Raw genomic sequence first — 121,896 nt, forward strand, 5'->3', positions numbered from 1 at the left:
TACAACGAAATTATACAATTTATAAATAGTTTACAGTGAAGGTATATTAACTATATTCTCTTTTGATGAAAACATGGTGTTCGTCTTAGTATTATGCATGGTAAGAGTTATTATTTCAGGCGTTTACCATTTCGAACGGAACAGTTAGAACTCCATGAAGCTAAGTATTGTGTTTTTTTCTTGTTAAATGTTTACGTCATCTTAAGTATCAGTGTAGTCGTAACACGATCGGAACTAATTTAGGGGATATTAATATTTTTGGAATGTTTGTTTAATCAGCAATTTTGAGCTTATCTACTTTTTATGCAATTCATTTGTTGTTTTTATCGGTAATTGTAATATTGTAACTTTCAGCTATGGAGCACCTGACACTTTTGATAAACGTTAAAAGATCCTATTTTCCCAAATTAGTTCACTTTTCTTCTGATACTCCTGTCGATCGTTTAACGAGTGTGCAACCGCTTATATTTAACAATGAAACAGGAAATTTTGTTTTAATTCACCACAGAGGCGAATTATTACATAACTGAATGAAACACTAGTTTTTACTATGAATAAGTGATGAAAGATTTTTTTGTAGTCACGACGTGTATAATGATTTTATGTGTTCATCGTTTTTGAGAAACCTATGTCATGGAAACTGTTGTACATGAGTTATTTATTTGTTTGTTTTTGAAGAGGTACTTTTGATTTATTAATTTGAATGGTGTTATGGTATAGGAAACAGATGAATATAACAATGCTGACTTTAACGGTTAACTGTTTTTGTGTTTTACGTGGTGATCGAACTCGGCATTGATGATTGCCAATGACAATGATATTGTAATAGCGGCCACGACAGTCACGTTCCTGTACCACTGATCATGTGATGTTTTGAAACACCTGCCATGAAATCGTTATCCATGCTTCGTGCCCGTATGTAATATGCAGCACACGGAGATCATAGTATCACTTCTGCCATTTTTAGTAACATATTACAAATGGATAAATAGAACGAGTTACGCAGGTGTGCTGGAGACACAATATGCAGATATAGATACTTGTTAACAAGCCACTGACTTCCGTTGGAAGCCCAGTTAGTCGTGTGTTGGACCAGGTCATAGAAGAAAAGTGCCCTTTTCCCATGCACTCTAATCACGTAGTCCTGATTAGACTGATACCGAATAGTGAAGCTGTCGTATCTGCATCTTCTTCAGCCTATGAGTAAACATCATCATTATTAACAATAACAACTTACGTACTGATCCCTACCTTGTAACATCAGAGATACCATTCGCAACATCAAGGAGCAGTCAATTATTTTCAAGCTGGTTACTTTGATACCGGCTGGTAAAATGCCCAGTTTGTTTTTCCTTTGGCTGTTCCTTGAATGGCTCTCCGTCCTTGCCTAGTTTCAATATGTCTACATGTTTTGGTTTCTGTGTCTTATTGATTGTCTGTTTTCTTTTCGGTCTTAAGTCGTTTTTATCTCCCGACACCCAGGGCTTTTTATCTGCCGCTTTTCCCGATACTGTAAGTTTGTACTGTATTCTTATACCGTACCGTATCTTACCGTACGGCACATTTAGTCTATCAGTCATTCATTATGATAATACAATTTCTATCAGCATACATATTCTATCAATATTGTGCCATACAGTAGCGTACCGTATCATTGTCCGTATCACACATATCATTTCCATTTTGGACGCATACTGTCAAGTTTTGTACAAACTTTTTATGCCAACGGCCTCAGGAAATATCGACGTATTTCTGGTAACGCACATCTCCTCGGGTAATGGCAGGCGAAAATAGTCCTTATGGCAGGTAGGATGAATACATCATCTATGATTTTACAGACGGAATGTAGTTGGATTAATATATATGCTGACAGAAATTTCAAGGGTGATATGTACGATATCAAATGACCGCGCGAAGCAATAGGCATATGGTGTGGTGAACGCTTATATGGTGGCCTGTTTTTTACCAAATTAAAAAAAACCACAAAAAACTGTGATTGTATAATTTCTACGAGTTTAGCAACCACCTCATTTTACATGAACGCACTTCGCCGATGATTCAAGCAATAAAAAAACCAATTCTATGGAAACATTGATGAAAAAATGCTAGCCATAAAATGAATTTCCATAAGCTTAGCCCCACGCCCAATATCAAAAGAACCGACCCTAATACCGACGAGCTGCTGTGCCTGTGACCCTTTTGTGAATTGTGTGCTTGACAGCATTGTTTACGGGTCATGTTCTTTGGTACTAAAGTTCAGTTGTACGCTCGTCTCAGATGACCCAACAACTGCATGTAAGGCTTACACCTGGTAAGTCGTAGCAGAGGTGATTCTTAATATATTTGAGTTTAATCTGTCATCTTACAAACTCGCCTGCCTGAATTTGTCCACATGGTGATTGTAACATCTGTTGTGTGTTCAGTTTACTCGTTTGAACTAAAATAGCCTATACATTGGTGGTGGGACTGTGTATACAAGCAGTTATAAGACCTTTTCAAGGTCATTGCAAAAATTCCACCGTTGCCTTATCACTAGCCCTACAACCTATTTTCAATCAAGTCCTTGACAAGGAAACGGTCGTGAATTGAAGGTAGGCCTAAATTTGATGAAAGTATAAATGACCTTAGGACTGATGTAGGAACTAAGTAAGATCACAGACAAATAGTATAGACAGATGGAAACGCGGCATGCCTTTTTATTCCATGGTCGTCTCCGTAGACTATTGGCTTTTCATATTAAAATGAGCTTCAAAGGTGTTAAACTTTTTGGAGGTTCTGTTTGTGGTTGATAATTGCACGAGATTATGCGAAAAATACGACGAGATGGCATCGTACTTCCGGTCGCGTAGCAACCATAGTTACTTTGTGAGCTCCACAGTAAGTGAGACTACCCACAATTCCCCTTGATTTGTGTGCTCAGACATTATTTGCTAAAGGCTTCTTCAATTTTATCATTTTCTGAACAATTTGAAACTTAAAATTTAATTTTGGAATTATTGGTTAAAACTATGGTCCAAAATTATTGATTATGTTTAAAATTTAGGTGTAAATTGAATAAGAATTCCACGTTTGAAGGTGCTAAAAATTGTACACTTGTCAAGGTAAAGTTATCAGCAACTAAGATGGTCTCATCATACCACCTGTCAGACATGCAAATTTCCTTTGTTACAAACATTCAAAAAAATCAATACCCTTTCTTTTGCCAACACAGATGCAACTTATTCCCTTAGTTTCCTTCAAAATATTGCATATGGCTGTCAGAAAACTATGTTGACAAAATCACAAAATTGCTATCTCCTCCGCGGAAAAGGGGTTGATCTTCTCATTATTCACAGTGAGAAATTAGAGAACTATGATTATCAAAACTATGGTCCCAGAATTAAGAAATATGGACCAAGCTGTTCTGTGTACAGAAGAAATTTGCTTCAGTTCAGTGAGTGATCTCCGTGTGTACGGATCATGGAGAATTGTGGGTAGCCTCACTTACTGTAAGCTTTCAGGCCAGAAACACTGCTTCACGCCAATCAAAACATAACACGCCAGCAGTTATATAAACATATCCTTCCTTGACGCAAGTGTAAAAGACGGTATGACTGACCGTAAACTATTGAGTAAAACCAGACACTATCGATAAAAGACTTTCAAATTTGGTTCAAACCAACTCATTTTATATTCATAAAAATATGAGAGGAATTTTTAAAACGGTAAAACACACCACAACAACACAAACTTTGCCGAACATACTTTCGCTTAACAGTCGGCGAAAATCCGAAAATTACCGAAGGATGCATGGTCGGCACTCTTCGGAAAAGAGAGGCGAGAGCAACCTGAGGCGAGGCGAACATGGATGGGTTACGTAACCGCTTCACGCCTTAAAGGTATACTGTCACCTGTTCTAATTTTGCCACAGTTACCATGGAAAGAGAAAATCTAACCAATCACAGATTTTAAGCGGGTGGCCGTTTTTTAAAAACAGCGCCCTCACATGGGCATTTTGAATACCAAGGAACGCCCCTTTGACCATATATGGGCATATGTAGATTACAGGTGATCGTATACCTTTAAACAATACCCGTTGCGACTCTGTTTATGTTTCTCTGTGGTAAGCTGCAGTACAGAAGCTCTCGGTTTTGCCTGGGTATTTTGGTCGAACGGCAAAACCATAAATTATCGTGCGCATTCTCGCGAGCCAGAGCAATAATTTCCGCTCCGCTTGACGGGTAGTGCTGAGCTGTTGTTGTAAAGAGGCGCGTGGTTTACGACGATGTTGACAAGCAAAAATTGTCATTCTGTTCCCTGCCCGCTGAGATTCAAAAACGACACTCCGCTCGCCCGCCCGGAAATCGCTTGCTTTCGAAAAATCTTTGTAGGAACACGTTTGTCGGCTGCCCGTGACTGTTCACTTGATGTAAACAACCATATAAACATCAATTTCTGACACGACCCGTTGCAAGCTGATCCAACAATACAGTCACCTTGTCTTTGTACCGATAGTGGACAGCACGCCTGTTATCGGCTATAAAACAGTCCATTCTTCAATTTTACAATCATGTAAAAAGAAATAAGAACACATTGAATTGCGGTGTGATGCAGCCGAATAGTGCATATTATTCCTAGTCGACGGATGACCTTCACAAAACATCATTCTCTCTGCCCTACGTAACCGTATAGAGAATGATGTGTGTAAAGTATGTCTTTGTATATAGCCATGCTTTACATGGTATGCTGGGAAGATGCATCATGGGTTTAGGATGGGATTTCATTCAAATGAACATGTCAGTTCACAACTAATGTGCATCAGCTGACAACTTGAAAACGGTAAGATATTTAAAAACTGAACGAAGCTAATATCACATTGCTTTGGCCTCGTTTGGTTTAAAGGTCGACTTTTGGAGATCGTGTAGAGAATTTTCAAAACTACAGCTAAAATGTTTAACTTGTTAAGAACAAACGACGTTTAGGCCAATAAAATTTTCCCCAGAAAGTATACTTGTACAACAACTTTTGAATTGAACCTTCACAGTCTGAGAACTGTTGGCATACAGATTTGTTCAACGATGGATTGAGGGAGTCTATATATCACAGCTATAAGAATGGTGTGTAAAAGGTAAAAGCAAAATTCATAAGGGGAACACCATTTGATTTCTGGGGGGTATGTGGAGGATTTTGAGAAAAAAAAATTGTCGCCAGGTGAGATAGAAGAAAAAAAAATTGATCCTGTCATGGCCTGAGAAAAAAAGAATTGTCATAACAGACAGAAGGGAAAAAAAATTGTCACAATGCACCAGAAATTAGCAAAATTTGGAAACCCTATTCTCATGTATTCTTCGCCGGCGCGCCGCCATAGGCGGCGCAAATGTTTTTACCACAAGCAATTCTTATGTTTTTTTCCCAGCACTTATGATATAATCATGCACTACATAGGTCTACTTTACACCTCAGTGCACTCAATGTTTTCCTTCCCTTTTCTGACCCAAGAAATCATATTTCAGGATTTCTGTTGCAATATCTCAATGGCATAGGTGCTATCTAAAGGGGACTTATTGACTTCTGTAAATTGTGAAAATTGTAAAACACAAGACAGGAGTCAATAAACTAGTGTTAAAATCAATATATTATTCTCTCAATATAAATATTTTAGGAAGATGTACATGTTGACAATGAAAAATTGAGGAACAACAAATATAATGAAATACAAGGGAGGGGGTCACTAAAAAAATTGAAAACTTTAGGGGGGCGTTACTCAAAATGTGGAGAGGAAGAAGGGGGGCGGGGTTACTCATTTTTTTTTTTTTTGCGAAATAAATTGAAACACATCTCAGATTGCACCATTGCACACATCCATTTCTCAAAATTTTCAATGCGAGAGGGGGGCATCCCCTCTCATGCTCTCCCCCCCCTTGGGTCTTCTAACAGTTTTACTGGTAAAAGACAAATTTAAAATACCTATCGGATTGCACTACACTGCACCGTGGCGCACATCAATTTCTCAAAATTTTCACAGGATCTAGGACAAAACTGAACTGTTGTGAATTCATCCTTTATTATCACAGAAACATGTTTTCATTTACCTCAGTTCAATGACCATTTTGACAGTTAAACATACCATATTCATGCTTTTCATTAGAAGCTGGCAGCTGGAGAAATGACACAAGAAGGTCACAGATTTTCCGTTCCTGTATATTTATTTATCTTCAGTCTCTGGCAAACAGAACTGTTTTTCACAAATTGTATTGTCATTGTTTGGTTGTTGCATATTGTGTCACAAACACTGATCATGCATAAAATGTAAGAAAATATTGCAGTGTTCAATGTCATTTTCAAACAGTTTTACCGAGTGCAAAATAACCTGAAACTCCTCTCAGATTGCACCATTAAACACATCAATTTCCCAAAATTTCCAATACGAGAGGGGGAAACCCCCTCTTGTGCTCTCCCCATTGGGGTGTTCTAAGAGTTTCACTTAGTAAAAAAATTAAAAAACACCTCTCAGATTGCACCAGACTGCACCATTGCACACATCAATATCTTAAAAATTTCCATGCAAGATAGGGGAAAGCCCCGTTGACACTTTCCCCCCAAGCCTCTCGCGTGTTCTCCCCCTGTACTTTCAAATTCTGCCCGGTCAGATATCCTAGTGAAAACCCTGTCATAATACCCATCCAAATTAAACAATATACTATATGGTTAGATACTGCGTGAGCTTTTATATCTTTATTTTATTGTGACTTGCAATTTCATTTTGATGGGTTCACCTTTTTTGAACCATCATGAGATAACTGATGATAGTCTAGCAGAGTACATCAGGATTTCAAAGGTCTTTACTGTTGCTGTATTTTGTAAATTTTACAAGTACATGTATTTGTATTGAACTTTTCTAAGTGGGGGGGGGGGATCAGTCAAAATTTCAGAGTTAGAGAGGGGAGTTACTCAAATTCATCATGGTTGACGGGAGGGGGGTGTCACTCGAAATTTCTGAGTTTCAGGCCGTAAATAATGACGGCTCCCTTATATACAACGCATCACAAACTTGATGACAAAGAAAAAAAAATTGCATTGCTACTCCATTTGAAAAAAAAAATTGATGCAGCTCTGACAGTAGAAAAAAAAATTGCTGTCACTGTGATAGGAAAAAAAATTTGCTCCCATACCCATTTCCTCCATACCCCCCCCCCCAAAAAAAATCAAATGGTTCTCCCCTAAAAGTATGGTAGCTCCTGGCCATTCAACTTACGTCTGCAGGAGTCAATATTATCCCATGAAGACAGAATATTCAAATCTTTTTCTTGCTGCAGGAATTTCTTGATGATGAGTTGACTGTATCTTCTCTGTCGGGTACCACGAAAATTGCCAATGGTATCGAATAATATCAATCTTAATCATACGATTTTTCATGATAACTAAATGTTCCGTGGGTTTGCTGTTTTATTTGCAGGCTATTTCTTTTCGACAACCATCGACTTCAGAATGTCTTTACCAAAGGCAAATCCTGAGATTACATATGAAGTATTAACAGAGGATCACTTCGAAGAAGCTGCCCACATTTTGACAAGTACGTTCGTTAATGGAAATCCAGTAAGTTTGGTTTTAAAGCTGCCATACGAAGCAGAACTTACATACAATCGGTTATTGTGTCGAAATTATGCAAAGGATGGAGTATCGGTTGTTGCTATCGACAAGGAATTGAATAAAGTCATCGGTGCCGCTGTGGGAACCATTGTGAAGGGAACTGACCCAAACGCGATGTTAGATGAGTTCAGTCTGATGCCTGACGAAGTGAAACCTTACTACAAACCGGTTGGTCCTTTATTTGGAAAACTTGAGCGATGCATTTTCGAGAGTTCCAAATTTCTAAATAATCCCGACTGCAAAATTTTGAAGAGTTACAAAATAAGTGTCCATCCTGATTATGAAGGTCGTGGTATCGGTACGAAACTTGCTGACTTGCGACGAGAGCTTGGTGAGAAGAAAGATGTCAAATTTATCTCCGTATTTACTACTGCTCTAGGTAGTCAGATTCTGTACAAGAAGCTGGGTTATGAGGACATCGGTGAAATTTTCTACAAAGACTACACGTACAACGATGAGAAACCGTTTGCTGGAATTACTTGCCCTCCCTCTGCAAAAGCTATGGTTCTGCAGTTATATTAAACGTACATCTTAATGACGAGCAAATGATCAACGAAAGACACCACTGGAAAAGGCTTTACACATCGAGTTATAATTTTTGGGGGGTATGTTGTTAAATTGCTGGTTTTTAACAAAGAGATACAAAGAAGCATTCGGCATACAAATAATTTCAATGAACAGTGTAATTGCTGTCGGAAGCGTATTGTGTCCAAATTTTCGGGGGATACACACTTTTTAGCTTGATTTTCACCGCCACCACTTACATGCAGTTCCCTTCTGTCCCCAAACTATTTGGAAGTTGATAAGTTCTTGCTCAGTCTGACATTGACGGGCCTGAGTTCCCACAAACGAAGTTCTGGGAGACTAAGGGCTTGGGCTCCTGACCTTCAGTACATCCATCTATCCTTGGGTATATAAACATACACACTGAACCAGTTTTATCCAAACTTGGTACAAGGTCGATGCACAATGACCTATACATGTATGTCAATATATTTTGTTATACGATCAAATAAGGTCGCTATTTAATCATTTTGTTATGCGTTTTTACAAGTCCACAGCATTACTCAAATATGTCTGAATAAAATCCATTTAAAGATGGCACAATGGTATTGTATGATGACAGCGGGTAATAAACATATCATATCCCATGATATTCCTGTGTAACCCACTGCAATGGTTTTTAATATATATATATATATATATATATATATATATATATATATATATATATATATATATATATATATATATATATATATATATTGTCAGCAGCCGAAATCATTATTTTAACTGATGTATTAAATTGATAATGATAATGATTCATTTCACCAGAAAAAATGTGTTAACATTACTGGTGGGGACCAGGGAAGTAGTTTTAGTGGAACTAATCAAGTCCCTGGCCCTGAATTCATACAAATTATGATATCAAAGTAATATAGTTTGCCATCTTTTTCAAGAAGTATATTTTAAATTTCAACAGCGAGGTGACATTACATAAAAAACCAAAAAGTACAGAGATTCACTGTTCTGAGTTCAAAAGAAAATTTTTAAGTAAAGTTTTAAATAAATTTCTTGTTTGTACAGATTTTATCGTCATTGGAATTCCGTTCCAATGCTTAGCAATGAAATAATATATATTATTTTGAGTTAATCTTAAATTTACCTTTGGAATAACAAAATTGTCGCCAGTAGCTAAGCGTGTTTCACATGTATGTGAAATTGATGAAGCATAACGATCTACTGAATGCCCATAATGAACAGTTTTTAAACAGGTCTGAAACTTACAAAGTTTATAAACATTGACAATGCCAAGTTGCTGAAACAATGGAGTACTGTGTGTAATGTGACTAGAAAAAGTTATCAGTCTGACCACTCTCTTTTGTAATCTACAAATACTGTCTAAATAGGTCTTATACGCATTCCCCATAGTTCAATGCAATACATTATATGAGGGAGAATAAGACAATTGTACAATAACAAAAATTGATTTTTGAAGATAATGACGTAAATATGAAAAAAGACCTACTTTTTGACTAACGTTTTTGATAATTGTTTCAATGTGATATTTCCATGTTAAAGAAGAATCATGAGTAACCCCAAGATAAATAGCAGGAAAAAACATTTGAATTACCAAATCACCAACAAATAAAGCACCCTGAGGGTTAAACTTTCTGCGAGCAGTTTTAAAGATAATGTAGTTTGTTTTGTCAACATTAACAGTGAGCTTAATTGTTGGACTTGCACCAGGTATGTACTTTTGTTAGCTCTGTATTTAAAATATCCAGATCAATTCTATGTATGTTTTCTGAATAAAATAAATTGGTGTCATGAGCAAATAACCTGAATTGAAATATTTCATATGATTTGCTGATATCGTTGATATATATTAAAAAGAGAGAAGGGCCTAGAATAGATCCCTGTGGAACCCCGCAAGGGATTACTTGAGCTTTTGAAGTACAGTTATTTATATTAACATACTGTTGTCGGCCTTCAATGTAAGTCTTAAACTAGTTCAGAGTCGACCCTCTGATCCCATAATGACTTAGCTTTGATAACAAGATTGTGTGATTTATCGTGTCAAAAGCCTTTTTAAAATCAATAAAAATACCATAAGTAACATAACCATCGTCAATTTGCTTAGATATTTCAGCTATGAGGTCTGCTAATGCTAATTTTGTGCTATGCTTCTTACAAAAGCCGTACTGACTGTCGATTAGAACTTCACATTTTTCCAAAAATACACTGAGTTGTTTATGTACAACAGATTCTAAGATTTTACTAAAAACTGGCAATACAGAAATAGGCCTATAATTGCCAATTTTATATGCACAGCCCTTTTTAAAGACAGGGGTTACTCTCGCCATTTTCAACTTTTCCGGAAAATGCTTGGATAAATACTATATGTCATTTTTATGGTCAAAGCATCTGGAAATACTTTGAAACACGGATACAAAGGAGCGCCTTGTACTTACATGTAATATATGTCAGAGAATTAGGATTTATAAGATACTTTGATATTCGGGAGGACTGCGCCTCGGGGACAGATATTTGGACTCTCAAATTTTTACAATTCATTTCTGATCTACCACTTGTGGATTATTTTAAACCTTTTGGAGTAAGAAAATGCTCAATATCTTTTCAGGAAATCGAAAATTTATTTTTCCCCATAGAATACACACAGGAATGGCAGCCATTTCCAAGTACAAATATCGGTAAATGTAATTTGTTTCTCTTGTACCAAACTTTGCACGTGACCCCTGATTTTTATTCTTGATTTGGTAAGAGCATTATTGAAAATTTCATTGAGAAAAGTACGAGCAAAATATTAAAGTTTTAAGCCTTTTTATTTCGTGGCGCGTACTACCCTAAAAAATCGTGATGAAGAAAAAGGCTGAATATAAAAAAGTAATCCTGTTAATATGACGATATGCGAAAAAAAATAAAAATTCTTTCGAATAGAAGGGAAACTGATAACTAGTTCGCAAATAGTCACAAGATATTCAGTGATAAACATATGCAACGGCTGGTTCGGGTGAACGAATACGGCATCTCCTTTCGTTGAGTTGTCGAAAACGTCGCCCCTGTGACGTCAATGATTAAGAAGTACATGTATGTCCTGGTAAATAGTGGCCAGAAAGAAATTGAGTGGTCAACGGTCACTTTTACATTACGGTGAGCAAAATTACAGTCTTCAAATGGCGGTAAAATTATTAGTTTTACCAATTTGAAAAAACAATAGGTTGGCGATATACAGTCGGCGCTGCTTTTTTTTCCTACTTTCCGATATTCATAAATATATTGAAATCTGAGTCAATGGTATTTTCTAATTTGACATTTAGGAAACAAATGGATTTGTTTGAAAATATCAGAGTCACTCTACACATAACCCTTTAGTGTTAGCATACTGCAAACGATAGTGGTTAGTTTGGTAAACCTCAAGCACTTTATTGTGAATTCAATAATATCAAAAGTCAATACTGTTGTTTTTCCTTTTATTTTCATCATTCACGCACTCAAAACAGTATTTCTGGTCAAATTACATTAAGTACTCCTTTTTTTGTCTTTGAAACCAAAATATGTACAATATATATTTTCAGCAAATTTTCTTTCTCAGAATGCAGCTTAGGGCTTCTCAATCGGTTAACATTTTTCAAAATTTCCATTTGCCAGAGGACGTCCCGTGCATGCAACCTCCTCAAAGAAGGACATTTGTTTTTGTCTGCCTTTAAAACAGATTATCTTTCATCAGTTTTCTTTCTTATGTCGCACTTGAGGTATCAAAATAGTTTACAATTTTTAAAACTTGTATTATAATGACAGAGAGGGACGAGCCTTTCATAGTCTATAGTATATTTATCTACCCGGAAAAAATTTCTGCAAACCGATATGAATACTTTATGGAAATACGTAAACGTTATTCAAGGGAAGTGATTTGCCCATATTTGGATATTCTCTTTTTGATTGGTATTCAAAAAAGTTGACCTGAAAGTGCCACTGACAGTATTTTCCTTTCATTTAAATCTTTCTAAGGGGAAAATTATACTGTTAGTTCGCAGTGACTGTTCTCTATAAACCTCCGAAAACAAGCGGGTCATTAACTATGAATCTACTAAAATCTCATCCGACATTTAGAAAACTTCTTAGTTGTGAAAATTTCCGCCCGTGTTTCCGAAAATAAAAAATAGATTCTTTGAAAAAGCAGATGGAAACAGAAACCCGCCACAAAATGAATCTCCCAATCTCCCACGCCCAATGTCAAATGAATAATCCCTATTCACAACCGTACCTGGCCTATTTGATAGCACGGCCAATACTCCGAATCCAGGCGGTATTAGAGTGGTCTCACGTTAGTTTGAGATAAAGAACCGGCATATTTAAAGGAGGTTACATCTAGTAAGTCAAAGCAAGGATGATTGATTAAGAACATCACAGGTATCATGTTAATTTCAAATATCAAATTTATCGTTTGAATTGGTCAGCTTTCACTCATTGGCAGTCGTCTGACGCTCTTCTGGTGATTGCAGAAGTCGTTGTCTTTTAACTTGAACCTCAAATCGCGACAAACTGACGCAATAGTTTAACCTTTATAGGATCCTTCCGAACATCCCTACCGATTTACATTTTTATCAACAATTTATTTTTTAGATCAAGTCATTGACAAGGAAGCGGACGGATAGTTTTGGCAAATTTAATGCATGCATAGTTTATGATTACGCAATGAATTACACTCACCCACTGCTTGTCTGTCGTACGATTTAAAAGAGCACACTAACCCCGTTCTGAACAATACCCCGCTACTGGTCACTCGTACAAGGTTACTGTATAATCTGTTTTCATGGTGCTAAAATGACTACCCTCTGTGACACGAAACGACGACAATACACAAACTGTACGCATAGCGGTTACGATTCATCATTATTTCACGTCGACAGACCCACACACTACATGTAGACGGACTATAGTCTATTTCATTTGAAGACGGGAATACTACTCAAATATGAACAGCAGTAGTACTATAAGAAGTTATATTTGTTATTGGGGAAAAAAGACTTGAATTTGTTTAGGCTGTACTAGGGTTCGCTTCTGCCAAAATGTGACGGACCCGTAAACCTACTCTGTACAGGCAACCGACCAGTACTAGCCGATTTTAAGACATTTTTAACAGGGATGCTTTGCGTCCAAATGTTATATTTACAAGCATATTTGTAATAAAATTACATTTGGAGGGGAAATAATAGCTGATCGCAATGACCCTCTCTACTACAACTGGAACTTGAGGAGAATGCCCCTTAAGACATTAGCTTTTCCACTGCCAGGAAATCCCCCTTCCCCTCTGCGAACTAAACAACCCACCGCCCCCTCCCCACAACGAAAGTTTCATTGCCATCTCTCCTCCATATGCTTTTCCCCTACCAATTGGTAACTCCTTGAACATAATCTTGTCACATTCCCTTTGCCTTTGTCCCATCGCAATTTTCAAAATAGCAAGAGAATGGAGTTTCCCCGTCCGCTACAAATAAAAACTGCCCCCTGAAAATTCACTCTACGTTTCAGCTACCTTGGCACATCCCAAAAGTGATTAAAATTCAAACAGTGACCTTGTAGATCACGCGTATTCGTCGCTTAGGTCGCGAACTTCATGAAATGACGTTGTCTTCATTCGGTATTATTCAATAAGGAAGCTGTAATTATTTACAGCAGGGGGTCGAAGGAATTGAAGGGGGTCACTCAGTTAATTCAAACTACAAACAAAAACTCTAAAATTTTGCGTTAAGTTTGGATTAAGTGCACACTTTTGGCCAAATCAAAAGCTACTCGGGGCTACTCACAATTCATATGATTATTGAGGGTTATTCAAATATTTTCACACTCAACTGGGTGGGGAATACCTTCGTGGTGAAAAAACCGCCAATTGTAATTGAACTCAAAATATCACTTCATGCACTTCGGTTTACACAAAACGTGCCATCAATTTTACATCAAATTGATCGATCTAATGTTCATGTGTTGGAAACAGAAACTTATGTACAACATCGTGAGATACTGCCACGTTCGCTTCAAGCGGAACACAAAACCAACAGCTCAAGTTTTCGTCACATTTATATGTGCAATGTCACAATAAATACGTATACGGCCTAGCTAAATGTATTACACTTTATCACTCACTCTCTTTCAGATTTGGTAAAACTTCCCAAATGACATTATTGTTATTATTATTATTATTATTATTATTATTATTATTATTATTACAAGTTTAGGGGCTATAAGTATTATATAGAAATCTAATAACAGTTCATTGAGGCTGTGGGAATTCTGAAAAAGAGGTGTTGTTTATTTTAATTTTGTCAATAGGGGTGACTTCTAATTGTCGTACGTATATTCTCTCCGCCCAGTTAGGTGTTCCTTTTGACATCACTACCCTTATGAATATTCATATACTTGTAAAAACTGACAGTCGCTGTGTCTGACAGCATTCGAATGCAGGCCCATCGTGGCAGTCGTGGGCGTGCACAAAAAAGGCACAGCGACTGTGGAGAGTCTATGCCAGTGTAATGGCCTTGTAAACGTATCTTCAGCTTTGTGGCGAAAACCATAAACCCTCTTCCTATGCTGACGTTGTTGGTTTTATTTTGTTCATGTGCATTAAATGTAAGCAATAAATGAAGTTTTGGGATGGAAATAGAGCAAAGGCATGAGTTTCCGCGAGATCTGTGCTACAAATTTAACTTTACGCATGCGCACTCTTTTGCCAGTGTAGTCTGCCAATATGAGCATGCGCAATTGAGTGGACGTGCGCGTGAATGTGTAGTCTGTACACTACGTCTCGTGCTATAATCATGTCATTCAGCTTTGCACGTTGACAGAAACTGGAATTACTGCAGAGAATACTTTTCAGGACATCACATGTGAGTCTCTAAAGTAACAAGTAGGACGTTTAGGAAATCCTTTCAGAAAGTTCACGCCGCCTATGGCCATTTTGTGGAGTATAAGCTTACAGTTATACGTACCTGGAGCGTATACAGTATTTCTTCTGTACAGTGTACATATTGCCGGATAATATGCGGTGGAATTTTGCGTTTCACGTCGTTCAATCATTCAGATGGAAATGCCGCCCTTCTCCAAACTTTGAAAAAAACAGGGTGACAGATTTGGAATGCTAACTCTTGTATATCAAGAATGACGTAATTTAATGAGAAGACATTTGTATTCGAGCACGGCTACAGTTTTTGATTCGAGAACTCTCATCATGGACCGTGGTTGTATTCAACAATCGAGAGGGCTAGGGTGAGTCGAACTTTTTCCTATGTCCATGTAGCACTTGTGCAAAAATAAGCGAATCCACAGGCCTTTGGCGAATCAATAAATGCATTTTTCACCAAGCTGAAAGGTTGAAAGATCCTTCCGTTACTTTGGGACGAGGTAGATAAATGCAGTCAAACCCAGCTGGGCACGTAATGTGACTTTGTTCTGGAAATTACGAAGACGACGTAATGACCGTGTCACCACGAGTCGAAGACGAGTGGTGACACGGTCATTACGTCACGAGTATTTTCCGAGCTGAATGAAGAAAAATATTAGGGAATAATATACTTATCACATGCACAAGCCAATAATTCGTTATTTTTTGCAAAATAAAATACGTTTTCCATGACGATTCCGCGTTTAAACTTTTGAACTACTTTAGGAATAAATATCAGTACGCCGTGCACAAGTTGTCAATCATTTCCAGTCGTCCGTCGTGTGCATTTGCGCTCACGTTCGTTCGTGTGTGGAGCAAATGACAGCTCTCGGTCTACATGTAGGCTACCTTCCGCAAAGTTATACTCTATTTCAAAGATAGTATAGTCCTAGAAATTTATCACAGACGAAGATACGCTATTTTTTGGAAACAAATATCGACTGAATCTCGACGGCGCGAACACTGTAAACGTCGCGCCTGACTCTGTTTGCAATGCGTACGGAACCCACGGTATACGCGACCAGCTTCGAGTTCGTTGTTTCCGCAAATTATTCACGTAATTCCTTCGGAATATACAGGCGGTACACTCTTGTGTTTACATTGTTCGGATTAGTAATGTCGTAGTCTGTGAAAATATCGATTTCATTACATGACTTTTGATCGTGGGAGAAACATCGGCCACCATGTTGTTTGTTTACATATTTACGACCACACCGAAGATCGACAAAAAAAGGTCCGACGCACCAAAATTGATGACATAGACGCGGGTTGTCGTGACGTAGAACGACCAGAGAATAAATCCCGTATTTTTTGTTCTGAGACGCCAAACTTGGCTTGTGCATGTGATAACTAATCATATAGCATATTGTTTAATTTGGATGGGTATCATGACAGGGTTTTCCCTAGGATATCTGACTGGGCAGAATTTGAAAGTACAGGGGAGAACACGCAAGAGGCTGAGGGGGAAGCGTGAAAGGGGCTTTTCCCTATCTTGCATGGACAATTTTGACATATTGATGTGTGCAATGGTGCAGTCTGATGCAACGTGAGAGGTTTTTTAACTTTTTTTTAATGAGTAAAGTGTTAGAACACACCAAGAGGGAGAGCACGAGAGGGGGTTCACCCTCTCGTATCGAAAATTTTGAGAAACTGATGTGTGCAATGGTGCAATCTGAGAGGTGTTTCAATTTATTTTGCACTAGGTATAACTGTTTTGAAATTGACATTGAACACTGATATTTTTATTACATTTTTGCATGATCAGTGTTTGAGTCACAATATTCAACAACCAAACAATGACAATACATTTTGTGAAAAACAGTTTTCAGTTTGCCAGAGACTAAAGACAAATGAATATGCAGGAATGGAAAATCTATGACCTTGTGTCATTTCTCCCGCTGCCAGGTTCTAATGAAAAGCCTTAATACGGTATTGTTGAATGTCAAAATGGTTATTGAACTGAAGTCAATTAAGGTCATATGCACCTCGAAAGTGAAAGACTTAAACTTTTGCTCCAACGTTCCTCAGTGAAACTTTCTACCATTATCTTACCAAAGCAAGAATAAAAAATCAGGGGTCACCATGCAATCTTTGGTACTAGAGAGACAAATAACTTGTGATTTCTCGATATTTGAAATTCAAAATGGCCGCCATCCCTGTGTTAACTCTATGGAGAAAAATAAAAATTTTCGAATTTCGAAAAACTAAGCCACGTAAAAGTTTTCTTTCACCAAGAGCTTTAAAATGAACCCCCATATGTGGTATATCAGAAGAGAATTGTAAAAGTTTGAGAGTCCGAATGTCTGTCCCCGAGGTGCGTTCTACCTTAAAATATGTTTCCGTGATAATAAGTGATGAATTCACAACAGTTCAGTTTTGTCCTAGATCCTGTTAAAATTTGAGAAAATAATGTGTGCAATGGTGCAGTCTAGTGCAATCTGACAGGTATTTTCAATTTTGTCTTTTACCAGTACTGTTAGAACATCCCCCAAGGGGCAGAGCACGAGAAGGAGTCCCCCCTCTCGCAACAAAAATTTTGAGAAATTGATGAGTGCAATGGTGCAATCTGAGAGGTGTTTCAGTTAATTTCGTACAAAAAATTGAGTAACCCCTTCTTCTTCTCCACATTTTGAGCGACCCCCTTCAAGTTTTCATTTTTTTGAGTGACCCCTCACATTCCTCCGACTCTCTAAATAATGAGGGTCAATTATACCAATAGAGCATGAACAGTAGTGCTAGAAATCCTGCTAAAATTTGAAATTTCCCACTCCCGCATGAGCTCCAGTCTTTGCTGTGGTTCGCTACTTTGAGGTAAGTGTCGCATCTCTCTCTCTCTCTCTCTCTCTCTCTCTCTCTCTCTCTCTCTCTCTCTCTCTCTCTCTCTCTCTCTCATATGAAGCATCGACTAATACCAGACCGTGACACACTCGCCTACTTTTGAAAACCAGCTTCCTTGCTGTACAATAGATTTACCATCAACAAGCAATATTAAAAGAAAAACTTCCTTATGCATAATGTATATATCCTTTATACAACATCACGGGGCATCGACCGTGAAGCAACGTGTTGTCCTATACTGACTGAACCGTGATGTCTACCAACAGTCAGTCCCTCCACTGCACTGTGGATGTACTGTGGTGTACCATACGCAATGTGCGGTAGCTGTGGTGCATGTGACCCGGCCGGGATGACCAACAACGATAACCCAGTGCCGTTGAGATTGATTTATTTGCCTGAACCTCTTTTTTCCCAGCCCATTGTATATCTGCTTTAGTACCACTATGATAATCAACTGTTCCTAACAAAACACCAGTCCATCTGCCCTATAGAGAATGATGTGTGTAAAGTATATCTTTGTATAGCCATGTTTCACGTCCGGGTATGTTGTGAAGATGCATCATAGGTTTAGGATGGGGCTTCGTTCAAACAAACATGTGAGTTATTAAGTAATGTGAATCAGCTGACAACAAGAAAACGGTAAGATATTGAAAAAGTTCTAATTTATTGTACCCTTTCAAAAGCCATTGCTTTACAGAAAGTAACAAGCAAATGTACGCGATGATTGGTACGCGCAGAAACGACGCGCCGTATTCCAGAACGTGGTAGCGGGCTATATCACAGCACGCGACAGGGCTATATCAGCGCACGCGACAGGGCTATATCACCTAAACCATGTTCTATCATTTTTTGTTCTATATCACATGAGTGAGGCTCAGCCAATCACAGTACCTGAATAATACGTGAGGTGTAATAAAGTACATTAAACGAGAAAAGCTTGAACAACACTGTCTTCGTTTTTAGACGTTAATTCAACTTCATGTAGCATTGGAGAAAAGGATTATTTCTTAAAATGCAGAGGTTGGGAATGACTGGTGGTTTCTATGATGTTGTAAAATCTATGTATGATAACACTCAGTACAAAATGAAACTACCAAGAGGTATTTCTGATGGGTTTCTTTCTACGTGTGGTGTTAAACAAGCTTGTAACCTTTCACCAACTTTATTCAATATTTTTCTGAATGATCTCCCAGGTGTTTTTGGTGATATGTCTGATTTCCCAATAGAAATTGGAGACCTGAAAATGAGTTGTATTTTGTATGCTGATGACTTAATACTTATGTCAAAATCTGCAGAAGGTTTACAGAATTGTCTGAATAAGTTACTTTCTTATAGTAAATTATGGGGTCTCACAGTTAATGTAGATAAGACAAAAACAATGGTATTTAACAAGAGTAATCATTTCATAAACAATGTGCAATTTTACTTTGACAACAATTTGATTGAAACAGTGAAACATTTTACATATGTTGGTGTTCTTATTACACCAAATGGAAAATTCAAACAAAACCAGAATAATCTTAAAAACAAAGCAATGAAAGCTTTATTCAGCATAAAAAGGTCAATTTTATGTGAAAGAATGTTAAATCCTAGACTTTGCTTAAAACTTTTTGACACATTGATTGTTCCAATTCTTTCATATGCTTCTGAAATTTGGGCAACAGAAATCACTGGTACTGATAATTGTCTTGAAAGTCTTTGTATGTCGTTTTACAGATTTATTCTAGGAGTCAGTAAACGTACTCCTTTGGAAGGCATAAGAGCTGAGTTGGGTAGACTACCATTGAAGACCTCACTTTATATGTCTGTTATAAGATATTGGTGTAGACTGAACAGTTTGCCTTCAAATCACATTCTTAAAAAGGCACTCACAGAAAACAGAAAAAATCAATCTCCTTGGGTGAAATTTGGGGGATTGTAATCATATGCATGTTTTCAGTTCATTGGGAGTGAAATCATATTGTCAACTAAAAAATAAAATAAAATCTTACAAGTGAATATTTGGGTTCATGGAGGAGAAATATGTTTGATGATGTAAGAAAAAATGGAAATGGTAACAAATTACGTACATATAGAATTTTCAAAACTCAGTTTGTCTTCGAAAATTACTTAGAATGCTTGTCTGACTTTACACTCCGTAAATATTTGTCCAAATTCAGATTGAGTGACCATAACTTGGGTATTGAAATGGGAAGAAAAAGTAAACCTAGATTACCTTTGAGTGAAAGAATCTGTCAGAGATGTGATTATAATGAAATTGATGATGAGTTTCATTTATCATTTTCATGTAAAAATCATACTTCAGAAATAATTTTATTGGGACAAAGTAGTGGTACAGATTTTTGTAAATGTTATAGTCTCTTAGAAAAAGAAGAAATTGTTAAAAGTTAATGGAACAAAATGGTCTTGATCTAAAGAATACAAATGTATGCTGAACCCTCCAGCAGCTCCGGGCTGAAAAATGTTCTGGTAACTTTTGTTCATATGTTGTTCAGACTTTTACTGTTTTCTTTACATGTTTATACTGAGCTCAAGCAGCTCCAATGAATGTAATTATTGCATGTTTTCGTATTACAGAGTTGAATGGTTGTTTTTCTTTCTCTGTATTGTTCACTTTCATTTGTAACACATCTTGATGTATCATACCATACTCTCTGTTAGTATGTGTAGAGTACAGTAAAGATTGATTGATTGATTGATTGATTGATTGATTGATTGATTGATTGATTGATTGATTGATTGATTGATTGCGATCGAGCAACAAATAGAACGTTTCACTGTGGTGAGTCTCGATCGACACTTGAGTACATTCTTAGCAAAGTTTCGAAAACAAGTGCTTGTTCGGTGTAATAAAATTAATAACACACGCTAGCACGGGCAAGATCACGATTTGTTGCCTGCCCTCGGGCTGGTGCTCATGACGGTAATATTGATGATACCCTCGCCTTCGGCTCGGGCATCATCAATATTACCATCATGAGCACCATCCCTTGCATTTTTATTGGTCGAGCTGAACCACGTGACTGACCACAAATACACAGTAATGGTTTGTTTACATGTCCGTGAATACGAAAACTAAGATTAACAACTCAAAGTGTCGTATTTTTACAGCTGAAACGTAAATCATAATCAATCACAAAATAAAATGGAGCACTTGTTGGCCAAGTTGAGATACTTTTTTCCGATAACATCTTCGGATTTGCCAAATTGTTACACTGCGCGTGACAGTGCGTCGCGTATTGGTCAGTTCTGGGCCCAGTTGTCGTTCGCTTGGGAAATTTTCGCAAATTTTGACGGTTTTCTTGGGTTCGTTGATAATATAATGGAAACAACTGAAATAACAGACTCCGCCATGAACATAAACGTTTATTTATGGGCGCGGGCTCGATGAAAGCCAAAATTATGGTCAGCGCTTTGTCCGTTATTTCTATAATATAGTTTCAGTTGAATTGCTGTGTGATGCAGTTGAATGGTGCATATTATTCTTCGACGGATGACCTTCACAAATCATCAGTCTATCTTCCCTAGGTGTAGAGAATGATGTGTGTCAAGTATGTCTTTGCATAGCAATGTTTCACATCCGGGTATGTTGTGAAGATGCATCATGGGTTTAGGATGGGATTTTGTTCAAACAAACATGTCAGTTCACAACTAATGTGAATCAGCTGACAACTTGAAAACGGTTTGATATTGAAAAACTAAGCAAACCTAATATCATGTTGCTTAGGCCTCGTTTGGTTCACAGGTCGTCTTTGAAAATCGTGTAGAATTTTTCGTTTCGTAACGATAGCTTAAATGTTTTACACGTTAAGAATAAATGACGTTTAGGCCATATTTGTACAACAAATTTTGAATTAAACCTTCACAGTCTAAGAACTATAGGTATACAGATTTGTTTAATAATGATGGATTGGGGAACTAGATATATCGCAGCTATTTAACAACAGTGGTTTGTAAAAAAGTAAAAGTAAACTTCATAAAAAATTGGTAGTTTCTGGCCATTCAACTTACGTCTGCAGAAGTCCATATTTATCCGGTGAAGACAGAATATTAAAAACGTTTTTGCTGCAGGAATTTCTTATTGATGAGTCGACTTGTCTTCCGTGTGTGGTACCACGAAAATTGCCAATGACATCAAATGATAACAATCTTAATCACACTATTTCTCATAACAACTAAATGTTCCGTGGGTTTGCTGTTTTATTTGCAGGCTACTTTTCGACAGCCATCGATATCACAATGTCTTTGGCAAAGGCCAATCCTGAGATTGCATATGAAGTATTAACAGAGGATCACTTCGAAGAAGCTGCCCACATTTTGGCGAGTACGTTCGTTAATGGAGAACCAGTAAGTTTGGCTTTAAAGCTGCAATACGAAGCAGAACTTACATACAATCGGTTATTGTGTCGAAATTCTGCAAAGGATGGAGTGTCGGTTGTTGCTATCGACAAGGAGTTGAATAAAGTCATCGGGGCCGCCGCGGGAACGATCGTGAAGGGAACTGACCCAAACGCGATGTTAGATGAGTTCAGTCTGATGCCTGACGAAGTGAAACCTTACTACAAACCGGTTGGTCCTTTATTTGGAAAACTTGAGCGATGCATTTTCGAGAGTTCCAAATTTCTGAATAATCCCGACTGCAAAATTTTGAAGAGTTACAGAATAAGTGTCCATCCTGATTATGGAGGTCGTGGTATCGGTACGAAACTTGCCGACGTGCGACGAGAGCTGGCCGAGAAGAAAGATATCAAATTTATCTCCCTCGTTTGCTACTGCTCTAGGAAGTCAGATTCTGTACAAGAAGCTGGGTTATGAGGACATCGGTGAAATTTTCTACAAAGACTACACGTACAACGATGAGAAACCGTTTGCTGGAATTACTTGCCCTCCCTCTGCAAAAGCTATGGTTCTGCAGTTATTTTAAGCGTACATCTTAATGACGAGCAAATAATCAACGAAATCGAAAAAGGCTTAACAAATTGAGTTGAAATATTTATTTGGTATGTTGCTAAATTTGCTGGTTTTCAACAATGAGATACAAAAGAAGCATTTCGCATACAAATAACTTCAATGAACAGTGTGTATGTGTGATCGATGTTACAATGGTCCAGAATTTCAGGGGATACACGTTTTTGAACTTGATTTTCACCGCTACCACTGTTACATGCAGTTCCTTTACTGTCCCCAAACTATTTAGAAGTTGATAAAGTTCTCGCTCAGTCTGATCTATCTTTGGCTATATAAACATACACCCTGAACCAGTTTTATCCAAACTTAATACACGGTCAATGCACCATGACATATCCATTTACGTCAATATATTTTGTGATACGATCCAATAAGGCCACTATTCAGTCATTTTATGCGTTTTACACGTCCACATCATTATTCAAATATGCCTGAATAGAATTCATTTAAAGATGACATAATGGTACTGTATGATGACATAGTATGTACATGTCAAATCCCATGATATCTCAGAGTAATGGTTTTGTTATATATATATATATATATATATATATATATATATATATATATATATATATATATATATATATATATATATATATATATATATATATATATATTCACCGATGGCCACTTTAGTGTTGATCGAGCCTGTCTGGTACAAGCAGAATTTCTGTCTGCAGAAGGGTGATAAAACGGTTACTTTACCCTGTATCAGTGGTGATAATGATCCTACTATCGGTACCCCGTGGACACGCCGATTAGCCTGAAATTAGGGAGTGATTATAAAATACACTGTATACAAATGATGTTGACCACAGCATTTGCCCTATCAGTACTCAGTATCTGCTAAAATTCATGTGTTTCAAATGTAGTCAGTGTTACAGAACATCACACATTTTGTGCCGATTTCAATATTGCAGTGAATGAATACCAACGATACTATAGTGTGTATCGCAAGTGTCGTGTTCAGACTTTGTTCAGACGCGGGAATTGAGGAAATGCCACTTTGAAAATGTTAGCGATTAAATTACAGACATCGCCCGTCTTGACTGCAAAACTTTCGAAATAAACATTCACTTGCACTAAGCCATGTTTCTTTCCTACAAACCGTGAATAAACGTACTCCAATTTCACTTGGTACGAGAGAAAAAGTAAGAGTAAAATACAGTCGGGGTAGCATTTTACATGTACATGTATTCACATGTGTGTAACCATATGAACGACACTTTTCTCATCCCGGTTGAAGGGAACTTGTCCTGATACATGTTCATCTCTTCCAAACTTTTCTGGCTCCCTCCACGCTTATCTTAAAACGCTTGCTTGTTTCTTTGTAAGCTCCTCGTGATACCTCGCTAGGTGCGGGATTGCCACCACAATCTCTTATATTTTGAACAATCAAGCTTGCTACGTCCTCACTGAAGTATTTGCCCCTATGATATTAGCGACTGTTGTTGATGTTCGTTGTCGGAGTGCAGACTTAAAGCGTGTCTACAGTGCAGTGTTGTGATCGATTTGAATTGGGCAGGCGAGACATTTTAGTAGAACGTTATCTCAATCCTAACAGTGGGGTGCCGATAGTGAACCTTACATTTATTACACCGATCACCACTTTGTTTCGTTTGTACAAACAGAATTTCTGCTTGCTGCAGACAGGCTTAATCAACACTAAAGTGGCCACGGGTGTATATATATATATATATATATATATATATATATATATATATATATATATATATATATATATATATATATATATATATATATGTGTGTGTGTGTGTGTGTGTGTGTGTGTGTGTGTGTGTGTGTGTGTGTGTGTGTGTGTAATTGTCAGCAGCCGGAATGATTACTTTAACTGATGTATTAAATTACGCTTAGATAAATACCTTTGTCTTTACTACATGTCATTTTTATGGTCAAAGCATCTGGACACACTTTGAAACACGGATACAAAGGAGCGCCTTGTACTTATATGTAATATATGTCAGAGAATCCAGGTATCTAAGCAAGCATTCGAATACTTTGATATTCAGGAGTGCGCCCCGGGGACAGATATTTGGACTCTCAAATTTTTACAAATCATTTCTGATCTACCACTTATGGGGCTTGTTTTTAAAGCTCTTGGAGTAAGAAAATGTTCACTTTCTTTTCAGAAAATCGAAAATTTTATTTTTCCCCATAGAATACACACAGGAATTGCAGCCATTTTGAAGTACAAATATCGGTAAATGTCAGGTAATTTGTTTCTCTTGTACCAAACTTTGCACAGTGACCCTTGGTTTTTACTCATTATTTGGTAAGAGCATTGTTTAAAGTTTCATTAAGGAAAGTTCGGGCAAATTTTTTTTAAGTCTTTCAATTCCGCGGCGCGTACTACTCTAAGACAAATCGTGCTGAAGAAAAAGGCTGAATATGAAAAAAATAATTCTTTTAACATAACGATATGAGTTGATAGAAATTAAAATGTTATTGAATAAAAGGGAAACTGATAACTAATCCGCACATTATCACAAGATATTCAGAGATAAACGTGGGCAACGGATGGTTCCGGCGAACGAATACGGCATCTCCTCTCATTTAGTTGTCGAACATGTATGTCCCGGTAAATAGTGACCAGAAAGATATGGTCACTCTTTATATTAGGATGGGCAAAGTACAGTCTTCAAATGGCAGTAAAATTATGGGTTTAACCAAAAACAATAGGTGATAATATGAGTCAATGGTATTTTCTGATTTGGCATTTACAAAACAACCAGAAAACAAATGGATTTGTTTGAAAATAGCAGAGTCACTCTACACATAACGCCTTAATGTTAACATACTGCAAACGATAGCGGTTTGCTTGGTAAACCTTAAGCACTTTATTGTGAATTCATCAAAATATTAATTTTAATATCAAAAGTCACTATACTGTTGCTTTTCCTTTTATTGTTACCATTCATTCTTCCAAAACAGTATTTCTAGTCAAATTACATTAACTACTCCTAGTTTTTTTCTCTCTTTGAAACTAAAATGCATGAAATATAAGCTTATATAGGTTCTAGCAAATGTTCTTTCTCAGATTCAACCGTAGGGCTTCAAAATTGGTTACAATTTTTCAAAACTGCCATTCACCAGAGGACGCCCCATTCATACAACCTCCTCAAAGAAGAACATTTTTTTTCTCTGTTTTTGAATAACAGATTATCTTTCATCAATTTTCTTTCTCACGTCGCACGTAAAGTATCAAAATAGTTTACAAATTTTAAACCTTGTTGTATAATCACAGATTGACATCTGCCCGGAAAAAATTTGTGCAAATCAATATGAATTCTTTATGGTAATACGTAAAACGTTATTCAAGGGAAGTGATTTGCCCATACATTATTTCTTTGGTTGGTATTCAAAAAAGGATGACCTGAAAGTGCCACTGACAGTATCTTCCTCTGGTGCAAATCTTTCTACGGGAAAAAGTGACTGTTCTCTTTGAGCCCCCGAAAACAAGCATGTCATTGACTATGAATCCACTAAAAACTATTTCATTCAAGTCATTGAAAAGGATAGTCAGGTGGCTTAACAAAAATATCGTTACACGGATGACAAAAGTGCCAAATTTGCTACAGAGGTTCGCATACATGTGTAGATCAAAATTAGCTATTGCTCCAAAAATGTTGGCCACCGGAAAGGCTCGATGACGTCATAAATTCAAAATGGCCGCCGTGATATTGCTTAAAATGGTAAAATACTGCTAATTCAGGCAGTTTTCAATATTATTTTGAATAAACTGTCACAAACATCCCAAATTACAAATATAACATAATATGATGCAAATCAATTATTGTGATGACGTCATAAAGCCAAAATGGCCGACCAAATTCAAAATATCCGCCATGATATCGTGTGATAACGTTCAATTACTGTTGATGAAGCCTGTGTCAGCATTTTAGTGCCTGAACTGAAATTAACACTCCAAATTACAGACAAAACATACAATTGATGCAAATTTATTATTGTGATGACGTCATGAAAACAAAATTGCAACCGAAAATTACAAAACGGCCTATTATGAAGTTCACTATGCTTAGTACAATAGCCCTTTTATGTGACAAAATGATAGTTTCAAGATAATGTACAATTTCTCTTGATGATTCGTAAACTCAGAATAAATGATAAATGTACCAAAACTTAGCCAATAAGCTCAACACAAGCGGCAAACTATGATGAAATTATTGATTATTTAACAATGGCCTCAGTCTGAAAAAGTGAATCAATTAAAGGAAATGAGGGCAACTTTACATATCGGTTCTACCTTTGGAAGTGTTACGATATAATGAGTAGATCAATAGTAGTGTGATTTCATGATAACAAAAAACATGGCGAGAAACCGGTGAATAGATCATGCCTTGAGCCTGGTCATGTGACCTTAGCCCCGAAAAAAGGTTTTATGTTTGTGAGTTTGGTCTTTTGCTTCCTTTGTTGAATTTTCTGGGTTTTTTTTATGTCTTGATGTGTGGTGACAAACACATAAGTTTGTGCTGCAATAGTTCTCTTTCTTAAGGATGTGCTGGCCTAAAAAAGACAGTTTCGTCAGGGCTTTATGAACAAAGAGAAGACTTTGTTGACTTTTGAAGCTAGCTCACCTTGCTTTTTTTGCAGCGTTCGTGGATTTTATGAAAAGCGTCTTTGCCTTTCGTTTTTGGTATCGTTTTGCTGTTTTGAAACCAAAAGAATAAAAAACGCCAGGAAGAACATAAACAAAAATTCGATGATTAAACAAAAGCAAGAACTCAGAAAGATTCTCAGATTCATCAAAAATCTTGCAAATCAAACCTTACCAAATGTTGAAATCAAAGCATCAAGCACAAACTTGAAATTTATTCCCATTCCTAAGTGCCTATACAGAAAAATTGTCCTATCAGATATCAGCAAATCTATTCGCATCATAAGATTGTGCAATATCATGAGAAACAAACGATCAATTCATCAATCAATCAGACATATGTTCTAAGATAAATCCAACGTCGACACTGCTAACAGCGGAAAACCCAAAATTGTAAAACTGTCTCGAAGCAACTTAGATCGATAGAGGAAATTCCATTCGCAACCCACATCAGAAAGAACATAAGTCTAGCAGGAAAGACTGCTCTGAACAATCTGTCTAAAAACAAATAAATCACAATAAAACCCATCGATAAAGTAAGAGGCACAGCAATTTTGAATACGACAAATGACATTAAAGAAAGTTATAGACAGCTGCGAAATGTACACTATTATTGTACATTAAGGCAAGACTTGGCGACATTAACTATAAGGTGGAAATTGTATATGATATCGTTTATCTGCGACAAGAAGATCATTGACGAGGTGATTTACAGTTTCCCCATTCCCATAAGTAGAATAATTTGTACACCACGATGTTTTCCCCTGCCAAAATATACAGAACCCAAGCAGAAGGAACAATCATTATCCAACGTCTCAATAGAAATGGCTGCTCGAGCCCAATAAACCAATTAATTAAATATCGGAATTTCTAGACTTTGTCATAAAACCATGCGAAGACGACTTACATATATCAGGGACACAAAAACTTCATTAACTAGTTAGAATCAATAAAAATACAAGCAAACTCTATTCTGGTAACATTAGAAGTGTTATCAATGTAGTAAAATATGACAAAAATGAAGCCATAAATACAGCAATCGCAGCGTTGGACTCTGAAACATTACCAGTCCACTGATATGATACAAAACCCCACCAACAACGTAAATGAAAGCCTGTCGATTATTCTGAAACGCAACATATTTTAATTCAACTGAGAAAAATACAAACAAATCTATGGCTGAAGCATGGGCTCACCAGAAATAGCTAATATAACATACCATGAAACGGAGAAAACTATATTAAATCCCAAATCCGGTCAAATATTCTTATGGAAACGTTTAAAAAGGTATAATTTTCATGATTTACTCAGGAACAGAAAATAAACTTATAACATTCAGAACATTTGCCGAGGAGTGCAACACCCTGTACCATACGTTCAACTTGGGAATTCATAATTGAACATTTTATCGACAAAATCTCATACCTCGACCTTGTGGTCTTCAAATGCCAGAGACGCAATCGAGAGAGATGGCTCCACTGTAAAACCAACACAGAACCATCTGATGATATTTATCTGCCACCAACCTTCAAATGCTTCATTAAAGGTGAATTACTCGGATATGTTCGCACATGCAACAACAATATGGACTTCATAAAATGGTCACTTTCTCAACGCAAAAACTTGAACAACGAGATTACAAAAAGAAAGACATAACTTGTATCAAAAAAGAAGTTAATGTAACAAAACGTCAGCCATCCTTCATCAACAAAAGTAAGAGTAATGATGTAACAAAAACCTTGTCAGCACAACCTCATCATAACCAGCCCAATCAAACTATATGATAAGAAACTGGAAAATAATGAAGGATGATTATACGCTGGCCATGATATTCCAGAAAACCTATAATAACGTATAAAAGAAAGAAAAAACATACAAGATATCCTCCTTCAAGCAAAATTCAAACACAAGGAGAGTACAAATGAACGACCTGAGCTACAATTCACGCAACAATCATAGTAGAACATAATTATCTTAGCATCTCTCTTTGATGGCTACCATCAAACTAAACATGTTGGAATACAAGACCATTCAAGTGACTGAAGAAGGGACCTCACTTTGGCCGGAAATGCCGGTAGGAGGAATCACCAACATAAAACCTTTTTTCTGGGACCAAGGTCACATTACGAGGGTCAAAACATTATCGATTCATTGGTTTCTCACCATGTTTCCCTTTCACGAAACCAAATTGATCTACTCACTATATATATACCGTATCATAAACAAGGTTGAACCTGTGTGTGAGGTTGCCTTAATTTCCTTTTATATCGATTCGATTTTTCAAACACAGATTATTGTTTAATAATAAATAATCTCATAAGAGTCTGCTACTTTTGTTGAACTTATTGGCTAAGTTTTGGTACATTTATCTTTTATTTTGAGTTTATGGAATATTAATACATATTGTACATTACCTTGAAACTATCATCTTGTCACGTATAGGGGCTATGGTACCAAGCATAGTGAACTTCTTCCATTTTGTAATTTTCGGTTGCCATTTTGGTTTTATGACGTCATCACAATAATTTATTTGCATCAATTATATGTTTTGTCTGTAATTTGGGGTGTTAATTTCAGTTCAGGCGATAAAATGCTGAAACATGCTTAATTAAGAGTGCTTACATTTTTAAACAATGTTACGGAAGACATTTGAATTTGGTCGGCCATTTTGGCTTTATGACGTCATCATAATAATTTATTTGCGTCAATTTAATGTTTTATTTATAATTGAGAATGTTTGTGTCAGTATATTCAATAAAAATATTGAAAACTAGCCGAATAAACCGTATTTTACCATTTTTAAGCAATAAAATGGCGGCCATTTTGAATTTATGATGTCATCGAGCCTTTCCGGTGGCCAAATTTTTGGAGCAATAGCTAATTTTGATCTACATATATATGTGAACCTCTGTAGCAAATTTGGCACTTTTGTCATCCGTGTAACGATCTTGCTGTTTTTTGTTGCTAAGCCACCTGACTAGGAAGCGGATGGAAAGTTTTGGCAAATTTAATGCATGCGTACAGTTATGATTGTCTGTTGTGTGGTTCCAAAAGCCACACTAACCCCGTTCTGAACAATACCCCACTACTCGTCACTCGTACAAGGTCACTGTATAATCTATTTTCATGGTGATAAAATTGTTATCAATACTGCCCTTTGTGCCACGAAACGACGACAACACACAAACTGTACGCATAGAGGTTATGATCCACCATTATTTCACGTCTACAGACCCACACACTGCATGTAGGCGGACAAGTCTATGTCGAAGACGGAAATACTACTCAAACATGAACAGCAGAAGAAGTTGTATTTGTTATTGGGGAAAAAAACTTGAATTTGTTCAGGCTTTACTGGAGTTCGCTTCCGCCAGTGTAACGGACCCGTAAATCTTCTCTGTACAGGCAACCGACCAGTACTGGCCAATTTTCAAATATTTTTAACAGGGATGCTTTGCGTGCTTGTTTTATATTCATGAGCATATTTGTAGTAAAAATACATTTGGATGGGGATATATATAATAGCTGATAGTAATTACCCTCTCTACTACAACTGGAAGGAGAATGCCTCTCCAGCATTAGTTTTTCCACTGCCAGGAAACCCCCCTTCACCTCTGTCCACCAAACATCACACTGCCCCTCCCCACAACGAAAGTTTCATTGCCATCTCTCCTCCACATGCTTTTCCCCTATTCCCTTACGTAACCGTATCACACTCCCTTTGCCTTTGTCCCATCACCATTTTCAAAATGCCCGCCTAGCAAAAGAATGAAGTTTCCCCGTCCGCTAAAAATAAAAACTGCCCACCCGCCCGCTAGGAAATAGCTTCAACAGCTTTTATATGCCCCTGAGTCTTCACTCTACGTTTCAGCGACCTAGGCACATAACAAAAGTGACCAAAATTCAAACAGTAACTTTATAGATCACGCGTATACGTCGCTTAGGTCGCGAAGTTCATGAAACGATGTTGTCCTCATTCGGTATTATTTAATAAGGAAGCTGTCATTATTTACATCTGGGAGTCGAAGGAATTGAAAGGGGTCACTCAACAAACTTTAAAATTTTCCGTTAAGTTTGGATCAAGTGCACACTTTTGGTCAAATCAACAGCTACTCACAATTCTTAGGATTAATGACGGCTACTGAAACATTTTCACAGTCGATTGGGTCGGGCTATACCTTTGTGGTGAAAAAACGCCCATTGTAATTAAACTCAAAATATCACTTAGGTTTACAAAAAAGTGTCATCAATTTAACATTGAATTGATTGATCTAATGTTTCTGTGTTGAAAACATCAGAATATCTACAACATCGTGAGATGGTTATGTCATGATGGTTGAAAAAGGTGAAATCATCAAAATGAAATTCAAAGTGACAACAGATATAAAAGCTCACGCTTTAACCAGTATCTAACCGTACAGTATATAGTTTAATTAGGATGGGTATCATAACAGGGTTTTCACTGGGATATCCGACTGGGCAGAATTTGAAAGTACAGGGGAGAACACGAAAGAGGCTGAGGGGCAAAGCGTGAGAGTGGGCTTTTCCCTATCTTGCATGGAACATTTTGAGATTTTGATGTGTGCAATGGTGCAGTCTGATGCGATATCATAAGTGTTTTTAATTTGTTTTTTTCACTAAAGAAAAATGTTAGAACACCCCAAGGGGGAGAGCACGAGAGGGGTCCAATCCGTGGCACAATTCGGCCAACCAATACACCAATTTGCACCTTCAAAAAAGAAAATCAAAATGGAGAAAATTTTCAATTTTCAAATGGTTTTAAGATCTTGGCTATTAACTTTTAGACCTATTTCTAAATTTAAATATTTGGGCTGAGATTGAAATATAGGAAACAGGTGTATACTCCTGTGAGGATGGCACTTTACGGCCATTCAAATTTCCCTCTGACAAACTCTATTTCCCACAATTCGTATTTCCGTTTTTTCAATTTCCAATATACCAAATGTCCGATTTTCCCATTTCATTTGGGGCGTGGCCCAGTATCTGTTATACTATGGCGGAAATAATTGTATCGAATTGGAATTAAGGTGTAACATTTATCTCAGTGTGACCATATGTACTGGGCGGGGCTTGGTTACGATAATTGTCACAAGATAGCGGGAATGAGGGACTGGTCTGCAGTTTCTTCGGCCTTAGAGGCCGATGAATTCATGGGGTCACCCTGTTTTTTCACTTTGGTGATGGGGTCACCTATTTTGAAATGCCCAATTAGGGAGCGTTCAGTTTTTACGGCTGGGGGGGGCCGGCAAAATCTTGTCGCCGGTGTTCAAAAAAATATAGACCCCCCTGCATTTTTCGTGAAAAAAAGATGACCCCCCCTTTGTCAGACGAAAAAATTGATGACCCCCCCCCCCCGCTTAAAAATAACTAAAACCCATATGTCAAATTTACCCGCATGGTTTGGATTTGAACTCCGGTACGCCGCGCACTTTATTCGTGTAGCAGAGATGCCAGTGCACAAACTTCTCAGCCACATCCATTGAAACGTCTGTTAATTAGGACGACTGTAAGGCAATTTTTAACTTCCTTTCCATAGACAACTCATGTCCATGGACATTGTATAAAGTGAACTTTATTGGAGTGGTTCGCCAAAGGCAGCCCTCCGGTTAAGAGGGTCATGGGCCATTACGTAAAGTAAACTTTATTCTAGTGGGCCACCAAAGGTGGCCCGCCGGTAAAGAGGGTCGATCATGGCTAATGCATAAAGTAGACTTTACTGGACAGGGCCGCTGAAGGCGCACGGCCATTAAGATTGCCGTGGGGTATTACATAAAGTCAATTTATTGGAGTGGGCCGCCGGTAAAGAGGGTCGATCATGGCCATTGCATGAAGTAAACCTAATTGGAGTGGGCCGCCAAAGGCGTCTGCCCGTTAAGAGGGTCATGGGTAATACATAATGTATATTTATTGTAGTGGGCCGCCGAAGGCGGCCCGCCGGTAAAGAGGGTCGATCATGGCAATGGCATAAAGTGAACTTTATTGTTGGTATTATGTTTTTGAAAATGTGGTGACCCCCCCTTTCCTACCAGTGAAAAAGCGATGACCCCCCTTTGCGGATTCCAAAATTTTGATGACCCCCCCCCCTGGATTTTGCCGCCCCCCCCCCCGGCCGTAAAAACTGAACGGTACCTTAGGGGGTCAGTGTGTTTTTAAATTTCGACACGGGCTCATACTTGCCTAAAGTGCATCGTGCTAGCCATGAATTTCATCATTCAGTTTCATTTTTCGGCGCGCCCTTCGGGCGCGTAACTTTCCTAATATGAGGTATTACTAAGGATGCACGAGGACATTGGCGCAGCGTATCGCTCGACGCGAAGCGGAGGGTGATGCACGGCGCCGATGTCATAGTGCATCCTTTGCGGTATTTTCGTGATAATCTTATTATTATACATCTTACATTCTTCACTGGGACATCAAATTGTCTAGCTGTGCAGCTATCTGTTGGCGGGGTAGGATGCGTGGCTATGCAGGTCATCAAAAGGTCAACCCTGCCTTTTGATGACCCGCATAGCGGCGCACGCTACCCCGCCAACAATAGCTGCGTTTCCACAGCTACAAATTGTCAGAGTAGTCACAGTCGTTTGGTGGGCTATTCAGCTCTGGGACTATTCGCCCCATAGACGAGTGTACAGAAGCGAGAAACAACCCGCTTCTGTACACTCGCTATGGGGCGAATTGTCCCAGAGCTGAATAGCCCACCAAACGACTGTGGAGTAGTGACCGCTTTAGTGCAATATCAACATTTTTTCTTCCGATTTATAGGACGGTGCAAATGTAGATCGCTATCTCAGACGGCTTCTGCAAACTCTGGAGTGTGTGTACTAGTACTACACACGTAAAAGTACAGAGCGCGCGAGGCTGAACAAACTTGCCAATCCCTAACATCGTCTCACATACTGGAAGACAAGAAAAAAAGCTGTTCTTTGGTTGGTAGAGTGCGGGTGCGCGCTCAGCCGCAGGAAATTCAAGAAATGGGTGACATGGAAGTCACCGCGAAATAGGTGTTCATCTCCAAAATGTTTTGCCCAGGGCAAGTGGTATCTCTTAACGAACTGTTAGACGATGATGTCTCAAACATGATATCAAACGCCTTTAAGGTCAAGATTTGGATCGGGTTGGAACGGGTGCAATTTATAAAGTGAGCCGGCATACGGATTAAAACTATGATATGAGGAGAACATCATTGCGTACAAAGATTGACAGCTGAATAAATTGATCAGATAAAATTAAATGTGGATGCCGCGCTCTGATTGGGCTGATGACTGTCACAATTTTACACAATGTTCCAGTTTGCGACGTTGACGGGAAGCGCGCAAAACTTCAGCAGGTCAGGTCAAACTGATTTATATCGGACTTTCCTTTCCGGCGGCCGCAACACTATCGTTCCTTGTATGTTCGTTACTCGATCCATTGAACGAGTTACCCGCGCAAATAACTGTCACAATTTGATGCATTCCTAGGCCAAAGATAGATACTATCAGCTGCCACGCCCCAAATGAAATGGGAAAATCGGACATTTGGTATATTGGAAATTGAAAAAACGGAAATACGAATTGTGGGAAATAGAGTTTGTCAGAGGGAAATTTGAATGGCCGTAAAGTGCCATCCTCACAGGAGTATACACCTGTTTCCTATATTTCAATCTCAGCCCAAATATTTTAAATTTAGAAATAGGCCTAAAAGTTAATAATCAAGATGACAAAACCATTTGAAAATTGAAAATTAGCTCCATTTCGATTTTCTTTTTTGAAAATGCAAATTGGTGTATTGGTTGGCCGAATTGTGCCACGGATTGGGTCCCCTCTCGCATCGAAAATTTTGAGAAATTGATGTGTGTAATGGTGCAATCTGAGAGGTGTTTCAATTTATTTTGCACTAGGTAAAACTGTTTGAAATTGACATTGAACACTGATATTTTTATTACATTTTTGCATGATCAGTGTTTGAGTCACAATATTCAACAACCAAACAATGACAATACATTTTGTGAAAAACAGTTCTCAGTTTGCCAGAGATTGAAGACAAATGAATATGTAGGAATGGAAAATTTGTGACCTTCTTGTGTCATTTCTCCGGCTACCAGGTGCTTATGAAAAGCCTGAATACGGCATGGTTGAATGTCAAAATGGTAATTGAACTGAGGTCAATTACAATATATGTTTCTGTGATCATAATAAATGATGAATTCACAACAGTTCAGTATTGTCCTAGATCAAGTGAAAAATTTGAGAAATTGTGCATTCTGAGAGGTATTTTCAATTTGTCTTTTACCAGTAAAACTGTTAGAAAATCCCAAAAGGGAGAGCACGAAACATTTTGAAAAATTTATGTGTGCAATGGTGCAATCTGAGAGGTGTTTCCATTTAAATCGCACAAACAATTTTAAGTAACCCCCTTTTTCCTCTCCACATTTTGAGCAGCCCCACTTGAAGTTTTCAATTTTTTGAGTAAAACCCCCTCAAATTCCTCCGATCCCCAAGCCGTAAATAATGACGGCCCCCCCTTATACCAATAAACATATGAACAGTAGTGCTAGAAAACCCGATAAAATTTGAAATTTCCCACTCCCAGTCTTTGCTGTGGTTCGCTATTTTGAGGTAAGTGTCGCATCTCTCTCTCTCTCTCTCTCTCTCTCTCATCCAGCACAGACTTATACCCACACTCGCCTACTTTTGAAAACCAGCTTCCTTGCTGTACAATAGAATTACCATCAACAAGCAGTATTAAAAGGAAACTTCTGAATATTCTGAATTATCAGTGTAGTCGTAACACGATTTGAACTAATTTGGAGGAACAGGATATTGTAGGAATGTTGGTTTAATCAGCAAATTTGAGCTTATTTACTTTTTATGCAATTGTTTGTTTTATGCAATTCATTTGTTTTTATTGGTAATTGTAATATTGCAACTTTCAGCTACGGAGCACCTGACACTAATTTTGATAAACGTTAACAATTAAAAGATCCTATTCTCCATAATTAGTTCACTTTTCTTCTGATACTTCTGATACTCCTGTCGATCGTTGAACGAGTGAGCAATCGGTTATATTTAACAATGAAACAGAATTTATTGTATTAATTCACCACAGAGGCGAAGTCTTACATTATTGAATGAAACACTAGTTTTTACTGTATATAAGTGATGAAAGATTTTTTTGTAGTCACCACGTATATGAGTGATTTTATGTGTTCATCGTTTTTGAGAAACCTATGTCATGGAAACTAATGTACATGAGTTGTTTGTTTGTTTGTTTTTTAAGATGTACTTTTGATTTATTAAGGAATCGACATAACAGAGAAGAGACAGTTCTGATTTGAATGGTGTTATGGTATAGAAAACAGATGAATATAACAATGCTGACTTGAACGGTAAACTGTTTTGTAGTTTACGTGGTGATCGAACTCGGCATTGATGATTGCCAATGACAATGATATTGTAATAGCGGCCACGACAGTCACGTTCCTGTATCACGGAGCATGTGATGTTTTGAAACACCTGCCATGCAATCGTTACCCATGCTTCGTGTCAGTATGTAATATTTAGCACGCGGAGTATAGTGTCACTTCTGTCATTCTTTAAGTAACATTTTACAAATGGATAAATAGAACGAGTTACGCAGTTATGCTGTAGACACATTATGCAGATATAGATGCACTTGTTGACAAGCCACTGACTTCTGTAGGAAGCCCAGCTAGTTTGTGGTGGACTAGGGCATAGAATTTTTCCAGACATTCTAATCACGTAGTCCTGATTAGACTGATGCCGAATTGGGAAGTCCTCTCGTCTCTCTATCTTCATCAACTAATGAGTAAACATCACCATCGTCAACAAGATACCTATACTGATCCCTAACCTGCAACATCAGAGATACAATGAGCGATATCAGCAGTCACCTATTTTCAAGCTGGGGTAATGGTACTAGCTAGTATTTCTTTTGGCTGTTCCTTGATTACCTCTCCGTCCTTACATAGAGTCAATTTGTCTACACGTTTTGGTTTCTGTGTCCTATTGGTTGTCTGTTTTCTTTTCGGTCGCCAGTCGTTTTTATCTCCTGACTTCTAGTGCTTTTTATCTGCCGTTTTTCTGGTACTGTAAGTTTGTACTGTATTCTTATACCGTACCGTATCTTACTCTATCAGAACCGTACAGCACATTTAGTCTATCAGTCATTCATCATGATCCTTACAATTTCTATCAGCATACATATTTTATCAATGCTGTGCCGTACAGTACCGTACCGTATCAGTATCAGTATCATACATATCATTTCATACTGTCAAGTTTTGTAAAAAAAAATTTATGCCAACGGCCTCAGGAAATATCGACGTATTTCTGGTAACGCACATCTCCTCGGGTAATGACAGGCAAAATAGCCTTCATGACAGGTAGGATGAATACATCATCCATGATTTTACAGACACAATGTAGTTGGATTATTGTTTATGCTGATAAAATTTCAAGGGTTATATGTACGATATCTAATAACCAAGCGAAACAATAGGCATATGGTGTGTTGAACGCTTATTGTATGGTAGCCTGTTTTCCTTTAAAATGTAAAATACCTGTGATTGTATAATTTCTACGAATCTGCGAACCACCCCATTTTACACGAACGCAGTTCGCCGATGATGCAGGGAATGAAAAAGGATTCTGTGGAAACATTGATGAAAAAAATGCTTGCCACAAAATCAATCTCCATAGCCCCACGCCCGATATCAAAAGAACCAATCCTAATCCGACCTGCTGCTGTACCTGTGACCCTTTTGTGTGCTCAACAGCACTGTTGGCGGATAAGATACCAGTCCCAGCGGTGCTAAGTTCAGTCGCGCTGGACTCGGATAAAGGCCCGGCCTGCATGTAAGCTTACACCTTGTAAGTCATAGCAAGGTGATTCTCACGTATTAAGGTAATTCTTAATATCTTTGAGTTGAATCTGTCATCTTACAAACTCATCTGTCTGAAGTTGTCATGCGTCCACCTGGTGATTGTAGCATCTGTTGCTTTATTCGTTTGGACTAAATATACAAGGATTTATAAACCTTTTCAGGGTCTTTCCGAAAATTCCACCATTGCTTTATCACAATAGGTGTATTTTCAATCAAGTCCTTGACAAGGAAACGGTCGTAAATTGACGCAAGTATAAATGACCATGCATTGTGTTACATTTGGAATATGCTAGGCCGATGTAGGGTCCAAGGTGCACTCTAGTCGCCTTTCTTACATGTTTTTGGCACTGCATTGTCTGTGTGTCCCCGCTGCCCCATTGCCTGTCCCGCCTAATGCCCTAACACACAACCCCCAATATATGCAATATATCCCTTCCAGATAGACCCACTTCGTAGTTGATGAATAATAATTCACTTCCGCTAAATGCTTGTGACCCGGTCACGATAAACCTACTCTTCATATGGCAGTCAACCAGCCAATTTTGAGAAATGGTTACACGGTGTTTTTTTTATGTTAATTTTTAACGTGTTTTGAACACGAACATGTCAGTTCACAACTAATGTGAATCAGCTGACAACTTGAAAACGGTTTGATATTGAAAAACTAAGCAAACCTAATATCACATTGCTTAGGCCTTGTTCGGTTTACAGGTCGACTCTTGAGGATCGTGTAGAATTGTTTGTTTCGAAAAGATAGCAACTATAGCTAAACGTTTTGCACGTTATAAATAAATAATGTTAAGGCCAATAAAAGTTTCCTCTCAAAAACTACTTGTACAATAACTTTTGAATCAAACCTTCACAGTCTGAGAACTATTGGTATACGGATTTATTCATTTTAATAATGATGGATTGAGGGACTAGATATATCACAGCTATTTTTGTATAACGATGGTTTGTAAAAAGTAAACTTTATTAAAATATGATACTTCTTGGCCATTAAGCTTATCTGCAGGAGTCTATATTATCCGGTGAAGACTGAATATTTAAAGCCTTTTTTTCTGCTGCAGCAATTTTCAATGATGAATCAACTGTATCTCCTCTGTGTAGTACCACGAAAATTGCCAATTATATCGAATAATGTCAATCTTAATCATAAACTTCTCATGACAACTAAATGTTCGGTGGGTTTGCTGTTTAATTTGCAGGCTACTACTTTTCGACAACCATCGATTTCAGAATGTCTTTGTCAAAGGCCAATCCTGAGATTGCATATGAAGTATTAACAGAGGATCACATTGAAGAAGCTGCCCACATTTTGACGAGTACGTTCGTTAATGGAGAACCAGTAAGTTTGGCTTTAAAGCTGCCATACGAAGCAGATCTCACACTCAATCGATTTATGTGTCGAAATTATGCAAAGGATGGAGTGTCGGTTGTTGCAATCGACAAGGAGTTGAATAGAGTCATCGGTGCCGCTGTAGGAACGATCTTAAAAGGAACTGACCAATCAAACGCGAAGTCAGATGAGTTCAGTCTGATACCTGACGAAGTAAAACCTTACTACGCACCATTTGGGCCTTTACTCGGAAAACTTGAGCGATGCATTTTCGAGAGTTCCAAATTTCTAAATAATCCCGACTGCAAAATATTGAAGAGTTTCAAAATCAGTGTCCATCCTGATTATGGAGGTCGTGGTATCGGTACGAAACTTGCCGACGTGCGACGAGAGCTGGCCGAGAAGAAAGATATCAAATTTATCTCCGTCATTGCTAGTGCTCTGGGCAGTCAGATTCTGTACAAGAAGCTGGGTTATGAGGACATCGGTGAAATTTTCTACAAAGACTACACGTACAAGGATGAGAAACCGTTTGCTGGAATTACTAGCCCTCCCTCTGCAAAAGCTATGGTTCTGCAGTTATTTTAAGCGTACATCTTAATGACGAGCAAATAATCAACAAAAGACAACTATCGAAAAAGGCTTGACAAATTGAGTTGGAATATTTATGTGGTATGTTGGTAAATTTGCTGGTTTTCAACAATGAGATACAAAAGAAGCATTTCGCATACAAATAACTTCAATGAACAGTGTGTATGTGTAATCGATGTTAGAATGGTCCAGAATTTCAGGGGATACACATTTTTGAACTTGATTTTCACCGCTATCACTGTTACATGCAGTTCCTTTTCTGTCCCCAAACTATTTAGAAGTTGATAAGTTCTCGCTCAGTCTAATCTATCCTTGGCTATATAAACATACACCCTAAACCAGTTTTATCCAAACTTAGTACACGGTCAATGCACCATGACATATCCATTTACGTCAATATATTTGGTGATACGATCCAATTAGGCCGCTATTTAGTCATTTTATTATGCGTTTTACACGTCCACATCATTATTCAAATATGCCTGAATAGAATGCATTTAAAGATGACATAACGGTACTGTATGATGACATAGTATGTACATGTCAAATCCCATGATATCCCAGTGTATGGTTTTGTAATGTATCAGTGATGGATATATATATATATATATATATATATATATATATATATATATATATATATATATATATATATATATATATATATAATTTTCAGCAGCCGAAATGATTAGTTTAACTGATGTATTAAATTATGCTTGGATAAATACGTTTCTCTTTACTACATGTCATTTTTATGATTGAAGCATCTGGACATACCTTGAAACGCAGATACAAAGGAGCACCTAGTACTTACAAGTGATATGTGTATGTCAGAGAATCTGGGTATCTAAGCAAGCATTCGAATACTTTGATGTTAAGGTGAAATGCGCCCCGGGGACAGACATTTGGACTCTCAAGATTTTACAAATCATTTCTAATCTACCACTTATTTGGCTTGTTTTTAAAGCTCTTTGAGTAAGAAAATGTTCACTTTCTTTTCAGAAAATCGAAAATTTTATTTCCCCCATAGAATACACACAGGAATTGCAGCCATTTTGAAGTACAAATATCGGTAAATGTCAGGTATTTTGTTTCTCTTGTACCAAACTTTGCACGGTGACCCCTGATTTTCATTCCTGATTTGCTAAAAGCATTGTTAACACGATTGGAACTAAAAGTTGGGATAATTGGATGGTGAAGTAATGTCTGTTACATCTGTAAACGTAAGCTAATCTGCTTTTCTTTTGACGTTACACACTTGTTTTTCTGAGTATGTTGTATTATTGCAACATTCGGCTATGGGGCACCGAACAATTTTGAGAAATTTTGAAAATATGCTGATCCAATTATCCCAAATTAATTCGAATCGTGTTTGTTGAAAGTTTCATTGAGGAAAGTTCGATTAAAAGTTTTTTAAGTCTTTCAATTTCGCGGCGCGTACTACCCAAAGACAAACCGTTATGAAGAAAAAGGCTGAGTTGATAGAAATTAAAATGTTATTGAAAAGAAGGGAAACTGATAACTAATCCGCACATTCTCACAAGATATTCAGAGATAAACGTGGGCAACAGATGGTTCCGGTGAACGAATACGGCATCTCCTCTCATTGAGTTGTCGAAAACGTCACCCCTGTGAGGTCAATGATTCAGATTTACATGTATGTCCCGGTAAATAGTGACCAGAAAGATATAGTGTGGTCAATGGTCACTTTTTATGTTAGGATGGGCAAAGGACAGTCTTCAAATGGCAGTAAAATTATGGGTTTTACCAAAAACAATAGGTTGGTGATATACAGTCAGCGCTACTGTTTTTCCTGCTTTCTGATATTCATAAATATATTGAAATAATATGAGTCAATGGCATTTTCTGTTTTTGCATTTACAAAACAAACGGGTTTGTTTTAAAAAATAGCAGAGTCACTCTGCACATAACACCTTAATGTTAACATACTGCAAACGATAGCGGTTTGCTTGGTAAACCTTAAGCACTTTATTGTGAATTCATCAAAATATTAATTTTAATATCAAAAGTCACAACTGTTGCATTTCCTTTTATGTTCATCATTCATTCACCCAAAACAGTATTTCTAGTCAAATTACATTAATTACTCCTAGTTTTTTTCTCTCTTTGAAACTAAAATGTATAAAATATAAGCTTATTGTTCCAGCAAATTTTCTTTCTCAGATTGCACCTTAGGGCTTCAAAATTGGTTAAAATTTTTCAAAACTGCCATTCACCAGAGGACGCCCCATTCATACAACCTCCTCAAAGAAGAACATTTTTTCTCTGTCTTTTAAGAACAGATTATCTTTCATCAATTTTCTTTCTCACGTCGCACGTAAGGTATCAAAATAGTTTACAATTTTTAAAACTTGTCGTATAATCACAGATTGACATCTGCCCGGAAAAAATTTGTGCAAATCAATATGAATTCTTTATGGAAATACGTAAAACGTTATTCAAGGGAAGTGATTTGCCCATACATTATCTCTTTGGTTGGTATTCTAAAAAGGATGACCTGAAAGTGCAACTGACAGTTTTTTCCTCTGGTGCAAATCTTTCTATGGGAAAAGTGACTGTTCTCTATGAGCCCCCGAAAAAAAGCATGTCATTAACTATGAATCCACTAAAAACTATTTCATCCAAGTCATTGACAAGGAAGCGGATGGAAAGTTTTGGCAAATTTAATGCACGCGTAGTTATGATTGTCTGTTGTGTGGTTCCGAAAGGCACACTAACCCGTTCTGAACAATACCCCACCACTCGTCACTCGTACAAGGTCACTGTATAATCTATTTTCATGGTGCTAAAATTGTTATCCATACTACCCTACGTGGCATGAAACGACAACAACACACAAACTGTACGCATAGCGGTTATGATTCACCATTATTTCACGTCTATAGACCCACACACTGTATGTAGGTGGACAAGTCTATGTCATTCGAAGACGGAAATACTACTCAAACATGAACAGCAGAAGAAGTTGTATTTGTTATCGGGAAAAAAATTGAATTTGTTTAGGCTTTACTGGGGTTCGCTTCCGCTAGTGTAATGGACCCGTAAACCTACTCTGTACCGGCAACCGACCAGTACTAGCGGATTTTCAGATATTTTTAAAAGGGATGCTTTGCGTGCTTATTTTATATTCACGAGCGTATTTGTAGTAAAAATAACATTTGGATGGGGAAATAATAGCTAATCGTAATTACCCTCTCTATTACAACTGGAAGGAGAATGCCCCTCCAGCATTAGTTTTTTCCACTGCCAGGAAATCCCCTTCCCCTCTGTCCACTTAATATCCCACTGCCCCCTCCCCACAATGAAAGATTCATTGCCATCTCTCTTCCACATGCTTTTCCCCTCCTTCCTGAACATAACCGTATCACACTCCCTCTGCCTTTGTCCCATTGCCATTTTCAAAATGCCCGCTTAGCAAGAGAATGAAGTTTCCCCGTCCGCTAAAAATAAAAACTGCTCACCCGCCCGCAAACAACAGCTTTTTTATGCCTCTGAGTCTTCAGCACATCCCAAAAGTGACCAAAATCCAAACAGTGCGCGTATTCGTCGCTTAGGTCGCGAACTTCATGAATTGACGTTGTCCTCATTTGGTATTATTCAATAAGGAAGCTGTCATTATTTACAACAGGGGGTCGAAGGAATTGAAGGGGATCACTCAACAAATTAATTCAAACTACAAAACAAAAACTCTAAAATTTTCCGTTCCGTTGGACCATGTGCACACTTTTGGTCAAATCAACAGCTACTCGGGGCTACTCACAATTCTTATGCTTAATGAGGGCTACTGAAATATTTTCACAGTCAATTCAAGTTGGGTCGGGCTATACCTTTGTGGTAAAAAAACGCCCATTGTAATTGAACTCAAAATATCACTTCTGTTTACAAAAAAGTGTCATCAATTTTACATCAAATTGATCGATCTAATGTTCATATGTTGGAAACAACATCGTGAGATGGTTATGTCATGATGGTTGAAAAAGTTGAAATCATCAAAATGAAATTCAAAGTGACAACAGATATAAAAGCTCACGCTTTAACCAGTATCTAACCGTACAGTATATAGTTTAATTTGGATGGGTATCATAACAGAGTTTTCACAGGGATATCTGACTGGGCAGAATTTGAAAGTACAGGGGAGAACACGCAAGAGGCTGAGGGGAAAAATGTGAGAGGGGCCGGGCTTTTCCCTATCTTGCATGGAAAATTTTGAGATATTGATGTATGCAATGGTGCAGCCTGATGCAATCTCAGATGTGTTTTTAATTTGTTTTTCACTAAGTAAAACTGTTAGAACACCCCAAGGGGAGAGCATGAGAGGGGGTCTCCCTCTCGTATCTAACATTTTGAGAAATTAATGTGTGCAATTGTGCAATCTGAGAGATGTTTCAATTTATTTCTCACAAAAAATTTCAAGTAACCCCCTTCTTCCTATCCACATTTTCAGCAGCTCCCCCTTGAGGTTTTCATTTTTGTTAGTGAAACCCCCCCCCCCACATTCCTCCGACTCCCAGGCCGTAAATAATGACGGCACCCTTATACAAATAAAGCATGAACAGGAGTGCAAGAAATCTCGCTTAAATTTGAAATTTCCCACTCCCGCACTCCCAGTCCAGTCTTCGCTGTGGTTCGCTATTTTGAGGTATGTGTCGCAACTCTCTCTCTCTCTCTCTCTCTCTCTCTCTCTCTCTCTCTCTCTCTCTCTCTCTCTCTCTTTTTCTCTCTCATCCAGCAAAGACTTAATACCCACACTCGCCTACTTTTGAAAACCAGCCCTCTTGCTGTACGAAAGATTTACCATCTACAAGCAGTAATACAACGAAACTTCCATGTGCATAATGTATATGTCCTTTATACAACATCACGGGGCATCGACCGTGAAACAACGTGTTGTACTACCGTAAACTGACCGGACCGTGTTGTGTACCCACAGTCTGTCCCTCCACGTCACCGTGGATGGACTGTCGTGTACCATACGCAATGTGCGGTTCCTTTGGTGAATGTGCCGGCCGGGATGACCCACAACGACAGACCAGTGCCGTTAAAATTGATTTATTTGCCTGAACATCTTTTTCCAAGCCATGATTGTATATCTGTTTAAGTACCACTATGATAACCAACTGTTGCTAACAAAACACCAGTCTATCTGCCCTAGGTATAGAGAATGATGTGTGTAAAGCATGTCTTTGTATTGCAATGTTTCACATCCGGGTATGTTGTGAAGATGCGTTATGGGTTTAGGAACATGTAAGTTCATAAGTAATGTGAATCACCTGACAACAAGAAAACGGTAATATATTGAAAATCTAAACGAACGTAGTATCAAAATGCTTTGACCTCCTTTGTTTTACAGGTCGACTTTTCGAGATCGTGTAGAATTTTTGGTTTCGAAACGACATCTATTTATTTTTACGTTAAGAATAAATGACGTTTAGGCCAATAATAGCTTCCTCTCAGAAAGTACTCGTACAATAACTTTTGAATTAAACCTTCACAGTGTTGGTATACAGATTTATTAATTTTAATCATGATGGATTTAGGGACTAGATGTATCACAGCTATTTATGTATAACAATGGTTTGCACAAAGTAAACTTTATAAAAGTATGGTAGTTCCTGGCCATTCAGCTTCAGTCTGCAGGGGTCCACATTCAATCCGGTGAAGACAGAATATTTAAAGCTTTATTTCTGCTGCAGGAATTTTTTGATGATGAATCAACCGTATCTTCTGTGTTTAGTACCACGAAAATTGCCAATGATATCGAATAATAACAATGTCAATCATACAACTTCTCATGACAACTAAATGTTCCGTGGTTTGCTCTTTTATTTGCAGGCTATTACTTTTCGATAACTATCGATTTCACAATGTCTTTGCCAAAGGCCAATCCTGAGAATGCATATGAAGTATTAACAGAGAATCACCTCGGAGAAGCTGCCAACAATTTGACGAGTGCATTCATTGGTGAAGAACCACTATGTTTGGCTATAAAGATGCTATACGAAGCAGAACTTGCATATAATCAAATTATGTGTCGTGAGTGTGCACTAGGATGGGGTGTCCGTTGTTGCTATCGACAAAAATTTGAATAAAGTTATCGGAGTCACGGTGGGAAAAATCGTGAACGGAACTGACCCAAACGCGATGTTAGATGAGATCTGTCTGATGCCTGACGCACTAAAATCTTATTACGAACAGTTTGGCCCTTTATATGGAAAACTTGAACAATGCTACTTCGAGAATGCCAACTTTCTAAATAATCCCGACTGCAAAATTTTGAAGAGTTGCAAGATAAGTGTCCATCCTGATTATGAAGGTCGTGGTATCGGTACAAAAATTGCCGACGTGAGACGAGAGCTGGCCGAGAAAAGGTTATAAAATTTATCTACCTCGTCGCTACTTCTTCAGGTAGTCAGATTCTGTACAAGAAGCTGGGTTATGAGGACATCGGTGAAATTTTGTACAAAGACTACACGTACAACGATGAGAAACCGTTTGCTGCAATTACCAGTCCTCCCTCTGCAAAAGCTATGACACTGCAGCTGTTTTATTAAAGCATATCTCATAAAATTGGTCCAAGTCTGTGGGCGTATAAATATTAAATCAGAATAAAATGAAGGAATTCAACGATATATGAGCAGTAGACTCCAGGATAGACTTGTCCCGTAGAAGAGTACAGAAATCGATGTCTGAATTTTTTGGCGAGAGAGGGAGTTCAAGTGTAATATCACCTTGATACAACGAACTGTTATATATACTTTAATCAACCTCTTTAGTGAAGAACTTCGTGAGTATAGTTTTCAAGATGGATGAACTCTTCCGTTATTTGCGAATGTGACAGCGACCTCTCGATTAAGTCAACGAAATCAAGCAAAAACACTTTGAGTTAAACTGTTTGTACAACGAAATTATACAAGTTATGAATACTTTGTGGTGACGGTATATTAACTCTATTCTCTTGTGATGAAAACATGCAAGGTAAAAATAAATTTTTTCAGGCGTTTAGCTTTTCGAACGGAACAGTTAGAACTCCATGAAGCTAAGTATTTTGTTTTTGTCTTGTTAAATGTTTACGTCGCCTTAAGTATGAGTGTAGCCGTAACACGATTGGAACTAATTTTGGGGAACAGGATACTGTAGGAATGTTGGTTCAATAATCAAATTTGAGCTCATCTACTTTTTATGCAATTTATTTGTGTTTTTGGTAATTGTAATATTGCAACTTTCAGCTATGGACCACCTGAAACTTTGATAAACGTTAACAATTAAAAGATCCCAAATTACTTCACTTTTCTTCTGATACTCCTGTCGATTGTTTAACGAGTGTGCAACCGCTTATATTTAACAATGAAACAGGACATTTGTATTAATTTACACAGAGGCGAATTCTTACATCACTGAATGAAACCCTAGTTTTTACTATGAATAAGTGGTGAAAGATGTTTTGTAGTCACGACGTGATTAAGTGATTTTCTGTGTACGACGTTTTTGAGAAACCCTTGTCATGGAAACCATTGTACATGAGTTGTTTATTTGTTTGTTTTTGAAGATGTACTTTTGATTTATTAAGAAATCGACGTAACAGAGAAGAGACGGTTCTGATTTGAATGGTGTTATGGTATAGAAAACAGATGAATATAATAATGCTAACTTTAACAGTTAACTGTATTTTTACATGATGATCGAACTCGGCATTGATGATTGCCAATGACAATGACATTGTAATAACGTTCATGACAGTCACGTTCCATCATGTGATGTTTTGAAACACCTGCCATGAAATCGTTATCCATGCTTGGTGCCCGTATGTAATATGTAGCACCCGGAGATCATAGTATCACTTCTGCCATTCTTTCAGTAACATATTACAAATGGATAAATAGAACGAGTTATGCAGTTGTGCTGTAGACACGATATGCAGATATACACTTGTTAACAAGCCACTGACTTTCAAAGGAAGCCCAGTGTATTTAAGTGTCTGGTATGACATGGTCATACAATACACTTAAATCACATAGTCCTGATTAGACTGATGCCGAATTGAGAAGTTTCTCTCGTCTCTGAATCTTCGTCAACTTATGAGTAAACATCATCACCATCAACAATAACAACGTACGTACTGATCCCTACCTTGCAACATCAGAGATACCATTCGCCACATCAAGGAGCAGTCAATTATTTTCAAGCTGGTTACTTTGGTACCAGCTGGTGTCAATGCCCAGTTTGATACTTATCCTTTGGTGGCTGTTCCTTGATTGCCTCTCCGTCCTTGCCTAGTTTCAATATGTCTATATGTTTTGGTTTCTGTGTCCTATTGGTTGTTAGTTTCCTTTTCGGTCGCCTGTCGTTTTTATCTCCTGACTTTCAGTGATTTTATCTGCCGTTTTTCTGGTACTGTAAGTTTGTGGACAGGTGTATTCTTACCGTACTGTATCTTACTCTATCAGTACCGTACGGCACATTTAGTCTATCAGTCATTCATCATGATCCTTACAATTTCTATCAGCAATAATATACCGTACAGTACCGTACCGTACCGTACCGTATCAGTATCAGTATCATACATATCATTTCCATTTTGGATTCATATTTTCATGTTTTGTACAAACTTTTTATGCCAACCGCCTCAGGAAATATCGACGTATTTCTGGTAACGCACATCTCCTCGGGTAATGACAGACGAAATAGCCCTTATGACAGGTAGGATGAATACATCATCTATGATTTTACAGACGGAATGTAGTTGGATTAATATATATGCTGATAGAAATTTCAAGGGTGATATGGACGACATCTAATAACCACGCGAAAAAATAGGCATGTTGTGTGGTGAACGCTAGTGGCCTGTTTTCCTCAAAATTATAAAAAAGACTGTGATTGTATAATTTCTACCAATCTGGCAACCACCTCATTTTAAACGAACGCACTTCACCGATGACTCAGGCAATAAAAAAATGATTCTGTGAGAAAATGCTTGCCACCGTGGCAAAATCAATCTCCATAGCCCCACGCCCAATATTGAAAGAACCAACCCTAATCCAACCAACTGCCGTGCCTTTGACCTTTTTGTGTGCATAACAGCACTGTTGGCGGATAAGATACCAGTCCCAGCGGTACTAAGTTCAGTCGCGCTAGACTCAGATAAAGGACCGGCCTGCATGTAAGCTTACACCTGGTAAGCCATAGAAAAGGTGATTCTCACGTATTAAGGTAATTCTTAATATCTTTGAGTTGAAATTGTCATCTTACAAACTCGCCTGTCTGAAGTTGTCATGCGTCCACCTGGTGATTGTAGCATCTGTTGTATTTACTCGTTTGAACTAAATATACAAGCCGTTATAAACTTTTTCAAGGTCTTTCCAAAACTTCCACCATTGCTTTATCACAATAGGTGTATTTTCAATTATGTCCTTTAAACGGAAACGATAGTAAATTGAAGGTAGGCCCAAATTTGATTCAAGTATAAATGACCATACATTGTGTTACATTTTGAATATGCTAGGCTGATGTAGGGTCAAAGGTACACTCTAGTCGCCATTCTTACACGTTCTCGGCGCTGCATGGTCTGTGTGTCACCGCTGCCCCATTGTTTGTCTGTGCAGCATGCTAATAAGGTTATCTCTGATTGGTCCCTTGTCATAATTCACAGCGACTTAGGGAGTCTGTTTGTATTGTTTTAATTATATTGGTAAGATTCAGCTACCAAATTGGATAACAGCTCCTACAATGCTGCACATTAGCCCTTAAAAGCCCTTTACACAATGTCAGTAACATTCCCAATATGTCACCATGCAGATAGACCCACTTTGTTGTTGATGAATAGCGATTGACTTCCGCTAAATATATTGTGACCCGGTCACGATAAACCTACTCTTCAGGGGGCAGTCAACCGGCCGATTTTGAGAAATTGTTACAAGATGTGTTTTTCATGTAAATTCTTAACGTGTTTTGAACACGAACATGTCATTTCACAACTAATGTAAATCTGGTGACAACTTAAAATCGGTTTGATATTGAAAAGCTAAACAAACCTATATATCACATTGCTTTGGCCTCGTTTGGTTTACAGACTTTCGGGGATCGCGTACAAATTTTCGTTTCCAGACGATAGCTAAACTTTTTTACACGCTATAAATAAATGACGTTTATGCCAATACAATTTTCCTCTCAGAAAGTATACTTGTACGATAACCTTTGCATTAAACCTACACAGTCAGAGAGCTGTTGGTATATAGATCTGTGTAATAATGATGGATTGAGGAACTAGATGTATCTCATCTATTTTTATAACAATATTTTGTAAAAAGTAAACGTTATAAAAGCATGGTAGTTCCTGTCCATTCAGCTTACGTCTGCAGGGGTTCATATTATCCCGTGAAGACAGAATATTTAAATCTTCTATTTTTGCTGCAGGAATTTATTCATGATGAGTTGACTTTATCTTCTCTGTTTGGTACCACTAAAATTGCCAATGATATCGAATAATGTCAATCTTAATCATACAACTTCTAATGACAACTAAATGTTGCTTGGACTTACTGTTTAACTTGCAGGCTATTTCTTCGCGATATCCATCGACTTCAGAATGTCTTTGTCAAAGGCCAATCCTGAGATTACATATGAAGTATTTACAGAGGATCACATCGAAGAAGTTGCCCACATTTTGACGAGTACGTTCGTTAATGGAGAACCAGTAAGTTTGGCTGTAAAGCTGCCATACGAAGGAGAGCTTAAATTCAATAGAATTATGTGTCGAAATTATGCAAAGGATGGAGTGTCGGTTGTTGCAATCGACAAGGAGTTGAATAAAGTCATCGGTGCCGCTGTGGGAACAATCTTAAAAGGAACTGACCCATCAAACGCGAAGTCAGATGAGTTCGGTCTGATACCTGACGAAGTAAAACCTTACTACGAACCGTTTTTGCCTTTACTCGGAAAACTTGAGCGATGCATTTTCGAGAGTTCCAAATTTCTAAATAATCCCGACTGCAAAATATTGAAGAGTTTCAAAATAAGTGTCCATCCTGATTATGGAGGTCGTGGTATCGGTACGAAACTTGCCGACGTGCGACGAGAGCTGGCCGAGAAGAAAGATATCAAATTTATCTCCGTCGTTGCTAGTGCTCTAGGCAGTCAGATTCTGTATAAGAAGCTGGGTTATGAGGACATCGGTGAAATTTTCTACAAAGACTACACGTACAAGGATGAGAAACCATTTGCCGGAATTACCAGCCCACCCTCTGCAAAAGCTATGGTTCTGCAGTTGTTTTAATCGTACACCATTATAACGAGCAAATGGTCAGCGAAAGACAACCACCCAAAATGGGTTTATAAATCCAGTTAGAATCTTTTTGGTATGTTGCTAAATTGGTGGTTTCCAACAAAGAGTAACAAAAGAAGCATTTCGCATAAAAATAATCCAAATGAACAGTGTAACTGTGTAATCGATGTCAGAAGCGTACCGTGTCCAGATTTTCAGAGGATACACATTTTGAGCTTGATTTTCACCGTTACCACTGTTAAGTCCAGTTCTTTTTTGTCCCTAAACTATTTAGAAGTTGATACGTTCTCGCTCAGTCTGACTTTGACGGGCCTGAATTCCCATAGAGACTAATGGATTGGGCTTCTGACCTTCAGTACGTCCATGTATCCTTGGCTATATAAACATACACACTGAACCAGTTTTATCCAAACTTTGTACAAGGCCGATGCACAGTGACATATGATGTATGTCAATGTATTTTGTGAAACGATCCAATGTGGCCGCTATTTAGTCATTTTCATGTGTTTTTACTCGTCCAGAGCATTATTCAAATATGCCTGAATAGAACTCATTGAAAGATTTAATGATGGCATAAGAGCATGTATGATGACATATATGTACATGTCAAATCCCATAATATTCCAGTGTAATGGTTTTGTAACGTATTAGTGAACGTATTAGTGAACGTATTAGTGATGTAATGAAGTACAAATGTCGGTAACTGTCAGGTAATTTGTTTCTCTTGTACCAAACTTTGCACGGTGACCCATGATTCTTATTCTTCATTTGGGAAAAGCATTGTTGAAAGTTTCATTGAGGAAAGTTTGAGCACAGATTTTTTTTAAGTTTTTCAGTTTCGTCGCGTGTACTACCTGAAGAAAAAACGGGATGTAGGAAAAAGATTAATATGAAAAATAATATTTTGAACACGACGATATGAGTAGATAAAAATAAGTGAATAGAAGGGATAGTAATTCGCAAATTATCATAATATATTCAGAGATAAACATAGGCGACCAAGGGTTCTGGCTGAACGAGTACGGCATCTTCTTTCATTGGTTGTCGAAAACGTCGCCCCGGTGAGGTCAAAGATCCAGAAGTACATGTATGTCCCGGTAAAAAGTGACCACAAAGATATGGTGTAGTCAAATATAACTTTTTGATGTTAGGATGGGCAAATTACAGTCTTCAAATAGCAGTAAGATTTACTTTAGTACTTCTGTTGGATTTTTAGAAAGCGTATAGAACGTTCATCTATCTGTGTTTATTGAAATCAGAGCAAAGTATGGCAAATAGGATTTCTATAGAAGTAAGTGATAAACTGTTTCTCAATGTAAATTCTCCATTTTACAATAGCAGACTGCTTGTTTATCAAAGTTTAGTTATGAGTTTTACCAAAAACAATAGGTTGGTGATATACAGTCAGCGCTACCTTTTTTTCTGCGTTTCGGGCCGATATTCATAAATATAATGAAATAATATATGAGTCAATTTTTTTGTGATTTAACATTAACAAAACAAACGGGTTTGTTAAAAATATCAGACTCACTCTATAAATAACGCAAAGCATTAATTTTAATATCAAAAGTCACTACTGTTGTTTTTCTTTTATTTTTAATCATTCAATCACCCAAACCAGTATTTCTTGTCAAATTACATTAAGTTATACTCCAAATTTTTTGTCTTTTTTAAACCAAAATATATAAAATATATATTTTCAGCAAATTTTCTTTCTCAGATTACACCTAAGGGCTTCAATTTGGTTAAGATTTTTCAAAACTGCCATTCGCCAGAGGACGCCCCTTTCATGCATCTCCTTCAGAGAAGGAAATTTCTTTGTCTATGTCTTTTAAAAAAGCACATTATCTCATCAATTTTCTTTCTCATGTCGCACGGTATCAAAATTGTTATAATTGTTAAAATTTGTTGTATCACAGTGGGATACATACCTTTCATACTCCATAACATAATTTGTCTGCCCGGAAAAAATCTTCTGCAAACCGGTATGAGTACATTATGTAAATACGTAAAACGCTAAAAATGAAAACAGCCCACCTGCCCGCAAAGAAGTCTCTTTACAACGTTGTACGTAAAAAGCTTTGTCTACGACCCCTGAGTCTTCACTTGCAGAAAAGAAGCAATTACGTTTCAAAGACCTGGGCACATCCCTAACGTGACCGAAATTTCAAACAGTAAGTTACCTTTTAGGTTACGCGTATTCGTCACTGAGGTCGGGCAGTTCACGTTGCTTAATAAGGAAGCTGTCATTATTTACAGCAGGGGGTCAAAGTAATTGAAGGGGGGTCACTCAACAAAACAATTCAAAGTACCGTCACAAACTCTAGAATTTTCAGTTAAGTTTGGATCAAGACCACATTTTCTGCAAAATCAAAAAGCTACTCGGTGCTACTCAAAATTCACATTATTGATTTTTTACTAATTTTTTTTTCACACACAATTGGGTCGGGCAATACCTTTGTGGTGAAAAACCTCTTTTTGTAATTGAACATCAAAATATCACATCGGTTTACGAAAAAGTGCCGTGAATTCAACATCACATATCTACAGCATTGTGAGATATTGCCACATCCGCTTCAAGCGGAACTCAAAAGTAGCAGCTCAGGTTTTCATCACATTTGTATGTGCAATGTCACAATAAATACGTATACAGCCTAGCTAAATGTATGATATTTTATTACTCTCTTTCACACTGGGTAAACCCACCAATATGACAATATAGAAAAAGAGAGAACAACAAACTATGAAGGATACACAACACCTACATGTAACTACACAACAATACAGGTTTGTATATTTAAAGTATGAGAGAATTTTATCAAGTCACGACCGGTTGAGGTGACTTTATAAGTACGAAGTTATAAACGTTATGTCAAAGAGACATAGACGTGCAAATTCTGTACTACATAGTCCAGTTTACTCAGTTTGTCAACATGAAATTTCCCAGGGAACTACTCACCCCGAATTTGGTAGAGATGTACCCTGCAGAATTCAAACTTCAATTCAAAAACTCTACAATTTTCCGTTAATTTTAGATCAAGTCCACATTTCTGGCCAAGTTTATGGGTTAAAGCTCTATATTTTTACTTACAAAATAATAGGTCAAAACTGCTCATTTTGGAGTAAAAGATTTGCTTGGGTTTAAACCAGGGGTCTGAAGTGAGGCTCCAAGATATCAATGACCCGCGCCCGATATCCAATGGACCAACCTTTTGTTAGCGCTAGCACAACAGCACTCTTTGAACATCATTTTGCACACGGCATTACTCGTGGCAGGATATACGTCAGTCTATAGCTTTAGATAAACAACCTGTTGACGAATATTAGCTTCCACTTGGTAAGTCACAGCACAGATTATTATTTATGAACATCATAGGTATTACGGTGATTCAGTCATCAAATTTTGTTGGGTAAGCCTAAATTCAAGAGCCATGTGACGCGTGCCAAATTGCACTGGCCACGATTCACGTTCTGCAGATTGAGCTGGAAACTACCGTGGCCGAAAACGACAGTATACCTCTTCAGATTGTCAAAACAGAAGAGGGATAGTGTAGTTTTCGGCCACGGTAAGAAACGGTGCATTTTTCACCCAATTAACTTTATCGATTTATCTGCACTGAAAATTCACCATTATTAGGGCTTCAATAGACTTGGTTCAAGTCGGTGAATTTAATAAAATAAAATCGTTTATAATAGTTTCTCTTGTGTCTCTCCTATTTCGTACAAACCTGTCCGGAATTTGGCAGCTCACGCCAGGTTTTCCCAGCGATTGAATGCGTCACGTTTGAGTCTGCGCAGTAGTGAGTTAGTTTCTGCCGGATTCACCGGGTGAAACTCCGCTGTTCAGTACGGACGCAGATACCCGAGACGCGCAAAATCGATTTTCCTTCGTGGGTGGTATGGAACGCGAAAATTTCAAAAAAAATCACTAAATCTAGCGCTACACATTGTAAAGAAATATCGCCTGTAGTTCATCGAGAATTCAACTTATGTTAATTATAACTAGGCGAATTGAAAGATAAATAGTTAGATTTACCAAATCGTACATTATTTAGTGTCTTATTAGTTTATATCGCTGAAAATCGCACATTCAAAATGTTGTCTCGTGCGTTTTGACAGAAAATACAACTCATTCACTCCTGAATTTTCCGGTCATGCTCATTTCATGTTTCTTCTCCAAGTTTGATTTTGTCACTGTCCTTTTACACAGACATCCAACTGAAACGCTACGCCCTCAGTTTTGGCGATAAGGCCGTGAGACGGAAATGTTAACATCAGAAAGCAGGACATAATACTGACAACTTTCTCCTAATCATGCAATCCACTATCGTCAGCAATGTCAATTTTCTTTGGGCATATTTACATTATTTAGAGGAGGATTACTGCATGAACATTCAATTTTGATCGGAGACCAGTATTCTTAAAATAAGATTACTTAAAATATTCGATCTCAAACTTACTTTGCGAAATTAAACGAAAATTTGGAGAGCTCCACCTACCTGAACCGTCACCCAGTCAGTCTGATGTTGCTCTGAAGCGCACGCCAGGACCCCTTGGCAACGATGGAATTTGGCATAAGCATGCTTAGCAACAACGGAAAAATCGCATATCAGCATATCTGCGTCCGCACTGTTCAGCGTTCACTCCACTCATCGCGTTCACCTCACTCATCGCGTCCACTCACGCGCGCGTTTCACATGAAAGCAGAATACAAACATTGCGTTCACTCCAGTCAAACATTCACAAATCACAGACTTGAACCAAGTCTAGGGCTTCAATGGCGCCTTACATAAGCTAGGAAACCTGAGGAGTGAAGGGAGCGGCTGGAACATTTTTCAAATATAATTGAGTCTTAGCAAACCTCGAGGGTGAAGTGACCTCTTTCGTAATTATATAGACTTGGTCCAAGTCTGTGGGCATGTAAATATCCATCTTCACTTGCCAGGTCTCTTGTCCGGGCAGCTGGGAAGTAACTGACCCGTGCGAGCGGACGATGATAAATAAGAGCTTCCAGTTAATACGGTTATGACAGAAGTCTGATGACAATTTCTTCAAGATGAATCGACTGTATCTATTATATGTGGTAAAATGAATATTTCCAATGATATCGAATTTGGTAAAAAATCTTAACCTGTCATGGGAACTAAATGCCTCGTTGGTGTGCTGATTTACTTACAAGCTGATTTTTGGGGGAATAAGAGTTTCAAAATGTCTGCACCGAATGCCAATCCTGAGATTGCACAGTGTTAACAGAGGATCAGGTCGAAGAAGTCGCCAACATTTTGTCAACTTCGTTCGTTGATTGAGAACTCGCCAAATCAACAGGGTCGCTTTAGTCTAATTTCTACGTCGCTTCAACAACAATAGCAAATGTCGCGTGCTTTTTATCCTTGTCCTCAACAAAATAGCGCACTGCATCGGTTCAGCAGAAATTAAATTCTCTTTCTGTGTGGCGCTGCATTTATAAAATAAGCTAAGTTCGGTCATAAAACCGCCATACGAAGCAGAACGTGTATTTAATCAACTGGCCTGTCGTGAGTCTGTGAAAGATGGGGTGTCGGTGGTTGCCGTCGACGGGAAGTTGAATAAAGTTACAGGAGCTGCTGTGGGAAAAATCGTGACAGGAAGGGACCCCAAAACATTAGATGAGCTCCGTCTAATGCCTGACGTACTACGGAAGTATTACGCGCCATACGCCCCTTGAAACTCGCAACTTGAACGATGTTTCTTGCAAAGCCCAAACTTGCTTAATAATCCCGACTGTAGAATCTTGAAGATTTTCAGAATCGGCGTCCTTCCCAATCATAAAGGTCGTGTATTGGTACGACAATTGCCGACATGAACCGACAACTTGCCGAGAAGAAAGGTATCAAATTTATCCTCGCCATTGCAACTGCTGCAGATAGTCAGAAATTGTACAAGAAGTTGGGTTATTATTATTTATTTATTTATTATTTTTTATTTATTCAGTCCATCATCCAACAGGCGTTAGCCCAATTACAGGATGAGGTAAATAACCCACTAACCCCCAATGGAGCACTGAGGAGTAAAGTGCCTTGCTCAAGGGCACAACACCGTGCTGGAGTCTCGAACTCACCATCCTCCGACAGTGAGTCCGTTACTCTGGACCTACCGGGTCTTGAACCGGGTCTTGAACCGGGTCTCGAACTCACCACCCTCTGACAGTGAATCCGTTACCCTAACCACTGGGCCACGGTGCCTCCTAAAGGGGGGTTATAAGGACATCGGTGAAATTTTCTACAAAGACTACGCGTACAACGATGAGAAACCGTTTGCTGGAATTATTAGTCCTCCCTCTGCAAAAGCTATGGTCCTGCAGTTGTTTTAAAGGGATACAGTCGTCGGAACTGCGCTCAAAGGTCGCATGGGACCCATACGACCAATGTAAATACTATATCCAAGGTACGATGGTGATTGGTGAAAGTTAAAACATGTCTGTCACAATCTGCATAGAATAATTTAAATGTTGCAGCTATGATGACGAGGTGCATCTAGATATCGTGCACGAAATACATTGTTTGTAAACAAGAAACTCGTAGAGGCGCAGTTCCGACGATCGTTTCCCTATAATCTATCACTCAACAACTAGCATGAGCTGCTAACGATAAATATATAAGGGAATAGATACAAATCGAGTCTAACCCTTATCGGTGTGATTGTCATTTGTTTTCCTACAAAGAGGTATAGGGTAGCACTTCAGTAATGGCCCTGACACATCTTGAAGATTTAGCCAGCGTGTGCCAACGTATGAAAAACAATGGCGAATACGATGGTAAGTTTTGTATAAGTTAAGAGCACGCTGAAGCACGCTGGTATTTCGACGTATGCCAGGCTCATACGTCCTCACACACGGGTCATACTAGTAAGTTGTAGGTAGGTTATGCGCTCGTTGACACACATTCACACACGTTACTTGTAAGTTACTCCATAGACCCTCGAGAAAAACGTTTTTCTCGAGGGTTTATGGTTACCCATAAGTCAAAATGCGTCAAGATAATTGTTTAGCGTACCCAAAACGTATTTTTAATCTATGAGTACGTTATGAATACGCTATGTATGCGCAAAAATTCAAAAATACATCCTTAGCCAACGTTTTAGTGAAATTTTGTTACCTCGGCATACGCTGGCTAAATCGTAAAGGTGTGACGGGGCCCTTACATTATAGTACCGCAATATTTGACACCTTGTGATTCCATAGCCATAGCCTCTCCGGACGTTACGCGCATGCTCACACGCAGACACACAAAAACAAAATGGTCCTCATGGATCCCTGTTTTATATTTTAATCTTCTGTAGTTGTTATATGGCGTTTGATTTGTACGATGTAGTCATTTGTAACTTTAGTTTTTTTTAAGCAATGTATTTGGTTTTTCTTATTTTTTTAAACAAATTCATTATAATCCTTTCTTATCTATTATAACTGTTTGTGTTATTTTTTATCTTATTTCCTCGGATACTAAGTTGTTTGTAACAAATGAAGGTAAAGTTATGTTTTATATCAATATTCTGAGTGTTACCCATCTTGCGACTTAAAGGATCTCCATGACCAAAGTGAAATTATTCAACTTCGGATCCACGGCGTAAAAGTGCTGAGGAGCTCCATGCCAGACAGTCTAAGACTAGACAGATAAGTGTATTGTTCCATGGTCTTTTCCTTGTTCAGAGTAAAGTTTCATTACAACTGTTGTAGATGGCGTTACTGTAGTATTTTTCCGTTAAACCTCAAGAAGAATCCTGAAGCCTGAATTCGCCCAGTCCGGACTGATGGGTGGATGAGTGTATTCCATGTGTTCTGCAGTGTGTATTCGACGGGGATAAGGTTTCTCAAGCCAATCAAAGTCAAAATCAGGGCATTATGTTCAATCTACGAATGACAGGCACTGATTTCAAAAGTGTATGGTCCTTGTGCAGGGCATTTTATCTATGAATCACTAAAATATGGAAAATGATTCAAAATAATTGTAATCTACTTCATTATATCATATCTATGGTACAGGCCGTAATCAGGAAATAAAAATCAGACAGAGAGCCACAGAGACAGAGGGGATTGATAAAGAGGGAGGAGAGAGTGAATCAATTGCACCCCGAAGGTATGACGATTTAATGATTAAGGCCATAAACATACAAGTGATATATGGCTTAATTAAGGGAGTCGAAATGCAAACCCTAGCCCAGAAACACCGTATCATCTGAAATGAGAAGAGCATGCTACTGTGAAAGGAGAAATGGAGCAAATAACATGACGTAATCACATAATTTACGATATGGATTATATTTAGACTACAGATGTATATGTGTTGATTGCTACTATTGTGAATGTATGAAATTTGAATAACATATTGAATTAGTCAAGCATACTTGCAAGCATCGTTTAGATTCGTTTACTTATTTTTCAATGGGAAAGAAAAAAGAGAACAGTGACTCTCAGTGAAATGATGCTGGTGAACGGTGTGTATTGGTGAACTGTAAGGTGCATATCCCATTCTTGTTTATACTAGAATAAATGAGTTTCTATAGTGAAATGTTTAATAGGCTTACGGTATTCTGTCAATCTGATCAAAATCAGATGTAGGGATTAGCTCGTCTTCTTCGTCTTTGCTTTGCATTCGTCTTTAGTCTTTTATCGCCACAGTGAACCCGAAGTATTTCCTTCAGAAGACCGAGCACATCCCTTAACCTCATCGTTTAATCCAACTGGATATTTTGTTTACGTGTCCTGAGATGGTGCACCACTCGGTAAATTTTACTCATACATATTTAAGTGTTCTTTTAGAACGTTAAGTTAACTGAAATCGTTTTTCTTTCTTCCAACTGTATACACAAATGGGTTAATCATTGCATCGCAATGATGCAAAGTCTTCGCCGTACCATACAAGCAATTTTTATCATTTCACAATAACCGTCATTAAAACATTGCCGCCCTTATACAGTCGGAAGGCTTTTACAGTCACACAACTCCTTAGAATAGGGTAGTACAGACCTCGAAAGTGAATGACTAAAACTTATACCTTCAAGTCTCAGAAATATTGAGAAAATTGACGATAGGAAATGATTTACTAAACATTCTTTCTATAACACTACTAGATCCCAAGGAATGAACTTGCCGGAGTCCTAATTTCTTAGTAGAGTTTACCAGGTAGACAAAATTGGTCATAATATTGGCCAAATTGGAATTTCGTATTCTTTTCACGTATAAGCAATTATAGTTTAACGACTTTTGAATTCGCAAGTATATTTACCGACGGAAGCGAAAGACAGCGTAAGATCCAGCGCCGATCGCTGTAAGGTTTGTTACTAGATATAGCATTGCGCGCTGGAATTGGCGATAGAAGTTGGGACAAATTTTGTGGTTTTGTACTTCACTGCAGCTTGTGGCGACATCCATCCCTTGGCAAGTGAATTTTATACAGTGACTGTTTCAGTAATTACATCTATTTGTGGTAACAGAGTACTAATTAACCACTGTCGTACGCGTTCGCCTAATTCCCGAAATATTTATTTTCGTAGGTCGATATCACCCCAATGAATATATGTAGAACCATTACGTCATTAGGAATTATTCCTATATGACAACGATAATGTGTCTGTTCTAAATAACTTGTCAAACTATTTATCACTGATCAAAGCTATAACTGACGGCTGCCATCATCAATTTAAAGTATACCAACTGATGTCAGGGATAAAAATTGTCATCGTTACAAAATCAATGTTCTTTTGCATTCGTCAGGAAGTGCCTGTAATGTCTCCTAAGTCCCAACAGCTCATCCGAATTTTAACAAAATAAGCAATAGGCCTACTTTACAGTGACTGGCTGACAACATTTTCAATATCTGACAGCTTTGACTGTTCAATGTGATGGAGTGATCTGTTTAGCATTTTTACGACTATTTTGCCAGGTTAAGACAAAAGCAGAAAGCAGCTACCAGTCGTGCCCATTTCTACAGGTGTAATAAGGCCAAGATATGATTTCCTCATCAGATTAATGACATATTTCGACTCGTAAGCTTATGTACTAGGTATGGACCCTGGACCTAATTTTGATCATTATCTATTCTACTACAATCCTTACAACAGTGTTGATGTCGTGTTTTCGGGAGAACCTGATCACGACTTTTTCCCATTATGAACTTCAAGTAATCAATGCACTTGATCACGCGTTTGTCAATATACGGTGCCTTCCATCGGGTTCAAATGCACTAGCTACGGTATCCAGTCACCTGGCGGAGAAACAAAAACAGAACCGCTCAGCCAAATCCCCACTTTCAAAAGGAGTGGTTCAATAATCGGACTAAGTTGTTAGATTTTTCTGACTCACTTTCGAAACCATAATCTCGTGTAGGGCCCTATAGGCCTATAGGCAAAACACCCAAGTCAAACCAACATCACACATTTTGACACAATCATGTCGCAGAATGAACTGTACAAATTTAAGTCAGTGTATATCATACTTCGAGCATCGCGGCAAGGCATTTTAATTTCCCTGCTTCTGTCAATGGACGCAATCACATGATCCTCAGACTGAACAGAAAACAAACAAACAAACAAACAAACATACATACATACATACATACATACATACATACATACATACATACATACATACATACATACATACATACATACATACATACATACATACATACATACATACATACATACATACATACATACATACATACATACATACATAAATACATACATACATACATACATACATACATACATACATACATACATACATACATACATACATACATACATACATACATACATACATACATACATACATACATACATACATACATACATACATACATACATACATACATACATACATACATACATACATACATACATACATACATACATACATACATACATACATACATACATACATACATACATAGGGCCTACATACACACATACATAAGCTTACAGACATAGGCCTACATGCAGGCCTACATACATACATAAAAAATAAGCCTACGAACGAACAATGAAGAATATAGAGTAGACAAAAGTAAACAATAACTGCAAACAAGCAGCGGAATGAAAATAAATAATAAAACAAACAAACAAATAAACCGCCAACAGACTGATTAAATGTGAGACTTCCATGAGACATTTGTTGTTTCACCTTGCTGTGGAATGGTCATAACAAAGCGATTATACATACATAACTCTGGTGCAAGTCTCACATTTGATCAGTCTCTGTTGTCAATATATATACGTTTACTGGAAGTCTCATCATTCTGCTGTTTGCTTGCTTTTGTTATTTATTTGTGTTCAGTCTGCTGTTTGACTTGTATCCATCATTTGTCTTTGTCTTACATTCTTTGTCTGTTTGTAATTTGTATTCTTTTTGTATGTACGTATGTACATGTATGTATGTATATGTATGTATGTATGTATGTAGGGCCTATGTATGTGTATGTATGTATGTATGTATGTATGTATGTATATGTATGTATGTGTGTATGTGTGTATGTATGTATATATGTATGTTTTTTTGTTTTTGTTTATTTTTTTTCTTTATACAGTCTGAGGATCATGTGATTGCGTCCATTGACAGAAGCAGCGAAATTAGAAAATGCTTTGCCGCGATGCTCGAACAGCAGACGACGTCACAGCGCCCTCATTCCGACGCAGGCCACACAGGTTTGAAGATCATCAATCTGCCGTTCTTTTCTTTCTTTCAAACAAGTTTGGCAATAAATTTAAAAAACTAAGCTGTTATTACCGTGTATTAGCCGGAATAAGCTAGAAATTACAGAATATCATACAACGTCCTTATCGTGTATAATAATGACTAAGTTAAGGGTACTAGTCATAACTAACATGGCGTCCACTTCAGGCAGCAGGTAAGAAGGTCTTTGTCCGCGACATTGCCGTTCTAGTGGACTTTTGAGGTGAATTTCACACTGCTTTAGCCCTGATCGGTGAAGTAATATTCCACAGTACTGTAACAGCCAAGCAAGTGAACTGTTCGTTTTCCGTTAGTGTTATACGGCTGATTTCACGTGTTCACTTTCTGATGATGACTTCACTTCAGCGAAGTAACAAATGGTGGCTGTACATTGACTGTAAACGGAGTGAACATGTACGCTCGGTCTCACTATATGTCCGTGGTTACAGAACTATACTATGTACTGTCCATCTGACAACTCTACAGTAATCATCAAATGCTTTTGATGAATGTCAGTGAAATGGAAAACGAATAAAACGAGTTAAAGATAAAGACAGTAAGAGAAAAATATGACGTCATCAAAAACCAACTTCTTCCTTCCAAGAATTCTAACCAATATAGTTCTTCTCTTTCATTTCACTATATACGCAACACTGGCTCATGAAAGTATATTTTGTGACGGGGATGCCATTCAATTGATATGGTAATTTTAAGATTGTTGTGTGCGACCGAGATAGGCAAAGGGTTTTTTCACACAGTCATCAACAAACAGGATGTGTTCAAAACAGCCTTGTCAGCACTATTTCAGATAATGTACTGGACCACTCAAATCAAATCAACCTCTAGGAATCACAAAAATCATTTACTTTAACATGCCTCATTATTACACCAGATTTTTGCTGGGAGGAAATAAAATTACTATTATGGTAACCTAAACTTTAATAATCACATCCAACTGTAGAGGACAAAGGGTTGTTTATTCCAGATCATGATTTATTTGTTATTGTTTTTGCATGATAGAAATGACAGTTTAATGAAAATAACCTGTCCAGCCCATCCAGGCGCCCATCTAGTGGAAGACTACCATGCAGGTGATATGATATGCTCAGAATGTGGATTAGTTGTTGGAGACAGGTAAGCAGTCTGCAGATGTGGATTTTGCTAAGATGTACATGTAGACCATCCAAAGGCAGCAACAGCAATTTCATGTTTGGCCACTCTTTCATGAAAGAACTACAGTGAATGGGTCTACTCCAGAATAAACAGGATGTTTTCTTGATGGCGGTACAAACAAACCCATTCGTACACACACTTATGGAAATTCACATATTTCTGTGTGTGTTTGTGCACATGTTTATGTTTGTACCATGGTCCATTTGAATCCCAGGTTTAACTTTTTGAAGGTACATTTTGTGCTAGTTTGCATGTTTATACCAGTCTTTAGTTTATGGGGCAAAGCCACTATTTTAGATGTTAAGGTTTGCAATTTTTTCAAGCAGTCATAACTAATAGGTTGTTTCTGCCATGGTAGATATAAGAAGTTTATCCTCACTTTCTGTTTTCTGAGCAAGGTTGAACTGAAAGTGTATTTTGTCAGCCACTCTTTCACCGGGTTTGAAGGTTTTGACCAGCATTTACCAGTACCGGTAATGTCTAAACTAATACAAAACTGCCACAAAAAACAGTTGGTAGCGGTGGTACCTAGGTAAATGTTACCGGGGCTCCCCAGACATTTTCATAATTCTCTCTTGGTAATACAATAAGCAATGTACCCAAACCTCAGGAAAAACTGTACAATAATGTCCAAGACAGTATTGTCCCTTGAAATTTAGCCACTACTTTTGTACATGTATATTGAGTACCTAAAAGTGCTATAGACTTTTCTGTTGAAGTGTTTTCTCCTCCCCTCTCTCCACGACTGGAAAATGTCCCTACAATCCATCATGATTGATGAATGTCCCTTGACAGACATGGCAAAGCTAACTGGTGATATGAAAGATGATATATCTGACATTCAGTTCAATCTTATATAACAAGAAATTGGCCTTAACCGTTTCACCCCCATTTCCCAGTCTAGAGATCCAACTTTATCGTAGAAAACAATGGGATTGGTTCAAACCATGGTGCTGAAAGGGTTAAGTCAGGGAGCACATTGGTGTAATTTTCAAAATTTATGAAGTAACTGTTGAGAAAACCAAAATCCTTTATCTTTCCAAAAGTGTCTAATAGGACTCCCAGCTGCAATAGTTCCCATACATTGTTGTGATCAACATTAAACAATATTATTTGGTTATTATTTTCAATTCATAATTCTCACTCGATTATAACATTAGCACCATATTGTAAGAGACTGTACCATATGACTAGGAAGAACCTTAAAAAACATACATAAACGGTGATTTTCACTGAGTTTCTGAAAGAGGTATACAGAAGGTGATTACATGACTTCAAGTTTGACTAAAAATAATAGTCTGTGTCATTGCAGTGCATGTCACATTCATTTTCGGGGTACCGGGACTTTTATGCTGGTTTTGAAAAATGACCTGAAAAAGGGTTTTAAAAACTGGAAATCCCTTTACAGGTTGTCGCACTGAATTGTTTCCTCTTCCAGGGTGATTGACGTAGGTTCTGAATGGCGTACATTTAGCAATGAGAAAGCACAGAAAGATCCATCGCGTGTTGGTGAAGCAGAGAACTCCCTACTCTCCGGTAGTAACCTATCTACTATCATAGGCAAGCCAACGGGTGCTGGTGGTTTCAATGAAGATGGTTCAGCCAAATACCACAACAAACGTACGGTAAGTGCTTAACTCTGTTCTTCATACCAACATATAGCCTTTTCTCTTAAGCTGATTGAATCTCATTTGGCTCATGACACCTCCAAAACTTTTATTAATTCAAGTGAAACACAATATACAGTACTGCAATTTGTACATTTCAAAGGTGAAGATCTACATTCTGAGTACTGAGAGATATTGAACTATGACAGATCAATTTAAAATGTGCTGCAGAAGGATTAACCCGTTCATCATCATGGTTTTATCCGAACCCATTGTTATCAGTAGTGACTGCAGAGCTGTTTACAGGGAATTAGGAATGGGCAGGTTAAACTACAGTTGAACTTATTGAATACTCGAGGTGCTTTCATTCAGATCAATTTGACCTGGCAGTTAAAAACTCCATCCTCTCAGGAAAAAGAGGATTAGGTTTTTTATCTGGATTATGTAACTGAGAAAGTAGACATGATAGGTGTAATACAAAAGTATTTTCAGTAAGTATCATAGAAATAGATTTCACACGCTGCATGTGACAAGCCCGGGTCTGGTCTTGTCTAGAAGTTCCAAATATAAACTTGACAACATAGGTAAGTTTGGAAACTGTGATATGCATTTGATGTCGGGTGAACATGTGGATTTGAAAGAATGTTGATTATTTGATCTTTTGTGAAAGAGAAGTAGCAGTAGAAATAACAGCACATCATTATGGACCACAGGTTATTTTACTGTGGTTTTACGACTTATCCGGACACCAAACTTGCTAATTACCCAGCAACTTCGCTGATGATATTGAGACTTTGATCAGTAATTACCAAAGCACTTTGGTAATTCACCTCAAACTTGATACTTGATCTGGCTGCAGTAACTCCATGGGTGGCAAAGTGTAAACACAGACGCCGACATCTCAGTGCATACAGTGATAGCATAAACCAATTTGAGACATGAGTTTGCACTCAAAGTTTTCAACAGTGTACCCATAAAAAATTGCTGAACAAAGTGATGAAAATGGCACAGGACAAATACAACTTGCATTGCAGTAAACCTGCCCACTGCACCAAAAAGATTTCTGTAACTTCAATGGACATCATGCCTGATTGAACAGTCCTACTTAAATACTTTCTCTGCTCAATTCGTGCTGATTTAGGCACAATTATTGAACACCACTCAAACTTTCAATCTCTCTCCTAAATCGACTTACACTTGAAGAAATTGTAAAGGAAGCTAGAATACAGAAAAGATTTTCAATCTCTCTATCTTCATGAACGGGCATTCCTCGATCACATTTATGCTGATAGACAACCGTTGCCAAAAGGCAGCAAAACTCAGCAATGATTCCGAGCTAAACTGACACAGTATTTCATATCCCTGCATCAAATGAAATTGAAAACACAATCCCATCAGTGACATTTGGTAAAATTTTCACATGAATCATATCTTGAAATAAAAAAAGTGAAACAAAGACATCTTTTACTTTGCCGATCAACAGCACAGTGTGAACTGTGAAGTGGCATCTGCATTGCCTGAACGTAAAAGCAACTCAGTGTACTCAGTATCAAATGGTATGCGTCTTATGAAAACAACAACTGGCAGTGAAAGTTGTAATAGTCACCGGTAAAAACTCTTCACAGATGAAAGGATAATTGCTTCAAATGAATGAAACTGCAGGTTTTAGAGGAGGAAAACCAATGGCGGATGCGTGGAGTGGGAATATTCTATTTTAAGTGACGGAGACGGAGGGTCATAGGATTATAAATAAACTGGATAATAGAGGATTTTCCTCACAATGCTGTAACAGGAATTCCAATGTCAGCTTGTTTTAACGTTAGTAATAGTTTTTCTGCTCTGAAAAGTAATTTAACAAACTCTAACGACCCATTATACTCTCCTAACCTCTCCGTAGTTGAGTTTTTCATGTAGTTGAGTTTTACATGTAACACGGGTGAACAGCACACATGTACATATGTTGGTTTTACCGAGGAATGCTGTTCAGTGGAATGCCAACCCCTGGTCACAAATTAGTTTATGGCACTAGTATGATACTTATCAGTTACTTTGTATACACATTGTGTACCCCATGGAGCACTCATGCAGCCAGATCAAGTATCAAGTTTGAGGTGAATTACCGAAGTGCTTTGGTAATTACTGATCAAAGTCTCAATATCGTCAGCGAAGTTGCTGGGTAATTAGCAAGTTTGGTGTCCGGATAAGTCGTAAAACCACAGTAATGGAGTACAAGTTTTGCCCATTTTGTAATTTTTGAAGGGCAAACTTTAATTCAGACAAATTGCAGCCAAGCAAAAACAATGCATGAGTATTCTCCAGTAATATTTCATACCTGGCTCATTTATTACAGATGAATAGTTCCGACAGAGCTTTAATAAATGCATTCCGAGAAATTGCCCAGATGGCAGACAGAATAAATTTACCAAAGACTATTGTGGTAAGTATTTGGATCTGTAATTTTCTGCAGTATCCTGGGTAATCCTCTGACAGTAAAGTAACTGGAAGGGGTTTGCTTTGTTCACAAGCTTACACGAGTATACTTTATGTGACTGACGGTGAGGAAACTGTCTGTTGAGTCAGCAAGCAGTGTAGGTTACCCTTGTGTAACCCTTTCACCACAATGGTTTGGCCTAAATCCATTGTTGTCAATGGTGATTATGGACCTGTTTACCGGGAATTGAGGGTTGAACAGGTTAAATAACCTTAATTTCAACACAATACCATCTGTTCACAATGAGTCATCATGTGTGCCAATGCTTACAGACAGTAGTTTACAGCATGTAATGTGCAATATTCCCATAACATGTCAAGTGGTTGGCATGCAGGATGAAAGTTAATTGCCATATGCCATACATATTTGCCAAAGGAAAGTCAAAACTTTATAGTCTTTCCTAATCATAATTAAGAATGAAAATGAGGGGTCAGCTTGTGTAATTTTTGATTACAGAAGCAAGTTGCCTCAAATTAACAGTTATTTGAAGTTTAAAATATCTGCCATTTACCATGTGGATTCCAGGGGAAAGGAATGACAGTAAAATTTCATAAAACAAACAAAACAGTGAAAAGTGAACTTCATTGCCTGGTGTAAAGTATAAATGCCATCAAACAGTTAGAAATCATATTGGCTTGAAATGCTGTCCTCAGGAACGTTCTGCATTGAATTAATGAACAGATAGTTTTTCAGATACCATGAATGCTAAAATAATCGTTGAAACAGTCACAAGTATTTGTATCACCTGTCAGTCCTGTACAATGAAAACTGTACCTATAAACTGATGAAGCAAAACCCAGGTTCTTACTATTCATTGGTCAGTCTGATCCCCTTTCTTAGCCAAAATGTATCATTTTCCTCTCTGTCAAGACAGGAAAATGCAGCATTGAGTCAAAATCATGTATTTTCATCCACGTGGCTTGGTCTGGTATAGCAGTTTTAGTCATGTTTAAAGTATCTGTTTTCAGGGGCTACAAATGTTCAGTACTTTGTTAAATGCACCATATGGGGACATGTTGTGCTTAACTATGCCATAAAAAGTTACAACTGTGTTTAACATATGAACTTGGCAAGAAAAGGGTTAAGGTAGTCAACACCTCGAAATTTGAACCCTTAAACTTTTGCTTCAACAGCCCATAAGTAATCTTAATCATTTCATTTCAAAATCAAGAATAAAACAGGGTTCATCATGGAAAATTATACAAGAGAAACACATTACCCAATATTGACTGACACATGAAATTCAAAATGGCCGCCATTGCCCATTGTCAAGAATTTGTATTTAGGTGGTCCATGGTGTGAAAATTTGCCAGATAAGTCAAAACAACACCTCAATAATTCTCATATGCTGAGTGAAAGTTGAGAGCCACTAGAAAGTCCAGGGCTCTTTGTACATGTGTTTCCTTGCATACAGGGAGTGCCACTTAGAAACAGATCTTCAGGTCTACTTGATGGCATATAGGTAGATTTTATAGTAATATAAAAATATAATGAATTCCTAGAGAATTCTCTGCTGACGTCATACAGTGTATATATATATTACAGAACAAGTTACAGTGTTAAAATAAAAACTTGTTGACATCCAGTGTCTAACAGTCAAATTATCATGGGTATAACTCACAGGAAATTTTAAATATATAATGCAAAAATATTATAAGTTTAGATAGGATGAAAGGATTCATAAACAAATTTTCATGTCACATGTCATAGGGTTGTACATTACATAGCTCTTCCTTATATCTCCATTGGCCATAACTTTTGAACTGTTTTCCAGTAATAAGGTTCTGTTCTTACAGTTTCAAGTTCTACTCTAAATGTCTTTTGAAATTTTAACTTTTCAACAGTCTTTACATGTTTCAGATGCTATCGTTGGTAATGTAAATTTTAGTCCAGACTAGAATTAATAAGTAAATGATATCATCACATTTTCTATACAACTTGTCGCTTTTGCATCTTTGTGTAATCAATTTTGTGTGCAATCATTCATTCTATCAGGATCGGACCAATACACTTTTTAAACAAGTACATGAACAGAGGACGTTGAGAGGCCGAAGCAATGATGCAATCGCAGCTGCGTGTCTGTACATAGCATGCAGACAAGAGGGTGTACCCAGAACATTCAAAGGTTGGTGTCTATATTTCTGTTCACTTTGGTTCCAATGTAGGTATCATTCCCAGTTGATGAATGCATAATCCTAATAATCTTGCTTGACTCAAAAGCAATAAATTTTATGCTCTCTCTTGTTGCTCCTCTCCACAATCTATTTCGTATTCCAATTTTCCAAATCTAATACAGTTTGCTTCGACTGACATTATCCAAAGCAGTCACCAGAATGATATGCTAAGGTGGATGTACAAAGGAAGGTCATTTACATACAGTTATACATGAGTTACTGAGCGGGGAGTATATCATTTACAGGGACTTTTTTCGTGGCATTGTATACTCACTTTCACGTTTTGAAATGTACAATTTACCTTATAAATCTCACATGAAATATACAGTAGTGAGGGGCAATGCTACATCTTGACATGTGAAATGCACTTGCTACATACATATTATATATCTTCAAGTTCAGCTGACTGTGTGTCATTCTCTTTCAGAAATATGTGCAATATCAAGGGTTAGCAAGAAAGAAATTGGAAGGTGCTTCAAAGAAATCCTTAAGGCCTTAGAAACCAGTGTAGATCTCATAACGTCAGGAGATTTCATGGTTAGTTTCATTTTTCAGAACTCTTACTAAGTAAGCTTTTTTCATTTTCACTCAGGCATAATTATCAGTAATTGTGGTAAGATCAGCAAGGTAATGAATGCAAGCAGGGTTCTTCCCTTACTCCTTGGATTACAGTTCCCATTTTGGTTTGCCAAACGATCGTACAAGGGGTTAGCAGAAATGTTACGGTTGTTTCCTAACCCGGGCATAAATACTGAATATGCATGTTGACAATATGTTACATCTGCGTGACCTAGCAGACTAATCATCACATGATTACATAAGGTTATTTATGGTTTAGAAACATCTGTGCATGTCAAATGATTATTTTTAAGGCTAATGTTAGCTAGGATGTCTCCGGTTATATGCGTACATTAAATGTACATGTACAGTACTGACGATTTATTTGTAAATTTTCAGTCGCGATTCTGTTCCAACCTTGCATTGCCAGCACAAGTCCAGAGAGCAGCCACACACATTGCCAGGAAAGCAGTTGAAATGGATCTAGTACCAGGGTATGTGTACATGTGTATTACTTGTGATTCTCACATGGACTCAGAGTATGTCTTCAGATCAGGATGTTGATTGTATTGTTTCAGAGGGATCAGTTAAGTTCATGACAGTATAATAGTAAAGATCAAACCATTCATGCCACTAACCTGTAGCACTTACCCAGTCTCTTGCAAAAACATTGAATTCAGTAAAATCTTGTGTATCAAGGGAAATCTGTCTCCATCTGTCTCCCAGTGAAGAAAACAAAAAAATACAAAACAATTACCTAATGGTGTCAGGATTTTATGAGATGAATGTAAATGGTTGAAATGACCTTGAACATGACAAAGATATCAGGAGACAGAAACTCACTGTTAAACGCCAGGTACTGCACTTAAGATAACTCATTCATCAAATCTGTCGTCACTGGATCATTTGTCAGATTGCACCAGATTGAGAAGTTCCGTTTTCCATAAGGATGTGCAGCCTTCAGGCGTGAGAGAATTCTATGAAACTAGTAAAAATTGATTATGTGACCAATAAAGACAGAGTTCAGATATTTAATATCTCTGTCTCTAAAGTCATTCTAACATTTCATTGACGTAATGTACTTACAGACGAAGTCCGATCTCAGTGGCTGCTGCGGCAATATATCTGGCTTCCCAAGCATCAGAAGAAAAAAGATCTCAGAAAGGTAAGACACTGCAGTTTGATCAGTCACCAAACTTGTCTAGCTTGCCTTTGGTTTGCTTCATCATGGGCAGTTCCCCCTCATTCTGGTGAACCAGAGCTTTATTTCCATGCCACAATGCTGTGTGAAAGCCTTGCAGCCGTTCCAGCAAAGAGGCCAGTAGTTTGTGACAAGGTTCACCCTCTAGCTTAAAATTTCTATCAAAGCAGAATTGAACAAAAGCTAGAGTGTTGTCAATTTTTTCCAGAATGTCAGAATTATCAAATATGGTAAAATTCTAAAATGCCATTTCTGGCTTGCTCAAATTATGTTGTTCTACTTGGTACTTAGCCAGGAAGAAATAAAAAATCTTGAAAGTATTATATTAAAAAGAACTCACAGAGAACTAAAGCCAGAGTTTCTCATGACAGCCTTTGTGGCAGATGTAGCAAAGTTACTGTGTTAAGGTTACAAGCTGGATGTATGAGTTGATGTGTAATTACAGGACATCAAATAAAGGTAAAAGTCTCAACAAATAGTAGTACAAACTGATAATTCTAAAATTTCTGTATCAAGACAAAGGAAACACCATCAGTGAAAATACATGTAGGCAGTATTTACATATCAACAACCCCCCAACCACCCTCCCAACATTGTAGTGAGCTACAAAACTGATCATTCAATACCACTTCCCTCCAGCTACAACATTAGATCCAATCACACCATAGTAAATTTGTCATTTATCAACAACAATTTTTTTTGCACATTGTTGGAATATGACAGTGTGTTTACTAAATCTATGCCATCTTTGCCCTTCCCGAAAACCTAAAGGAGACATCTTATCGTTTCTAGATCAGAACCTGAAAATACTCCTAAGAAAGAAACCCTTTTGTGTGTGCCGAACACAAATATCACTTCAGTCCTGGCTACAGTGAGTTAAATTATACTATTTCTGTCCACTCACAGAGATTGGAGACATTGCAGGCGTGGCTGACGTCACTATACGCCAATCCTACAGACTTATATATCCTAAGGCAACGGATCTCTTCCCAGAGGAATTCAATTTTGCCACACCAATTGCACTACTGCCACAGCCTTGAAGATTTTAACGAGGAGAGAATGGTTCTTTTCTGGCTTTGTCCATGTATTTATGAAAAGACAATTTGTCCAGTATTGAAAGAAGTGGTGGAAGGGCAAAATATTTAAACATTTCAAAACATTTGAAAACATCCAAACATTCGAAACACTTCAAAACATTGCAAACATTCAAAACATTTGAAAACACAAACATTTTGTTAATACAGTTAAAAACTTAGAAAGTTACCCTACCACAGGTATGAACACTCTACTCAAACAATTACGTTTTCTTATCTGAAGAATTAGTTAATGGAGAGTAATTACATAATTTATGATAAACATTGTAGTTCAACCAACCGATTTCACTTCTGTAAGCTTTAACTAGAATTTAGTCTCATGAATGTTTACATACAAACAAAGTATAGAAACTAGTATAGTATCACTACATATTGCTTTGTGTGTGCTGAAAAATTACACAGACTCGTACAATCTGAAAATTTGTGTCAAGTTCCATGCACCACATTTTGAATGAAACATTTCGCCGCAGTGATCAGTAATACCGGGGGTAGCAGTAATCAGCGTTGAAATCAAACTTTTGCCGTGAATACAACATCAGAGTGTAGGAACCTCACCAGGGGTGGGCGTGAAATAGGGTTGGGGAATGGAAACCACGCTGTGGACCACTGAAAACCAGCAATGGATGGGAAAAATCCCGTAATTGACAACTTGTTCCCACAGCGAACCCTAAGAAACCCCATACAGTAGTTGACCACCTTGGTTGTTGTCGTGTTGTTGTTGTCTACCCCTGCTCATGTTGAAATCAAACTTTTGCCATAAATACACCATCAAAATATAGGAGCATCATTCAACAGGAACATGCTGAGTTGGAAATAAGTGCCTACCAGACTGCCCGGGGCAGGTAGATATCTTAGCTTGCCAGGCGAAGGTTTACATTTACTTGCCCGGTAGACATATGGAAATAATTTTCACAATCTTTTTGATTTGTGGAAAACACAAGCAATGTGTATTGGGTAAACAGTATGCATGACATAGGTACTATTGTGCTCTGTAGGCGACTTTTCAAAGTTACCTGCCAGAGTGTTGTCTCTTTATGCACAATTCCTACACTTGAATATGTTTATTTCCACTGGTTACACTCAGCATGTAATGTACGACCTACATAATACCGTCTCTTTTTGATGCAGGTTTTATCAATTTCTAAACATTTTACGTCAAAATTACACTTTTTAGGGGTATAGCTTTGTGAATTAGAAAAACCCTTTAACCATACATGTAGTCTAAACTCCCAACAGTTTAAAGGTTACTTGCTAGTCATTAAGGTCTGAAAATTATTTTCTTACAATCTGAAAACTATTCTCTTCTGGAAAAGCAGGTATTTGAATGAAAGAGTGTATTTTACTTGCTGATAAGTCACTGCTTACATACCTAGCAGCTGCCATAAATTATTTAATACTTAACCATATCATGGTAAAATGTTTCCTGTATGTATTTCTGTCCTTGGTCTTTAACAGGCTGAGACTTCCTCAAGCCCTCTTGCACTTGAAAATCATTTTAGTAAAGGGGATATCCCTTAGCAGGGAGTATGTGAAAATCAAATTCAAAGAGGTGTAGTTGTCCATGAAACATTCTTCTAATGATGGACCTGGTAATTCAATTCAGTTCAGTACTTATGGCCTCCAGCCAAAATATACAAACTGAAACAGATAAATAGAATGCTTATCACTAGTCAAATACATGAACTACATCCAGAAAAAAAGAATTGGCTATACAAGTAAACAAGAGTCAGTAGAAAAACTCCAGCTAAAATAGCATTTGATGTACTGCAGGTCTGCTAAAAAATCAATGGTAACCCCTCTCCTGCATTTCAATGTACGGTATGTTTATCATAGATATAAACCACCTCAAAAGGGGATAAAACTCTAACATTCAAATATTACAATTCCTCATAGCAAGTGCTTGTATTCCCCGCTGGTTGTTTTTTATTTGTATGTTCACTTAGTTTTCTAAATTTGAGATTTTTAGAATTGAAAGAAGTATCTTGAATTTATGCATGACAGCAGGGCTGACACAATAGGAAAAAGTGTATACAGCTCTCAAGTCATTATGCTTTAAACATACAAATAGAAAGTGACATTCCTCCTCTATAGCCTGCAAACTGCAATACTTAACATAGTCTGTCTGGTCTTTGGACCCTTATCGCTTGAAAAAACAACCTGTTTCAATCTTCAGAGAGTGTGCTGATTTTCAAAAAACTACCAAAGGGCATTTTAAAGTTTATCCATGCGAATCACGTATGTTGACCCTATATGGAAATCAGTTTGTAGTAGGTAGATGCCATCCTGACATACTGTGTGGCAGTAGTATAAATTTGGCCAGTAACATGTTGTATTATGACAAAAGATGAGATCAAGTCATCCATTTGAAAGTCAAAGGAGATTTTGTATTAAAACTGAGTATGTACAATTTTCACTGCCTGTAGTCAGTTGATGTCACCACGAAAACCACAATCTGCAATATTAAGTGTAGCCACCAAATGATATCCAGCACACTGGAAACCAAGTGTACCCCTTTTTACACACGCCCTGTCAATTTCCTTTTGAAGAGGTCCAGCATGTCAGTCAGAAACTGTAGGCTGTAACCCACTTGGAGATTTAGGAATTAATAGATTTGTAGTGCCGTGTCCTCGTAATTAACAATATCTGATTTTACTGTAATATGTGAGGTGTTCACTTTCTCACAGCCCCTAGTTCCTGCTACACAACTCTGTTCTGTGCTAGACACCGATGTGCCCTCTTTGGTCCAGTCCAGGCAGATAAGAGTAGCATAGCCAGTCTGACATTGCATGGTGAAACTAGGCAGACTTTGCTTTGCTGTGATGGGCTCAACAGGTCAGGGCGTATTCCCAAGAATGAGCCGCAAAAGTCTAATTAAAGATTCTGTTTGCAAACTTTGTAATTTCGTGGGTTTTTCAGCTAACTCCGTTTCCAAAGAATGATGTTAGACAAATATTTTAACCTGAGAACAGAAATGTATCCATTTAGAAACATGTTAGGTTACTATAGTCATCTTGGGTTTGGCAAGATACTGTAGCATTTGTTCCTACAATTGTCACATTACGGTCCTCCAACACTGGACATGACCTTGATAGTGAAGTGTTGAGATACATGTACCATCTTTGACAGAATAAAAATTATCTTTTAAGTTTCTATGTACCGGTATTTTCTTTGTACTGTATCTTTAAAGTGTATTCACCTTCTTTTCCCAGACATTGTCAGTTCTATTGTTTAAAGTTCTTGTGTATATTATTTAATCTTTTCAGGAGTTCTGTAGCTATTATAGTAATATAAAGTTGGTTCTTTCATGGCTAGACTTCTACCTCTACGTAAAAAAAACTGACATGTCAGGACATGGAAAATACAAAAAATAGTACTATTTTGCATTCAAATGATAAAACTTCATGCTGATGTGCAGCGTGCTCGGAAGGTTATATCTGATTGGTCAACTGTCACTCTTCACTGTGACTTGGTTAATCTATTTGTATTATTCTGTCATAATGGTAAGATTCAGAAAACCAATCCAATAACTGGTTCCAAGATGCTTCATATTAGCCCAAAACTTACGAAGGTTTTGACTTTTTTCTGAAGTAGTATTTTTATGCGTGAGTACTAGACATGAACAGGGGACTATATCGTAACTTATGCAAATGACCTTTTGGTTGTTGACAAGTTTCATGTACTTGACAAGAGAGAGTGCTATCTTTTCAGCTATTATAATAAATTGACTGGAAAATAATATACTTTTGTAATATGATGTTTTTTTGCTCCAACATCATCCTCTGCCACAGACTTACACTGCTATGCAGATAAGAATGGACAGTGAAATTGATCTAAATGTTATCACATTTGTGTAATTGCTTTGTAAAGTTGTTCTAAAACTTGCCTCAGAAGTACTGACTTGTAACTATGGTGAAAATCAAAGAACTTTTATGGACCCATAATAAACACACACACCAGGGAGTACACTTTGCGGTGCACCTCACATAACACAGACTCATATTGGTACATTCCTTATATACTGCTACTCTGGGTTACATTGTATCACAGCTAAGTCGGAGTCTAGTTGTCATTAGACTTTTGTTGCCTTTGCATTGTATGAAATTCTTTGGCAAAAAACATCATGATCCACAGGAAAAGAGGTGTATATACGCCAGAAGCTGTATGTGAGAAAGCTGTCGAAATGTACAGGATGGAAAGTCAGAAAATCTTTACCCTACTCACACAGACACTAATCAGTTCCTACCAGCAGACATTTTTTGCTCTATCAACAATTAGTGGACGGCTACTGTGAAACAACACTATCATCTGTCTGTTGTTTGCGGCAACTTAACTACAATTACCAATCCTGTAGTAAATTTTGAAACAACTTTACAAACCAATTCCACAAGTATGATAACATTTAGATCACTTTCACAGTCCTTTCTTATCTGCATAGCATAATAATAGGAACCTTCTTACTCGGTTTGATTAATGAACCAATTCTCTCTGGATCTTAAATCTGAAAAACAGCAAATTTTGGCAGTTACTATTTCTTCATAAACTATTTGAAACTGTGATAGAAATGTGAAAAATTACACCAGATATCAATGTTAATACATTTGGGATAACCAAAGCCCTGATGGCAGACATATTGGATTCAGTCAGGAAATAGGATTATGGCTTGGCTGTTTGCAATTATTTCCTGTTTCAATTATACTTTGTCAAATCAATAGTGTTATCATTTAGATAATTGTGTTTATATCGAAAATTCTTGCAAATACATTTATAGAGTATTTCTACAGTTTCGTTTTCGAACTTTGAATCAAAATTTGCAAAAAATATACAGCTAATGCCATGAACCGGGATGTATTTTTTGAACTTGCAGAATTTGCCATCTGTGAAAATATATCTTGAATGAGAATTATACATTGAGCAATTGCAAAAGCATCATGTTATGAGTGCTGGGAACAGAAGATTTCATTGAAATATGACTTGTTTCAAAGATGATGCAAACTGGTGCCGTTGCTTAGATGATTCAGGGTAAGTCTTCAGGCAAGTCTGGCAATGGAAATATCAGGAAAAACTTCGTCAGATTCTCCAGTTCTTTCATTGGTATGAAAATCACGAACTTTTATCAGTTTTAGCTTCACAATATTGGTACCAGACAAGTAATTCACTTCCAGGTTTGTAACCCATGAAACTCAGTTCTGAAAAAAAATAGTGCTGACCTTTTGAGTTTTGATACCAGCAGTGATGCTTGTTTTGGCTTGAGCTTGGATTTGAAGCATTTTACGTAAAAATTGGGATTGCTTGAATCAAAATGCAGCTGTTGTGAAAGAATTCGCCCCGGCATTGGGAGTATAAAATGCCTGTGAAGGTCGCATTATGAATTTCTGCAAAAACACCACTGGGGGCGCTATTCTCATTGCAAGAAGAAAATTTCAATGGACTTGCACAAACGAAAATCAGTACTCATGCTGACATTAATCTAACACTTGTCAACAACTTTTGTGCCACTGAATGTTCTAAAATAAGAAAATTTAACTAAATGCTAATGTGTTGTCCTATGGGACATTAATTGCAGGTGTTGAGCCATTTCATTGTAGACAAATGAATTCTAACATTCATTTGACAACAATCACATTGAATAATTTACATAATTGCATTGTTCAGGCAAGGCTAATATTCTTGTATTTCAACATACTACAGGGAGCTGAATTAGAATCATAAACTTGTTACTATACAGAAATAATTAAAACACAAAAGTTACGGCTCTTGACCCTTTTAAACACATACCACTGAACAAAAATACACAACAATTTTTGAGTTCCGAATCACCATTATGTTTATTGAACACCAATCTGAATCTACAGAGACAGCAATTTTTGAAGCATTGCACCTATTACATGTATTTTTCTTAAAAATCTACAGCCTTAATTTGTATTTTCTTGTATATGTATATTAATATACTACTCTCTGATATAGTTTTATTTCTATTCTTAAAAGATGGTGCATTTGACATATTCATTAAAAAGTTACTATATGGCAGACAGACATCTATGCTATAACACTTGGGGTACATCATTTCATGACAAATTCCAAGAATCAACATTCAATAAAACAAAATAGTAAGTACACCACCGAGGACATAACTCCTACAAAATTTCAGACTTTTTTCTTTCCTATAAATAAGATGTTGCACCAGTATAAAATGCCTAAAAATGCTGTGAAATCCTAACATATAAAACGGACATTGTCTTTTGAAACATGATGTAAACATCATATGTTAATGCTGGTAGACGATATTTGACCCTGCAATTGCTAAAATGGCAAAATTGATGAAAAAAAGGATTGTGGTTTAAACTCTTAAAAACAACCATCAGAATCCAACATTTTGCAACCATTTCTAATTTCCAGAAGATGCTCTCTAAAGATTGTCAAGTTGTGATTAACCTCATTCTGGAGAGTCAATAACAAGTAAGGTGCACATGTTTACTGCGCCGCACCATACATTCATAAGTTATCAAACATGTTCAAACTCCCTTGGTCAGTTTTCACAAGAGGTATTGCGATGAATGTTCTGGCTTTTGAGGAAAATTCCTTCTCCTAGCAGCGCTATAATTGCTTTATGGGCCACTAGCATACACGTAAACTTGGACCTGACTATAATAAAAAAATACTAGCTTATACAGAGAAAGAGAAAAAACAGCTCATACACTGTAGAGGCTTGAATTACAAACTCAGTTCAGGATTCCTACTGAAACATGGACGTTTAATAAGGAACTAGAAAAATTTAAGAAAGCTTGGTGATTTCTTTAAGAAGCAGCAAAGCAGTGTGATATAGACTGTTGTTGTAAGTTCAACTGGAAGCCTTATTATAACAATATCTTTGCTTATATACTAACTTGGGAAAGGCACAGTAAAGCAGACTTTTGAAAGATAAGTCTCTGGAAAGGTATGAATAACATTAAAATTAAATATTTAACCTCTTACTTGATTTCTTGAAATCAACAAAAGAGAAACAAATACAAAACCAGATAAAAAATTAAACAGATGGTTACACCATTTTATCTACATGACTGACAAATTTCATGATGGTTATACATTCTTTGAACGTTTCTAATCAGAACTCTGATATTGAATCTTTGAGTTCATCTGAACTTCAATTATGCAAGTTTCACCTGTTCATCCCCAATTCCCTGTAAACAGGTCCACAATCACCATTGATGACAATGGGTCTGGGCCAAACCATGGTGGTGAATGGGTGAAATCTGCACTGTCATGTTTACCACAAAAAGATCAAATCTTTCAGTCAATTATAAATTGGTTCACTTCATTTTACCAAAGACACCAGGAAGTAGCCTTCAAGGGATTGGTTGAAATTGAACTTTCACCTTGATAAGTTCCAGTGGAACTTCAAGTTCAAAATGGTACACATTGCACTTGGTGACCGCGACACCTACAAACTTTGGCTTTTCTTCACAAAAGCAGATTATTTGCACTGCCTCATGGCTAGAACACATGGAAGTGTTGAAGGTTACTCATGTGACCAACGGTTACTTGAGGTACATGTATACCACATATTTACCACAACATTACTGAAAAGTGTCTGTTTAGGCTTATGACTTAGAGGGATACAGTCGGCGGAACTGCGCTCAAAGGTCGTATGGGACCCATACAACCAATGTAAACACTGTATTCTAGGTATGATGGTGATTGATGAAAGTTAAAACATGTCTGTCATAATCTACATCGTATAATTTAAATGTTGCAGCTATGTGATGATGAGGTGCATCTAGATATCGTGCATGAGTAAACAAGAAACTCGCACAGGGGCAGTTCCGACGACTGTTTCCCTTTAATTTGACATTTAGCTAGACTGTAAATACTACTAAACTGGGCTGGTTAATTGAAGAAATGTCCATCACATCCAAAAAGGATAAGATAAATTGCTATGGAGTACCCTCTTGAAGACATGACTACTTCTACAAACGCCATACAGTACATCTACATACCACATTCTGAGTAGACACCTATACTCAGTTTGCAATTGATACACATAAGATGGCATAGCAAGGTAAAGCAAATCATACTACACAGCATAGATAATAGATAGCACACCAATGTACAGAACAGTAAAGTACAGCACATCACAATATAGAATACAATACAGATCAGTTAGCACAGTCAGTTCAGTACATTACAGTATAGTACACTACATTACAGTACAGTACAGTACAGTACAGTACAGTACAGTACACTACAGTACACTACATTACAGTACATTACAGTACAGTACAGTACATTACAGTACATTACAGTACAGTACAGTACAGTACAGTACAGTACAGTACAGTACAGTACAGTGCAGTACAGTACAGTACATTATGGTAGAGGACAGTATATTATAGTACAGTATAGTATGTACAGAACAGCACAGTATAGCCATCACAACACACAATACAATACAGATCAGCACAGTACATCTGCACTACATTACAATTCAAAACAGTACAGTTCAGTATAGTATCATACAGAATAGCAAAACAGTACACTACAGTATAGTATCGTATAGAATAGCAAAACACAGAAAAATATGGCGCAGCACAGGAAAGCATTATAAGTTCAGCACAACACAGTAAAGTTCAATACAGTACAATGTAGAAAAATGGTGGCTCAAAGCAATTTGAAGACAAATCTGTCATAGCAGCTCAGTAATAACTGTTTAATATAAAAATATACCTTATTTGGGCACAAATTTGACCTTGTCTTTGTCATGGACACATTGGATGGTACTCATTATTAATTCTTTCATTTTTGAATTTACCTGCTTAAAAACTTAACCTGCTTATGTAAAATCTAATCTGGGCAAATGCTACTCCATAGGGCAACGACTGTTTGTATAGGAGGAAACTTCGGACATGATTCTGCAATTCCAAATACTATGGTATTGGTGATAGGCATATATCTTCCCTACGCAACAGACAGAGGGTAATAGTATAATCTATGTTTACTTAGAAACAGGTTCTACAAGAATTCAATGCATGATTCAACCAATTCTTGTAATTTCCTCATCAATGAAAACTATAAATCCCTGACACATAAAAGTTTGGTAGTCAGCCCCTTGCTGCAATAAAAATGTGTCATGTATGCATGTACATATATTACCTACATTCTTATACCCTTTTCCTGCCAAGTTCACATTTCACCATCAGTTCAAGATGGTTATAAAAAGTGGAGCACAATATGTTCCAAATATTGAACAAGTGAAGGCCCCTGAAAACACAAATACTGTAAACATGATTTTTATGAACTGAAGCTACTACATGTCTAAAATACCAAGCCAAAGTGGGTGAAATAATGTATAGTTTTGGCTCAATACCGCTTTTTACTGACTTGGTACATATAGATGGTGAAGTGATACTGTCTGGCAGGAAAAGGGTTTTTAATGCTGTCATGACATGATGATACCATTTAAAGGAAAAACAGTTTTGTGAGTGTTGTGATCTGTTCTGGCATCTGCTTTGCGCCTTCTTCACTGCTGACTCGTTTAGCAACCAGGCCATTGACCAGTGCCATGATCTCTAGAAGATGGAGCTGGTTGCTCCTCTCTTTGATGGTGTCACAAAGATGCTTGATGAACCAAGACCCCTCTTCATCGTTTCTCCAAGCTCGAGTTCCTAAAACAAATGAGGACAAGATATTATCAAGAAAAAATGCCATAATGACATCAATAGTTGCATATCAAAACTGATAGATCAAACATTAAATGACTGTCTGTTTATATGTCAGAGGCTTTTTGAAACTGGTGAACAGACACAGAGTGCCAATATGGTTGTGTAATCCTTTTTTTAATATCAAATGAGAATGAATAAAGAGGAATGTATGGCATGTGCACCATGGCCTTGGTAGAACTTGTAAAATTCTTTGAAGCAAAAAGGGGATTTGACAATCGGCTCCATTCCCACCTAACCATCACGGATCTCAACAGAAGGGTTTGAAGTTGGTCAGTGATAAAATGCAAAAGGGAATTCACTCCACAACACTCTCAGCAAAAATGATCAGCATCCAATATGATTCTAGAAGGTTTACAAAATATAGATACTGATCAAGGTGATGATCTCTGCATCTACGCAATTGGAACAAATTGTCACTAACTTGCTCCTTTTAAAGGTGCTAAAAAATTTCACTGCATGGCCAAAGGCCTTCCCATTATGTTTCATAATAGCGTATCAACTTTATGTCACACATACCATGAGTACAAGAACAGGGAGTCAAGTGAAAATTTCAATGAATTTACCATGTTCCACAGCTATTGACATACAAATGAGGGCCGTAGCCTTTCAATTTTCAGAAGTTGGACACATTGGCAATCAATCACAAACTATCGGCATTACAGTTTCCCCACTGATCGTTCTCATGAAGAAGCAAGTGCAAAAAGTTCCATGATTTAAGCTTCAACTCTGTATACATCAGCAATAAAAAAATACATGTAGTTGACATCAGCGGTGTAAAGGATTGTCAGTTCAATTAGTTTGTGTTTTGCAGTCCTGAAGTGAAATATTCCTCATTCATCATCAATCACTGCTCTGATCTGACGTTTATCAGAGTAAATACAGGGAAAGTGGCTGCACAGTAAATGTTGTCTAGTGTTTAATGTTCAGTAGTACGGTCAAATTATATATTATAGTTTGATGTATATTCGGTTGGATACAGTATACTGTTGTTTTTACTATGTGCTTTGTGTTGACTTTATGGCTTTAGAAATTGGCCATAGCAAAACAAAGCTCAGCCTGGATGTTTTGTCTCAGACACCATGACGCTTTGACCCATCTTTTCTCCTGAAAAACTGACATCTGTTTTCAGCTTTTGTCTTAATGCTATCGCAAAGAACATGACATTATTTTGCATTTTCAGTGACACAAAGATGTCGTACTGATTTTCATTGGCATAATCGCTTCACGCATATTGCAGCAGTCAGTTGAGATCATGTAGATAGCAACATTGTCAACAAGCACCACACAAATTTTATGCACAGCGTCAGCAAGTCACTTTTACTCCTCAAATTCCATGAATTACTATGATTTCACCTTATGAAAGTCAATTTACGAATGGGACATGTAACCTCATTGATAATTCATAATAACACAAATGCTGCGAGAGACAAGGTCCATGAATCTAGTGATAACTCTATTACATCAGAGTCAGAAAAAAAACCAGTTGCAATTATTCTACTACATCTCATTCACTAAATAAGTTTTTATTCACAGACTTGTACCAAGTCTAAATGTGCACAGGAAAAAGAAAGAAATTGTTGATGGAAATGCTACAATGACAAATTTACTGTATGTATTTTGTCATGTGTAAAAATGTAAGATATTCTGATTTCAGAGTCTTGACTTTGCAACTGTGTACTGGAATTACAACTGACCTTCTGTTGTGGCATTGGCTAGTAGCATGTCTGCATTTACTGGTATTGATTGCAGAGCAAGAGACGGCATAACATCATCTTGAACGGTCGCCTGTTGTTCCTCTTCAGGTTCATCATCACATTTGTCGATGCTGACTCCTCTTCCAAGAGCTTTCCCCCGGCAAGCTTGAATGAGAAAAACTTTGGGTTTTCCGGCCATTTCTGGCAGCTTGTCACCATTGAACTTGGATGTAATTTCATCAACGGAGACAACCTTTTGATCCATGGTTTTTATGCCCGACTAGAGAGAGAGAGAGAGAGAGAGAGAGAGAGAGAGAGAGAGAGAGAGAGAGAGTGACCATAAGTGTAGGCCTTGACTCAGTTCAAATAATTGGCTTTCCACTAGTTTTTCATCAAGTGTGACACATTGACAGGTGACTTCTAATGCAAGTTGCATTCTCTCATTTTCAAATCATCCTAAGCATAATGAATATGGAGAAAAGTTGATTTAGTGAATGTACCGGTACAGATGAAACTAAATTTTGTTAAAATGAATGTTAGCCACAAAGACATGTTTTACAGTACGACCATGTTCACCAGTTTACATTTTTCTAGTCAAGTTACAGTTGCTTGAGTTGTAAATCAATTACTTTATTTACGTGTATCTCTGATGAGCTTCTACTCACAGAATATACTTGAAGCAACATCACTGCAAAGGTGCTCATTTGGAAATGAATTACATAGACAGTAAGTGCTCACTATACAGATTCAAAGAGAACTTTTCGTGATAAAAATATATCTATAGAATATGATAAAATGTTATTCTATGCTTTACACTGAAGTTCTATAGTGATAGTTTGTTATTAGTTTTTTACTTCATCTGTTGGGTTTTCCTCGAAATTGTAAAGAAAATCCACTGAAATTCTGCTATATTAGGAAAACTAATACACAAAGAGTTTCGAGGAAGAAAGTTGTACGTAATTTGCCATACTGCTTTTTCACAGCAGAAATAGCCTGCTTCAGGGAAAACATTTACAATTCATACCTAAAAACATTCAACATATGACTAAAAGAATAAAATCCTTTTTAAAAAGATGCAACATTGAACTGTAAATCATGCTGGTGTATAATTTGGTTTCCAACATGAAAGAAGTGTGAAGACATGTCAACAATTTTTTCCTGAATGTAACAGTAAAGAAATAAAATATTGAAGCAAATTGTGTTCAAATGTAAAAATCTGGTGATGGAAAGATACAAATTAATGACTGGAATAGAAAGAACAGGTAAAAAATTAGGAAAGTCCATTGTAGATTATCAAATGAATATTTTTATTTTTAAGAGTCGCAACATCCTTGTTCAAGCAAAAATCAAATGCCAGGTAATGAACACGTTATTTACAGGTTTTTTCTTGCTTTTTTCTACTTCTGTGTTTACGTGGCTCTAAAAAGTTTGGGTCGGTAGGCAAAAAATGGGTAGGTTAGGTTATCGGAACCGCACAATTTTTTTCTTTGGCCTTAGTGGATGTGTTATAATCCCAACCAGGCCAGTTACTGTGTGGGGAAAAGTTGGAATGTACGGCAGGAGGCGCCTCGGGGACAGATATTTGGACTCTCAAAATTTCTACAATTCTTTCATGATCCAATTTAATTTAATTTTCCCCACATGGAGCTAAAAAAAGGATTGACGCACAATATACACAAGACCGAAAAAATAATTTTTGTCACACGGTATCAACATCCACAAGGATGGCGGCCATTTTGAATTTCAAATATTGCAAGATGTTGGGCAATTTGTCTCGCTAGTTCCAAACTTTGCACGGTGACCCCCAAATTTGATAAGAGAATAGTTGAAAGTTTCATTAAGGAAAGTTTGAGCAAAAGTTTAAGTCATTCACTTTCGAGGCGCATACTACCTTGAAAGAAATTTTAAAAAGTATTGATAAATAAGTAAATAAATAAATAAATAAATAAGTACCTTTTCTCCATGGCTACTGATGAAGACAATCAAGCTGGAATATTCCTTTTTCAGTAGCTTGCTCATGGTGATGAAAGTTTTCACCTGATCAAGTTGTTGGAGAAGTTTTTCCTTTGTGAGATCATGGGATGGGTCCATTACATCATAGTTCAACACACCTTTAAATGTCCCAATAATGTTAGCTTCATCAATATCAGAACCTGTCCGAAGGAAAAAACTAATAATTGCTATGGTGCAAAATACATAGTACAAATTTAATTTGCAGCAGATATATAGGAGGGTTCATTTACTTTAAAACTTACGGGTCAGTCACAATCAGGGTGCGCTAGATGATTTTCATTTGTTATGGACATATATCTGCTATTCAGACTGATATTATATTGCTTATTTGTTTCTAATAAGTAGTAATAGTTGTAACTAACTTGTTCATATAAAGAAATATTGCATATATTGTGCAGGTTTGGTTGTACATGCACAAAAATGCCTTTAAAAACTGTAAAAAGTAGCGTTATGCTGTTTCACTTCAAAATGTACTTAATTTCAAAATGTTTTTTGGAACACAGTGTTAAAATTGTGGAATTTTTAGCTTACATATGTTATTGCAGAATACCTAACCTTTCTTTCACAAGTTATTTCATGTGACTATGTGCATCGGAACAGAAACTGTGGTATTTTTACCAAAACTGTAACATCGTTATGTTTTTTGTGTTTTATGACCATAAGTACATATACCTTTAGTTTATATGTTGAAAAATGGATAAAATATTGTAATATTGAATTTAATTCCAACCTCAGCATCCATGGCAAGCATTTTATACACCAAAATTTAAGTAAAATTGCATATTGTACTTTTTGTGAATAAATGAAAATGGAGATCGTTGTGGTCGGAATTTCTTGTAGCGTCCGTGACACACTCATATCTTAAGGACAACAGGAGTTATAAAAGATCTGATGTCACAGGCCTAAGTGTCAATAGGTGCCTACCTTAAATAAACAAATTATATAATTACTGTCCCTTGCATTCACTATTAATATTCCTAAAATATGGAAATGTAGCATCCGTGACGGTGTAGCGTCCGTGACGGTGTTTACTACATAGTCATAATTAATAACTATTTAAAAACATTTTAAAGCAGTTAATCCACTGAAACATATAAATACTAGTGTGTATTGTGTGTACATACATGGAGGTGGGTTACAAAATGTCTTCAAGGCATAAAATTGTAAATTTGTGCAAAATCGATTTTTTAAAAAGTAATAAAACACTCAAAAAGTTATGTTCAGCCTCAACTGTAACACTTAGATTGGTGTTTTTTAAGAATGCAGTAATTATATTGAATATGTTATTAGAATTCTAGTGAAAAGAACAATGAATTCTGTGCTGTATATGCATTTATTATTGTGTATTCCATTTCAATTCATTATGTCACGGATGCTACAATAAAATGCAAACATTGTTTTTCAGATTATAAGCCAATCTAAATGTGAAATAACCACCACATTTTATATAAAGGAAAATGAGGGCAACTCCACACATCGGCTCTACCAAGATTGTTTAGTATTACGCTATGGTGAATAAAAGGATCATTGCATTTATATTGTGTGGAATACATGGCGAGACACCGGTGAATCGATAGTGCTTTGACCCTAGTCATGTGATCTGGGTCCCCGGTAAACCAGTTTGTTGATTGAGTGATTCGTCTTAACGGTGTTTCGGAACCAAAAATGGGGTTCCTTTATAAGTCGTTCTCTTGTTTTGTATCCCCTCCGCTTGGTTGTGTGATGAAGTCATCTTCGTCCTCGAGTAGGAGAAGCCAGATTTGTTATTGAAAGAGTTAGCCACTATTGACTGACTCTATAGTGAGTGATCCGGTGTGTGGTGTCATATATTATAAATAACACGACCCAGCATCGACCGGAGTTTCTGGACGCTTATAAGGATTTTTGTTTTAGGGCATATTTTGAGCGTTGCTAGTGCTCGTTATGTTAACAGTAAATGTTGTACTAATCTGACAACGATTACTTGTTTTAGGCATTTAAACCGATAACCAAACTTTTGGTTTTGTGTCAATTTTTCATGGACTTTGTAATAGATTTTGGGTCGATATTGGTGCCTGCTTTCCGGTGTTTGAAAAGCATGTTGTGGAAGGCTGTTTCGAGAAATAAATCTTTTTCTCTGTGTTTAGCCATTCCCAGGTTTCATGGTTTCGTAACAATATTTGCTGTAAATGGCCTTTGAAATCGGTGTGGTCTGAGGAGAGTATTGGTTTATTTAATTCATGCCGCAATTTGATCACTTATATGGAAGCTCTCTCAGTTTTTGATTTTCTTTGCCAGATGATGTTTTCTGTACTGCTCAGCAATCTTTTCAGTTTGGTTGATTGTAGTACCAATTCGATTACAGATTGCATCTTGGTTTTATACGATAAGTTGTGGCATAAAATGTAGACAAATTCAAAAAAGAAATTCAGTTTCCCCGTTGTTAAAACCGCTATCATGCACCTTTTAACTGTTTGAGCGTATGGGCAAAGTGTGAATTAACTTACCGGACTTTTCGGTTGTCGTGCCGGATATCGACGGACTGCTTACTCCTTCACATGTTGTCAAAGTTACATAACAAGCTATAATTTTGTAAGAAGGATTTGTTTTAGATGCTCGTTTTATAGACCATGAGGAGTGTCGTCAGAAAACGACTCGAGGGTTGATCCCAGAAGTAAGCTCAGCTGCAGTGATTTTTACTCCAACTGATTTTGCAGTAGTTGCTATAGCTTTCTTGTTCAATTTAAAGAAATTGTCAATGTTTTGACACAATTTTCACAATTTAAACGTTTGATACAGAAAGGTTTTGGAGAAACGAGAAAGAAAAAACCAGATTGTTAATTGCTTTTTATATTCAAATTGACCTAACTTTCAAGTTTGATTTCGGTAGCGTCCGTGACAAAATTACATGTCATACTAAACAGAAATATTTTAGAAAGAAGTTCATTTTGATTACACTGAATGGTATTAATATTGTTGCTATAGCATGGTTAATTCATGACAATAAAACTTTTAAGTACAGCATACCAGCGAAAGGACATAGAGAAGTTGAAAGTCCTATTAAAAAATATGATCAATATTGTTGTATTTCTCACTAAACTTGAGGTTGTGTTTATTCATGGAAAAATTAAGTAAATCATACCAAGTATAGCTTATTTTAATGCCAATATGCATCTTTTATATTGTAATAACATAAGAAAGCATTAACAAATCATTGTTTAAAATTTTATTATGACATTTGTGTTTCATGTACAACATTTCTGTAGCGTCCGTGACACTGCGTTGACCATATAAAACAATGTGCACTGTGGTAATACTAATGACGTTTGCTTCACCAAATTTTAGGAAGATATGCCCCATACCATAACCTTTCAACATATTATTTAACTGGACAGTTATCATGAACTTGAAATTTTGACCTAAGTGACACACTCTAGCGCACCCTGATTGTGACTGACCCGATAGAATATCAAAAGTATCAAAGGCAGGGGTCAGGCATTGGATTGTCTTGCCAGGAAATTTACTTACTAGATTACAATTTCAATGGAAAACAAAAGGCTGTGACACCTTCGTAATCCTCTTACAGACTAGGACAAACTTGATCCCTAGGATCAAGTTCCCTACCTCTAAACAATACATAGTTACATTGATTTTTGAAAATTGATATTTACAGCCATGTAAAGTTGCACTGAATAGCACTGAATAACATTATGGATGAATGCTCAAGTAGCTTACCATGAGAAATTTCAATAAATTTCATATACTTTTTAAGCACCAAGCCACATACACGCAAAGCAGTTTAATCTGTTCAGCCAATTTCCTTTAAGCAGGTCCACAATCACCATTGATAACCCAAGTTTTGGTCAAACAATTGTAAAGAAACGGTTTATGCAAAGGTGTACAAAGCATTGTGAAATTATGTGTTAGTGTTGGAAGTAGCTATCTTGATACTTTTTGCAAAAGAGTCAAAATCAATGCTTAGCACTTTGAATATTAGTGCTTTGTAATTTCTGAATATTCTCCATTGATAATGAGATTTCATCATTTGCTTTGCATACTACCGCACTGTCAATTGATACAAATTTGCATAAATATGTACATTTACACATATATTTATGGGAAATTAAGTATCATAGAGTTTTCTTAAAGCTCTATAAGCTGTATCTTTTCGCTATTTTTTCAGAATTTTTGTTTTGTGGTTTCCCTACACTTTCTGCATTGAATCCCTAAACTGTAATTTAGAATACTCAAAATTTCAGCATGACAGATGGATTAGGGTCAGACACGGTAGTTGATATACAGAGGCAGAATACTGAAAAACTTGCCACAAGTTACAGCTTATGTCCCTTTAAATTGCAATTAAATGAGATTAATCCTGAACAAGTCATTGCCAATGACATAGTCCCAACAAAATTTAAATTTGTCAATATGTAACAGTTAAAGTGTACAAATGTGAGTGTAACTGCAGTTTCCTAATCATGTCTTAGTATTAGGCTCTGGATATTAAAAAATCAAAAGAAAATGGGCGCCTGGCGGCCATATTGGATCTTGTTACAAAACGAATTGACATGCATATATACATGTATGGTATAGTGTATTATCCTTGTACCAAGTTTGAAAGAAGTCACCCAATGCATCTCTGACACATTTGCATGAATGGACACATAGGCGCACTCAGACCATGCACGGCACAATGAACACAAACAAATCTATAAGTTCCCCTGGGCACTAGAAATGTAAAACTCAGTTTACAGAGGATGTTACTTACCACCTCGGTTCTTTGTGAAGTTTCGGATCATGATAACAAGCCCTGGACCCCGTGAATACATGTTTTCAGTCCTCCAATCAAGCATTCCTTCTGACATATCTGCATCATCTTTGAGAAGGCAAGAGGTAAAAATTAAAATATTGACAATTTCAAAAGTAATTATTCCATTTTGAATCACTATACACCATTTTCTGTTTACACATCAGATTACTGCATTGTTAATGATGTTGGCTGTACCAAATTTTTTTTCACAGAGGGGATGGGCACGTGACTAGACCTAAATTAGGCCATAGTAAGTAAATGCACTGTTTTGAATCTGTGCACGTACAGCTTTTTTGAGTTCTTTGGGAAAAACACAAACTTTCCATAGGGGCTGTCGATAATTAAAACACACGCACGGTAAATATAACTTCTGTGTTTAGGGGGGGGGGGTTTGGCTGTATAGCGATTACCGTGGGCAAAAGACGCAATACAACATCTCTCCACACATTTTTATGTATCGCAAAATATTGCTATATTGTTTGGCGTGTACCAGGCCAGTTACGGCACCAGTGCTACACCAGCATTCTTTTGATATACATATGAATCAGTGCACGAGTAAAATAACGTAATAATCTGTTTGGATACACAGTTTTATTTAATTCTGTTGGTTGCGTCATTGTTGAGTTGGTGATGAACAGAGATTGATTTTAGAGGAAGTATGGGGGGGAGGGTTGGTAGCGTATCCGTGATTTCATAGCAACGTAATTGTTGGTATGCAGATACAGAATGAGGCTTTATTGGATTTTCGCACTTCCAAGCTTTCGTTTAGGGGAGGGGGGAGGGGGTTGGGGCCAAACGTAATTAGTTTTGTTAACCATGCGCATGTTTTAATTATCACAGCCCCTTACTTGAAAAAATTCTCCATTGGTGATGTCCCATCAAAAACCACACCATGACTCCTACTTATTTATAGCAGTTATATTCCAACCATCACACAGTATCAAACCATGTGGTGATTTAAAATAGAACTATCTACAAACTTGTGCAAGTTTACCTTTATTGGTAGCTGTTTTCTTATTTCTCAAATCAAGAAAGCAATTTCAGTCACCAACAAATTTTCAGAGTGTGTTTTTCAACCAATTTAACACCCACCTTATAGACATCTTTCAAACTTTTGAGTCATTGTAAGGCCTGGAAGAATAAATAATTGTTCCTCTGAATCGCTGCTTATACTTCAGCCAATTTAGAAATTTTTTGAAATTGCAGCAAATCTATACATCCACAATGCTATAATTTGAGTGCTGCCGGTGATGGTGCCATTTAGTCTCTTGAGGGCATGAGACTTGTATTAAGTGTGGGCAGGGCAACTATCAACACGTTGATTAGTGTCAATGTTTTTACATGGTAGGATGCAATGAGTGTCAACTTTCACATGTAAATATCCCTGTTTTGTAAAGGTCAGAGCGTCATAAGTCAAATCTATGCCTTAAAACAGGTACAAGCAAAAATCTAGACTTCAAGTCATCATTGACCATGTGACTATAGTACTAGATTTTGCTGGTTTGTAAAAGAGTTCCACCTCCTTTGTACCTTTGCCAAACAATCAAAGAAACAATTTTCGCCTAGGACAATACAGTACACTTATTGCAATAAAATTAGGATAAATTATACCCTTTTTTGTTTCAGATGGTAAAGTTGGACATTCATCAAGTCAAATGAAATTTAAAATGTTAAAAGCTATGTAGCTGTGGCTCATGATCAACCCTCTCCAATTGGAAGGAAGGGGTGAATCCAATAATGAACATAAGTTACAGTGATATAGTGATCGCCATGATAGTACGTTATACATGCTACAATCTTCTTATTTTTGTTGAATGAAATAAAAAGAAGACTTTTGGATGAAGAGTTAGCTCATTTGAAACACCGTATGCATCCTACTCATGAAATAATGAGACCAGACAGCAAAGATGTTATGGACAAATTTACTTTGCCACATCCATGTTAAACTCTCAAAATAGAACACGGTACTGAACTCTACTGAAAACAATGATCCTTACCTTTGTCCACTACATGTTTCTTGACAGGTGGTAGCTCTGGTGTTGCTGCGGCAGCTGCAGCTACATCTGCTTGCCCAGTTGAAGCAGTAACTGTGGCAACTGGCCGTGGTTGCCTCCGCACTGGTGCAGCTGCAGCAACTGACTGTGGTTGTGCTGCAGCAGGCATAGCAGCAGCATGGGATGCTGCAATACCACTATCCAACGTTGCTGTGTGAACAGATACATCACTTTCTTCCACTAATACACCTGTAGAGAAACAACATCTACTTATAATGATAGTGCCACAATAGGTTAGAGGCACATAATTTTTGTTTGCATATTATAGTGCTATTCAAAAAATTACAGCCATGTTTGGAACAAGGTCAATATGTTGGCTGACTATAAGAAATAAATTTGTAGTGGGAATGTAAACTGGTTAATGCTGGTAAAAAATATATATTTATTCTCTCTTTCCCTTCTTGACTTTATCCCAGACATGTAAGTCCACACTGCTATAACTATTTAGGTATTGATTCAGTTTGTTTATTGCATTTCAAGGCCTCCGGCCCATCTGCAGAGGAGTAACACGTCAAAAAATGCAAATAAATTAAACTTAAAAATTTACAATACAAAAATAAACCAATCCGTAATTAACAATTTCTACATTAAGGATTGTCTACATTTAACTTACAAAGTATTTCTTTTCGCAACTGAAAAGCTTTAAATAGAAAAATACCAAGCTTACGTAATACACATTCATCGGTAGAATGTAATAAACGCTGAAACTTACATGTGTTTGGATGAATACAGATATCTTCAGGTAGGTACAATGATCTGATATTATGATAATTGGGACATTCCAACAAAAAATGACTCATCTTCAACTTTGTTAAAATAACATATTTCACAAAATCTTTCAGTTGAAGCTAAACCCACATGTCTACCCTTTTCTATATTTAAAGGAAGGCATGAACAACGGAAGCATGCTATTGTTTGGCGGATTTTAACATTAATATTTAAAGAAATGTATTTCTCTGGTTCAAGGGCGCTCTTAAACTCAATGTATGTACGCATTTTATGTCTTTTCATAGTGTTTCCCACCATCGTTGCTTGCAAATATCTATTACCCTTTTCTCCAAATTGCTTACAGCGAACGTCCAAATGAACCGCAGACCGACTTTGATAAACCCCTATCTATTTCCCTCGCAATCTTTCAATATCCCTTGGAAAACACCGAGGTACTTTGGTTAGTGTTGCCGGTAAACAGGCCAATAAACATACAAGGCGCCTGCTGTGTTACCGCCATTCGATCTCCCTTCTATTTCTGGCTCCCTTTCCGGAAGAAACCATTTTGAAGCCCAAAGTGGTTGACAAGAAATGAAATAAAGCATGCGATTTTAATACCTGTAATTGTAATGTTAATTTGTTCAAACTTGATTTTACAGCACTGGCTTTATACTGTTTCGTTCATCTATAGTAACTGCAAAGTATTTCCCGTGTGCAGTCATATCACATGACCTACTTTAGGCTTACCCAAACTTGAATGGTAATTCCGTGAGCTTGCAAAGAAAACACTCAAATGTCAGTGTGAGAGCACATGGCAATGTCATGGCTTTGTTTCAAGTTCAAGTCAAGTTCCATGGCAAAATCCGAAACATTTACACGGAACGACTAGTCTAGCTAGTTAAAGAAAATGTCGTTGTTCTACGCGACGCCGATTTTCAGATGCAGTATACAAATGAAGCTAATGAAAAAATTACTCTGGGTAACAGCGACATGGACATGCAGGATTTGTTTCGCTGTTCTGATCCTGTTCCTCACGCAGAGTATCGTCGTGTGCGATTAGAAATTATGGAAAATTCACCTGCTTGTATCAAGCAAAGAAGACCACGTGGGAATGACACTGATAGTCCATGTTTGATCACACCCAGAAAAAGTCATCGTTCTAGTACCGAAGGCGATCGGACATTCAACGACGATAATCAAAACTACGCGCCCTTGCCCGAATCGCGACGACAACTATCGTATGAGTCTGGGTTCGAAAGGCAGGGCCGCACGGACTGGAAAACTGCGAAAGTGAGTGATCTTACCAAAGAAATAGCGTTGTTGAAAGATGAGAAAATGGCCAACAACAACGCAAAGAAATGGAATGGCCGGTAGCTCTTGCCTCACCAATCGGCACGAACAGGCAAAGCATATGCGCTGTCTGCCACAGAGCTGGTAACAGGTAATAAAAACAACGAAAGTTGCCTCGTCGGAACGCCTTGCAAAGGCTACCTTTACTGCGGCAGGAAAGACAGACACAAACAGGACCACTTTGCTAAAGTGGCACGATTGAAAGAAGAGGAGTCAAAGAAAACGAGAGAGATACGAGAGAAAGAGTCACAATTAAAACAACTCGAAGACTTTCAGAGTAAAACTATCTCTGCCTTCTCAATTGCTATCGGGTCTCGGTTAACCCGTGCGTTTCCGGACGTTTACAATCCAAAGACTCAAAGTGGAAAAGTCGAATTACAACGGGACCTAACTATATTGAGAGAAGCTTACGGTAACAACGTGAACCAATATACCAGTACATGTAGATGTGGTGTCAAATCGTGTGGAATTCTCCAAAATACTAAATGAGAAGAAAAAGAAAGTGTATGGTTTGGGAAACACTTCTCAACAAGATAAATGCTCAGCGGCTTCTGCAGAATATATCCGATCGCTGATGTCAGGTAAGCAGTTGCCAAATACCTAAATCAAGACTGGTATATTTTTTCAAGTGCGTATTTCACGTTTTGTAGATTACAAAGGAGCGGGGTCTTGGGTTTCACTACTCATTCGAGTTTGTTTGGTTTCTTTTAATTTCCAGTTTCGCCAATTAAAGTTGAACGCAAGCCAAGGGTTAGGAGTGGTCGTTGGGTCCACACATTTGACGAGACTAGTACCTCGACCGAGACTGAATCTGAGTACGAATCACATTATAGATCGAGGAAAAAAATGAAATATAAAAAGAAGCCTCGGAAACAGCTGTATCATTCAGATGAAAATTCCAGTCCCGAGAGGAGAAAAGGCGATGCGCGAGGCCAACACCATCGACAGCACTGGGAGCTAGATGGACGCTTTAAATTGCCGACTGTGCCACAACCATGGATACCCTTCAATCCAATGCGTGACCTTTACGGTAATTTTACATTCCCAGATCGACATGAAGTACCGTATGGACTGCCCAGATCCTTTCCTACCCCGCAATATCCTATGACACAGACGGGACCCATGCTCCAAAATGCAGCGGTCGTGGGCAAGTCTTTGAATTACGGTGTGTACGATGTAAACGCGGGACTTGGGTATTCCCCGAACTTGACTACAATCCCACAGGGTCGTTTGCCAACAGTAACAGCGTCTGTACCCGTTCAGAACTCGGGTGAAGTGTATACCAGTAACAGTAACCCTCAAAACGTCCAAATGTCTACCAGTACAGATACAAATATAAACGTCGTGTCTGAACTACACCAGCGTGAAAAGAATGAAGATTAGCCCGTAACAACCTCAGCAAACTTCTAGAAGCGGCTAACAAACTTGCGTCGTAATTTTTGAAATTGCCCTCTATATTTGCTGTTTTTCACGTTTGTTGTTATTTATCTCAATTATGTAATTGGCGTCAATTTTGTGCATTGGGTTGCCTAATTCATGCGGTCTGTCCATTTTTATATTCTGTTACGTCCGTTGGTTGTTTCGCCTTTCTAGTTTTTGCACCGTCGCATTTATTTGATTATTGAATTACCATAGTTTGTTTGACCTTGGTCAGTAGCTCATGTTTGGATGTCTTTTACAGATTGAGTAAGCTTTACTGGCTTTACCACATATTTACTTGCTCCTCACACGATGTCTATGCTTTGGCGACAGTAACTTAATTTTCATATTGTATATTTCAAAATGTACTTTTAACGTTGTGTTAACGTTGCGTTGTTGTTTTTCATGGTTATCTTACTTACCATTTCACACCCGAGTAAGTTAGCATTAAAATAAAACATTAGGTCAAGTTTTCAACTCGTCACTCATTCTGAAGTGTAGATTGTTTATGCGTGCGTTGTGTGTTTTATTTCTGTAACGGTAGTTCTCTTTCGGAAAATTGGTGGCCCTTAAAAGGGCCGTTTGTTTTTGAGCATAAGCTCCTAGTTAACATGGAAATCCACAATGCTTAAAAAATGCACGGGACATTTCTGATGTGATGGTACTGATTGCATCAAGCTGTGCCAATTCGGTGTGATTCCAGGAAAATTCGTCGTTTTTCTGGAGATTGAATTTGATATAATGAAAACACAGTTCACAGGTATTGAATTCTGGACTGTAGGGTGGTTGCAAATTTGACTGATGTTTCTCGCTTGCAACAGTCCCGCAGTCACCTTCAGCTAAACGTCCATGGTGAAACCCATAATTGTCCATTACAACAACGTCACCAGGATAAAGCACTGGTCGTCCATTTTCATATTCCAAATTCAACGCATCTTGAAAAAATACCGCAATTATGCGGTGTCACTCACATTTTATCAGAATTGGTACATACCAGTATGGGTATCAAAGATCAACCAGAAAACAAGAATGACAAAAGCAAGTAAGGTCTGCAACTTCGGTACTGGAGGTAAACTTTAGAAACATGCATACCAACTTCTATAGCAATGGGACAAGCAGATCCTACATACACAAGCAAATGTCAACAAAAAATTAGCTAGAGAAGCTTGACAAAAAGAAAGGTTGGAGAGGGGGGGGGGTGGAAAAGAGTGGGAAAAAATATAAAGAGATCTTTTAAGAAGGAATGCTACCTCATCAGTCTTCTATCCCCTACCCCCTCTGAATATCAATGTTCCACCCCTTGGTTGACCATGTTTACATAAGACCAGCTGGCAGTATATTTACAACTTTGGGGATGTTTTAATTAATGCTATGAGTGCTATCATTCAAATGTAAACAGCACTTAAATCAGTTACAGATAGTGAAATTCCTTCCACTGTAAAAGGGGGGGGGGGGGGCAGGGCTCCCCCTAAGTCACCAAAATGATTAGCCAACTGATTAGCCAAATCAAAAATCTTGTAGCCACTTTGAGCAACTTTTAGCCACTTTATGATCTCAATTAAGCTTGGCAATTACAGCTTTCTTCGCATTCAGGAGTTCCTAATTTTACAAATCGAGATGTTTTGTATGATGTTCCTGATAGTTTTTTCATTAAAGACATATTTATTCAGTTTATATTGAATAATCTGTGTTTTTATGACATTTCCAGGATAGAAATACTTTTTCATTTCAGATGGTAAACTTTTACCACCAGAAATAAAATAAGGTATCAATTGAATTCTAAAAATCTGGTGCTGTAGCAAAGTGAAGCGTATATTACCACAGGTACAGAACATTTCTGCTGCATTCATTTAGTGTTCACAGTATGATAGCTTGTCATAAGCTACAAGCTTCTCATGTGGCAAATTTATGCAGTCTTCCATAACCAAAATGTTTTAGCCACAAGAATAAAAACAATGGTGCAGGAGAAAGCATTTAGTAGCACACTGGTAGTGCAGATACAATTTTGCCCCGTTGTTACTTGTATGTCATAGTTGTGATCAAGCAGGCTGAATAGCATTTTGAGTATGAGTATTTTTCTTGAGACCAAAGGGTTTGGCAAAACATTACTCGTGTAAAACAAAACACAATGATATATGTTCATTTAAATTACTCACTGTTTGAGAGTATACATTGTTTTAATGATTATGATAACATTTTAACACAGATATATTTTCATGTGATATTTTGATATGATAAAGAAATGTCTGGTGATGTTGACTTCTACATCATTAAACTGGTGGTATCTACAAAAATATTAAAATAATTCAGAATCACATAATTTCTTGTATAAGTTATAGCAGTTTGAAATAGACCGAATTAACAATTTTAATGAATTGTTGCTTTAATGTTTACATGCAAAATTGCAATTCACAAATGTGATGATTTGACAATGGATATGCTTACTGCAATTACTGTCGACAATATCCCTTTGCAATGACTCTTAATAAATTTAATTTAAAAATGACAGTCAAGCTGAATGCCATTTAAATTGGAAGACACCAAAATTACCTTTACCTATTGGACCACCCTAGGTGGCTCTTTTGAACCATAATTGTGCACTTAAAGGGTCTTCATGCGTGACATCACATGATGAGATGACCTAGACTTGACCTTTCAGAAAACCTCAGTTTTTCTCCTCTTCCTTCGTATTATTGCTCCGTTTGTGAAATTTCCCTTTTAAATTACGGTTTTTACTATCAAACTGAGTAGTTGCAGGCCAAATTTTGATTCTAGCAAAGTAGGTAAAACTTCTAGATAGACTAGGACGAACGGGACTCAAGGAGGCAAAACAAAGCCTCTATGTACCGCAGACGGAACAGCAACAATGTCTGCTCCACGTACCAGGGAATTTGTAACTTTGTAGAAAGGAGAGTAAACTGTTTCAATACATTGCAACTTTGTAGGAAGGAGGGTAAACTGTTTCAACATCTTACGACTTTTTTATTGTTAGCTGTAGTTTTTTGTTGAGGTGGCACCTGGGCAGGAAAAATTCATTAGCCACTATGTTCGCCAAACTGGAATTTTTGTAGCCATTTTAAACTTTCTTTCGCATTTGGCTAATTGGCGATCGGGTAGCGGGAGCCCTGTTACAGATGGTGAAATGTCTTCCACTGTGGGTGGTGATTACAACTCTGGAATTATCCTGGATCCAAATTTCTCATCAGTTTTTGTATGTCTTACATGCGAAAGTTGCAAATAAAATGAAAAAAAATACCTCAGCTTTGTTTTCTGATCAAATTTTACAACAAATTGATATTTAACATGACAAAATTATGTTCACAGCCTTCGAAACTGTCTCACAACAAATCCTTGGTTGGTGTAGATCATTTAAGGTCACAAAAGAAAATTACCTAAAATATAACTATTTGGGGGTTTCCCAACACTTTGAGCAGAAAATATTATCTAATAACATCCCTCAGGACTTTTGTACCAAATTACAAAGCTTATCAGACAAGTAATTTTGAGAACAAGTTTTCTTGACCAAATATGACAAAATTGTCTTAAAAATACAAATTTGTATATTTCAGGACAATTTCCACATATCTAACTATTGTCATCCCTGGACATCTGTACACCAAATATAAAAGCCGTCTGTCCAGGGGCTTTAAAATGAAAATATATTTTATGATTTTTTGACCAAAAATGACAAAAATTGTCCCAAAACAGTAATATTTCCAATTTTGTCATAATTTCAACAATTAGAAGGGTAATACCCTTGCAAACGTCCAATCCAAATTTGAGAGCAATTGGGCTAGCGGTTTCAGAGAAGAAGAAATTTTACTTAAAATGAGAAAAATAACCAAAAAATTCAGCAAAAATATAAAATTCAAGATATCTTCACGATATTCATCAAACTGATTTGGATCAACCTTAGTAACCTGTATATCAAATATCAAAGCTATCAGATAAGTTATTCTTGAATAAAAAAAATTTTGACCAAAAATTCAGAAAATTGCCCCAAAATTACAAATATGAAAATTTCAATTCAATTTGTATACACTTGACTGAGATCATCCTGAGGAACATGTATACCAACTTTCAAAGCAATCAGATGAGTGGTTTCAGAGTTAAACAGTTTTTGACTAAAAACTGAAAAAATTACCTGAAAAATAGAAACATGCAAATTTCATCCCAAATTTTAAACACCTACTTTAGAATACCTAAAGGAACCTGCACACCAAGTTTCAACCCTATCTAACCAACGGTTACAGAGTTTTAGCAATTTGCAGGGTTTTTCCTTTTTTCCCCCTCATTTGCATATTTTTGACACTGACAAGTTCATTTGAACAAATTCACATCTCCACCCCTAGGTGAACCTGTACACCAAATACTAAGACAGTAGGTTCTGCCGTTTAGCTGTTTTTGACGTGGACGGACATACATACATACGTACATACATACAGACATGCAAATGGGATGCAAATGAACTGATTCAGCTTATACGATTACCTCACATTGGTATACCAAATGTGAGCTAAAAATAGTACCATTTCCATCCCTTTGAACGGTCCTTGTATATATTAAAATGTGACACGCCGAATACTCCGTGCAACAAATTCAGAGTCAAGCCCGGTTCTCCGGTATTTGATTACGACATCGTGCACAGGTGCTGAGGGGCGATGCATTTCTGTGGCGATGCTGGTTTGGGAAACACCTGATAGCCATTTTTCTATAATTCTCTTTCTCTGCTGTAGATCCATTGCAAGGCAAATCGAGGGACTTTTTCACTTTTGAAATGTCCAACGGTCTATCACTCTCTGAACTTTCAAAAGGGCCGTTTATAAGTAATTAATACTTTGATGGGACTCTTGGAATAAACCACTTCCGAAGGGGTAGTACGAATTGCTCTACATGCAAGTACGATGCCTACCGTGATATGATGGATGTGCCGCAGAAGACGTTGCGAAATCGCTGATCAAATTTCATTAGAAGTCGTTTGTCGCAGTCTCGGTACTGAAATTCCCACAGTAAGTTGTATAGAAATACAGTAAATTGTAGCAAACTTACATGGCGAACATGTCAATCAATCTCGCTGTAAAGGTCTGTCGTATCAGATGCTGAAGTGTATCAGACCATTTTATATAGCGGTGAGGTGAGAGTATTCGCATTGAGAAATGTATGACTACGTTGCTGTCAGTCTGTAAATTTATATGCGATGTGATATGTGATGCCATATGAAGATGAACGAGTTTCCGCTGAAGATCCTTTCTCTTTAATCAGCGTGCCGTGAGCCTCGTTGAATGTACGCTGATATCAAACAGCCATTATAGCTGTATGTTTGATCCATGCAGAAGCTTGCATAGGGAGATCGAATGGCAATAAACAGCACACGCCTTGTATGTTTATTGACCTGTTTATTGGCAACACTGATCAAAGTACCTCGGTGTTTTCCAAGGGATATTGAAAGATTGCAAGGGAAATTGATAGGGGCTTATCAAAGTCAGTCTGCGGTTCATTTTGAAAGATTGCAAGGGAAATTGATAGGGGCTTATCAAAGTCAGTCTGCGGTTCATTTTGACGTTCGCTATAAGAACACTTCTTTGTTACCAACCTCCTGTGCCAGCCATACAAAGCCAAACCATAAGAATATAAAATATTCTTAATTGATGTAACCAGTTATGCCTCCCTAATTCATCAAGTTGGAAAAGCATGACATATGCTTGGCGTGGCAATTATCTTGAGGACGGTAGTTTTAACAACCTTAACCTAAACTTAATACAACGTTTCAGAGAGTACACAAAAATAGGAAATCTATGCCACATTCTCCTACAACAGCTTCATTTGTTGCACTTGGTGGCAAACCTAAAAAAGCCCTACACCACTTTCTCTGTATTTGTTCAAGTTTTTCATAACGTTGGAAACCCCAAATTTCAGAAGCGTAAATCATAATTGGTAAAATAGTTGTGTCAAAAAGCATAAAATGTATATTACATGGAAATCGTCCAATTTTTTTGTTGCGACAGATAACATGGCTAGTGCTTTATTGGCTTGCTCCGCTAATGTCGCAACCGCTTTAACCCATCTATTTCTAGAAGATAAAACAAGACCAATTTTATTTATAATAAGAAACAACTTCAATATTTTGACCATTCAAAATCCATTTTTCTTTACGAGCTCTGTGAACTCCATTACGAAAAACCGTTATTTTTGTCTTATTAATATTTACAGCCATCGCCCATTTAGTGCAAAATTCCCCAAAATATTAATCAACTTCTGTAGCTAGTTTACAACAGAGTCAGAACATATTACAACATCATCAGCGTACAGCAGTGAAAATGAATTGTACATATCTTGTGTTAATTGAATTCCAATGCTACCAGAGTTTTTTAACATGTCGTTCAATTCTTCAATAAAGAAAGTAAATAGTACAGGGCTAAGCATACATCCTGCCTAACACCAGATGAACAATCAAAATAATTTGAAAGCTTAGACCAAGACTTTACATATGATTTTACATTTGAATACATGGAACGAAGAATAGAAAACATTTTACCTGAGACACCAAGAAGAAAGGCTTATAAAGAAGTAAAGAATGATTCACACTGTCAAATGCCTTTGACAAAATCAACGAAAAGACAATAAATTTCCCACCCCTTACACTCAAATATTTTTGTATCATTGCGTGCAAAACAAAGATATTATCAACTGTGCTGTGATCTCTTCGAAAACCCGCTGACAGTCAGATCTTAATTATTGAGATCCGCCCATGATGTCAAACGCTCATTGAGAATTGAGGTAAACACTTTACCAAAAACATTTAAAAGAGAAATACCCCGATAATTACCAGTGTCATTTCTATTTCCCTTTTTAAACAGAGGAATACACCTATAGCCTCGGTGTTTTCCAAGGGATATTGAAAGATTGCGAGGGAAATTGATAGGGGCTTATCAAAGTCAGTCTGCGGTTTATTTTGGACTCTCGCTATAAGAACATTTCTTTGTTACGCAACCTCCTGTGTCCAGCCATAAAAAGCCAAACCATAAGAATACAAACATTCTTCATCAATGTAACCCCTAATTCATCAAGTTGGAAAAGCATTATATATGCTTGGCATGGCAATCTTGAGGAGGGTAGTTTTAACAACCTTAACCAAAACTTAATACAGCGTTTCAGAGAGTACACAAAAATAGGAAATCTGCCACATTCTCCTACTACAGCTTCATTTGCCCATGATATCAATCACTCATTGAGAATTGAGGGTAAACACTTTAACCAAAAACATGTCATATAGCAACACCTCTAGCCCATTCTTCGGGAAAATAACCAGATTCAAAAATTCTATTGAACAAAACGTGTATAAAGGGAATAGTAACATCTGCTGAAATTTCAAAATTCTCCAGGAATGCCATCAACCTCGGTGATTTACAAGATTTTAATCTTTTCAGACTCGATGCGATTTCCTCAATAGAAATACTCTTGTTCAAAATATCGTCATCTTGAATACTGGCTGATGACGGGTCCATGCCATGTAAGAAATCATTTACAGTGTGTATAATAATCGCAATCATACAAATCCATAATCCAATAACACTAGGTCAGAATTTGTAGGACAATAGTTGTAAACATAGACACAAAACAGCACAGAACAGACAGTAAATAGACGGTACACAAACAAAGTCAAATTCATGAAAGAAAGATATATGGACCTCTGGCCAAAAGACCAAGAAGTGATGTCAGGTGTTTCGAAAATAGTAAGCGCATCCTGCCCCACATGTGGCACTCGTCATATATCAATCTGTAAGACAGATAGGTAGTGGTCACTAACTAAGGCCCCATGTCACCGATGCCATCAGTGATCATTTGTCGAAGAGAGATAAGATAAGAGAGAAAAGATTTTCATCCCCTGAAATTGTGTCACCACATTGCTCATATAAATTTTTGAAATAATTGTACCATTCCTTTAAGCTTATACTATTTGCATTGCACTGCCTACGATTCATGGACGATTTTAAAACTGACCACATATCTGACGACCCAGTCTTAAATGCATTGTGAAGTTTCTCTTGAACTAAATTTAGGTATATATAAAAAATGTTTCAATTCACATTCGACAGAAACGCTCCAATCACTTTGTTGTATGTACAACGTTTGATAACAAAAAGAAATATGTGTAATCACAGGGTATCACAAGCAATATTCATCTAGAAGTTATGAATATGATGAATAAATTTCATGTATTGAACTTTTTTTCATTATACAAGCCTTACCTGTGTCTAGTGTGTGCCTATTACTTTACCCTAGCTATCTGTGGATAGTATTTCAAAGAAAACAGTCCATATCTGTTAATTGCCCAGTCCCTAATCCCCTTCATTAATCTGTTCTGTTGATCACCAACATAGGAGCTTATCGCCCTGACCAAATAACTCGTTAGCAGCTCATATGGTAGTAGACATCTACCACTACCTTATGAGCTGCTAACGAGGCAGAACAAATTCAGTGCTTTCACTTTTGACAGATTGCCTACTTACAGAATTTTATTAAATATGCAAATATCATAAGCTATTAATCAGTATGCAAAAACAAAACTGAGCCAGTGAGAAATTACCTTGGAAATCTGATCAAATTCAATTCAGTTTTGATGCATGGCCTTACTACACGAAGCCATTAACCAGAGCAACAATTATGACAAGTCACACTAATTAACCTTGCAACATGACATATTCATTTTTCACCAATGTACAGTAGCAGTCTGATCAAAATTAGTTCATTCAATTCAGATATAATATGGCAAACGTTTACAGAACATCATAAAATATGTAAATAAGCTAGTTATGAGTATTGTCATACAACCAAATTTAAACATTTTGAGAAAACTAAGTGTGATAAGGTTACCCTATGTCTGATCTATTTCAGTGCCATCAATATTGTTAGATGGCCTAATAACAGAAATTCATTAATCCTCTCTCTCCCAAGTCGTAGTTACTTCTGTGGTTTGTCTATGGCACCTGGTAGAAAGAGGATTAATATGCAAATGAGTTAATAATTACAAATTTTATGCTCATCAGATTTTCAGAATGAGTAGACCTAAGTATGTTTAATAAATGGCAGAGGTTTGGTGAAAATCAATGAACTCAATATTGATATATAGCCTACAGAAATTTATAATTATGCAAGTGAGATTATAATTAGAATACCATGATCATAAAACTTTCAGCATAACTAAACCTAAACATAATCTATAAACTTAAATTGTCTGGTTTAAATTGGTGCATTCAGTATTGATATATGGAGAAATTCATGAAATATGCAAATGATGGCAACACATACCAAAAATCTAATCAGATCTAGATCTTCTGATGATCATTACATGTACCAAATATTACATGACATTATGATTATGACCATAGGTTTTTAAGTCGGAACAATACCAAGCTCGACAGACAGCCGGATGAACAGACTGAATGACACACACACACAAGCACACACAGACACACACTTAGTGACATTGTTTGGACATTTAACGGCCCAAACAGTGGGTATAATTTTTAGGTGAGAACAAACTTTCCACTTTTTGTGACTCGTCACTAATTAGACTTCACTACTATGAACTATTGGCATGTAATATGTATTCATACACTCATGCACACACTAGTGCACAATCCCACAACTGAACACAAATCACTGAAACTAAGCTTCATTTGGATGCTGCGAATAACTTGATGAACTTCCAAGTATATATGCTAGTTACAATAGGTGGGTGATTTCATTTAAAGTGGCTGTCAGCTTTAAAGCGCAGTGGTCGTCGCGCTGCGCGTGCGTGATTTTTTTGTTGATAAACATACATTTTTGTAAACATAAGTCTTCTCAACTTCAATAGGAGTGAGATGGGAGCAGTCCCCCACTTTGTTAAGGCCTCATGCAATAGTAAAATATTAAGATCGGAAACGAACTTCTGGTGTATTTCTATCTATATACTCGTGTAGAGCTTACGAAACATTGAGGACACTACACTCAGCTATGGAAGACCGGTCACGACATGCGACATGCGACCTGCGACTTCAAAACTGCGACCTGCGTCCCGCGAGTTTGAAAACATGCGACCTGCGACTTCGGCATTTAGACCTAGGTGTAACCTGCGACTTCACAACAGCGACCTGCGTGTTTGTCAAACTGCGACCTGCGACTTCACAACTGCGACATGCGACAACAACACGTAACGTTTCATGGTGTTTTCCTCAGTATTAGATTGGAGGCGTCTTGCGTGAACTTTAATCCTTTGAGCGCCAAAGTCTATTTTTGTCCCCTTTATATAATAAACCCCTGTCAATTTTTCTCCAATTTTTGCAAAAAAATTGGGAAAAACCTGTAGCCAATGAAATGTGATGTCGATTTGGTCCAAAATTATCAAAAAATTACAGAAAAATCATACAATTGGTAAAATTTTGCACTAAAATTTTGGTGGGAGAAAATTACAGCGCTCAAAGGGTAAAACGTGGAAAGGAGATTTAACGTTCAACATCGATCAATTAATAAGCCATTGCTTTCGCTTTGGTAAATCGTTCACCAAGTCTGGCAAAACTCAATTCATGTACACACCAGTTCACTCATTTTCATCTGGAGAGATAATTTTATGACGGAAATGTTGACAGTCCGTGTTAATGCATGGAAAATAATATGCTACGTGATAGGCATTTATATGTTTATATTATAATTTCAAATTATTTTAGATATTCTTCGTCTGCCTTACCTCGCTTCTTTCCTTATGTTATCGACAAACTTTTTGATTTTTAGAAATCTCTGGTATTTATCCTCATTTCACTGTGGTATAACCATCTAGCTGTCTGTTTAATTCATCAGTTGTCCCCCCTGTATCATAACTGCGTCAGTGTCATTGCAAACATTCGAATTTTCAGTATTGTCGTTCATTTTCTAACATTTCCAGTTTTGTTCCAATTCTCTAGTGATTGATCATCGGATGTTGCCATCTTTTCGTCTAATTTCATTTTTACTTTTCGTCAAAAAACGAATTGATCCAACTTTTGTTCAGTTGGAAAAATAAAAATATTCTTACTGGTTAACTTCGGACTACATTTGTCTACACAAATAACATATGCAAAGTAAAGCAGTTAAAATAATACTGATATTGACAGAAGTGCAAACATATTTGCTAACCATGAATAGCCAGAGACCGACTCAAGTTCTTTATAGATAACGCGAGTTAAAACTGTAAAACAGGACATAATTAAACCCTCCTACAATCCTATTTTCAGTCTTTAAGCCTAATATGTACATACTATAATATGTACATATTATTTTTTGTGTGTATATAATATTTTAGATCATGTAGGCAGAAAAGTTCCAGAAACTATTAAACACTGATGTAGACGTTTAAAACCCTATTGCTATTGCATTATTTCAGATCGGTTTGCCTTTCGTAAGAAGGAAAATAAATTTGTGCTCTTCGTTTGTGGAATTCTCTACCGTCACAGCTTCATGCACTTCTTCGCTGGTTGAATTTCTTTCCTGGCCGATTTTTGCTAGGCCCAGCGCACAGTACAATCAATTCCCACAATTCCTCTTGATTTGTACCCATGAAGGTTACTTTCTAAAAACTTTTTCATCTGCATGTAAGCACTAGTGTGCAGCATCAGATAATTGATAAATAATATCTAGTAAAAGTACGTTTAGATATTTCAGTGAAAGTTTCAAAATAACCACTAAACAACCATAAACGTCACATTCTGTAGGTACTACAAATGCCATACTTTTAGGCAGCAAGTTATGACGAACTGAAGGGTCATTCTCTGAGAAAACTTAGCATGCAAATTTCTTTTGTCACTTCCATTGCAAAAAATCAATATCCTTTTGTTTCATAAAACAGGTGCAACTAGTCTCCCTACTTTCCATCACATTATTCTGTATGGCTGAGGACACAATCTCTGGCAAATTTCACAAAAATGCTATCTCCTCTCTCAATAATGCATAATTTTCCAAATTATTTAAAATGAGAATTGAGAAGAATGGTGTGCATAAAAGTACGTTTTCAAAATTTTGATAAATAGTCTGTGAATTTGTCTACACATGGGAGACATGGTAGACTTCACTCAGGTATCTCCGAGGATACAAATCGCAATGAATTATGGGAATCTACAGTACTGTGCAGCGGTGCGAAAATAATGCTCTGGTCGCGAAAATGCGGTAAACCGGCTGTTTTAATATAGTGCAATGGTGTCCCTCGTGTTTTCAGGCTCGTGTTCAGAGCAATGGTGCGAACAAATCAAGACTGATATCGCAGTTTGACAAACACGCAGGACGCAGGTCGCTGTTGTGAAGTCGCAGGTTAGGCCTACACCTTGGTCTAAATGCCGAAGTCGCAGGTCGTATGTTTCAAACTCGAGGACGCAGGTCGCAGTTTTGAAGTGCAGGGGGCATGTCGCATGTCGTGACCGGTCTTCCATACTCAGCCACATTATGTCGCGAGTTTACTGCACGCAGACACAGTGAACAAAAGCTTTGATCGCGCGCGATCACGCTGGTTGTACACAATGCTATGTACAGTACAGTGAAAATACATAACTAAAATGATCAACATTGCCTATATATGTAGACCAGCAACAAGCACAATGCCTAACACAATAATTGCACTCAAGACCATGATCGGCAAGCCAGAGCAGGACACTTGAGATGTTGTTGGGAGACGGTCACCGCGTTCACGTACAAGGCTATAGAGAATCCGGTCCCACAACGTACCGGCCCGCTACGACTTGGCCCACAACCAACTGTTGATCACCGTGTCTTACTTCTCCTAGTATTACGTGGTAAGAAATAGTAAAATGACAGGAAACAATAAACAAAACGAGCGGGTTTTCGCGGCATTTGGCAGGGAAATTGCACGGCTACACCGTGCATAGACGTATCGAGAGATCCTGTGCCCCGGTCCTGTGCACGGTCATGGCAGTGATCCAACCACTAGCTGGTGTAGGCCTACCGGTGCTGGGCAAACTTCGTTGTTGTACCTCCTGATTGCCGGGTAGGTCTGAATCCTCTTTCAAGTGAGATAACCCCCACATAACAAGAAGACCTATGAAAGGTCCTTCGCTTGACTTGATACCTGTACTCGGAATTCTCGTTTGCACCCCCAAACGGGGTAAACTTTGTAGTTGAGTTGGATTCTCCACAGCCGAGTGTAGCGCGTCATATACCCGGTTTGACACGGACGTTCATACAGACCACGGAACGGAACAGATGCAGAGATGCTTCTTGCTGCAGCATGCAGGCATTGCTCTGCGAGCTGTAGATTTCTGTAGTTTGGGTTGTTGTCTTTGTACTCCTGTCGGGCCTCTTGAAATGAAAGCTCTCGTCCTTGCTAGCGATGTCGAAAACTAGAGCCCGGTCGTTGATAGTCTGTTGGCGTATACATGCGTACGTCTAGCTCTATGGCTCGAGCGATAACAGTAGCAGAGCCCCATTCAACTGATTCAAGAAAATCATGAGCAAATGTGATCTCAATCCAGCGTGCAATCATTGTTCAATATTCAGCAGATATTTAACTTAGATTAAAGGTCTGGTGAAATGGTCCCGTTCGTATGACTGAATATCTTCCAGGGGGTCAATACTATTACACTCGCAACAGAATTGCAACTTAAAAGTACGCGCAAGTGTTAATTTTTTTGATATTTCTATGCGCGGCTTTCATGGGGTCATTTTGCGACACTCAGGTCACGCCCATAGCGGGGATAATAGTTGGCCGTCTGTGACGTCACAGGTGTGTTCATTTACATCGAATAGCGGTCCAACGCCGCCTTATCTCTGCCCGGTATCCGCTAACAAAACAGGCTCCAGTGTTCGCGCTGCCAATTTGCCACGTTCGCCAATGCGAATCGAAATCCGAAGTGGCGAAAAAAATCGATCCTAATTCGCCACAGCGGCGAAACTGATTTTGTTTAAAAAATATGGTAAAATAAAGAAAAAACGTTGGTTTTTTAGTCATTTGTTTAATCTGCGCTTCTCTCTCGGCGATTCGCAAAAACTGTGTCTACTTCCGTATTATTGCGTTCTTTCCGTCGTACGTATTTGCAATCGAGCCAAGTCTCGCGAGAGATTTGACGTCATCTAGTCTAGTGTAGAGCATGCATAAATGGCTCTCGCGAGAATTGAAAATTTAGACACACGCAATCGAGCCCTCGCGATAAATTTGACGTCATTTTGTCTGCATGTACAGCGGGCATAGGAACGCTCGCTCGCGAGAATTGAAACTTTTGCTATACATAGCAGACATACGCATTTAATCGAGGCAACAAGGATCGGTGTTGCAGTTGATTTACATTGCGGTCTCGATGTTCTGTGTTGTGCATTTTAATCACAGTCTTCAACATTCCATGTTGCGGCCGATTTGCATCGCGGTCCTCGTGGCCCGGTATTCCCCGTTGTTCTTCAATTGCCGTCCCAACGACGCGTTCCGTGTTGCTGTCGATTTGTATCATGAAGGACTCTACCTCCATGATTTGTATCACGATCTCTACGTTCCGTATTGTTGTTCGTTTTAATGGAGTCTATTCAGTGTTGCTGTTCATGCAGCTGATTTGTAGTTATAGTGCATTTTAATCCCGGTCCCATTTACGTTTTAAGTTACTGTCGATTTGCATTGCGGTCACGACGTTCCGTGTTGAAGACAAGTGCATTTTAATGGCAGTCACAACGTTCAGTGTTGGTGTTCATGCTGTTGATTTGCATTGCGGTCCCAACCTTCTGTGTAGCGAGTAGCGAGGCAGGCTCAGCCGAGGGACCGTGGCCGATCGTACGAACCAGCAGAGACAAGCACATTATGGTTCAAACACTCAACACTTGACGGGAACTTGAAAAAGTTTACAGTTGAGCCGTTCATGTTCTTGCCGCTGTCACAGGCACCAAAAGAACAACGTTCTCCCATAGTGAAGGAGGACACTGTCCTGATCATGTAAGCGGAAACCCTAGAAGTTACCCCCCGTAGGGAGCTTACGGAGGTGTGAAATACTTTAATTCCCGTTATGAGATACGGCGTCGGGCAAACTTCGGAAAGCCGAAAAAGTCGACTGGAGAGGCTCGGGGGACACGCCCACATTGCATTTTTCTTTTGCCATATTTCATAATCGCGCGCTAAACGAAAAAAGAAATGAATGTAATTGTTTTATAGACCATCAACTGTATTTCTGTGATTTGCAACATGGGCATTTCACCAGACCTTTAATTGACCTTTATTGCGTGTTACATTTGGATAGTTGGTATGCTTGTGACAGATCAGCCGCCATTTTAACAAGCCGCAATATCGCAAACATTACAATCAACCAGTAACATGTGCGGCGTTCTTGATTTGTTTACAACAGAGGGGGACCCCCTCAGGAGGATGCGCAGCGCGACGACCACTGCGCTTTAACTAATGTTACAAGTCATTTTTGGATCACCTCATGTGATATCTGTGGTTCAACATCCTTTTGTAAAATGCTACATTACTGTCCACTTCTCAGTCACATACCAGTACCTTTACCTTATACCATGATATTAATGCATACAACAGAACATTACTTCAACTCATCATGGTTTGATACACTGTTATCAAAGATAACAGTGATCAATGCAGGGTTGAAGTGAATAATCTGTTTAAGCAAATAAATCACACCCAGCAAAGGTATATATAGCACTCAATTTTGACCAGTTCATCCATATATGGAGTGAACTGGTCAAAATCGAGTGGTATACCATCGCTGGGTGTGAATTATTGCTATTATATCATAATATCAGTATATTGAAATTCTGGTGTGGAACGTCAAAAACAGATTTTTGCTCAAGCTGAGAGCTCACGCGCGTATGCCAGCTGTGGTATATCGCCAATATACCATGGTTCTTTTCGCATCTCGACCGATCAGATCGCTGTATTTACGCCATCAATATACTATGATGTAATATAAGATAAATTATGATCATCATAATTATGTATTATATTATAACTTTGTCAATACCAGTGAATTTTGTGACATCATACCCCTAGATTATTACTATCCAATTATCCAAAATCCATTGGCCAAAGATGTTGCATCTACAAATTCACTGGCATCACCACAACTAAGCAATAATGTACCCTCTCCCAGCCCATAATGGGCTCAAGCAAACTTTGCCCTCAACAATGTATTCGGCTCTGCCTCATACATTATGTTGTGAAAAGTTTGCTAATATTTCGTCCATTTTGGGCCGGCCGGGAGGGGGTACACTCACTGTTGCTTAAATAACGGAGCATTCACTTCAAATCTGCATTTTGAAGAGTATACCGGTATATATTATAGAAATAACGGATGACGTGGAAAGCGCGAGAGGAAAGCCAAAAATTAACGGGCGAGGCTTGCTGAGCCGTGAATTTGGCTTTCCTCGAGCCCGCGCCCACAAATAAACGTTAATGGTCAGCGCGGAGTCTGTTATTTCCATTATATTATCAGCGAACCCAAGAAAACCGTCAAAATATCCGAAAATTTCAGGAGCAAACGACAACTGGGCCCCAGAAACTGAGCATTACGCGACGCACTGTCACGCGCGCAGTAAAATATTGGCAAATCCGGAGATGTTTTCAGAAAAAAAGTATATTAACTTGACCTACAAGTGCTCCATTTTATTTTGTGATTGATTATGATTTACGTTTGAGCTGTAAAGTTACGATACTTTGAGTTGTTAATCTTATTATTCATATTCACGGGCATATAAACAGACCATTACTGTGTATTTGTGGTCAGTCACGTGGTTCAGCTCGACCAATCAAAATGCGACAGGCAGTGCATGGTAATATAATGAAATATATACAGCCAATTCATTGGATACCCTTAGAAGATAACTTTATGAAAGAATGGGTTTCTGTCTCATTCAGTTTTATTTCTATACGATTCGCATTGCAGGCCCTAACTTTTACTCCGCAGACTCCGGAATGTTCAACCCCCCCCCCCCCCCCCCCCCATTTTTTCCACAGCCTCCCCTTTTTTACTTATAACTATAAGGCCCCTTTCCCTGACAACAGAAGTACCTTGTTGTCGCTCAGCATCTTCAATATCTTTCACGTACGCATCCATGTCGATGCCCCGTAACATCTTCTTAAGTTCGCCATAATTTCCAGGCCCGACGATGTTTTTCCTCTCCAATGCTTCGAAGACTTTGATGAATGTGTCCATCCGAGAGAGCTCACCGGCTCGCAAGCCGTGGGACTTTGATGAGGTTTTGAACAGTTCGAGCTGGCGGGAATCAAATGAGTTTTCCAATAAGGTTTTAAGCCGTGCATGACTCACGTGCTCCTTGAGAGGCATTTTCAAATCTAGGTTTGCGCTCAGATGACTCACCGCCTGACAAACCCACCGCTGATTTTATACCGTGACATGACCTTCCGGCTTCGAGGTGCCTTTTCCAGGAAAACCGTGACACGAAAACTACAAGCGCCCTCATCGTTGATCACAACATGACATGTATTGTATAACTCGCTCGCTAATGTTCGGGTAGTGGGACGGTGTTCTAACGTATCAGGCACGGTGGGTTCGTTTATAATATGCAGTTGTGCCGTAAGTGGTTAGACTGCATTCACAAACACCTCTGGAAGGGGGCGGGAGAATTGACGGGGGAGTTGAAAATAACAAGGCTATGTTGGGGGACTTAAAGAAGGGAGGACTCGAAACAAAAGTGTCTCTGATTCATGTGAAATATGTGTGGACAATTTTACATGTAGGCCTTAACCCTTTCACCACCATGGTTTGTCCCAAATCCGTTGTTTTCTATGGTAAAGTTGGACCTGTATACAGGGAACTGGGGGTGAAAGGGTTAAAGCTATAAGCTCAACATTTGGCTAATTTTCTGGTGGTTTTGTTTAGTGTGTCCACTGCAGTTGCTTGTTCTACTCCCAGAAGGGTTATGAAAGGTCCAACACAGCACAGTGCACAGTCAGCGTTATTATTGTTTAAAATTGAATTCAACTCCGGACTAAATTTCATTTGTCATCAATAATAATGATTACGGTCCTTACACACAAACAGAGTATTTGCGAAACAGAATGTTGTTATTCTTGCACGATTTGGGGAGTAGAACAAGAAACTTTTAACATCGGGAAAAAATTATTGACAATTTTGTCATAGACTCCCATGTACAGTTAATGAACATCGTCGGTGAAATTCGAAAATCAAATTTCTTGTACACATGTGCACCTGTATGAACCTGTATAGAACCACCGTATGCTAATTAGTACATTTATTTCAATTATCAAACGTCTGTAGATGAACATATATTGCTAGTGTACATGTTATATTGGAAAAAAAGTTGTTCATAGTTTTCTCATACAAACTACCATGTATAGTGAAACAACATTATCGATGAAATTAAATTTTTCTTACGCACATCATGCACTATTTAGGCCTATATCTGCCACTTCAACTTAAAGTACATTTACATGAATTATCAAATATATATAAAAGTACACATGTAGCTTGTTTTTCATGGGAAAATGTTTATAGTTTGCACAATAGACTGCCATGTATTATTATTTGATATTTTTAGACGAAGCACTGTATTGGCCACATTTCACCTTCTATTTTTTGTCCAACCCCTTTGAAGGGGGAGGGGACTTCAAATTTACAGCGAGTCAGAAGGGGGCATTTGAATGCATTGTGAGTTTGTTAAGGGTCATTAGAAAAATTCTGAGAACTTTTTTGCATCCCCCGCCGAGGTGTTTGTGAATGCAGCCATGGTGGGGAGCGTTCACTGCTGACGAGAGGGTGTAGGGGGCCCGAGGACCTGACGGCCTAGACATGTGGTCTATACCTACCGCCATAAAACTTAGCTTTGTCATTCTTGCTGTGTATTCTATGCAGTCATAAAGCCAACTGGCTTTTTCTGGAAATATATCCCTCCGTCTCAAGTGAGGTCAGAGCGCTTCTTCGCCCGCGTCTGTTCCAAATTTGCCACAGTTACCATGGAAAGAGAAAATCTAACCAATCACAAATTTTAAGCGGGTGGCCGCTTTTTAAAAACAGCCCCCTCACATGGGCATTTTGAATACAAGGAACGCCTCTCTGACCATATATGGGCATATTTAGATTATAGCTGCAATAATTGTAGCCCTTGGTTGGTGGGGATTGGGCTTCTGTCGTGCGGCTCGCGCCTTGCCCCAACCAGGGCTACAATTTCTCCCAATACCTGCTCGTGTAAAAGCTGCAGTGCGGATCTACACTGCATGGTCCAGGCACACACGGGGCCGCATTATCAGAGAATCTCCCCTTACCGTGTGCAAATTTCACCATAATCCTGCTCCCAGATAATGTTAGAGCCCTTGTAACTCCTATCGATGGTCAACTTTACTCCTTGCGGCTGAAAAATGACAGTTTAATGACTCAGGCGCGAAGTCAATTCGAACCTGACCGCCGTCGTTGAACTCTGTACCCAGCCGACTTGTACCATTACATTTTAGGGGTGGCCGACAGGTGTGAGGGAGCTGAATGAGCATGCTTACGGGTAGCCCTACGGGCCCTACACTGCCCCGGAGCCAAAGCCGGACACTCTTGCCATACTCGTAGGACTAGCTTATGGGAGTGAAAGGATGGGTAATTTTCATGACAATATGTAACTCTTGGTGAATAAAGAGAGATACTTTTGCCGAAGTTCAACTACGCATTTTAATTAGTTCAATAAATCCTCTGCTGTATCTTCCCAACTTTCTCAAATATTAAAGTTACGTACTAGTTCAATAAATCCTACACGGGAACGGGTCATTTAAAGCAGTGAGAGCTTAGTGCCCATGCACATTGTTCAGAGGCGCGTGCCTAAGTTAAACTCCATAACTAGTTCAACTTTCACAACTAAGTTCAACCATCCACCTTCATGGTACAACTACATGAACAAGATGCCGCTGTTGTTCAATGTGGAAAGAGTGGTTCCAAGCAAAATCTGTTCGGCTGAAAAGGTCACAATGTGTGAAGTGGGGTGCCAAAACGGCATTCTTGTCCATGACGGCGTGACTTTGCACAATTTTTTTTAATCGGATATTTACCATCTAGTATCAAAGTTTGACATATCGACGATTTCGGGATTACTGTGAAATCGCCGATCGACACTGGACGAGAATGACTTGCCTTGTGCCTCAGCACGCTGCGTCTGAGAAATCGCCTATACTTACCGAATATTTATCGGCGATTTCCGGACTCTAGATGATACTACAATGACTAGCCTTGTGCCACGGCACGCCGGGTCTGTGAAATTGCCGATATTTATTTATAGTTTAACTATACTTATACTTTGCCAAATACTTTGCAATTTGTATACTACACGTAGGTATTTTACTGTTTTTGTACGGTCGTAACATTTTTTATCTTAATAAACTCATTACACAAACGCGGATTACATTCCAGGTTAATTTTCTCACAGGACGTTTATGTAGTCTCGCTTCGAACCATAGTGAACTTTACAGTGTGCATGATGAATTCAGTATGGAAATAGGGTCAATATAGGAACGACTTCCTCCAATCTGATTAAAATCAGATGTAGAGTACAGCGACGTCTTCTTAGGGGAGAACCATTTGATTTCTGGGGGGGATATGGAGGATTTTGAGAAAAAAAAATTTGTCACCAGGTGAGAGAGAAGGAAAAAAAATTGATCCTGTCATGGCCTGAGAAAAAAAAAATTGTCATAACAGACAGAAGAGAAAAAAAAATTGTCACAATGCACCAGAAATAAGCAAAATTTGGAAACCTTATTCTCATGTATTCTTTGCCGGCGCGCCGCCATAGGCGGCGCAAATGTTTTACCACAAGCAATTCTTATGTTTCTTTCCCCAGCACTTATGATAAAAGCATGCACTACATAGGTCTACTTTACACCTCAGTACACTCAATGTTTTCCTTCCCTTTTCTGACCCAAGAAATCATATTTCAGGATTCTGTTGCAATATCTCAATGGCATAGGCACTATCTAAAGGGGACTATTTGACTTCTGTAAATTGTGAAAATTTAAAACACAAGACAGGAGTCAATAAACTAGTGTTAAACCAATATATTATTTTCTCAATATAAATTTGTTAAAAAGATGTAGCTTGACAATGAAAAATTGAGGAACAACAAATATAATGAAATACAATGTGTGAGCCTTGTTTTCTGACCACAAACACCGGATCGCAAACATACCATATTCAGGCTTTTCATTAGAAGCTGGCAGCTGGAGAAATAACACAAGAAGGTCACAGATTTTCCGTTCCTGTATATTCATTTGTCTTCAGTCTCTGGCAAACAGAACTGTTTTTCACACATTGTATTGTCATTGTTTGGTTGTTGAATATTGTGACTCAAAAACTGATCATGCAAAAAATGTAAAAAATATCAGTGTTCAATGTCATTTCAAACAGTTTTACCGAGTGCAAAATAAACTGAAACTCCTCTCAGATTGCACCATTAAACACATCAATTTCTCAAAATTCCCAATACGAGAGGGGAACCCCCCCTCTCTGTGTGCTCTCCCCCTTGGGGTATTCTGACAGTTTCACTTAGTTAAAAAAATAAAAAACACCTCTCAGATTGCACCAGACTGCACCATTGCACACATCAATATCTTAAAAATTTCCATCCAAGATAGGGGAAAGCCCCTGTGACACTTTCCCCCTAAGCCTCTCTCATGTTCTCCCCCTGTACTTTCAAATTCTGCCCGGTCAGATATCCTAGTGAAAACCCTGTCATAATATCCATCCAAATTAAACAATATACTATATAATTAGATACGGCGTGATCTGATCTTTATATCTTTATTTTATTGTGACTTTGAATTTCATTTTGATGTGTTCACCTTTTTTGAACCATCATGAGATAACTGATGATAGTCTAGCAGGGTACATCAGGATTTGAAAGGTCTTTACTGTTGCTGTATTTTGTAAATTTTACAATTACATGTATTGGTATTAAACTTTTCTAAGTGGGGGATCAGTCAAAATTTCAGAGTTAGAGAGGGAGGTTACTCAAATTCATCATGTTGGTGGGGGGGGGGGGTCACTCGAAATTTCGGAGTTTCAGGCCGTAAATAATGACGGCTCCCTTTACAACGCATTACAAACTTGATGACCAATAAAAAAAAAAATTTGCACTGCTACTCCATTTGAAAAAAAAAATTGATGCAGGTCTGACAGTAGAAAAAAAAAATTGCTGTCACTCTGACAGGAAAAAAAAATTTGCTTCCATACCCTTTTCCTCCATACCCCCCCCCAGAAATCAAATGGTTCTCCCCTTATGCGTACGCGGTATTCTCTCGCTGTCGCGTAGTGACAGCGAGAGAATACCGCGTACGCATAAGAAGACGTCGCCGTACTCTACCTTTGATTTTAATCAGATGGAATTCCTCCATCCGTTTGTTCATGACTACTTCAATAATGCAGTGTTTATCAGTTTAAAATTTCGGCATTTTCTTGTCTGTCAACATACATCTTTATGACGTAGTAGGCCGGGTTGTATGAGGATTTCTTTACATCATTTTCACGTCTGTGCTTTTTCATGGATACATCTTTCTCTCTGTAACAAATTCCTTGTAATCAGCATGTTTTACATACCTGCTTTGATATTGAGCTCAACAGTTTTTGAATAAATCTAATAAGATTTGAAGCACCGCAACGAAGACTTGTCCCTTTATTATTATTATTATTATTATCAGTAGTAGTAGTAGTAGTAGTAGTAGTAGTAGTAGTAGTAGTAGTAGTAGTAGTAGTAGTAGTAGTAGTCACAGTAGTGGTAGTATCTAAGCTTCCCATTTTTACACAAAGTTGAGAATGTTCCAGACTAATTAAAGTCATGTCATGATGAGTGTGGAGGGAAAATGACATACATAACATGATCAAAAACAGAAGTGGACCAAAAATGGACTCCTGAGATACACCACACAATCGACAAAACATGAGCGTGTACACCTAAAACTAACATTGACTTCTTCCTGTAAGATATGATCGAAACCACTTCAGTGACAAATCAGAAAACCTGTACACAGAAAGTTCGCTCAGCAAAATGTTATGATCAACGATGAAAAAATCTTCACGTAAATCTTCATCCATATTCTGTAAAAGTATAGACCCTGGTCAGTTAACTTGACTAAAGCAATGTGACAAGAGTGATGTTAACGTTGTCTGATGATTGTGAGTTGTGACAAAAAGATTAAATGCATAAAACTGTAAAAACTAATATAAACATGTTTTTCTAGTATTTTAGGTAGAAGAACTGGTAGGAGGGAGATAGGCCTATAGTTGTTGACATCACTCTTAGAGCCTCCCTTATGAATCGGAACTATTTCAGCACATTTGAAACAGTCGGAAATTGTACCACTATAAGCTTCAAGATTAAAAGAGGTTGCGAATATATGTCAGACATTTCACCACTTTACAGCTCTGGCCAAGCGCTAGTCTACTGGCTCGAACTTCGCTACTAGATGATACTAGAGTTTGTTAATTAGGCGGGTAAATATCCGATATATATCGAAGATTTTATAGCCTTAGAGATCTATATCGTATAGTATAGTAGCCGTAAATATCGATTGGATATCTTATAATTATATTGCGGTGTCCTCTTGTTGTCAGAGCATCTGTATAAAATGACAAAGACCAGACGACAGACTTTGCATGGCGTGAATATCTCTTTCACTTCTTCAGAAATAAAGATGGCAAGTTCTTCAATGGTCACTGGTCTCTCTTTGCTTTCAGCGATAGTTGTATTCTTGCAGTAATTGAAAAGGAGCAAACGGTCCTATGACCTTTTTACAATCCTTCGAAAAATAACGTTAAAATAACAACTACTGCCACTAGCGCGCTACTGCTAATGCCACCGTTTTCATTAGTCCCTCACACCTGTCGGCCACCCTAAAATGTAATGGTACAAGTCGGCTGGGTACAGAGTTCAACGACGGCGGTCAGGTTCGAATTGACTTCGCGCCTGAGTCATTAAACTGTCATTTTTCAGCCGCAAGGAGTAAAGTTGACCATCGATAGGAGTTACAAGGGCTCTAACATTATCTGGGAGCAGGATTATGGTGAAATTTGCACACGGTAAGGGGAGATTCTCTGATAATGCGGCCCCGTGTGTGCCGGACCATGCAGTGTAGATCCGCACTGCAGCTTTTACACGAGCAGGTATTGGGAGAAATTGTAGCCCTGGTTGGGGCAAGGCGCGAGCCGCACGACAGAAGCCCAATCCCCACCAACCAAGGGCTACAATTATTGCAGCTAATTTAGATTATAGGTGACTGTATACCTTTAATTGCATGCCGAAAGTATGCTCTTTTTTGGAGAACGACGATATGATTAGGTACATTTAGAGTCGAATACAGTTGTCCAATGGAAGTAAACATATGTATTAAGGACGTTTGTTGAAGGCTGAGAAAGTATAGGGATATATTGCATTTGAATGACTTATTCAGCAAAATCGAAGCGATTCGTTCACCACTACGCATTGAAATAACAGTAGCGAATGAGCTCGATTACAGTA

At 37.7% G+C, this 121,896-nt stretch overlaps 4 protein-coding genes and 1 long non-coding RNA gene across 6 annotated transcripts in view; 4 read left to right on the forward strand and 1 right to left on the reverse strand.

The window, feature by feature from the left end:
* LOC139114616 (uncharacterized) overlaps positions 1–757 on the forward strand; it is a 4,613-nt gene extending 3,856 nt beyond the window's left edge. The window contains exon 2 of the mRNA XM_070676435.1: positions 1–757. This exon is cut by the window's left edge and continues 1,062 nt beyond it. The gene's annotated coding sequence lies outside the window, so the exon portion shown is untranslated.
* A 1,443-nt stretch (positions 758–2,200) lies between these two features.
* Positions 2,201–8,803, forward strand: LOC139115025 (uncharacterized). Its single transcript, XM_070676935.1, has 2 exons — positions 2,201–2,311; positions 7,436–8,803. The coding sequence occupies exons 1-2, from the start codon at positions 2,278–2,280 to the stop codon at positions 8,149–8,151; spliced, it is 750 nt and encodes a 249-aa protein (XP_070533036.1). The 5' UTR covers positions 2,201–2,277; the 3' UTR covers positions 8,152–8,803.
* A 40,655-nt stretch (positions 8,804–49,458) lies between these two features.
* LOC139114617 (uncharacterized) lies at positions 49,459–52,237 on the forward strand. The gene is made up of 2 exons (XR_011547908.1): positions 49,459–49,600; positions 50,944–52,237. It is a non-coding gene; the product is annotated as an uncharacterized lncRNA (long non-coding RNA).
* An 11,263-nt stretch (positions 52,238–63,500) lies between these two features.
* Positions 63,501–77,412, forward strand: LOC139114619 (transcription initiation factor IIB-like). 2 transcript variants are annotated; one of them, XM_070676437.1, is made up of 9 exons: positions 63,501–63,553; positions 64,399–64,512; positions 65,990–66,176; positions 68,509–68,595; positions 70,645–70,774; positions 71,251–71,360; positions 71,781–71,875; positions 72,470–72,546; positions 73,489–77,412. In XM_070676437.1, the coding sequence occupies exons 1-9, from the start codon at positions 63,531–63,533 to the stop codon at positions 73,620–73,622; spliced, it is 957 nt and encodes a 318-aa protein (XP_070532538.1). In that variant the 5' UTR covers positions 63,501–63,530; the 3' UTR covers positions 73,623–77,412. The 2 variants fall into 2 exon arrangements, with proteins under 2 accessions (XP_070532538.1, XP_070532540.1); XM_070676439.1 differs by lacking the exon at positions 63,501–63,553 and adding an exon at positions 63,581–63,601.
* A 2,062-nt stretch (positions 77,413–79,474) lies between these two features.
* LOC139114618 (caspase-3-like) lies at positions 79,475–114,822 on the reverse strand. Its single transcript, XM_070676436.1, has 6 exons — positions 114,443–114,822; positions 93,886–94,131; positions 91,847–91,954; positions 87,040–87,239; positions 85,087–85,366; positions 79,475–83,335 (listed from the first exon to the last, which is right to left on the reverse strand). Exons 1-6 carry the CDS (start codon positions 114,717–114,719, stop codon positions 83,130–83,132), a joined length of 1,317 nt encoding a protein of 438 aa, XP_070532537.1. The 5' UTR covers positions 114,720–114,822; the 3' UTR covers positions 79,475–83,129.
* Positions 114,823–121,896: the final 7,074 nt, after the last annotated feature.

The sequence above is a fragment of the Ptychodera flava genome, chromosome 16 (genome assembly GCF_041260155.1).
Source record: "Ptychodera flava strain L36383 chromosome 16, AS_Pfla_20210202, whole genome shotgun sequence".
NCBI classification, from domain to species: Eukaryota; Metazoa; Hemichordata; class Enteropneusta; family Ptychoderidae; genus Ptychodera; species Ptychodera flava.

Coding starts and splice junctions, on each gene's coding strand:
- LOC139115025 (XM_070676935.1), top strand. CDS start 2,278: ATGACCCAACAACTGCATGTAAGGCTTACACCTG. Junction 2,312..7,435: donor GCATGTAAGGCTTACACCTG/GTAAGTCGTAGC, acceptor TTTTATTTGCAG/GCTATTTCTTTTCGACAACC.
- LOC139114619 (XM_070676437.1), top strand. CDS start 63,531: ATGGCGTCCACTTCAGGCAGCAG. Junction 63,554..64,398: donor GCGTCCACTTCAGGCAGCAG/GTAAGAAGGTCT, acceptor TTTGCATGATAG/AAATGACAGTTTAATGAAAA. Junction 70,775..71,250: donor TGTACCCAGAACATTCAAAG/GTTGGTGTCTAT, acceptor ATTCTCTTTCAG/AAATATGTGCAATATCAAGG.
- LOC139114618 (XM_070676436.1), bottom strand. CDS start 114,719: ATGCCTCTCAAGGAGCACGTGAGTCATGCACGGCTTAAAACCTTATTG. Junction 94,132..114,442: donor AGATGCTGAGCGACAACAAG/GTACTTCTGTTG, acceptor GTTTCTCTACAG/GTGTATTAGTGGAAGAAAGT. Junction 85,367..87,039: donor TCAGTAGCCATGGAGAAAAG/GTACTTATTTAT, acceptor CTCTCTCTCTAG/TCGGGCATAAAAACCATGGA.